At 44.9% G+C, this 144179-nt stretch overlaps 1 protein-coding gene across 1 annotated transcript; it reads right to left on the bottom strand.

Annotated features, from left to right (window-relative positions):
- Nucleotides 1–83632: 83632 nt before the first annotated feature.
- GABRE (gamma-aminobutyric acid type A receptor epsilon subunit) lies at nucleotides 83633–125554 on the bottom strand. Its single transcript, XM_027845074.1, has 6 exons — nucleotides 125475–125554; nucleotides 120071–120219; nucleotides 119385–119452; nucleotides 86623–86843; nucleotides 85948–86030; nucleotides 83633–83787 (listed from the first exon to the last, which is right to left on the bottom strand). Exons 1-6 carry the CDS (start codon nucleotides 125528–125530, stop codon nucleotides 83633–83635), a joined length of 732 nt encoding a protein of 243 aa, XP_027700875.1. The 5' UTR covers nucleotides 125531–125554.
- Nucleotides 125555–144179: the final 18625 nt, after the last annotated feature.

Here is a 144179-nt window from a genome sequence, read left to right as displayed (position 1 = left end):
TCTCCCTCCCTTCCTTCCTCCCCTGTCCTCTGGGTGCCAGGATAGGACCCCTCCAAACCGAGCCACTGAAGTCCGAATTCCCTCTTTGCCATATTTCTCAATCCCAAGGGGTTTTCAGTGCCAGAGCTCTGTCTTTGTGTTAGGAAACTCTCCTTCAGTTTTGTAGGAAAAGGTATTTCTGTGCCCATTGGGGTTCATGTACTGCAACTCTTCATCGATTAACTAGAAGCAGTGTCGTATAGTAGGAATGACATAGATAATAGCTGACATTTCTATAACCTTTCAAAGTTTACCAAGGACTTTATGAGCATTAACTCATTTGGTCTTCGCCATCACCCTGGGAGGTATATACTATTATTATCCTTAGTTTACAGATGTGGAAACTGAGGCTGTGAGAGTTTGAGTGACCCTCCTAGGGTTGCACAGCTAGGAAGTGACTGGCATGAGATTCAAACACAGGTCTTTCTGACTCCGGGGACAGAACTCTATCTTATATCCCATGATGCTTAGACTGGGAGTCAGGAGACCAGAATTCTAGCTGTTAGTGGTAGGTCCTTCGACAAGTCCCTTCACTTTTCCAGGAGGTCTCAGTTTCCTCTGCTGTTAAGTGGCAATGGAGGAGGAAGGGAGGAGGAAGGAAGACTTGGACTAGGTGATTTCCGAGATCCCTTCCAGTTCTCACATCACATGGTCCATCCTCTCCTCAAATATTAGAATAAAAAGTAGATAGTGTAATGAGGGGGTTGTGAAGGAAGAGACCCAGGCTTCTGCCCTTTAAGAGCTCCTAGGCTGAGGTGGGGGGAGGCTCAGAACGAGCTGCCTTTGGGGAGTTTTCAGCCTAAGGGTGGAGACTTTAGGAACTCTTAGGAATTACCATCCCTACATCAAGGAAGAGGTGTAAGGCCCTTAGCAATCATGCAGCCCAACCCAAACTAATCCAAAAGGAATGCCCTCTATAAAACCATGAGAAGTGCTCATCTAGACTTTGCTTGGAAACCCTCAGTGAAAGGAAGCTTGCTACCTTCCCAGGCAGCAGCCCATCCCATTTTTGAACAGCTCCCACTCTAGTTCCTGGCTATTCTTAACACGAGTGTCCTTTCCTAATATACAATTCCTTCCCCTTCCTCATTTTTCACATATCTTGTTTCTTTTGAATAAGATATATCTTGTATATATAAGTGCTAGTTAAATTTAGAGCTACCCAGAGCCATATCCACCTCATGGGTTTCATCCTATCAGGTATCATAGATATTGAGGGGGTCAACTTGGCTTCCTTGACTTAGGACTTCTATTTCCTGTCTCTTGTTTCCTAAATTTTGGTGCTTTACGTATAGACATTGGAGGCCAGGGGAGGGGAGGGGTACTATTGGCTCTTTCCTTGAATTTCGTCTCCTGTGAATTTCTGGGGATCTTTGAATACCATTACTTTGCCTTCATTGTAGCTGTCCTGGTGGCATCTAGCTTGATTGATATACGTAGACAGCTCTCTCCCTCCCCCATCTTTTATTTGAAAGCCCTTTACATTTTTAAACACTCTGTACTTAACAAACAAAGAAAATGAATAAAAATGACAGCATGTGAAACTGCTACTCTCTGTTATGTAGAGCTCACTTTTCAAGTATATTACAAATTCCTAATGTAACTTTTCAAGCTAGCCTGTTTGTCTGTGATTCCTTATATTCTCTCCTGTGCATTAAAAAAAAAATCTGCAATGACCCTTCTTTTTTCTTTCTTTTTCTCTCTTTGACTTTTTCCCTCTTTTGGGAAACTCTATCTCTACTCACTTCAAAGTGAAAACAAGGCATACAAAACCCTTGCATCAAATACACATAACCAAGCAAAGCAAATTCCCGTAATAACCATATCCAAAAATGTGTCTTATTATACATATCGTGTCCATCATTTCTCAGATGAGATGGTGTTTGTAAAGCACTTAGCACAATGTCTGGCACATAGTAGGTACTTCATAAATGCTTGCTCACTTCCTCTTCCCTTTTCTACCCCCTTCTCCTGTCAGGAGGTTGGTAGCATCATTGGTCCCCTAGAATCACGGTTGGTCATTGGATTGCTCAGAGTTTTAAGGTTGCTTGTCTTTATAAAGTTGTTGTCCTTATAAAAATTATTCTTCTGACTCTAGAGGCTCACCTCACTCTGCGTCAGTTCATACAAAACTTCCCAGGTTTTTTGAAATCATCCCCTTCCTCATTTTCTTTACAGCATAATAATGTTCTTTTACATTCAGATACCATAACTTTTTCAGTCATTCCCCAATTGATGGGCATCCCCTCAGTTTCTAATTCTTTGCTGCCACAAATAGAGTTGCTATAAATATTTTGTCCCTACCCTTTTCTTCTTTTTTTGATCTCTTCAGGGTATAGGCCTAGTAGTGTTATCTTTGGATCAAAGGGCATGCATAGTTTAGTAACTTTTTGGGCATGGTGCCAATTGTTTTCCAGAATGGAGAGCCATCCCTTACAACACAGATTTTTCAAGTAAAAACAAAAAGAGAAAGAAGAGAAACAAAACCAATCAACACATCCAAAAATCTGACAATAAATGCAATGTTCCATATACGAGGGCTTCTCAAATTTGCAAGAGAACGGGAGAAGGTATCTTGGCACATTTCTTCTTTAGGTCTATGCTTGTTCTTTGTAATTCCACAAAACTCCTTTCTGGTGCTGAGCCTTTTTGCACTTTGACAGTTTGATCCTTGGACAGTATGAAGAGCTCATCCCTGGCCCTGGTCTCAAAGCCTTTCCAGCCTGGTTTGACTTGCTGGATCCTGGGCCCTTTGAGAACCCAGAATTACTTCTATCCCATAATAAGGCATTGGGGGTGGTGTCATAAAATTATAGAGTTAGAGCCACAGGGGACGTTAGAGGACATTGATTATAATCCTCTCCTTCATAAATTATAGATGAAGACACCAAAGCGTAGAGATTGTGACTTTCCCAGGGTCACACAGCTATTAATGTGTTTGTTGTTTGAACCCAGTCTTCTTGACCCCAGCTCCAGTGTTTTATCCATTGACTACACCATGCTGCCTCTCAACTTTAATGCAGGATTAATTGCTTCCTTTCCACCTCCCCCTCCCACTCCCTAGATACAGAGTTAGGACCCAGTTCTGCTATTAACTGTCTTTGAGAACAATCAAGTGAACAGATCACTTGATTACCCTTTGAGTCAACTAATTTTCCTCAGTAGTAAAGGGTAAGTGAGTGATCTCATGGCTATAAAACTCTCAGTGCCAGAGGTCATTCCATTGTATTCCAGATTGCCATGTGTGGGAGCTTTTTTTCTCCACCATACCCCAGACTTACACCTACACCAACCACGACTTAGAAGAGAAGGCCTTGGGTTTTGCATGGGTTGAGTAACTTGCTCAAAGTCACACAGCTAACAGGTGTCAGAGGTAAGATTTGAACCCAGGCCTTTAATTTTTTTTTCTTGATGTCTTCTGTTTTGAGCATCCTCATGCTTTCCCCAGTATCTCTCCCCCTCTTCCAGAGAGCCATCCTATACAACAAATAGTATTTTTAAAAGATAAATAAAAAGAAAAGGAAGAGGGAAAAAGTCAGCACAACTGATGAATACATTGGAAAAAGTCCCCAAACATGTGCAATGTGCAACATCTGTGGACCTTCCACTGCCACAAAGTGGTGGGTTGGGGGGGGGTTGTCCTCCCATAGCTCTTCATTATAGGCATACTTGATCTTTATAATTTTGTTGCATTCACTTTTGCTTTCTTGTGCACAGTTGTTCTTTGTTTACATTGTTGTAGTTACTGTGTATATTGTTTCTTAAAAGAAGCTTCACTCTGCATCAGTTCATAGAGATGCTTCTCTGTATCTATCATGCCCATAATTTTCTGCAGTACACTAGTATTCCATTACTTTCGTGGACCACAGTTTGTTTAGCCATTCCCCAATTGATGGACATCTACTTTGTTTCCATTTCTTGGCTTCCGCAAAAAGTGCTGCTATCGATAGTCTGAGATATATAGGGACTTCTTCTTTTAGTGACTTTCTTGGAATATAAGCTCAGGAGTAGAGTCTCTGGTTCAAAAGGTATGGGCATTTTAGTCACTTTATTTGCATAATTCCAAATTGCTTTCTAAAGTAGTTATACCATTTTGTAGCTCCATCAATGTATTAGTGTGCCTATGGGGTGTTCAGGGAGAGTGAGCACCTCTGCCATGAGGACTGCTGCACCCCTTTTCAGGGCTGCTCATCCACCTTTGGTGTCCACCTTTACTCAACTCTCACTGTGGCTCCATGAAGCTGGAGCATGCTCGGTGGCCATATCCCAGAAAACTGTCTTAGTAGATGGGCTTAACCAGGTCTCAAACCCATCAGTGAGTTGGGGGGATGTCTACTCCAAGCATGTGAAGACTTTCCCTGGCAGAATGGGTGAATGAAAACAATTTGTTCCAACTGCTATGAAAGCGGCTGACGCAAGCGCCAAGGAGCACTTAGAACTTGGTCAGACAGGGAAGACACCAAGGTCATCCTCTGCATTCTGGACCATTGCCATTCATGTTGGCTTTTGTCTTGCCACTGGACTTTGATGACTCAGGAAGAGAGAGTGAAGCTGCCGACTTTGCAAGACTTTGCCTCACTTAAATCCAATTCTCCTGCGAGTCAAGACATCATCTGTGATCTTTGAAAAGGAAGAATGAACAACAACAACAGCGAGTGTGACTCTCATCCTATTATCCTTCCAGCACTGCCTATGGCCATTTTCATCTTTGCCGACCTGCAGGGTGTGAGGTGAAATCTCAGGGTTGTTTTGCTTTGCATTCCTTTTATTGTTAGTGATTTGAAGCATTTTTTCATGTTGCTGTGAATACTTTGCAATTCTTCTTTAGAGAACTGTTTGTTCCTATGCTGTGATCTCTTATCTGCTGGGGAATGGCTACACACACATATTGTTTCTATATCTTGGATAATGAGCCCTTTCAGAGAAATTGGATATAAAGATGCTGTCCACCAGTTTGACTGCTTCCCTTCTTCTCCTAGGTACATCATTGGGGTCTATGCAGGAGTTCTTCAGGAACCCAGGTCTTCTTGGTTATAAGTATAACATTCTGGGTTTATGTGTACTATTACCCCATGATATTATTATTATTATCCCTAAAACTTTCATGGAGGGGTAGCTTGGCTAGAGCTCTGTGGTCTCTTCTGTTTTATAGTCTATAATCTACCATCTTCCTCCAAGTTTGAAATGGTCTCTCCCTCCTTTGACCTCTGATAGCAATACCTATCTATCCCACTCATTCAGCCCTTTCTCCATATCGCTGAGTGATATCTCTGCCTTCTATTGTACCGAACTATTTCAAACTCAGACTGTTGTCACTTTTCTCTTTTCTATGTCCCATATCTCCTGCTGGGCCCTAAGTGAGCTCCCAGAGGTCAGGAGATAAGGGCAAGCATAGGGACTGTATCTTTGATTTCATTAACATAGAGAACTCCCAGATGAGGGAACTCTCTCTCCTAATACAGGTAGGCAACTTCTCTGTCTACAATGGAGTTGCCTGGGGGACTCAGAGATTCAGTGACTTTCCCAGGATCACCCAGCCAGGATGTGTCAGAGGAAGGACTTGTACCCATGCCTTCCTGCATCCAAAGGCAGCTCTTCAACCGCTCTGTGCCACTGTCTCTCAATGGCGGGAATTATGTCCTATTCACCTTGGCTTATCACCATATACATGCTGAGAGACACCATTCTGTGGAGCAAAGAATTCCAGGCCTAGAGATCAGTTAGACGAGAGAAAAGTCCAGCTCCATTCCTGCCCCTTGTGATAATGGCCAGGATACCTCAGATCTCAGAGCCCTCCTTTCTGCTTTTCCTACCCAGCCCAACCCCCAGTGGTTTTGGAGGAGAGTGCCTGAGAAATAGGAACTATTATTGGAGGGGAGTCCACCAAGAAATGGGGTTTGGTTTAGCCTGGGCTCTGCACCACAGCTGGCTCTTGACAGAGAGAGAAATAGTGTCTCTGCTCAGTAAGATTTCCTCAACTTTAAATTTAGAGCAGAACTAGGTCTCCTACTAAACAGATGTCCTAGACTATGGCAGAGGAGCTGCCATTAGCTCCAGCCCCACCATCAACCAGCAATCTCCCTCCCTCCCTCCCTCCCTGAATGGTGCTGGGCAAGGGCCTGCTCATTGTTTGTTGGTTTGGTTCGTTATTTTCCTCCTGGCAGTCCAACAGATGTGGGCTTCTGGGTTACAGGACTCAATCTACACCCTTGGGAGACTTTGGTAAGCTGTCTTTGGAGAAGGCTGGCCATGAAGGCTATTGGAAAAGGCTATGGACCAACCAGGAGTGAGAGGACACCAAGTCTAGACAAAGAATCTCAGAATCTCAGCGTTGGGAGGAACCTTGGAAGCCCATCCTGGTCATCCTGTACCTGAACTGGTATCCTCCTGACAACACTCCCTCCACATGGTCCTCTGGTCTCTGCTGGCAAACCTTCAAGGAGGGGGAACATAAGCACTTCCTGAGGCAGCCCATTCCACTTCGAGCTTCTAGTGTGGCCTGTTGACCCATGAACTCATAACCTGCCTTTGTAAAGTGTTTGTCAAGCTCCCATATCCTCTGACTACAAGGGCCCTTTGATCTCTGGCACAGGTCCAGCTGAGAGACCAGGCAAAGCGATGTCAAGGATGAAACCAATTGACCTTGGGACACAGCATCATTGCTGACTAATCCTTTGCCATCTGCTGTGTCTGAAGACCTCTAGCAGCTTGTACAACAGACCAATACCTGAGCTTTTGACCAGGGCCACACCCACCAAAAAGTCCCTCCCCAAGAGAAGCACCCAGAAAAGGGCAGCTAGGTAACCAGACCTCCCCTAACCTTGAAAGCTGCTCTGCCAAAGAAAAGGTTCGCTCAACTTTCTTGTTCTTCTCTCTGGTAACGTAACTTATTTCTACCATCACAGTGCAGTGGCTAGTTTAGAGAACCAGTCCAGAAACCTAGGCTTTCCCTGCTTTTATATAATGCCCATGGAGGATTTCTGAGTAGAAGAGAAGCCAGCGTCCTTATGAGGGCCTTGGGTAGCACTTACTGCCCTGCACTTGCTGCCCCACACTTGGCTGCTTTCCTCCTCAATTGTGCTACAAGAGTTCGAGTAAAGAGTTGGCTCCAAAGTCAATGTTTGATTTCTGGTGGGACTCTAGCCCCACTGTTATACCTGGAGTTTAACCTGCAGACAGTCTTCCCTTGAGAAAATGGCTCAGCAAAAACTCTGGATTTGGATTGGGGGGAGGGGTGTTACAAAGCAATGAGCTTTACAGATGTCTCTGCATACGTTTAAAATCAATTTATTATTATTAAAGCCTCGCTGTATAGGCACAAAATTCTCCTGAAGGAAATCTGTCACTTCCTATTGTGTTCAAACTCCATCATCCCTCTGTGCTCTCTCCTCTGAATGCTGATGAAGGCTGGCCTCAGTACACAAAGGGAGTCTCCTGACCCCCACCTCCTTGAGTCCTACCTGGGAAGGAAGCAAATACTTTACCTTCCCTTAAAACTCTCAGGAGGATCCAGACCCTTTCCACTGACCCCAGTCAGGGCTGGGTTGTCTCCAAGGTCAGGAAATAGCAAGCATACTATTCCTTAAATAGCAATATTGGCAAGACACCATGAATGAAGTCCTTCAAGGAATAAAGAAGAAAGTGGCCAAAGTGATGTATTTGGAGTTAGGAAGACCTGAGTTCAGACTCCTGCCTCAGGCACTAACTGGGACCTTGGGCAAGTCATGCAACCTTTCTCAGCCTCAGTTTCCTCATCTGTAAAATGGGGATAATAATAATGCCTACTTCACAGAGTTGTTATGAGGTTCAGCTGAGAATGTAAAATGTGATATGAATGTTATATGACTTCATGGTCATCATCATCATGGTCACTGTCATCACTGCCATCGCTGCTGTTGTTGTTATTCACTGATGACAATAAGGGGATTCTTCTCTTTAGTGGCCAAGGAAAATTAATAGGTGCTCCACAGTGGAGAAGCAATGGCACAGGCTTTCATATGGCAAAGGGTTTATTTCATTTTTTTTTTACCACCAAAATGATTTTCCTAATCACGTCAACTCTCTGTCCAAGAAAATCCAGTGACTCTCCATTGCTTCTCAGATGAAATATAAGCTCTTCTATCTGACATTTAAAGCCCTTCACAATCTGGCCCCTTCCTACCTTCTTACACTTGACTCTCTTCCATGAACTCTGTAATCCAACTACACTGCCCTCTTTGCTGTCCCTTACCAGGATGCTCCCTCTCCCACCTCCATTCCTTTGCAACTGCTATCCCCGATGCCTGATTGTGCTCTCCCCCTTTGCCTCTATCTCTTAATTTTCTTGATTTCTTTCAAGGCTTGGATCAAGTACCTTTTTCTACATGAAACCTTTCCTTATTCTCTCACATTGTATGAAGATAGATAGATAATCAATGTAATTTATATATATTGAATACAATATATTATATTCACATGTAGATGTATGTATATGTGTGTGTGTGTGTATATATATATAATATGCATGTGCTTCCATATGTACATGTCACTCTTCATAGAACATAAGTTCATTGAGGGCAGGGCCTATTGTACTTCTGTCTTTGTATCCCATGTAAAATGGTTTGTATAGTGCCTGGCATATAGCAAGTGCTTAATAAATGCTTGCTGTTTGAGATTGATATGATGGTAATGAGAACCCTAAGGTAAGAAGGAATGTCTTTCTAAACCTTTGGTCTCAAATAAGAAGTCCATCTTAGCTTTTCCCAAGTGACTGGGAGTTGTCTTTTCTAATGGATATCCCCCACTGAATGGTAATGGCAAGATGGGAGTAGAGACAATACTGATGGGATGTGTTGAGAACTGCACCATTAGAAAGAATATCCACATTGATGAGACCATAGATTCATTGGGAGTGTCCCACCCCCACTCCCACCATTCTACCATCTCCAACTGTCCTCTTGGCCATGGGGCGCTATCAGCTTCAAGCACTATTGATACTGTGTGGCACTGACAGGGCTGACAAGATTGCTGACTCTTAATCCAGGGTTCTTCCCATTGTACTGTCCTGTCTCTTCTGCCATCTGATTCCCTTCTTTGGGTTCAATCCCTAGGATGATCATGGTGAGTTGGGAGTCACGTGTACTTTGGTGTTATCCCAAGGCCTTTGGGACAGCTGTGCTCCATGCCCCATGCCCTAGAATTAGAGTGTTAGGAACACCTTTCACACTCACCAGAAGCCATTATTTTACCCCAAACTCCATCGCCGATTACCTGTGGTTTAGAATGTTTTAAATACCCACTATTATCTTAATAAATGACAACTCATCATCGTGCAGGTCTCTTGTCGGACATTAATTTGTCCAGATGACAGACATTTGTCCATTATTGTTGGCACACAGCCTGTATCATTACCTGGTGTCCTACATGTTGGGTGGCATAATTGGTGGTTGAATTCGTAGTTAAAGAGCTGATTTTGTTCTCTTTCAACAGAAACAGTAAATAGCATCTTCTGTAGATAATACAAACAGGCAAACATTATGAATACAGCTTTTAGATAAAGTCGTCTAATTCCTATCTGGAAAACTAAACTAGACAATTCTCCAATTTCTAAGTAAAAAAGCATACAGCTTCCTGGTACTAGGGGATGAAGGACACAGCTGAATGAATTCAAGGCATGTCTGCTATAATGAGGCCCCAGCATCATTTGCTTTCTGTAGTATTATATTCCCAAGACAACATTTATTAGATGTCCTAGATAGGACACTGGGGCTATAAGGGTTTTAAAGTCCTTCAGAAACATCCCTCCCTCTCAGGGAATGCTTTCTTATGCCAGCCCTCACTCCCTGGTGCTGCATCTGCAGAGCCATTTTCTCTGGGTCTGCCCTTGAGGAGATGGGAACGACAGGTTGCTATCGTCAATAGAGTAACCCTTCAGATACCTGGAAGCCCTTTATGCAGTCACTTTCTCTTCTGCAGGCAACCAAATCTCAGTTTCTATAGCCTCTCTTTAGAGACATGTGTGTGTCTCTTTTTGTCACAGGAGACAACATCCAAAATAGAAGCCACAGATAAAATTCATGGTGTGTTAACAAATGCACTAAGTATGGGTTAAAAAAAAAAAAGCCAAAGTGAACTTGATATGCTAATCCAAGGAGAGAGCAAATTAGACCTCATAAGCATCGCTGAGACTTGATGGGATGGGACCTGTGACTGAAATAAAACTTTGGAAGGGATTATTTTATGCAAAAGGAACAGGACAGGTTAAGAAAGTATGTGGGAGGTGGAGCTTGGGGAGGGGATAGAATATTGAGAAAGTTACTCATTTGGGCAAATCTATGAACTAGAGGGCAAGTATGGTGGAGAGCATTTAGGTGAAAATAAAGAAATGGAGGAAGAAGCAAGTGATTGTGTCACTGGAATACACTACAGACTATCTAAACAGAAATGAGTTTGGGAAGCAGATTGTAAGCCCGGTACAGAAACATTATGTGATAGGGATGGAGGATTTCAACCATTCAGACGTCTACTAGAGCTCCCTCTCTCTGCTAAAAGAAGATCAGGTAATAGTTTTTGAACCTATTATTGGTAATGTCATCTTCCCAAAGGCAAATGACCCAACGATGGGAAATGCTGTTCTTGATCAGATTGAGAGGAAATGACAGTTCAATCTTAGAATTTGTGATAAAGAAGAAGAGGAAATCTTGGAATAGTTTGACATGGACTCAAGATTTTGGGAGGGCAAATGTTCAAAGAAAAAAATCCAGAGGAGTCAATTCAGGAGGAATTGGAAACTCATGAATAAAATTTGGAAGATGCAAAGAGAAATTATTCCAGTGAGGAGTAAAGGTTGGAGTTAGCTAAAGATGATGATGATGTGGATGCACAGGGAACTCATCAACCAACTCACATATAACTTGTGGCCCAATATATTTGACTTTACATGGATTGGGGTCATCATTGGAAATTAATTTTTAAAAAATCAGATAACTAGCTCATTTTGTCCCCCCCCTAGAGTTTCCTTAAAGAATAGACTATAGCTCAAGTTTAGGTTTAACAGATGTCAATAAAAAGGTCCCCAGTTCTAACACAAGCCCTTAAGATAATAGTGAATATTAGGCATAGGACAGCTTTTATGTGAGACAGAAAACCCAGAACTGCACAAAAGACCCATAGTAACACATAAGCAATCAGTATAATTCTACACCCCTTTCTGATGAATCTCACCTTCACCCCAGGTGCCTATACAGGCCTCCAGGCTTATGGTATTTTCTAAAAGATTGCACTCCCCTGGAAGGGAGTCAAAATTGTAGAGGTAGAGAAGTAACCCCGTTTCTCATAAAAAACCTTCCAAATAAGTCATGGTACTCGCATAGAGTAGTTGAGGGAAAAGTCTAGGATTTTGCTCTTTCCTGTTGTGGCAGAGACCTTTGATTCTCTCTTTTAAAAACAATTTCCGTTCAGTTCTTCTTCTAAATTTAACAAACAGCAGGTGGAACAAGCATTTCCATATGCATTTTAGAACAGAAGGAAAGCATTTGCACATGGAACTGCAGGGCTGTATTTTGTAAGCTCACCTTTCTTTTAAAGTATGCAGTAAATTCACCATTAAGTCTCAAAGTTGTCTGGCATGTGTGTGATTCCTTCTACTCTTCCTTTGGTTCTCTACTCTTTTTAACTGGGAGGGTGGTGGCATATCCCAACCCTTCTCCCATTTCCATCCCCCTGCTGGAAAAAAGAAAAGCAAATTCCTGTAACAAATATGCATAGTCAAGTAAAAGAAATTCCTGCATTGGCCATATCCAAAAATGTATGTCTCAGTCTTCAACTTGAGTCCATTGCCTCTGTCAGGTAGCATGTTTCATCATGGTCCCTCTAAAATGGGGCTTCTTAAACTTTTTCTACTCATGACCCCTTTAGCACTTCTTAAACTGTGGGTTGAGACCACATATGGAGTCAAAAATAGAGGCTAGTCCAGATCCAAGTTCTTAAGCCTTTTAAAGTTTTTCTTTACAATGTTCTTTTATAAATTATTCTCTGCTCACTTCACTCTTCATCAGTTCATACAAGTCTTCCCAGGTTTCTCTGAAATGATCTCTTCCATAATTTCTTACAGCACAATAGTATCCCATGACACTCATACACCATAGTTTGTTGAATCATTCCTCTACAGCTAGGCACCCCCTTAGTTTCCAGTTCTTTACCACCACGAAAAGAGCTGCTGTAAATATGTTTGTACCTATGCATTTTTCCTATCTTTCTTTGATCTCTTTTGGATATTGGACTCATAGAAGTCTTGCTGAATTATAGAGTATGCACCATAGTCCCTTACTTCTTCTCTAGCTCCGAGGCCACATGCTAGATCCTCAGTCAAGGAATTCTTGACACTGTTCCAGAAGGCCAGGCTTCAGGAACTCCTGCCACTTCACCATATGGTTCCCTTCTCCAAGGCTGCTAGATCTCAGGCTGAGAGGTTACACCACTGCTTCTCCGTGGCTGAGTCCAGAAACTTCCCCGGGGCCATGTGGTTGAGAAGCCCCACCACTGCAGCTCACTACTATGTTTCAGGTGGTATGGGTGAGAGAAACTGCAATGTGTCTCTGTTTCAAGACTGCCATTAGCAACTCCTGGGATGTTGTATGTGTGTGTGTGTGTGTGTGTGTGTGTGTGTGTGTGTTTGTGTGTACACGTGCACACACATTTGGAGGGATGGAATGTGTGCAACTGCATAGGCTTGCCCCTGTGTGATTCACTTCTGCTCTTAGGTCTTTGGCTTCCCAGTTCTCATTGGATAACTTTGGAAAAAAGCTGCCACATCTCTGTTGTATCCCTTTTTTGACTCAGCACAAAATGACTTTAACCCACAAGAGCTGGAGCCAATCAATTCATCCCCAAGAGCAATGACCCATCCTCATTGTGGTGTGAATGAGTAGACAATTTCTGAAGTCCAAAAGATGTCTTCAGTCAGGTGCCAATAGTATGCCCACATACTCCACAGGAAGATACAATCAAAATCTCAGTGGCACTTCTCTGTAAAATCAAGGTGATTCAATTTCCCTGATCTATCCCTTACAAATTTTTAATGGCATGTATAGAAGATGAAAGCAAGGGCAAGCAATGAAGGATGAATGAAAAAAAAAAGTGGCATAGTCCTGTAAAAATAGTGAAGAGTGCTAAGCCCTAGAATGAACTGAGGTCAGTGAAGAAAACTAAGGATAACAAAAAGGGTGGGGCTCCTTTGGAGAAAAGACAAAAATCAAAGGAGGAATAAGATTGTTGCTTGGAGATGGGATCTTGGCAACAAACATTGAAAAAAAGTCAAAGCTGCTTGTCTGTTTTCTCTACTGAGAAGAATGATCTTTGGAAGAGAGAGGACGGGATAAAATGGCTAGTTGGGAGACTGGAAAAGAGCCTCTACCTGCCCTTGATGATTTCAAGTCACCAGATATAATAATGATAATAATAATTTCTGTAATGCCTATTATGTAAGCACACTTTACAACTATCATGTCATTTGATCCTCACAACAACTGTAGGAGGTAAATTCTATTATTATGCCCACTTTACAGTTGAGGAAACTAAGGTTAAATGTCTTGCTTAAGTTACAGAACTAGTAAGTATCTGAAGAGGAACTTGAACTCAGGTCTTCCTGACCCCAAGGGCACATAGGTGGTACAAGTGCAGAGTTCTGGGCCTCATCTTCATGAGTTCAAATCTGGCCTCAGATACTTACTATCTGTGTGACTCTGGGCAAGTCACTTCACTCTGTTTGCCTCAGTTTCCTCTTCTGTAAAATGAGCTGGAGAAGGAAATTGTGAACCATTCCAGCATCTTTGCCAAGAAAATGGGGTCACAAAGAGCCAGATATGATTGAAAAACAACTGAATAACAACTACTTCCTGACTCTAGGCCCACCTCTCTATCCATTGAGCCACCTAGCTGCCTCTGGGTGAACTACATTCCAAAGTTCTGAAAGAACTGGCAGTTGTAATTTCTGAGCCACTACTTCTGATCTTTGAAAAACCAGGGAAATTAGTAGAGATGTGGCAAGACTGAACAAGGGTAAACATGGCCTTGATCTTCTAAAAATAGAAGAGATTGGAATCTTTAGACTACAGGTCAGTTGAGTTTGACTTTGATTCCTGGCAAACTCCTAGAAGGTATTTGTTGTCAAAGGAATGACTAATGAACATCTAGAAAAGGAAGCTGTGACCACAAAGAACCAGCAGGGCTTCATTAAGATATCATGCCAAATGAACATTATTTCATTTTTTGAGGTCACTAGACTGATAAATAAGGGAAAAGCCATTGATGTGATTTATTTGTATCTATATCATTTAACCAAGTCTCTTGTGCTATTGTTGTGGGCAAGATAGAGAAATGCAGACTAATGAATAGTATTTGGAGGTGGGTTTGGAACAGGTTGAATGTCCAGACCTAAAGAGTCATTAATGGTTTGATGTAAACCTGGAGGAGGGTCTGTAGTGGACTGACATGATTGGCCTTGGGCTGTTTAACATTTTTATCACTAACTTGGGCAATATAATTGGTGACATGCTTATCACCCCTAGAGATGACACAAAACTGGGAGAGATAGCTGACCCTTAGGATGACAAAAAGTCAGGATCCAAAAAGGTCTAGAATATTGAACTCATTGCAATAAGATAAGATTTAACAGAGACAAATGTAAAGTCTTATACTTGGGCTAAAAAATCAACTTCACATGTACAAGTAGAAGGTGAGGGAGGCATGGCTAAATAGCCATTAGTCTGAAAAATATCTCAAGGTTTTAGTGAACTGCAAACTCATGTCAATAGTGTGGTATGATAGCAAAAAAGTTGATCTCATTTGGGGCTGTGTTAAGAGATATATACAGGACTAGAAGAATGATCATTCCATTGTATTTTGCCATAGTCAGACCACATATGAAGAGTTGTTTCATTTATGGCTGCTGAATTTTAGGAACAGAATATGTAATCCAGAAAGTGGTCAGAGAAGGCTGAACAGTATAGTGAAGGGTCTTGAGCTCATGCTATATGTGGATCATTTGAAAGAAGTAAGGATATTTAGAGGAGAAAACTCAAGGTGAGGGGCATGATCATAGCTGCCTTTAGTTTTTTTGAAAAGTTTCCTTTGGAAGAGAGAATTGGCTTCCTCTGCTTGGCCCCAGAAAACACAACAGTGAAGAATAGATGGGAGTTGCAAGGAGGCAGATTTAGGTTCAATGGAAGGAAAAACTTCCCGGCAATGAACATGATTTTCAAGTGAAATGGGCTGCCTCCAGAAGTGGTGGGTTCTCCTCCACTGAAGGTCTTCAAGCAAAGACTGGGGGACCCCTCATTGGGAATTATATAGAGGGATCTCTTGCCTCCTTTTCTCCATTGTAAAAGGAGGGAGGTGGATTAAACAGACTCCAAGCTCAGACATTCTGGGATTCTGTGTTTCTCTGAGCAATATACTTCTGTAATCCCCCCCTCCCCTTGTTTACCTTTTAGCTGTAGAGTCTACTTTTGTGCGCACAATGTTGGTAAGGAAACCTCTTTTCCTATCTGTCATACCCTGTTTCAGCACCAAGGATAGGACTTATTTAAAGAAACAAAAAACTGCTCTGGCTAAACCACAAAATCCCAGAATGTCAGAGCTTCAGTAACCCTCGGGAACCATCTATTCCAGCCCGCTCATCTTAGGATCATAGCATCATAAATTTTGAGCTAGAAGCGCCACGAAGTCCAACTCCCTCATTTTATAGATGAGGTAAGGAGACAAGCAGAATATAGTGGGAAAACCGCTGATGAAGGATGAGGATCCATATCCTGCCCTAACACTTAATTCCTGTGTGCCCTTGAGCAAATTACATCCCCTCTCTGGGTCTCAGTTTTCACCTCTGTATTTTGCATGGGTTGGACTAGATACCTCTTCTAGCCCTAAACTCTGATTCTAAGGACGCACAGCATTTAGGTCTCCAGCCCTCTCCAAGACTCCCCCCTCTAATGAGGTCGATGGAAATTTCACCCTTAATATGGGCAGCAGTAGAAACACATGGATATGTTGGGGGATGCTGTTAGAGTAAACCAAGGGCTATGTCTCTTGTCTCCTGTAGCTTGTTTGCCGGAGGCATCCCTGAGTTGATCCTGATCCATCAGAACCCACTGTCTGGAGCTCAGAGGAATGGGTTTTGATGCTGTGGTACAGGTCTCACCCTGCACATAAAGCTTGGAGCTTTATGGAGGGCTCCACAGTCGCTGTGCTGCAGGCCTGAATTATTGCCCAGGTCGAGGCATTGAAGATCAAGAAATTGGAAGCTATTTGTTCCTCTGCCAGGCAAAGTTTGGGCTTGGGAAGGATGCAGGCTGTGGCTCAAATGGATGAGGACTGGTTGGCTGCCCAGACTTGCAGCTTTGACCCAAAGGGGTGAATTATTAGCCACATAAATGAACTGGCCCAGAATCATAACATTTTAGAGCTGAAAGGGGCCACAGAGGTCATTGAGTTCAGGCTCCCCATTTCACAGATGAAAAAACTGAGGCTCATAAAGAGGAAATGACTTGTCCTAGGTCACCCAGGCAATCAATGGTAGAGCTAAATCTAGAATAGAAGCTTTCTGACTTCAAGGCCAAAGTTCTTTTTTCTAGGGGGGAATAAAACAACCCTATCATCTCCCTTACAGCAGCCAGTTCAGTTCCTGCCCAGCTCCTGAGGGAGGGAAGGAGGTTAGGGTACCACGTTGGACTAGGGGACAAGCCTGGAAAGAGACCTTGGTTCCCTCCAGGCCTAATTTAGGCCCTGGTCACCCAGCTAGTTTAGGTCTGGGATCTGGAGACTGGCAGCGCAAGATTTGTTCTGACCTTTCTTGAGTCCTTGGACCGGAGGCCTACTTGGGCCAGTCTAGTCTCTTGGCTTCATTTCACTTGAGATTAAAATGCCCAAGCCTATTCCCCAAGCCACTCCTACCCTCTGGAGGCTGGCCCAGAGCTGAATCAGCCTCATGATAGGCAAATGGTACTGGTTGTTTGCCAAGCCGGATGTTTTTCCCTATCAAAATAGAAAGTTTCAATGAAATAAAAACCCTGAGAAACAGTTTTAACCCCCAGTGAAGGGGTTTGTGATATGGAATCTTGAATAAAGGCCCAACCTCCACTGCTGTCCTCATCCAAGGCCTTCTCATGGACCAAGGCAGGGCCCTTGGGTTCAAGACCACCAGCTTCACTGCTTCTGGACTCCTTTAGCCTCCTCATCATACCTTCCTTCTCCAAGAAATTCATCATTGCTAAATATTAATATCCACCAAGATTGAATCTTCCTAGTATACCTCACCAGTACCCTCTGACCCTTTGATTGGACCCTCTGACTGGAGAACAGGACCATAAGCTCCAGGGTTTCTATTTAAGAAGGGAACTCAGCATACTCTTCTCCCCATTTCCCACTAGCTACACTCCCTTTTGGACTTCTCTATCACACCCCATACTGCCCTCTGCACATTCCCCCCAACCCAGTGCCTTCCTCCCCTTCCACTTTTCAGGTTCCTTTTTGTGTGTTGTCTTCCCTGTTAGATTGCAAGCTCCTTGAGGGCAGGGAATGTCTTGGTTTTTATTTCTATTTGACTCCCTAGCAATTAGCACAGTATCTGGTACATTGTAGATGCTTAATAAATGTTTATTGACTGAGAAGTCAATGCCAGTGGAGCACAAGCCCAGACAGGTCCCAGCAAGCCAGAAATGATTTACATGTGGACTCAAGGGTGGACTGTTTATCTGTTGTTCAAAGACCAATCTAGGTCATTTTGGAGAACCACATCACCAATCTGAATGCAAGGGGATGACTTTTTTTTTTTTGACGGTGGGGTGGGAGATGGGGAGATCACAGCAGCTCTTGAAAAGCATATACTAAATCATAGAGGAGTCATGATCCAAATTGTTGGCAGGAGGAGGGCATACACTGATGAAACTGCTGATCCTGAAGGGTCAAAGTAGATATTGTAAATAAGGGAGTCCATAAGCTCTGCCAACCCTCTCGAAAAGGATCATAAATTAACATCTGTGATGGTGCTCCTTGTTATCAGTTTCTGATGCAAGGACTCCTTGGTACAAGAATTGGTTGCAGGAATAGGAGATGCTTAAAGGTTCAGAGAAGACTTAGGTGGGGATGCGGTAACTGCTTTCTAGTATTTGAAGAGCTGTCTCATGGGGAAAAAAAAGATAAGATGTATTCAGCTTGGCCATAGAGAGCTTAATGAGGAACAATAAGGGGGTGGTGGTCAGATTTTGACTTGGTGTCAGGATGAACCTGGTAAGAAAGTACAGCTCTTACAAGTGGAATGGGATGCCCTTGCAGGGTAAGGAGTTCACCCTTGTTGGAGGTCTTTAAGCAAAAGCTGGATAACCACTTGTTAGGAATTTCATAGAATGGATTCTTGGTCAGGTACAGTTTGGACTAGATAGCCTCAGAGGTTTCTTTCAACTCTGACATTCTGTGATTTCGTAATAGCTCACATTTATATGGTGCTTTCCAGTTGACAAAGCTTTTTGCTCATGATCACCTGGTGCAGTAGGTAGTGCCATATGGCAACTATAAAATCAGATGCAATCTCAGGCTGTATTCAGAAGCAGAATGTCCAAAATGGCCCGTCATCCTTTCCTCTAGTCTGACCACAGCTGGAGTAATGTGCTCACAGTGGGCATCACATTTTAGAAGGGATCTTGAAAACCTGGCATGCACAGCAGAGGAGAGTGACTGCGTATCCTGGCACTGGAGGATTGATCACAGAAACTGGGGAGCTTTAGCATGGAGAAGAGAAGGCTTGGGGGCAGGGGAGAATTTCAGGGCTGTCATGTAGGAGACAGATTAGATTTGTTCTGCTTGTCCCCAGGGGGAAGAACTGGGAAGAATGGATGCCCTGTGTGGGTGAAGCTACAGGTATTATATCTCTTTTATACTTGGGCAAATCAAGGACCAGAGAGGTTCTGGGACTTTCCCATGACCACACAGCTGCTATTAGGGTAGGATTTGAAACTGTGTCTCTCTTGACTCCAAGTTGGGCACTCTTTCCAGTACACCGTGGCTGCTTCCCAATGAAGAGAAATTAGATTTGTTAGAAGAAGGATTAGATTTGTTTTGCTTGGCTCCAGAGGGCAGAACTAGGAGAAATGGGGGTGGGGAGGGGGAAGATGGAGACAGGCAGATTTTGTCTTGGAAAGATTTCCTAATAACTGGAGCTGTCCCAAAGTGGACTGGACAGCTAAGGGGGAGGAATGAGTTTCCCACCATTACAGATCTTTGAGCAAATCTGGCTGCCCATTTGTCAGGAGGGATTCTGGTTCAGGGACAGATGGGATTAGATAGCCTCTGGGGTCCCTCCCAAGCCAAAATATCTGTCATTTTGGTTCTGTGGTTCATCACTGCATCATGGCATCAGCACCTTTAGAAAATCGAGGTCCTTTTCAGTATTTACCTTTATGCAGCTGCTCTCCACAAGGGTGCATCCACATTGACTGCACCCCTCCCCCACCCCCGGACCTCCTGCAAAATGGAACTAGGGCCCAGGGCTTAAACAGCCAGGGGTGGGGGAAGGGAAGAGCTGCCGTTTTGTTTTCCCTTTAACTTGTTGGCAAAACACACCAAGGTAATGGGATGATTGCTACAGCCTTCAGCTGCTGTTTCAGAGGCAATTATCAGGTCTCAGTAATACACAGATCAAGTCCTGTTCCTGAGGATTAAGTGCTTTCTCATCAGGCCACGTGGAACAGTCAATTAGCTGAAGGTGTGCTAAGGGAAGCTGTTTCCAGGTGTCATCCCCTTCGGGGTTGCCTCTCTTTAAGAGCCCAAGGCCAGGGAGCCTTGGTGAGGCAGGATGGTCATTTGGACAGAGGCAGATAAAGGAGTCTGGGAAATATTTTGCCTGGCTAAGTCCTTCCTCAATCTATGCTGGCCCAGAAAATGTAGCTGGTCTTGTCTTGAAGGATGACCAGTTGTTTAGTGAATGAAGAGAGTGAATTAGACTTCCTTGATCTTCTATGATTGGGAGCCTACAGTCCCTACTACCCAATTCAATCAATGTTTATGAAGGGTGAACTAAATGAAACCATCCCTACCCTCAAGGAGTGTGCATTCTACTTGGGGGAAATGACACATTCACAGAGAAATAAATAGAAAATAAGGCCACAGTCATTTTGATGGTAGGAGAGAGGACTCCAGGTAGCAGACTCCTAGTAGAAGCTGAACCTGGAATGGAAGTTGGGGATCCCAAGAGGCCGAGGTTAGGAAGGTAACATTCCAGGTGGGAAGCAGTCTATGCAGAGTCATGGAGGGAGGGCAGAGCTCTCCATAGACGGAGGAGACTAACAGGTGGGCTGGGTTGGCAAGAATATAGGAAGCACGTGATATGGGAGTGACGCGTGATCGGCCTGGAAACCGATCCAGGAATCAGATGACGAAGTGCTGTTCCCCCCTTGTTTTCTCCTTCCTGTTCCGAGAATAGTCTGGGGCAGAGCAATTTCTACTGATTCTGACAGTGAGTTAATAAATGATTAACTGCCATGGACATTTGACAGAAACTCTGGTGACACATTTTGAGCTCTTCCATCCTCTGAGCTCATCTCCTATTTTTTTCCATTTCCATTTTTTCCAGCTGATGTTTTTCACAAGACTTTCAATACCTCTTGATATTCTATTTGAGTGAGTGAACATTTATTAAGCACCTTCTATTTGCAAAGCCCAGGGCTGGGAAGGCCATGTAGGAGGCAATTATAATAATCCAAGTGAGAAGCAATGAGGTCTTGAGCTAAGATGAGTTTTTACTAGAGGAAGGAAGCCTGGAGTGCTTTGTGCAGCTGAGAGAACAGGATCATGACATCGAAATGGGCTCACAGATTGGTAGATCTGGAAGGGACCCAGGGACCAAAATCTCTCATCTAACAGATGAAGAAGCTGAGGCTCAGATAAAGGATGTGACTCCCTCTATATGACACTTCAGAAGTTATTTATTCTGAATCATATTTAAAAAGGAATCACCTCTACCATACCTTCCTCATGTGGTCTTCCAGCCTTGGCTTCAGCACCTCCAATAAGGAAGTACCTACCATCCCCCAAGATGACCCATTCTGCTTTGGGGTAGCTTTTTCAGGAAATTGTTTCCTTGCATCAAACCTAAATGCGGCTCTTTGCAATTTCCATCGATTCTTTTGAATAGAGCAGTGGGCTTAGGTCTGCCCTTTGGGGCTGAGCAGAAGACTTCTCATCTTTCCTCCACATAACAGCCTATGAAATGCTGGAAGTTGGCTAGCAAGTCCCTCTTTGTTAGGCCTTCTCTTAATTAGGCTGAAAGTTACTAGTTTTTCAACTGATCCTCATTTGGCATAATCTCTCATCTTCTTACCTGCCTAGTAAACTCTCCAGGTTATCTGTGTACTTTGTAAAGTGTGGTTCCCAGAACTGAACACAACATTTCTGATGTGGTCACACTAGGAGACAGTATACAAGAACTATCATTCCTTTGTTCTGGGGCCTACGCCTATATTAACGCTGAAGACCTAAATAGCATTTTTGGACTGCCACATTGAAGTATTGAATCATACTGAGCTTTCTGTCCACTATAACCCCCAGAATTTTTTCACATGAACAATTGTCTAGCCTTACCCCTCTCATCCTGTAAGGTACAATTTATTTTTTTAAAAACTAAATGTAAGATTGTCATTTTATCCTCATCAAATTTCATTTTTTGTTAGATTTGGACCACCATTATAGCCTGTTTAAGTATTTTTAAATCATCCAAAGGGGTACTTAGCTCTATCAAATTTATGTCATCTGCAGTTTTAATAAGCATGCCTTCTTTTCCTTTAAGTCAAAGAGAAATGAGATGTGGCCAAGCATCACTGGAAATCATCTGCTCACTCAATTGCTCTCACTATCTGACTCTTTCTGTTTGGATACTATAGTCACTATTCTTTGGGGTGACTTCATTTATTCAACCAATTCTAAATTCAGCAGATTAAGCCATCATCTTTCCTCACTATCTCTCCAATTTACCCACAAGAACATCCCTGGAGAATCTGTCCATTTTTTTTTTTAGTAAAATCTAAGGTATCTTGTATCTGCAGAGCTCCCCTGGTTTACCTGTATAGTAATCTGGTTAAAAAAAGATGATGTTAGCATGGGAAGACTTGGTCTTGAGATCTCACATGAACTCTCCTCAGTCTTTACCACTTCCCTTTCTAAATGCTGACAAACCACCTGTCTAATAACTTAAATGGGAATTTCTGTCAGAAATCTAAGTTGAGATCCTTGGCCTAGAGCTTAAAGAATCCATTTTCTTTCCTCTTTTGAAAATCAAAATGCTGTTTGCCCATCTCTAGTTCTGTGGGTCATTCTCCTTAAGGTGTTGAAGACAATGGCTTAGCAATCCCTTTCACTAGCTCTTCAGTGCTCTGGAATGTAGCTCCTCTGGGCCTGGTGACCAGAACTCATCAAAAACAATTACGTGTTCTCTTCTCATCTCCTCACTTATCTTGGATTTCAACTCACTGTCATTTTTGGTTCTATTCATTTTAATTTGAAGATCATTATCTTTGGAGAAAATAAACCAAAATGAAGTTGGGCCATTTTATCTTGTCTCTGTAGGCCATTAGCATCATATCATCCCCCAGAGCAGCAGTCCTATCCCTCCCTTGAGTTCCTTTTCACTCAGACATAGCTCCAGCAAACCCCAAACCTCAGTGCTCTTTTTAGTATTCATCATAAGCTTCAGCTTGTTCTGAACTTTGGTGCTCCTGACATTTTCTTCCAGGACTGGTGACTCTTAGATATGCACCCGCAGCTCCTTGCCTTCTCATCCATCTTTTGCAAATGTCTTCTCTGAATTGGTCGATGAGTTCCCTGTGCATCCACATCAGTCTCTTTAGACAGCTCTCCCCTTTCCTTATTGAAATAATTTGTGCTTGTGTTGCCTGGATTTCATTCTTGACAACTTCCCATCTCTCTTAGGCCAGCTTCTACCAAACTTGAGACCATGAGATCCCAACTGTCCTTTCTCTGAAACCTTTGGTGATGCACATCAGGTGATGGCAGAACATCCTCTTCTCCATCACAAAGTTTTAGAAGGGTTTACCACCTCCTCCTAAAATCCCAATTTTTTCTGCTTTAGCAACCAATTCCTCCTTAGGGGCCAGAAGCAGGTCCTGCATAGGCACCCCATGTTGCTGCTCTCCCATTCCATCCTTCCCTTGTCTTCATAGAGAATTGTCAGGTTCTTGATAAGTTCTCGGCTCTTATTTGACTGGGCAATCGTCTTCCACCAGTGAACTGGATGAGTGCTTTCTCCCCAGGTTCAGAAGGGAAAGAACACACTGGAGCCTACCAGTTTGCCTCTTAAGATCTTGGGCCCAATCACCATAATCAAGCCCTGCACTATCTGGATCCCCAGCAGAACCAGTGGATGAGTTCCCTCAGTTCTGACTGATATCCTAACTCTGAGGCTACCATGGGCTCACTCCACAACCTGGGGTGCTGGATTTCCTGTTAGATGACTCCCTGCCAGCAGAGACCCAGGGATGACTCTGTCAGTTGGTGTTAAGTGCTATGAGATATTGTTACCCCCAGCCTTTACCCCCAATTTAATTCAACAAATTCAATTAATTGCATTCAAGAAGGTTTTATTAAGCATCTCTGTGTTGTGCCAGGCACTGTGTTAGACACTGAGGCTCCAAAGAAAAAATGAAATAGTCCCTTTTCTGGAGGAGCTTACATGGTACTGGAAGGGCAGACCATTGACTTCATAGTGTCAGGTTTTTCCTTGGGGTTTGAGCCATTGGAAGGCAATGGACCAGTGAGCTCTGGTGGGTTGCAGCTACTTGTTTTGGTGAGATCACTGTGTTGGTGAGAGGCTAGAGCTTCAGCTGCTCTCAGATGTTTAGCTCAGGCTCAGAGGGAACTTAGTCCTGGTAAATTAGCCTTACCCATCTGCTCGAATCCCTCCTTGGCTTCTAGGCCAACCATCCTTCATTATTCATTCTCATCATTCTTTCCTCCACCTCAGACTCTCTCCCAACCAGTCCTTCCCTTCATTGATTTCTGCTCCCCTCTGAGGGTTCCCATAATCATAACAGCATGTGTATATGTTTGTCATACATTAGAGATGCAAAGTGTTTCATGCACGTGATTTCATTCAATAAGCTCTTGGCTCCGGGGAGGGAAATGGAAGATTCTCTCAGAGCCAGAATTGGGAATTCTTTCACCCAGGCGGGGGAGGTGATGGCAGCGCAGAGGCAATTTTGACTACCAGTTCAATTGTACTGTGAGAAGGGCAGCCCCCCACCGGCCTAGGCCACAGTCCAGTCCATACTTTTGCCACAGTTGTGTCATATTAGGCCCCAGGAAAGGAGTGCTACTGCAACAGGATCTCGAGGTGGGGCTGTGGCCTGGGTCAAGACAAGGAACCAGGGTTGCCCTCCATGGGGCAGCCTCACAGAGGCTCAGAGAAGGAAGCATTTCCCCAGATGTTGGGGACCTGGGACAAAATCCCATTTGCTCCACCCTAGTTATAAATGTCAGCTCTCCCTATGGCATGCAGCAGAGCAGATTTTCTCATTCTCTTTCCTTTCCATCCTGATTTGAACACTAAATGTAGGGACAGGATAGGGGGCAATTGAGGGCAAATGTCTGGCACTCTCTTTCTTTCTAGAACGTATATTTCCCTCTCTAGGTGCCTGTGATTCCAGCACATACTGAGAGCATTGAATTACCTAGCTGCCATCAGTAAGTACAACTCCACCCCGGGACCAGATCAGCATCTTAGCCGCCCAGCCACAGCAGGCTCTTCTGGGCCCCATGTGTGCAGATGTGGAGGTCAGATGATAGCTTTGACACCAGTGTGACCTCTAAGGTCCCTCTGTGCTCTAGCACCCACCCAACACTTCTCTAGTAATTTTAAGGACTTGATTTTTTTTCATCTCCTCCAAATCACATTGCATTTACTTATTTGCATCCATGCCACACCCCCACTGCCAGCTGAGGCCAAGGACGGTTTCATTTTTGTCTTTATATTTCCAGCATTCAATAAATGCTTGTTGAATATAATTGAACTGGCTACAATCCACAAGACTGGCAACTCCTTAAAGTCAGGAACTGCCTTATTCATGCCCCCTGCCCCCAAGCCTAACCCTGGGGCCTCTCCTAATCGACATTTCATTATCCAGCAGCCCACATTTCTAAGAGGAGCCAAGGTTTAAAAAGTGCTTAAGCCAGCCAGCCAGTCAACAAACATTTATGAAATCTTACATGTGCCAGGCACTGTGCTAAGTGCTGCTGAAACAAAGTAAAGAAAAACGCAGTGCCTGCCCTCAAGTAGCTCACATTCTAATAGGGAAGACAACATATAAATAACTATGGTGATGCAGTGGATAGAATGCTAGGCCTGGAGTCAGAAAGACTCATCTTCCTGAGTTCAAATCCAGTCTCAGATACTTACAAGCCTTGTGACCCTGGGCAAGTCACTTCACCCTGTTTGCCTCAGTTTCTTCATGTGTAAAATGAGCTGGAGAAGGAAATGGCAAACCACTCCAGTATCTTTGCCAAGAAAACCCCAAATGGGGTCACGAAGAGTCAGACACAAATGAAAAATGACTGAACAACAGCACCACCACAATATCTATACAGTGTAAATGAAAACTGATCTCGGAGGGAAGACTCTAGCAATGAGACTAAGCCACAACAATCCTGGGCAAGCATCATTCTGCCCATTCAACAAAGGAGGAAACTGAGGCTTAGAGGCAGTCACAGCACCAGCTGAGGTCTGGCCCTGATAAGAACACACACACTCCACAGGCCTTCATTACAGCTGTACAGGTCCTTGAAGTTGGACCCATTCTAACGAGAGGCCATTCCTCATGCTAAGAGCTCTCCAAGTTCCTTCTTCCATCCCCAACAGATATTTTGGGCAGAGTTTCTTCTCCTCAGCCCTTTCTAGTATCTGAGTGCAAGAGAAATGTTTGTGTAGCCAGGAGGTGCCTCTATATCACATTAACACATTCCTAGCTACTTAGAAATTCCTCTTCCATTAGGGTTTTGTGGTTTGCAAAGCACTTTCCCCACATCATCCCTGGGAAGTAGGGAACATATCTATTCCCATGATACAGGGCAGGAAATTGAGCCTAGAGCCTTGCAGTGATTTGCCCAACAAAACAGAGCTAGCAAATGTCATGGCTCAGATTTGAACCATCCTTGTTTGAGGACCAGTACTCTGTCTAGTATGTCACATTGAGTGACTAGTTCAAACCAAGAGAGTACGTGTTTATTTGATAATTTATTCTATTTTATTTTATTTCCTACCTTGTTCTCCTTGGTGTTTAAAATTCATTTCATTGATTGGTTTTTATTAGCACTTCTGGTGTGATGAGTTTATACATAGGTAGTTTAACATCTCTGAATAAATTGCAAGTGGGTTCTTTCAGATCTCCTGTATGAGTCTATTGAAAGGACTTTCCAAGGTGGCCAAGCTGTGTAACAGGGTCATAGCTAGCAATGTTTGTATCTGGAGCAAGTACCACAAACCAACCGAGGAAAAGTAGCATGCATGAAACACACCCTCATCTGGGGGGGGCAGAGACCCTGGGATGCTGGTGTATCAGTACTCCTGAGGAGGAAGGTCTTTCTATTTCAGTTAATTCTAATCAAATCTAAAGGGCTGCCAGCACCCTCTAAATTTGGTCTCTGAGACAGATTCCCTGGTTATAACTGCACTGTTTGGCCATGGCTCTCCACCCTATACATCCCTGGCTCCTAGAAGCCCTCCCCCCCCCCCAGTTCTCTAGCTACAGTGATTCCAAAAGACTATGGGATCAGTCTTTGCCAGGCTTGGAAAAGAATGACCTCCCCCATCCCTGCCCCGAACAAAGAACTTCCCAAGCACGGAAGAACGGCTGGGGTCTGGGAAACTGAGATTAGAAGGATCATTTCCCTAGAATCATTGAGGTAAATCTTAGTTATATTTCAAATTTAAGTGTCAGAGACCTTGGGACAGGGCAAACATTCATTCTTTTTTTCCATAATCAGGGTTAAGTGACTTGTCCAGGGTCACAGAACTAGTAAGAATCTGAGGCTGAATTTGAACTCCAGTGCTCCTGATTCCAAAGCCAGTGCTTGATCCACTGAAGTGCCGCTTAGCCATCCAATATTCCTTCTTAGTTGATAAGGGAAAAATTGGGCATAGTGTGACATGTATACTCAGAGAAAGGCAAGGTAGGATTCCATGGACTAAAATTGTACAGGGGAAGTCCAGTCAAAAAAGATCAGAGGTTCTGAAGAACAAAATTCTTATGACACAAACATAATTCTCATGTGGAAAAAAATGGGGGCTGTCCAAAGCCAAGCTTCTTAACTTTGGATCTATGGACCCCTGAGGAGCCTGTAGATAGATAGATTTCAGGGAGTGCATGAACTTGGATGGGAAAAAAATTACATCTTTATTTCAACATAATTGGTTTCCTTTCTAATCTTCTGTATTTGTCTGCATTTAGAAACATGATTCTGAAAAGGAGTCCATAGTCTTCACCAGCCTGCCACAGGGGGGCCATGATGCACAAAAACTTTAAGAACCCCCAGTTAAAAAGGACTGAGGTTGCTACACAGGGAACTCATTGACCATTTCAGATTTAAATGATTCATGTAGAGAATACCAAAGCAAGGGTAGGTCCATTAGATCAATACAAATGACTGGGATGGTCTCATAAGAATAGTATCAAGACTGCTTAAGTCAAGAATGTGTAAAGGACAACAAGAAGGGATTCTTTTAAAAGATACATTGTGGGGAAGTGACTATTAAGGGTCAGTTGGACTTCATCAAGAATAGGTCTTAGCAGTTTATGTTGTTTTTCCTTTTTGATAGGATTCCTCAATGGATGGATCAAGTGGATTCTAGAGATATAATATACCTGGATTTCAGTAAAGCATGATATCCTTGGGTACAAGATGGACAGATGACTGGACCAATACCACAGTTAGGTAAGTGACTTTTGAACTGATTAAGTGGCCAGATCAAAAGAATAATAACTAAGAATTCAATGTCAACTTGGAAGGAAGTCTCTAGTAGAGTGCCTCAGGGGTCTATGCTTGGCGCCAAACTGGAAATGATGGTTAACACGCTGGATAATGGAGTAAGGATCCAAAAGGTTCTTGACAGGCAGTAGACCATTGGGTTGAATCTAAGACTACGAAATTCAATAGGGATGAATGTAAAGTCTCATGTTTGGGGATAAAAAAATAACAACTTTACAGCTAAAAGTTGGAAATGATCTCTAACATACTGGATGACAGTGGGAGTTAAAAAAAAAAGTCTCCATAGGATTGAATGTTGAGTAATGTCCAATAAAAATGAAATTTATTAGAGATAATTGGAATGCATCTTATAGAAATTGTTTAGTGCTTTTTATAACCCGAGCTGCTCCTGGAAACAAAAGCCCGTCTTTTTTAATGCCAACATTCTTCTTGTGATGCTATATGTCTCTGAGCCCTGGAACACTAGATTTTCTAAAGAATTGAAATTGAGGGTCACACGAAGGGTAATGGAAAGGCCCATGGTGGGCATGAGCAGGCTGTAACACATTACAAAGGAGTAATTATATGGGAGAAGTGGTGCAAAAGATGAAATCAGAGACATGTTTGATCAAGCACAAAGATGGATTTGTCACGTATTTTTTTTAAAGAAAACCAATTATATTGAAATTCAGTTATCAATTTTTTTAAAGCTCATGGGCCCCAGGTAAAGAACCCCTGGTTTAAAGCCTATGATGTCATTGCTTGATTATTTGAACATCTTATAATACTTTTTTCTTCCTCATTTTTATTAATTAATTTTTAGTTTTCAACATTTATTTCCACAAGATTTTGAGTTCCAAATTTTCTCCCTATATCTCCCCTTCCCCACCCCAAGATGGCATGCATTCTGAATACCCCTTTCCCCAATTTGCCCTCCCTTCTATCAACACCCCGCCTCTTAACCCCTTCCCCTTCTATTTTCCTGTAGGGCAGGATAGATTTCTATGCCCCTTTGCCTGTATATCTTATTTCCCAGTTACATGTAAAAATAATTTTTAACATTTGGTTTTAAAACTTTGAGTTCCAAATTCTCTCCCTTCCTCCCTCCCCACCCATCTTCATTGAGAAGGCAAGCAATTCGATATAGGTTATAGGTTTGTAGTCATGCAAAACACTTCCATAATAGTCATGTTGTGAAAGACTAACTGTATTTCTCTCTATCTTATCCTGCCCCCCATTTATTCTATTCTCTCCTTTGATCCTGTCCCTCCTCAAAAGTGTTTGCTTCTGATTACCCCCTCCCCCAATCTGCCGTCCCTTCTATCATCCCCCCTCTTATCCCCTTGTCCCCTATATTCCTGCAGGGTAAGATAGATTTCCATACTTATGATTTCTCTTTCCTGTTTACCTTTTCATGCTTTTTTTGAGTCTTGTATTTGAAAGTCAAATTTTCTATTCAGCTCTGGTCTTTTCATGAAGAATGCTTGAAAGTCCCCTATTTCACTGAATGACCATTTTTTCCTCTGAAGAATTATACCCAGTTTTGCTGGGTAGGTGATTCTTGGTTTTAATCCTAGCTCCTTTGACCTCCAGAATATCATATCTCAAGCCCTCTGATTCCTCAGTGTAGAAGCTGCTAAATCTTGTGTTATCCTGATTGTGTTTCCACAATACTTTAATTGTTTCTTTCTGACTGCTTGCAGTATTTTTTCCTTGACCTGGGAGCTCTGGAATTTCACTATAATATTCCTAGGAGTTTTCTTTTGGGGATCTCTTTCAGGAGGTGATTGGTGAATTCTTTCAATTTCTATTTTACCCTCTGGTTCTAGAATATCAGGACAGTTTTCCTTGATAATTTCTTGAAAGATGTCTAGGCTCTTTTTTTGACAATGGTTTTCAGGTAGTCCAATAATTTTTAAATTATCTCTACTGGATCTATTTTCTAGATTAGCTGTTTTCCCAATGAGATATTTCACGTTGTCTTCTATTTTTTCATTTTTGGGGTTTTGTTTTATAATTTCTTGATTTCTCATAGTCATTAGCCTCCCTTTGCTCCATTCTAATTTTTAAGGAATTATTTTCTTCCGTGAGCTTTTGGACCCCCTTTTTCATTTGACCAATTCTACTTTTTAAGGCATTCTTCTCCTCTTGGCTTTTTGGACCTCTTTTGCCATTTGGGTTAGTCTATTTTTAAGGTGTTATTTTCTTCAGTATTTTTTGGGGTCTCCTTTAGCAAGATGTTGAATCCTTTTTCATGATTTTCTTGCTTCTCTCTCATTTCTCTTCCCAATTTTTCCTCTACTTCTCTTACTTGCTTTTCAAAATCCTTCTGAATCCATGACCTGAGACCAATTCATATTTTTCTTAGAGGCTTTAGATGTAGGAGCTTTGACTTTGTTGTCTTCTTCAGGTTGTGTGTTTTGATCTTCTTTGTCACCAAAGTGAGATTTTACAGTCTGAGTATTTTTCTGTTGTTTGCTCAAGTTACCAGCCAATCACTTGTCTTTTTAAAGTCTTTGTTATAAGGTAGGGGTCTGCTTCCAGTGTGGAGAATATACTGTCCCCAGCTTTGGGGGTTTTGCGCAGCTGTTTTCAGAGATACTTCTAGGGACCTGTAAATTTTCAGTTCTTCCAAGGTGGTATGATCAAAGGAGAGGTGTTTACTCCTTCCCTGGCCTGATGCTCTGATCTATGAGTGACCACAAGCACTCAGCACTCTTTTCTGCCTTGGAACTGTGAGGAGGATTCCCTCTCTCCCCCCTCCCCCTCCCCCACCACAAGCTCTACCATGCCAGCACTCCTCCTCACACCAGGACCGCCGACCAGGACTGCAACCCAGATCTGATCATGGGCAAAGTAAGAGAATCTTGCCTCAGTGCCAGCAAAGAGATCCCTGCAATCCCCCTCTCATCAGCTGCTTAATCCCATTATCTGTGGGCAGAGCGCTCTGAAAGCAGCTGCTCCCACTGTGGCTATTGCCCCACGGCTGTGCTAAGGCTAGGGCTGGATTATACTCCTTTCTCACCCAGGTCTGACAGACCTTTCCCACTGACCTTCTGAGTTGTCTTTGGCATTTGTGGGTTGAGAAGTCTGGAAACCACCATAGCTGTCCCCTGAGGCCTCTTCTAGGTTTGCTGGGGCTCCTCTTTGTCTGTGAGGCCCACGCTGAACTGTGTTCCTCTCACAGCCTGGCACAACAGACCTTTCCCATCAACCATCCACATTGTTGTGGGCTGGTAATTTATTTCACTCTGTCTTTTTGTGGGTTCTGCTGCTCTAAAATTTGTTTAGAGTCATTTTTACAGGTATTTGGAGGGGTTTGGGGAAATGCTCAAGCAAGTCACTGCTTCTATTCCACCATCTTGGCTTTGTCTCCCCTGGATTGGTCATGTATTAAGAGTGAAAGATAACCGATGGATAACCCGTGGCCTCCATTTGGGTTTCTCCAATGTCAAAATGATGTAAGGAAGGCTCCTAGCACATTGTTGGGTGGACCTTGTAGGGGGTATTTAAGTAGGGATGTGATGGCGGCAGATGTTTAAGAATCAGCTGTCTGGTAGGAAAAAAAATACATTCAACATACTTTTAAATTTGATTTGCATTATTAACATTTTCCCCAATCCATTTCTTAAGACTAGACAGTCAACACAACAATAATTCAAGTCCTGATTTGTAGTGTTTACCAATTCCTGAAGCAGACAAATTCATACTGAAATTTTAACAATTGGCTCTCATGTGCTAGTACAAGCTAGCTCCTGCATGACCCTGGATTGGATTTAAGGGAGGCCATGGACTAGAGTCATACAGTATGGGCTGTAATTTGCATCACTGTAAGTAGCACCCACATTGATGACATCAAAACTGTGTTAAAGTAGTAGAAAAGAAATGTTCAATCTAGGACCAGTAAGAGGGGATACCCAGGAAAGTTGCCTTTCCTAGACCTTATTAGCTCAAAGGAGACCTCCAATTAATCAGATAAGGCTCAACATCAGTTATGACATTGCTATAAATCAAGATTTTCCTCCAGTAATTAATGTAATTGGCACTTCCTTTCTTTCCTTATAGAGGGGTATGTGTGTGTATGTGTGTGTGTATGGGGGGAGCTGATAGGGATGCAAAATGTTGCATATGTGGTTACTGTGTTAACTATTTTTGTTTAGCTTTTCTTTTTTTTTTACAAGCAAAGGCTCAAGATGTGCATTTCGTTGTTACAAAATGTGCGTGTGTGTGTGTATGTGTATGTGCATGCATGCACATAATTGGATTGTGGTATATCTGGCAATGGCTGTGAGGTAAATAGAAAACATGTCAATGCAACAGTAATTTAAATAAAATAATGCATTTATCCAGAAAGAGGCTGGAAAAGCAAAAACACATCTGTGAAAGAAATTAAAATGAGGTACCACTTCATTTTTGGTGCCCTATTTTGTTTTCATTTTCTTTACTGTTATTATGACTCAGAGCCTCAACAGTATAGAGTCGATTGGGCCTTTTGGTACCCCTGAGAGTCCCTGATGAAGGTTTATACTTGGATTAAAAATTCAACCGCACAAGTAGAGCATGTGGGTCTGGGCAGCAATTTGTCTGAGAAAGAACTAGAAACTTTGCTGGACAGCATGTCCAGTACTGTGACATGGCTTTCAAGTAGGATAATGCCATCTCAAGAGGAGGACTAGACATTTGATTTCACTGGTATAGGGAACTCCCAAATGAGGAAATTCTCTACCAATGAAGGTAGGCAACTTACCTGCAACTTGTCATAGAGTTGCCTATAGTGCTGTGTGGTTAAGTGACTTACCCATGATTACATCATCAGTATGTGTCAAAGGCTGCATTTGAACTCGTGTCTTTCTGCCTCCAAGGCTGCTGCTCTGTCTGCTATGCCTTACTATCCATTGGGCTGGGTTAACACAAGCATAACATCTAGCCTTCCATTTTACAATGTGCTTCACCTTGGCATGGAAGCAAGGGTTCTTGAAGGGTATGCCAATGGAACACAAGCTTGAGCAGGTCCCACCAAACTGAAAAAAACCTCAAGGGTGCGATAGAATGTATGTCTTTTGTCCCAGGATCAGCACCACTTACTTGGAGAGGCTTCAAATGACATAGCACCAGGTTGGTCATGGGGGGGGCGGAGATGAATATTTTGGCTATAGTAACTCTCAAAGATTATCTACTGGGTTTTAAAGAAGAATTGCAATCTTCATGGTTGAAGCAGTGTTCACCAATTACTCACAACAGCTCTGAAGCACTTAAGTGGCCTCCAGAATAAGGGAGATCTGGTCTCACTGCCCTTTGCTTTACTCAGAGCACATTGGAGAATGATGTCTGGGTCTAGGTGCCATGTTTTACGAAGGACATCGACAAAGTAGAGTCTATCTAGGAGGAATTCACCACAATGCTGAAACAAAGTACATTTAGAAGGTACTAGATGGTTAGGAGACTTAAAATCCACCCAAGGGCTTTTGGGATCCTCCCCCACCCCACTGGTAAGTGCTGTGCCCTTCACAAATGACTTTGTATTACTTTGCATCCACCCATCGGTATCCATGTTGTAGAATATACACCTCCTTTAGAGCAGGCACTGTTTCATGGTTGTCTTTATAGCCATCATACCTAGCACAGCATAGTAACCATTAAAAAATGAGGCAGCTAAAGGGTGTGGTGAATGGAGCACTGGACTTGGAGTTACAAAGACCTGAGTTCAAATCCAGCCTTAGAGACTTTCTAGCTGTGCAATCCTGTTCAAGTCACTCAAACTTCTGTTGGACTCAATTTCCTCAACTAGATAATATCAACTACATCCCAGTGTTATTATGAAGCTATAATTAGATGTGTAATTAGGTATATAATTAATATGTAAAGTGCTTTGCAAATTAACATGCTACATACATGCTAGTTATTAATATTGTTATCAGCATATACTTATTGAATTGAATTTCTACTGAATGACTCACTTGCCATGTAACCATGGTTAAGTCAACTTTCCCCTCTCATCATCATTTTGTTTCTCTATGAAATGGAGGTTGAGTGGTTGCTCTTGTTCTCCAGGGTCTCATCTAACTCAGAGGATCTATGTTATGGTAATCTCACATGTACTGAGTGTTTGGACAGAAGATGATAGCTGGGCTGCCTTCAGTAAAAAAACAAAACAAAACAAAACCCCATTAAAAATCAGTCTAAGCCATCAGTCTAAGCTTGGGGCAATACTCCTATTCCAGAGAAGGGAAATGTTTCCTGAATAACACGAGGACATAATCTTCCATGACTTGTGTGACCTCAGGTGTGAGAGAAGGATTTGGATGTGTTCACAACTGCCAGAGTTAAGGGAGACACATCTCATTAGGCTATGGTTCCCATTCTGACTGAGTGGCACACAATAGGGAGTGTTTGATTACTCCTGATGCCCTCCATCTCTTGGACTTTTTCAAAGGTCAATGACCTCTACTTTCAGGCCCTTCTTCCAGCAAGTCTTCCTCTCCTAAGAACCTTTGCTTACCCTTCTCAGTTTTCTGGTTCAAAAGAAATAATATTTGTCAAGTGCTTAGCACAGTTTCTGGCACACACTAGGTGCTTAATAAATACTTCCTTCCTTCCTTCTGTCCTACCTTTGCTACTTCTAAGATTTATGGCCAATGGCTTTCTCCCTCCCTTTGACCAATACTGGAACAAAGTCCTTGCCTAAATGATTCCTCTCCGCAGGGTAGGACCCTAGACTCCTTTTGATGGAGAGTTGGGGTCTGCCCACTGTATCGACCTCTGTTTAACCCCATTAACTTTCTTACTGCCTTGGGATCTGGCACCTGGTATCCACCTTTTTTTTGTACTTGTCCAGGATGTGAGAAACAACTTTGTTCTAAATCCTTGGATACTGTATCCAGTGCCATAACATGATTGAGACCACAGCTGAAAGGCACTGGTGAACAGGGGAGTGGGAGATAGGCAAGGTAGGCAGCTGTCCAAGGTACAGACAGCAGCAAGGGCTGAGGGGGAAAGGAGGACTTATTTATCATATTACTCTGTCTGGCTACACATATTTTTCATAGCAAATAAAATCCATTTCTTCTTGTCCTGTAGGGATTTATTTTGTGGTAAGCAAAGTCCCGTGTGTTACTGTGAAGGTTCAAAGCCTTCTGGATAATAATGCTCAGGAGGGTGAAATTTTTAAAATCTCACCAAGAGCACACCCATGATTTGTCCTGGCTCTGCTGGGGGTGTGCCCTGGCTAGGCCAACTCTGCCTCCCATGAAATCTTTTACCAGGCTACTTGACAGTATAAGAAGAGTCAAGGAGAAGGCAGGCTCCACTTACTTCTGTGTGATAGGCTAATAGCTGTATCTTACCATCTAGTTACTATAGTGACAGATGCCAAGAAATCATTAGCTGCTCTGTTTTGGGGAGAGAGAAAGATAAGGAGGGATGGAAGGAAAGAGAGAGAAATAGAGACAGATATATATATATATATATATATATATATATACCGTATATGTATTATATATATATACACACACACACACACACACACACACACACACACATATACATGAGAGAGAGAGAGAGAGAGAGTCACACAGAGACACACACACAGAGACAGCCAGAAAAAGAGGAGGGGAGGGAGAGAGACAGAAAGACACAGAGAAGGGGGGAGAGAGAGATAGAGACAGAGAGACAGAGATAGAAAGAAAAAAGGGGAAGGAGGAAAGAGAGAGGGAGAGAGAGAACATGAACAGTAGCTCATGGTCCAGTAAATATCTGGATAATTAAAGTTCCCCAACACTCTATATCATACCTACATGTCAGGCTTGTGATCTGGTTACCATACTCCCTATTTCCTCATCTTCCCTAGATGGTCTGTAGTATACTCTAGTGACAAAATGGCTTCTATTTCTCTCTCTTAATCTTCACCCAAATAGTCTCTGTCATGCTTCACCTACCAATCCCTGGGTTCATGAGTTTACTGATATGAATACACCTTTTTAATATACAGTGATACTTCCACTCCCATCCACACTTATTTCTTTTGAATAATATATACATCCATCTGGAGCCATTGCCCAAGTGTGGTCTCCATCCTGCCAAGTCAGTGATATTGATGAAGTCTAATTTGTCTCCTCACATTAGAACCTCTAATTTGTTGCCTAAACTTTGGCATCTGTATCTGGACATATCTAGTCCAACTCCCCCATTTTAAAGATGAGGAAACCAAAGCCCACAGAGGTTAAACGACTTGTCCAAGGTCACACAGGAATTTAGAGAGGGAAAGTGTCTCACAGGATCTTAGATTGAGAGTTGCAAGGGACCTCAGAGGCTTCCTTGGAGTTCATCTCCTTTAACCCTTTCATTTTCTGGAGGGGGGCAAGGCGCTTGCCCAAGATCACCCAGATAGAAGTGGCTGAACCAGAATTCAGACTCAGGTCCTTGGGCCCTCTGCCACATCTGTGCTCAGAAGAATCTGATGGAGAGGATTAAATGGAATGCCCTGAGTTTATATCCCCCTGTGTACTTGAGGAGGGTCTGATAAGTAGCCACTGGTGAGCAATGTTCGTGACCTGTTAGGTTTCTCTCCTCTCTGGAATGGTAGGGAGCAGAGGGCTGCTATAGCAGATGAGTTATAACATTCATTGATATCCCACCTGGGGTAGAGGTGTCTGCAGGTCAATTAGAAGAGCAGTGTTAATATTTTACATTAAGGAAAGTTCATTGCTTCTATAAGTTGTGAGAAGACAGCCCAGCACCCTTCTTTATTCCTGCCCAGCTCCCCACAAGGCCCCAACATATACACAGGACATAACAGGATCGAAGGCGTCAGGGGAGCAGACAGCCACACATTCATATTAAAGACAGTTGGAAAGGCCACATGAAAGGCAAGAACCATTTGTAATGATGGATGGGGAATGCATCCTCCCCCAGCCACCCTGTTAATCCAGTTGCCATGGAAACTGAATGATGCCTGGAATGACACATGCAGCTAATGGCTGTCATGGCATCCCTTCGAAATGAAGAGCATCCTCACATCTCCAAGCTTCAGACAGTCAGCTCCTTCCTTGGTGTCGGCTGGCTGCCAGTAATGCCACCTCCAGCCCTGCCTGACCCTGCCTGACGCCAGCAACTTTTCTTGTACTGAAGTGCTGCCAGTTGCTAATTGGCTATTAGCCTTTGACCCCCCCCCCCCCACTCCTGCCCCTTGGCTCTCATTCCAAGCTGGGTAAATTGAGGGAAGGGCAAAGTGAGGACTTTTTTTCCTGTTGCTACTCTCTCCAGTCATCCTGAATGATGTTGGCTGGGTCCTGAGGAAGGCATTCCCATCTCCCATCTCTTAATTTTCTCCTGGATTTGCCTTCTCTAGCCCTCCAGTCTCCTAGAATTTCCCATTCACCACCATGGGCTTCATTGTAGGGTTAATCTTTCATTTGTGTCCTTCACAAACTGCTCCAACTCACTGGTTCAAACACAAGATGAAGTTTAATAGGGATCTAAGTAGTCTTCTGCTCAAAAAATCAATGCCACATGTCCAAGCTCGGGAAGGCATGCCATCTGGAAAAGATCTGGGGTTTTAGTAGACCACAAGATCCATGTGAATCAACATTGTGATCTGACAGCCAAGAAAGCTAATATGACCTTAGGCTGCACATATACAGAGAGATGGAGTATCTCAGGATTAGAGTGATAAGAGTCTCACTGCCCTCTGCCCTGGCAAGACCACATATAGAATATTGTGCTCACTTCTGGGCACCACATTATAGGAGTGACATTCAGGAGCTTTAGAGCAGCCAGAGGAAGGCAACCATAATAGTGAAGTGCCTCAAGGTCCTACCACATGAGAATTGAGTGAATGAGTAGAATCTTGACAATGGGGAAGAGAAGATTTGTGGGGGGGGGCACAAAAGCTGCATGGTGAAGTGTAAAGAGCCCTTATATCAGGAGACAGAGGATCTGAGTTCAAATTCTAGCTCTGCAACTTGCTACCTTGCTGTATGACTTTGTCCAGGTCATACCTTCACTGGGTGGACCTCCATTTCTTCATCTATCAAATTAAAGAGTTGAAACAGATGATCTCTATGTTTCCATATAGCTCTAAAACAATTACACTGAATATTAGAAAGATTAAGATAAGAGGGATTAGCGTTAGTTGCCCTCAGAGGGCAGAGAAAAGCAATAGCTAGAAGAGGCAGGGCAGAAGACTTGGACTTGATCTAAGGGAGAAAAGGCCTTCCTAACAGAGTTGGAAAAAAACAATTGGAGTTGTCCAAAGGTGGAATAGGCTACCTTGGGAGGCAGTGAGCTCCCTTTCACTGGAGGTGTGCTGAATGATCAGTTGTCAGGTATGTTGGAGAGGGGATTCTTATTCAAGGACTCTAAGGCTTAAGAAAACATCACCAGACAAAGACCAGTGAGGAATCTCAGTGTCATCCCATGACAGAATCCCGCATAAGTGGGTATCCTTGAGAGCAGTTTTGCCCAATCCTCAGGACTGGGAGTGAGGTGGGGGATGACAATGGATATACAAGATAGTGTCTGCCCACGTGCCCTCAGCTCTATTGATCTAGGAAGAGGTTGCCTACAAGAATTTATGAAAATGTTGCAGTCATTCCACCTTAAAGGATTTTAAGTTTGCTCTTAGTAGCAAACCTTTGGATCTATTTGACTTAGCAAACCTATTCCACCTTTGGACAATTCCAATTGTTTTAAAAATTCTGGTAGAAAGGCCCTTTACATCTTATATAAAGCTCAAGCCTTCTGCCCTGCCTTCTCTACCCATTCCTCTACTCTCTGCCCTATGTGAGGCCAACCAGCACAAGCCTAATTCCATTTCCACATGATGACCTGTCAAATACTTAGGGTCATTGATTTAGAGGCAATGTGGTCCAGTGGAAAAGAGGCTTAAGAGTCAGAAGAGCTAGGATCAAGTGTTATTTCTGTCTCTCATTAGCCATATATCTTGGTCTGAGTTATCAGGCTCGAATGATTTCTGTAGCCTGACAAATGGAATAGATCAATTGAGAGATAGATGATAGATAAATGATTGAAAGAGTATTTATTAAGCACTTACTATGTGGCAAGCACTGTGCTAATCTCTGGGGAGGCAAACACCAGAAAATAAGATGACTTACATTCTAATGGGAAGACAAAACATAAAGGAGAGCTGGAAAGTGGAGAGGATGGTAATAATGCAAGGGCAAGGCTGCTGCTGAGGAGGTGAAGAGTGAACTGCAGAGAATTAATTGAGCTGGGAGTGAAGTGAGCATTGCCGGGATTCCTCATGAAATGATGATCCTATCCAGGGGCTCTCCAATACAGAGAGCAGGCTCCAGGGAGGAGGATTTATGAGGAGGGCACAGCTATGGGTAAGGAAATGGAACAATACAGCCAAGGAGTCAAGCTAGAAGTGAAACTCCTGCTGATTTGTTTGCATGAGCTTATTGAAGGCAACTCTAGAAAGCCCTAAGTAGTCTTAGCTGCTCTGGAAACCTCTTCCTAACCCTGTAATGTTTCAGCCCTTGGTGATATGGTGATGTGTGCTTCACAGAGAGTGGAGGAACCTATCCTTTTGGAAGGATTTGTGGCTATATAAGGATCACCAAACAAAGATCAGATATACAGGGGACTTGGCTTGAACTTAACCTGGTCCAGATGATGCTAACCTTAGGGTAAAGAAACACTGTGGGGTCAAGTATCAGGCATATTCCCAGAGTTGGGCCATATGTGTGTTGGGGGAAGCTGAAAAGGTTTCTGACCTACACCACTTCCACCACAATATGTGGCTCTGGGAAAGTCACTTATCCCCTCTAGGCTTCAATTTTTATCTATAAAATAGGGATTACAATTCTTACACTTTGAACCTTTCAGGGCTACAATGTGGCTTAACAAGGTAAGGTGTGTAAAACATTTTTTGACAATAAAGCTGGATATAAATGTGCTTTATTGTTTGAGGGATCCAGGACTCCCTCCCTCTGTTAGTGCAGATCCCGAACTCTCCACCCCAGGGGCGTGGTTTTTATGAATTACCAGAGCTGAAAACTTCATTTCCATGCAGCCAATGGCCTGATGGTTCTGATTGGTTTTGGCAGTGGATTGCATACATGTAAGACTGAGCTCTCTCAGGTCCAGGCCCAGGCCCCAGACTGACAAATTCACGACCCCAAGTCAGCTCTCTCATCCTCTCTGCTGCCAGAAAGGCTTGCTGCCCTTCTAGGAGAGCTACTTTGGTTGGCTTCTCTAACTCTGCTCTACTCCACTGAAAGTCAATGCTGCTCCTGTAGAACTCTAAGGCTCTTTATGACTTTGGGCAGTTTGCAGTTTTAGACCATAGAGCCAAATTTAACCCAATGAAAACAGCTGAAGATAGAGCCATGCAGTGAGCTACCCCTTCCTGATGAAGCTGAAGGTCCCTGTGCACCAATCATGCACATTTCTCAATTCCTCCTATTGAAGGCTTCCTATTTAATTAGGCTCTCATGAATTCCTTTTCATTTTCAAATGTTCCATTCAGGAACTTTCTCTTGGCTTTCTTCCTTCTCCCTCTTTTTATCCCCTCCTCTATAAAAGTCACCTGTTTGTAAGGGCTGGGCCTTAGATGAAAGGGGCTTTGCAGAAGAATTAGAGGAGATGGTCAGTGCTGAAAGCAATGGGTCTTTTGTATTTGGTTAGGTTAAAAGGAAAGCCACATGGTTTAGATGGAGACAAGGCAACAAGCAGAGAGAATGTGAGGGAAGCCAAAAAGCAAGACTTAAATCACTAAACAAGGATTGCCTTCCAACATCCTCATGCTGACACCAGGGCTGAACTGTCTAAAGCAGGAGGGACTCAAGCTGTAATGATGGTCCAAGAGAACATTGGGCGTGATGATCTTTGAGCTCTGGCAGGGACAGGTGACCTCATGATAGTCTTTCCAGAGGATTTCCCCAGAGCTTGGCACATGACCACACCAAGCTGTTGCTGGGACTTCTGGGTCCATTCACCAAGAACTGAGCAGTTCACATGTCTTTTAGGAAGGGAAGGTGTTCAACTAAGGTTTGACTTGATTTTCCCCCCTCTTAGCTACAGGCAAGGAGACACCAATCATTCAGGAAGCTGGAAGTATCTGGCTTGGGAGATAAGATTCTAGATATGAGACATTCCAAAGAAGGAACAGGATGGAAAGGAGGAGGTACCAAGTAGGAAGAGAGCATAGACAAAGAAAGATTAGGCTGAAAATCTAGAGGATTCTCTGCACTGCAACGCCTGTATTTTTCTATTTCTTGTTAGAACTGGGACTTGGCTGGTGGTGGGATAGACCAGACCAAGAGTAGGGCTACAGGCTGGAGGCAAAATGATATAGCCTGTACATGACATGGTAGACTTGCCGAGGTGACTTCTGAACCCTGCCTCTGATACTTACTAGCCACTTCACCTCCCTAAACCTCAATTTCCTCATCTGAGAAATGGGAGTAATACATGTAGGAATCTACTTCACAGGTTTGTTGTGAAGCTAGAGTGAGAGTTCGTATATATAAAGTGCTGTGTAACTGTCAACTATTATTCCTGGGGTGAGAGCAAGAAATAGGGCAGGTTCCAGACAGGCCGAGGGTGGTGCAGAGTAGGCTGCAAACTCTGCCTCTGCTACTTACTAGCTGTGTGGCCATGGGTGAGCAACTTCACCTCTCTGAACTGAGCCCTAGATGGGTATTGAATGACATTGTGGGACCTAGCAGGAAGCCAGGCATTGGGTATAAGTGGAGTTTTACATCAGTTGATTGCAGTTAAGTCAAAGGGTCTTGGGTTTAGGAATAGGGCTCTAGTGCACAGAAAAACCAGGAAAGGCAAGGTTGGACCCTAGGCATAGAGGAACAGGAGTGCCAGGCAGAGGATATGGCCATGCAAGATAGAGGCCTGGTTGCTGGAGCTGGCATACAAGGGAAGCTGTTGGAAGCGTCTCTAATGCCAACATTATTCAGGTTGAATGTTGGGACGAAATGAGATGCTCACAAATCATTGACTAGTTAACAAAAGGATGTTTACTTTGCCCTAACACAGCAAAAATATCCAGCAAGGATACCATGGCATTTGGCTTCTTTGGAAAGGGTTGGGGCTCATCTCCATATGGAAATGCTTCTGACCATCTGGGCAGGATATGGTGAGAGATATGGTAACTCTTATTGTCTTCAGAAATACACAAAGTCAGAAGGACCCTTACTGCATATTGATGGGATTTTTAGTGCCTTTAGGTGACCAGGAAGCTGTATCAAGGGAGGCAGAGGTCAATAAAGCACCAGGGACCACTTTGTTGCCTTTTAGGTGAAATAATACCTATTGTGGGAAATGGAGGAACTCTGGTCTTACCACAGAAGTGTAATGTTGGGGGGAGGGGGAAGAGAAGTGCTGGATTTGAAGTAAGAGGACCAGAGTTTGCAATTTGGCTTAGCATTTGACTGTGTAAGTCTTGGGAAAGTCTCTTTCTCTCTCCTCTGAGCCTCAGTTTCTTCCACTGGAAAATGAGGAGGTTGAGACTAACTGATTTCTAGAGACCATTTTATTATGGTGATGCTATGGTCAGAGTGGGATCAGTAGCCAGGCTGGTGATGCTAAACCCCTGAACTCTGGATCCAATAAGACTTGTTTCTCTCTTGCTTAACAGAGCCCCACCTTGATCCAGGACCTTGGACAGGACTGGGTCAGGATTCAGCTGTGGCCAATACTCATAATGCAAAAGGAGAATAACAGAGTGCTTTAAAGGTTTACTTTATGTACATGATGTCATTTGATCGTCACCTCTTATGAGATAGGTATTACAGGTATTATTATTCCCAATTTTACAAAAGAGGAGAAAGAGTCTCAGACATGGTGAGCAATGAGGAGGGAGGCAGGCTGGTCATTGCATTTCTTGCAGGGGAATGAGCATCACTGCCAAGCTGAATTCCTTTTATTTCTTCCCTCCAATGGAAATTAAAACAAAAGTTTTCAAGCAAAGACAGCCCCTTATCAGCAAGTCAGACAGTCCTTTCTATCCCAGTGGAGAGCTTCTCAGCCAGCTCAGGAGCCGCAAACAGCCAGATGGGCTTGAAGAAAAACAAACGGTCCCACAGGGGGCCCCATCGATGGGCTTCAGGCATGGAGGAACCAGCCACTTCTGAAGTCCCAACTTCAAAGCCAAAGCAGCCAGACCTGAACGCTGTTGGAGCAGTCAGGCCCCTGGGATGGAAAAGCTGAACAAAGCCAGAGCCAAACAAACGAAAAAGTAGCAAGAGATCATTAGTGGCTGCCTGTCAAACAGAAATGGACCAATCCCAGAGCTCCTGTGAGAGGGAGGGAGTGAAGAGAGAACCCTGGCTGACCCGTCTTCACAGTAGATGGCAAACTGAGGGGGAAATATGGCTTCCGTTTGGTGGCATAGAGCCAGTGGGATGAGAAGCTGAGGTCAGAACACAAGATGGGTTAGTTCAATATTCCAAGCATTAATGGCCTTGTCCATTTGGTCCTCCCTTCCGCTGATGTGGGATGTATCTCACTAGCCTTCTTGGATGAATTGCTATGGCCAGGAATATCACCCTGTGGCCAACCTAGCACCAAGCCTCACTGTCCTTCACTAGACTCACTTGGACTCAGCTATTGTTGGACTCAGTCCGGAAGCCTACCCTGGTAGGACCTTCCTGTATTGGCCCTCTCCTGGAAGCCTCTAATGACACCTCAGGAGAGGATGGCAGTGGAATTCCACCAGGCAGCTAGGAGGTAATAGGGGAGAACAATTTTCCTTACCTTAGAGGAGAAATAGTTCTGAAGACACAGAAATAAATAATTCTGATGAGGAGGGAAAGGGGAAATTAACTGAGGAGACAGGTATGTCTATTCAGGGAATGCAACAACTAATTTAGGTTTTTAAAACACAGGACATTTTTGGCATTGGATTCTGGGATCATTTCTATTAAGGAGCCCTACTACGTTGTCAATCTTGACAAAAAGTAGGATGATTACTCTCCTCAATAGGATTTGCTGACTTGTCATGGCTCTATCCTAGTACATTTTCTTTAAAAAAAAAAATCTTCAAAATTCATATCTAAAGTCCTGTGTTAGTTTCTGAATGTGGGCTGATTAATACATTAATTATAATTAGAAGACAAGTTGTGGGTCTATAGTCTGCGACTATAGATATATAGTTTGAGCTGAAGAGGACCTTCAAGGCCATCTAGTCCAAGTGCCTCATTTTGCACGTTAATTCCCCAGGCTTAGAGTGCACCTGTGATGGTGACAGCTTGGGGCAGGGCATTGGGAAGAGTGAACTCTTACACAGCTGTAGTCTACTCTGAACCAGCCCGCTCATCCCTTCCATCCAGGTTGCCATTGAAGGCAGAGACTGATGGGTATGAGTGGATGCTTGGGTATCATCATGAATAGGGTTCTCTTGCCCCTTTGATTAAATGCCTCATAAAGTAGTGATGATCTCAGCAAGGTGACTCACCACAAGAGAGGATGGAAGGGGGAATGGCTGGTGGGGGTGGGGTATAGCAAAGCCAAGTGACTTGATGGGACACGCTCCTAGACACAGCTATCAGAATCCAGATAGTACATGCAGGAGGTACAGCTAAGTGAGTGACAATCTGCTCTGAGAGGAACAGGGAACTTTGTTGACCCTCAATCTCCCCTGGTGGTAAATGCTCACTGCCTACAGGTGGGATAAATGGTAAGATTATCCATGCTGGCAGGGCCAGTAATTGAGCTCAAGCCTCCTGATCCCTGGTCCTGTATTCTTCCCAGCACACCATGGTAGCCTTCTCTGTATTCCCAACATCTTTGGGAAATGAGACAGGCAGCACTCAGTAGTGCTATTTGGAGATGGGAAAACCTTTGGGGGATGGGTCCCCTTGTTTTGCTCTTCATGATCATTTCTGTACTTCTGGGTCTCCCTGGGCTGCCGGCAAACCTGGAAATGTTTTGTTCTGAGGGTTCAGGAACGATGATGCAAACTCTTCTCTCTCCAGGGCATCAGACCAAGGAGGAAGACGTGTTATAAAATGGCAGAGTGGATAGAGTACTGGGCTTGGTGTTTGAAAGACCCGAGTTCAAATCCAATCTCAGACACTTCCTAGTCATATGAACCCAGGCAAGACATCTGACCTCTGTCATCCTCAGTTTCTTCAATAATAATAGCACCTCCCTCCCAGGGTTGTTGTTAGGATCAAGCAAGATCATATTTGTAAAGCTCTTACCACAGTGCCTGGCACACAGTAGGTACTTAATAGGTGTTCCCTTGCAAAATCTCAGTGGACCCATTTTCAGGGTAGCATCACTGACTGGATGCAGGAGGTAAAGACCATTCCTTCATCAAGCATTTATGAATGTCTGCTGCTGCAGAGTAGGACTTGGAAATAGAAAACTAGAATGGTCTCTTTCCTTCTGAAGCTCAGTCTATTGGGGGTGGGGGTGAGGAATGAGCATATACAAAGATAGGCAGATACAAAGTGATTTGAGGGTGGGAAACTAGTAGCTGGGGGCATTAGGGTTAAATGACATGTCTTGTGTAGACAGTGGCATTTGACCTGAGCCTTGAAGGAAGCTTAGAATTCTAAAAAGGTACAAGTGAGGAAAGAGTGTGTGCCAGGTGTGTAGGACAACCAACCTGGGCAAAGTCCTGGAGGTGGAAGATGGAATGTCATGTCCAGGGAATATAAGTAAGGTCAGTCTGGCTCGAATCGAGTGTGCCTGATGGTGAGCAATGTGTGACAAAGGAGACTTTTTAGCTCATTTGGTGCATGGAGAGCAAATTCACAGACCCTGACCACAAGCTGAGTGAAAGAAGATTAGGGAGCAGGCCTGAAAAGGTTAGCAGAGATCTTCCACATCTTTAGACAATGCATGGAGGATTTGTGCTTGTGCATAAATCCTCCCTCCCTTTACTACGCATCATGGAGACAGGGTATTTTCCCAAGGTGTTGACAGCTGCAGCCATGAATTGGAAAGCTGACTGACAGCTTTTTCTAACATAATTAGAATGTAAGTCATTGCCTCCTCCAAAACCAGTCAGCTCTGGGGAAAGGACATGGTGGGGGGCGGGGCACATACCTGAGAACATTCAGTGTTATTAGAAACAGATTGGAAGTCTCTTTTGGTGTATGGCAAGGTCTCAGATGGTGGCTTTTGAAAGACTAGCCTGAAGGTAGGGAGGTGGTGAAATGGGGAGGAGGGCAGTCTTTGAGGAGCCTTTTGTTGTTGAGTTGTTTCAGTCATGGCTGACTTTTCATGACCTCTTTTGGGGTTTTCTTGGCAAATTTACTAGTTTGCCATTTCCTTTTTCAGCTCATTTTACAGATAAGGAAACTGAGGCAAACAGGGTTAAGGGATCACACAGCTAGTAAGTGTCTGAGGCTGGCATTGAACTCAGGTCCTCTTGACTCCAGGCCCAGCACTCTATCCACTGTGCTACCTAGCTGCCCTTTGAGGGGCCTAGAGGCTATTTACTATTGGTAGGGTTCTTCTCTTGACCCCTCTCTATTGTGGGATTGGCTTTCTTTGTTTCAATGGGCCCAAAATGGAATTCTTTATCTTTCCCCCTCCAAAAGCTTGTCTTCTGAGATTTCCTATAGCTATCAAGGGTACCTAGATGGTACCACCATCCTACCAGTTACCAAGGTGGAAAACCTAGGTGTTATTGTTGACTCCTTACTGTCCCTCACCTGCCATATCCAACCAATTGCTAAGTCCTGTCAATTCTACCTTTATAATATCAATCGTACCTGCTCCCTTCTCTCCTCTGGCACTGCCGTCACTCTGGTACAGACCCTCATCACTTCACACCTGGCCTATTGCAATAGCTGCTGGTGGGTCTGCCTGCCGCAAGCCTCTCCCCACTCCAATCAGCTCCATTCAGCTGCCAAAATGATCTTCCTAAAGTGCAGGTCTGGTCATGTCACTCTCCACTCCCCCTCCCCCTCCACTCAATAAGCTTTAGTTGTTCCCTATTACCTCTAGAATCAAAAATAAAATATATTCAGTTTTTAAAGCCCCTTGTACCTTGTTCTATTCTTACCTTTGTATTTGACTGCCCCCCCCCCCCCATATACTCCACAATCCAGTGACACTGGCTTCTTTACCGTTTCTCCGCACAAGATACTCCATGTCCTGACTCTGGGCATTTTCTCTGGCTGTCCTCCATGCCTGGAATGCTCTCCCTCCTTATCTCTGCTTCTGGATTTTCTGGCTTCCTTCGAGTCTCAATTAAAATTAGAATGTAAATTACATGAGGTCAGGGACAATGTTTTTTTTTTTTTAACTTTCTTTTCACCTTTAGCGCTCAGCACAGTGCCTGGTACATAGTAAGTGGTTAATCAATTATTGTTCATTTGACTTGACTTCTAGTAGCTTTCTCTTCTTTTCTTTTCTTCTCTTACCATGCTCTAAGTACCATGGAAAGTGCACTAGCTCTTGAATCAGGAGATCTGGATTCAAAACCAATGAGGGAAATGGATTAGAATGATCTCAAAGTTCCCTTCCAGCTCAAAACCCGGGAGCCTATGATCCCTGATCTTTCTTCCTCCTCTGGCATCCAATGGGCTCAAGAATCCATTGATGCTTCTCTTATCATTTGGTTCTACCCAGAAACCCAGAATCTCAGCACCAGAAGGGACCCCAGAAGTCATTTAGTCCAAGCCATGAACAATTCCTTCTATAATATCCCCAACAAGTTCAACCTTCACTAGGAAGCATCCATTGATGGGTCTAATATCAGAGGTAAACTAGAGCCTGCTCAACTTTGATAATCCAGAGAAACAATTGTGAAGTTGTCAAAACCTCAGAAAGCATCAAGTGCGGCAGACTAGGGCTTGATGTACTGTTCTGTTGCTAGTCTAGACTTGAGAAAGTGACGGAGAAAATGTTAGCAATGCAAATGAAACCTCAGAAGTTCGATGTGCATTTTCAGAGAGCTGGTTGTTAAGCATTTATCAACATGCCACTAGTCCTGGAGACAGCCCGTTCTGCATTGGTATGGCTCTAATTGAAAGCCAATGTTTTCCTCCATGACATGAAAGCTCAGCAATCTCACTGATGTGGCTTATATTTCTACCAGTAGAGATTGAACCGCCTTCACATCATCTCATTCTGTATGATTCTTGTCTTTATCTAGCAATCATCTAACGTGACTCTTCTCTGTGCCATTTTGGCGATACTAGCTCTTCTGGTGTGGTCAGTTCCCCATCTGCTGGGGCTTCATCCTTCTCTTGCTCTACATGGGATTTAGGAGAGGCGCAGATCCCAGAATGCCTGAACCAACTGTTTTAAGCTTGCTTTGGGGATGAAAGACTCTTTGAACATCTGGATTGGAAGCAATCGGTGGACAAGAGAAACCCTGACAATGTCCACTTTGGCCAGGACTGAGACTTATCATTGGGTTGGCCCCAGGGTCTCACTTCATAGACGTATAGATGGCAAAATAGTTCTTCCAATTAATTTTTGGGAACAGGATGTATTGAAATAAATAACATCGACCATGAAAAAAAGCCTCTTGGTGGTCTTACAAATTCCAATTAAATGATTATTTAATTTTATTCTTACACTCAAGCAATTGCCAAGTTTAATTTTAAAAAAACACCTACTATGTGCTAGCCACTATACTATGTACTGAAGAGACAAAGATAAAAGTGAAAGAGTTTCTGTCCTCAAGAAACTTACATTTTATCTGGGAAAACAACAGGCATACAGCCTAGTGGGTGGATAGGGACTGGACCTATGATTTCACTACTACAGTGCACTCTCAGCTGAGGACACTAGCTGTACAAATGTCAGTAGGCACATTCTCTGCAACTTCCAGAACACTGAGAAGTTAAGTTACTAGTCCAAAGTCACACAACCAGGATGTGTCAAGGCCAGCTCTCTACACCACACCATGTTGCCTCTCCCATCTTAACATATATGGAGAAACTAACGTATGTGAGGGGGGCATTAGCAGTTGGGGGAATGTAGCAGGAAATGTTTCCCTGAGGGTTTAAAGGAAGCTAGAGATTCTAAGAAGTGAAGGTGAGGAGGGAGTACATTCCAGGCATGTACAAAGGCATGGAGGTAAGAGATGGCTAGACCAAATGGTGCATGAAGAACACTAATTTAGGGTTAGGATTAGGATTTAGGGTTGGGGTTAGAAAGACCAGAAAGGTAGATTATAACTAAATGGTGAAGGGCTTGGAATGCCCACGTGAGGAATTCGTACTTGATCCTCCACACAATAAAGAGCCACTGAAGTTCATTGAGTGGGGGAGCCCTGGTGGATACCTGTGATTAGTGGGTATGACCAAGATGAAGATCTAGTGAAGGAGAATGAGAAAGAGCTAGCACGCAGGTAGGAGGAGAACCAGGAGAGAGCAAAGTCACAAAGACCTAGAGAAGTAGAGTGTCATCAATGTAGATGACTCACTCAGAGGCTGCCTGGAAGAAGGGGCTGCTTGATTCTCTAGCAACTCCCAATTCTTTCCCTTGTGTTCTGGGGGATGGTGGGGGCACCCGTGGACCATTATAATCTACAGAACAGTAGAGGTCCCTGGGGAAGGCAGAGACTCATCAGAGAAGGATGGGGAATTGGCCTGCCAAGCATACATCCTTGATAAGGGTCCCCTTTGCATCTTTTGTCTGCAGAAATGCACCCTATCCCGTATGAGGTGTTCAGTTAGCCAGAGTGCTTTTGTGACAACTGAAATTGTTGTTGTTGGGGCAGCCTCGACGGGAGTACAAGGTGGCTTCTCTTATGGGTGGGAGCATCAGCCACACACAATGATCACACAGAGCCAGTCTGGCTGAGCCTAGAGCTCTGCTCCTGGTTTCGGGTTACAGAGCCAGCTTTTGAGATGATTGTAAGCCCTTTGATCTCTCCACCCCCCACCCCCCACCCCCCGGGCCCAAAGCTCAGTCCACTGAGGACAAGCAGAACAGTTCAGATCCTACTTTTGAAGGCCAATATCATCAGCTCCCTCCTCCCCAACGCCTACCAGGCTTCTCTTGTTTAGGTCAGGGCTCTCAACACAAAGACACACTTTTGTTTGTCATTGTTATCACCAAAATATCAGGTTGTTGTTTGTCCTTCATTCTCAAAGAGGACCAATGACATCATGGGGTGGTATCTTGATTTGCAAGTGAATTGGATTTCAGTGAGGCAGAGCTGGGCAGTCTTTGGCCTCACTCCTCCAGAGTCGTCGGAGTCCAGTGGTAAGACATAGGTCCGGATGACTGGCGGTGGTCCCAGATGCAGTGGGAGACCTTGGCCTTCCCAGGTCCCAGTTTGTCTGAGGCAATGCTCATTCAGTAATTAAAGGCTAGATAAGAATTAAGGCAAAAAATGGCCTAGTTTGCCTTCACAAAAGAATCAGTCTGGTAGGGGAAGACTCTCAGAGTTTCTGGTCAGAACATTTTACTATTTACACTCACTCAAAATATCAGCCAGTCAATAAACATTTATTAAGCACCTACTATATGCCAGGAACCGGGCTAAGTACTGAGAATGCAAAGAAAAATAAAAGACAGCCATCCCCAAACACTGAGACTCTTGTATGAGCAGGATCTCATGGGAAGCGGGGGTGGGGGTGGGGGGGTGTGCTCGGGGAGGAGAGGGGATACAAAAAGACACTCTGTTGGAGCAGATATAGGTACCTAGGTTGCTTAATGCATTAGAGGGCTGGGCCTGGAGTCAGGAAGACCTGAATTCAAATCTGGCCTCAGACACTTACCAGACCTTGGTCAAGCCACTTAGTCTGTTTGCCTCAACTTCCTCAGTTGTAAAATGGAAATAGTAATAGCACCTACCTCCCAGGGTTGTTGTAAAGATAAAATAAAGTATCTATAAAGGGCTTAGCTCAGTACCTGGCACGTGGTAGGACCAATATAAATGGCGACTATTATTATTATTATTATTATTATTATTATTATTATTATTATATAATGCTTGTCCTAGAATCAAGCAGTTCTCTTTTTGAATCTCATCTCTGTCACTTATTATGAGATTGTCCTGACGTATACATCTCTCTGTCTGTTTTCTCATGGCCACTGTAAGATAAAGATTATAATACCTATAGTATCAACATCTCATGGTTGTTGATCATCTTAAATGACATCTGTGGGGTGCTTTGCACACTTGAAAGCACTATGTAAAATGCCAAGCATTATTAGGATACTGGCCCTGTCCTTGAAGCACTTACAGTTTAGATGGAGAGCTGGCACTTACACATAGTAAACACTTTGCAAACAATACCAGGCAATATATACAAAGTGGACGTGGGTTTTCTCAGAAGGGCAGGGAAGGGAGGAAAGAAGAGGGCAGCCAAGGATAGCTTCACAGAGAGTATGGGGCTTAAGCTGATCCATAAAGGCCATAAACCTGGCACATAGTAGGACCTAAAGGGCAGAACTTGGAGGACTTGAGTTAATTAACAATACCCCCCACTGTACACACAGGGGAACAGGCCATGGTATAAGGGTGTAGATCTAGGGGAAGACCCACAGAGGTATCCAATACAAAGTTGCTAGACAGGGTGTCATAAACCTGGTCTGGGGAGATATCTCCAGGGAAAGGCCCCAGAATGTGGGGAAAGAGGAGAAATGATGTAGGAAAAAGAGTCTTCAAATTCTGCCTCTAACTTGATGACCCTGGACAAAATCACTTCCCCTCTCTGAACCTCAGTCTCTTCATCTATAAAATGAGGATAATACTGGCATTCTCCGCTTCTCAGGATTGTTTGTGATGGAAAAAAACATCATATAAATTTTGAAACAGCATGGAAACAGATTTGCAATTGAATGCTGTAAAATGATGACAAGCTTGGCCCTAAAGAATAGATATGAGAATGTACTCCCCTCCCTTCTTTGCAGAGGTGGGGGACTATGGGTGTGCAACACTGCCCATAATGTTGAATTTATTTAATGTGCTAATTTTGCTGAAAAAATTTCCCCCCTTTTGGCATAAGTAATGGTTCTGTGGGGGAAGGGGAGGGGGCAGGAAGTATTGGGAAATGCAGATAATACAAAAGCCAAAGATTATCCAAAAATGTTTTTAAACATAAATGTGTTACCATATCAGGGTCTAGAGCACTAGACCTTAGCCAGGAAGACCTGAATTCAAATCCAGCCTCAAGCACTACTAGCTGTGTGACCCTGGACAAGTTACTTAGCCTCTGTCTGCCTCAGTTTCCTCATCTGTAAAATGGGAATAATAACAGTCTTTACCTCACAGAATTGTTGTGAAGATCAAATGAGATGATATTTGTAAGGTGCTTTGCAAACCTTAAAAGGCTATAGTGATAATGATGGTGGTGGTGGTGGTGGTGGTGATGGTGATGATGATGATGATGATGATGGAGGAGAGCTGCTCCCTTTCCATTCCTCCACTGGCCTCTGACAAAGCGACAAACCTTCCCCCAATCCCTGTAGGAGTGAGGGCTAGCGGAGGACTAGGAGGTGTAGAGATAGCAGGTCTCCAGACTTAGGTGGGCAGAAGCACAGTCAGAAAGGAAGTGTGTCTTTCCATATGGTGACAACTGGGACAAGACTCCAGTCACCTCACCCTAGTTTCACCTCTGTTATTTGTGGCTATCTACATAGAGGAGAAGGAAAGTTGTTGGCACAGACAGAATCCAGTAGTCCCTAAAATAGATCCTGGAGGTTCCCCTGACTTTTCTTAGAGCTGAGTTAATGCTACCTTGGGAAACTTTCCATGGATGGCCAACTTCTCGGTGAGCCATGTTTTAATGCCACAGAGGGGGTATTAAAGCTCCCTCCCACATTGACGCTTCAGACTTTGGCACTAAGACATCACAGATGTGGAGGGGAGTGTGGACAGAGCTTTTTCAGCTAACTGGCCCTGTGTCTTGAGCCTGCCAAAACAGTGAGTTGGGACGTGAGAAAGCTAGCCAGCCGGCCGGCCAGGCCCAATTCTTGTTTTGGTCTGTCCACTGCCAAGCCGCCAGTCTGTGTCTCATAGATGCCAAAACAACCGGTTAATTCAGCCAGAGATTGGGGGGGGGGTGTGCATCGGCAGGCTTTGTTGTTGTAAAAACCACATGGGGCGATGCCTACAAACCCAAACCGCGCTTGCAGGCCTGTGTGTGTCTCTTCCAAAGTTCTCTCCTATGGAAGAGGAGCTGGAGAGAAGAATTCGACACTGACTTGCTGGAGGGAATGAGCTCACACCAGGAGGAAGGCCAGGACAAGCTTGGACGGAGGCCATCTGCCAGGCTGCCTGCAGGAGGGGGCTTTGCAGCCCCTAATCACAGGTTTCAGCAGGAAAGCTGGTGGCAGGCTGAATGTAACGAGCCACAGAACCAGAGGGAGAGGCGAGGAAGGAGGCAGGCGGGCAGGCTGGCTGCCTGATAGGCTGATGGGAGGAAGGCAACTCTGCTTTCCCAGAGCGTGACGTGCACCGTGGGCATGGAGCTCATCGCCTCTTTTCCTCCATTTTCATGGCAGGAGCTATAAGAAGCCCCCAGGAGACTTCTAATTAGCCTGCAATATGCACCCTCGGAACTCCAAGCCTTTCTGCCTCCTTGACTGACTGACTCCTATTCTGAACCTTAATGCCATGATTGTCAGGGAAGTTGTTAGCAGGCCATGTAAAAATTGGACGTGAGCAAGTGGGCTGGCAGCCCTTTCATCTGGCCTGTGAAGAGTCCCTGCTCTATGCTGTGGGCAGTTTGTCCAGGCTTATGATCCCACAAGCCACCAGATGTCTAGCCCAGGCAGGGTGCCAGGGAGGTTGGGGTATGAAATGACAAAGTGAACTGAGCCTCCCACCTGCCCGCTCTAGGCTCCCAATGTCTCCCTGTCCTGTCTGGCACCCCGCCCAAATGTGTGCCAAGCTCCATCCCGAGTTGCTTCTCAACCCAAATGCCCATTTCTTGAGCATTGATTGTAACCACTGCCTCTCTCCAGAAATGACTCATCTAAAAAAATGAATGGCATTGGTAAAGAACCCTAGAGCTTGCAAAGGGCTTGATATACCTTCCCTTGGTAGATTCTCACGACCCTGTAGTAGCTGCAAGGAATTCCCCTTTTACCCATGAGGAATTTGAAGCCAGAAGGTTGAAATGATTTACCTGAAGTCCTCTCCACCCCAGAGGGAGTGCCAGGGACAGTATTCTATCTCCCACCAGGCACTCTGCCCAGTGTGCCCCCCTGTGCTGCCTCTGCCAATGACCTCCAATAGGGACAGGGAAAGAAAACCAACTGAAGTAAGTCACAATAACTCTGCCAAGGGAATATACCTTTTTCATTTTCTTTTTAACACCTAAAAAAAATAAAATGTCATTGGTATCTTTTGTTTTTAGACCATTCATTTCTAATAATAGCCCCCTCTCCCCCATGATCCTTCCCTTGCAGCAAAGCAGACAGATACACTAACTGTGTTTGCTAGCATATGCAGCCTTCTGTACCCATGGTGCATTTCTTCATTTCTTCTCTGGGGCCAGATCAAATATAAAGTGCTGACTTTTCTTATACATTGCGGTGGTCTCTGGGGCTATTTTTTCTCCTGGATCTGCTCTGTGACCCAAGTCTCTTCCTATGCTTCTCTGAATTCCTTACATTACACCTTCAGCTTGGCAAGATTCCACTTCATTCACCTGCCGCAGTTTTGTTCGGTCATTCTCTGCAGTCTTGTTTTAGAAGAGAAGTTTGTTCCCCTGAAGGAATCCCTGATTAGGGCAATGTCCTTTGTTGTTCTGAAGGCCCTGTGGCCTAGCACTTTGAAGGATCTGTGATTTCACCGATGCAGAAGCCCCCTACAACAATACAGATGCCTGCCTACCGTTCCTATGGGTTTCCTGTCCATATATTCTTAGGAATATATCCAATATGTTGGATACTAGAGCCAGATCAAACTGGCTTTTGATGTTTCCTGTTGTGTCTGATTCTCATTGACCCCATTTGGGGCTTTCTTGGCAAAGATACTGGAGTGGTTTGCCATTTCCTTCTCTAGCGCATTTTACAGATTAGGAAATTGAGGCAAACGGGGTGAAATGACTTGTCCAGGGTCACACAGCTAGTAGATGTCTGAGGCCAGATTTGAACTCAGATCTTCCTGACTCCAGACCTGGTGCTCTATCCACTGTACCACCTAGCTGCCCTGGACGTGGCATGTACACAGATACATATGATACCAAGTAAAGTATGTGATGGGGTAAAGGGGAGATCCAGAGAAAATGCTCTCCACAGGGAAATTTGAAGAGGGAGCGAGCACTTCCAGCTAGGAGGAAGCAGGAGAGGCCTTTGAGTTAAGCCTTGAAGGAAGAGAAAGATTTTGACAGTCAGGATAAGAAAGGGTGATGGGGTATTGTCTGCATGAACACAAAGTGGGAGGCGGCTTGTCAAGTTTGGAGATCAGATCCACTGACTATTTGTTATTGTTCAGTCGATCTTCAGTTGTGTCTGACTCTCCATGACCCCATTTGGGGTTTTCTCGGCAAAGATGCTGGAGTGGTTTGCCATTTCCTTCTCCAGCTCATTTTACAGTTGAGGAAACTGAGGCAAACAGGGTTAGGTGTCTTGCCCAGGGTCACACAGGTAGTAAGTGTCTGGAGCATATTTGAGTCTTTCTGACCCCAGGCCTGGCACTCTATCCAGTATAGTGCCACCTGGCTGGCTAGTGAGAGCCAAATGCTAAATTTTCAGCATGAGCATTTGCATCTTGGAAATCAGCAAATGCTACAAGTCAGGGCTTGATTTATTGTTTTGTTGCATGTCTAGACTTAAGAAAGTGACGGAGAAAATGTTAATAATGCAGGTTCAATTTAAAAGTGTGTCCTGTGTGCACCCTCCCCCCAACGAGAGTCTGTTGTTGAACAGTTACCTGCACACCACTCAGTGTACCAGAGAAATGCATTTGAGCAGCATAGCCTTCCTACTGCCCTTGACCTAGTATGGGTTGGGGCTGCCTTCTCCTACTACCCCACCCTGCGGAAGAAGTTAGCAGTTTAGCCAAGACTTAGTCTTGGCTTAACCTGAGACAAACATAAACACAGTATATAATTCCCTTCATCTTAGAGGTAACTAACCTTCTTCCTGTGAATAGGGACCTTGCCTTAAATTCTCAACTCCACCTTTTACCTTCCAATCCACCTTATTCAGTGCTTGCCCCATAGTTCTTTAAAGTGATTTCCCCCTTCTACCAACTCCTCCCTCCACATAGCTTCATCCTAATAATGTGATTGTGCCAAAGCCTTCGGTTGGTGGTTCTGGCCAGGGGTTTCACTCCAGGTCACCAGACTGGGCCATCAGGGGTTCAGCCCTATGAACAAGACAAGAGCATGGTCAGCTAGGCTGAGTTGCACACTAGGAGGCTGAGCGAGGGTGACAGACTGACATTATGGGAAGACCCTTAGACTTAAAGGCCACAAAATCTGTCTCTATTTTAACAAGCTATTTAGCTTCTCACTGCCTCAGTTTCCTCATTGCTAAAAGAAGCAGGGCTAGGCTTTGTTGACAAGCTGATAGACTCACAAAATCCTTATCCTGGATAATGACAGACTCATCAACCTCCTGGATTAGTCCCTGGTGAAACAGGGGGATGAATTAGAGGCGAGGGGAGGGCAGGACTTCTCTGAAGACTGCACTGCCTTTCTCCCACAAAAGGGGTAGCCTCCACCTGGTTGACCATAGGTTTGATTATTTTACTCCTTGGTTAATATGAAGACCTTCTGCAGGAATCAACAATTCTATAATTGAACTTTACCCAGACTCAAAACACAGGACCCCAGGAAAACTCTGCAAGGCTAGTCTGTAATTGTCAGACCCAAACTTGTCCACCTGCAGTCTGCAGCACAGCCCCCACAGGTGTGCCCTCTCCCTTCCCAACAAATTCTTCTGGTCCATGAAGAAGGTACCAAAGTGCTTTATGATGGTCTTTTGTGCAGATTTCAAAGTGCTTTAAGCAGAGAAAGAACGCATGTTTGCAAGGCCAGACTGAAATAGAAGGATATTTGAGTGAACAAAGCCCACTTTTGTATGTTTCTCCCACAGGAGCATGTTGACACTCATATCAACAATATCTCTGTATCCTGCAGTATGAAAAATGCAGCTATATTGATGAGTAGAAGCGGGGAGGGATGGTTTTTAAGGGGAGAATGTGCCCTCTGTGTCTCTGTTTTTGCCTCTGTCTCCATCTGTCTCTGTGACTCTCTCTTCTCTCACACATCCCCCCTAACCCCCCACATACACACAGAGGGAAGCTGAGAATGATTTTATTTCTCCCTCTTTTTCTGAGAGCTCTCTCACTTTTCTGAATCTCTGAATCTCTATTTCTTTGTAGCCTGTCTGCATATATGGATGTGAGTATATTCTTTCTCATGAACTTTAACCTTGGCCAAGCCCCTTCTGACCATGTGCCCTTCTGCCTGACTATGATATGTGAGCTACTGTCAGAGGCTGGTAAAGCAAGAGAGTTAGCTTAGGGAGTGAGTTCCCATTTTGATGGCCAATGATTAGCATGTTTGTCTTAGGGGCAAGTTTGCCCAATGGAGTTTTTCATCCTGTATGCTTAATAAATGTATACTTTAGTTTTCAGAGGAGAAGCTGAGAGAACATGAGTCTCTGGGTAAAAAACACTATTGTCAAAGCTAAAATTCAATTCTATTCAACAAGCAGTTATTAAGCACCTACTATACACCAGGCCCTATCCTAGGTCCTAGGGATTAAAAAATTGAACTCCCCTTAAGAAGTTTACATTTGGAGTGGGAGTAGGGGGGAAGTATATCAGGTATTTAGACAAGTTAATGCAAAATCTATATACAAGGTCATTTCAAGAAGGAGAGAGTGTTAATTCCAGGGGGTAGGGGTGGTTGGGAATCAGGAAAGGCCTCATAAGGGACATGGCATCTGGGCCGTGCTTTAGAGGAGATTGTGCAGCTAGGTGGCACTGCAGTGGATAGAGTCCCAGGCCTGAGGTCAGGAAGACTCATCTTCCTGAGTTCAAATCCTGCCTCAGATGCTTACTAGCTGTGTGACTCTGGGCAAGTCACTTTACCTTATTTGCCTGAGTTTCCTCATCTGTATAATGAGCTAGAGAAGGAAATAGCAAACTTCTCCAGTATCTTTGCCAAGAAAACTACAAATGGGGTCATAAAGAGTGAATACAACTGAAACGGCTAACCAACAACAATAGGGTGGAGGTAAGGGAGGGAAGCAATCCAAATTTAGGGGATCCCCTGCTCAGCAGCCAAAGGAGGAATGCTATATATAGGTAATAGCCAACAAGTCCATTTTCCTGGAATGGAGACTGAGTAAAGGGGAGAAATAGGAAATAAGACTAGAAAAGTGGGTGGGAGCCAGGTTGTAGAGGGCTTTAATTCTCAGACTGAGGGTTTTGCATTTTCTCCTAAGAGGCAATGAGCAGCCATTAAGGAGTTTTGAGTGGGTGTGTGTGTGTGTGTGTGTGTGTGTGTGTGTGTGTGTGTGTGTGTCTGGCGTAGTTAGATCTGTGTTTTAGGATTATCTTTTTAGTGGCTTTATGGAGGAGGAATTGTAGAGTGAAGAGTCTGGATGCAGAAAGACCAATTCGGAGGTCATTGCAGTAGGCCAGATCCCAGGTTCATGCTATGTGTGTAAAAGAACCGTTAGTCCACAGGAGGAAGCTCATTAACAACTAGGTCATGTCTAAGAGGGAATATCTTTTCCATTCTTAACATTTTCTGATTCTATGAGTACCAAGAGGGTAGATCTTTGCTTGATGGTTTGGAGCATTCTCCAGGGTGTCTCCCAGACAGAGTCAAGGCCTGGGGCCAAAGTGTTTCAACAAGAAAACTCCTTGGGGCTCATGGCCACAATAGCCATATATGGGCCACAGTAGCCATACTTTCACAAGACTCTCACAATAGGAATATGGAAACTTACTTGCAGTCAGAGAATACCTGCGCACCAGTTCAGGGTGCCAAGTGCTGAGAGAGATGGTACAGAGATGATGAAGACAGCTCTGGCCTTGGAGTCAGGAGGACCTGAGTTCAAATCCAGCCTCAGACACTTAACACTTACTAGCTGTGTGACCCTGGGCAAGTCACTTAACCCCGATCGCCTCACCATAAAGCGAAACAAAACAAAACAGAGATGATGAAGACGTGATCATGCCCTCCTGGACCTCCAATTCTAGGAGAGGAGATGGGGACAGAAGTCATACTTGAGATTGAGTTGGGTTCAAAGTGAGGGCTCAGTTTTGCTAGGAAGAGGGAGAAATGGAAAGGTGGAGAGGTTGCAATTTTCTAGGCTTGTTTGGTGGGATAGAGAGTTGACCTTTTTGATTAGATCAGAGGGTTCCTATAGAGCAATTGGAGGAGACAATGCTATTGGCCTCGAGGTCAGGAAGGCCTGGATTCAAAATCTACCATTAACATTTACTAGTTATATGACAATGAATAAGTCACTTTGTCTCCCTAAGCCTCAGTTTCTTCATCTGCAAAATAGGGATATTTGTCATACCTTCCTCACACTATTAGAAGGTCAGTTATTTTCATTTGTTCTAGGTGTCAACACTCCCTGGAGAAGACAATAGCCCCTGGAAGATCTAATCTGGGTTCAAAATGAGATACCTCTAGGTCAATGCAACATACCAGGGTTGGTAGGGGAGTCCGAAAACTCTTTGCTCCCATCACCACTTCTAGTCACTCTACCATCATCCCACTCAGCAGCCTCTCCTCCTTTGAGGTTTATTCAATTTATCACCTGGTCCAGATTCTGGTAGCTGTTATCTACCAACCTGGAGGACAGTCTACCTCCTTTGTCGATGAGTTCAGTGCCTGGCTTACAGTTTTCCTCTTCAGTTTAATTCCTTCCATTATTTTAGGGGATTTCCACATGCATTTTGTTGTTTTCTGAAATATCCTAACTCCCCAGTTCCTTAATCTACTCAGCTCCCATTACCTACTCCACTCCACCTCAGCCACACACAGAGATGATGAGATCAAAAGATATTGCCATTATCCACAAGTGTTCCACTTCCATACTCAAGAATTCAGAATTTCCTTTATCTGATCATGATCTTTTATCTTTCTACCTTTCCCTATGCTGTACTCCTCCTAAGTCAGCTTTATTTTCATGGTGAAAAACAGAAAAAAAAATCCTCATGGTGATCTCTAATCCCTCCATCCTTCAGTACTATCCCAAGCCATCACCCCAACTATGACTACTCTTCTTCCTTCCTTCCTTCCCAAACTTGACTTCCTGATGAATCGATTCTACACTGAGACCTTCATTCCCTTGCCCTATTGGAGATCATACTTTGCTAACTCCCAAACCTGGATCGCTCCTAGTATCTGCCTCCTTCATTCCTATGTATGTGCTTCTGAACAGTTCTGGAGGAAATAACAAAACCATGCTTATAGTCAACTACAAATTTATGCTAGCTAATCAAACCCCGTCACTTGTTCCAACCATCCCCATTACCTACCATTCTATATCTCTTTTCCTTTTCTCAGCCAAACTCCTTGAGAAAGCCATCTACTTTAGGCATCAGCTTCTTCTCACTCTTTTAACCCTCTGTCCTCTAACTTATCGTTCAACTGAAATTGTTCTCTCCAAAATTAGCAATGATCTCTTAATTGCCAAATCATCTCTATTCTCACCCTCTTCAGCCTTGCTGCAGCATTTGACATTATTGATCACCTCATCCTCCTAATTTGTCTTCTCTGAGTTTTTATGACACTACTTTCATTTGGTTGTCCTACCTGTCTGATCCCTCCTTATCAATCTCTTTTCCTGGATATTCATTCATGTCCTAACTGCTAACAGTAACACAAATAACACGAATGACTAGCATATGTGTTGATTCAGCCTTAGTTTCTCTTCTGAGCTATGGTCCTGCATCATCAATTTCCTTTTGGACATTCAAAAGACACCTCAAGGTATTTCCAGTGGACACCTCCAATTCAACATGCCCCAAACAGAGTTCACTATCTTTTCCCCCCGAACCCATCCCTCTCCTGATTCTTAACTATGAGAAAAGTCAAGGGTACCACCATCCTCCCAGGCATCAAGTTTCACAAACTCAGCATCATCCTTGACTTCTTTCTTTCGTTTACCCCACATGGTCAATCAGTTGCCAAGTATTATGATTTCTTTCTCTACAATAAATTTCACATACATCTCCTTCTCTTCATCCACATAACCACTATTCTAGTTCAGGCTCTCTGAGACCATTGAAATAGCCTTCTAATTGGTCTCCTTGTCTAGAATTTCTTCTCACTCCAGCCAGCTCCACTGAATGGCCAAAGTGACTTTCCTAAAATGATGTCTGACCATATCACTCCCCTATTCAAACTCCAATGGCTCCTTATTGCCTCCAAGGTTTAATATGAAGTTCTTTGTTTGGCATTTGAAGCTCTTCACAACCTAGTCCTTTCCTACCTATTAAGGCCCTTCGTAACTTGGCCCTTTCCTTCCTTTCCAGTGTTCTTATACCTTATTCCCCTCCTTATATGCCTATGTATCCAATGACACTGGCATCTTTGCTCTTTCTTACACATGATAATCCATCTCCTGACTCCATGCCTGGAATGCTCTCCCGCCTCATTGCTGCCTCCTGGCTTCCTTTAAGTCCCAACTAAAATATAATCTTTTGTAAGAAACTTTCTTGGTCCCACTTATGTTAGTATCTCCTCTCTGAGATTACTTCCCAATTATCTTGTATATGTAGCTTGCTTGTACCTAGTTGTTTGTATGGGGTCTCCCCCATTAAAAAGCAATTTCCTTGAGGACAGGTACTGTTTTTAACCTTTTTTTGTATCCCCAGAACTTAGCACAGTGCCTGGTACATAGTAGCTGCTTAATAAATGCTTGTTAACTTGATTTTCTGGTCTTCATTAATTCTACTCTCTTCCACCATACTGTTCTTCTTTCAGTTCTTCAAATATACTCCATCTCCTATCTTTCTACCTTCGTACTGGTCATCCCTCATACCTGGAATGCTCTTACTTCTTGTCTTCACCTTTTAGAATCCCTGGCTTCTGTTAAGACACCACTCAAGAGCTCCCTTCTGCCTTTCCTGGCCCCCCTCCCACAGGCACTAGTGTCTTCTGCTCTCAGGTTCCTGGCCATCTCCTCTGTATGTGTATTATATGTATCTATTTATTTAGGTACATACCTGTTTAGGTACATCTCTCCCATTAGAATATAAGCTCTTTGAGGGCAGGTGTTGTTTTAACTTTTCCCCTGCATCCTTATCATTTGGCATGGTGCCTGGCACAGAGTAAGTGTTCAATAAATGCATGTTGATTGGTTGATTTGCCAGGCCCTACCCTAGGAGGTAGGCAGTGCAATTCTTATCTCCATATTTTATGGAAACAGTCTCTGAGAGGTGACTTATCCATGGTTCTGAAATGAACACAAGCTTTGGGCTTGGATCTCTTCTCACTTTTCCACAATGGCTCTCCTTTTAGTTATGTGAACCAGAGAAGGTCATCACTTCAGCTCTTCCCAGTAGGCATCCTCCTTACATATTCAGCTTTCCCAAAGACTTCTGACCATTGAAGCTACTTGAGTTGGGTCTAATGGGTTGACACATTTTCTGCTGTAACCACATGGGCCCCCAAATATAGCAAGCACACTCTTAACCTTGTGCATTTGTTCCTGATGATTAGCCCTGCCCCCTGGAATTCCCGCCTTCTTTTTAGATTAGCCACATCAGGGCCGGGTTTGAAATCAAAGGGCCCAAGCATAAATCCAGACTTGGCTGCTTCTAAGCTGCACTATGTTAATAGATTCACTTACCCTTCCTTAGACCCTAACGTTCACCTGTACAGTAGAGGAATTGGGAATAGATGGCTTCTTTTAAAAAATGTATTTATTTTTAACATTAATTTTTTAAAAATTTGAGTTCCAAATTCTCTCTCTCCCTCCAGGCCCTCCCTCATCCATTGGGAAGGCAAGTGAATACATGATTTCTAAGGTGTCTTCCATCTCAAAATCTAGGATCCTGTGATACTCTACATTTTCCTTTGTTCAGGGGTCAGCTCAGGCCCATAGCCTCTAGGAAGTCTTCCCCACTCTTCCAGCCCACACTGATTTCTCTCTTTTCTGAGGAATCATCAGGCAGCAGAAAGAAAACCAGGCTTGAAGTTAGAGTACCTGGGTTCAGATCCCAGATTCATGCCTTCCTGTCCTTGTAACCTTGAGAAAGTAGCATCATTTCTCAGAGCCTCACTGTCTTCACCTGAAAACTAATGGGGTTAGACTCATTGATCTCCAATGTCTCTTCCAGCTCTAAACCTATGTTATGAAACTGACTGTTTGTGCCCCCTTTCTTCCTGCCATGAATCACCATAAAATTGGGACACTAATGAATACCCTGATGGAAGGAGTCAAATCTCACTCTTCTTGGTATACCCTACAGGCCAAGGGGCTGATTCAACCTTGGTGAATTAGGCTGACCAATGCTCACTTCCGGTCCATAATGGGCAATGATGGATGAGGAGAAAAGGACCATTCAACAAGTCTTAAGGATTCTTAGGCCTCCCTATGACAGAGAATAGAGGAGAATCCCCCCAAACCTTTGTTGACATGTAAGATGAGTGTGCAACTGGCCTCTCAAGAGAACAAGCCAGTGCTTTTCTTCTCCTGGCCCACCCACCCCACATGTGAAGGCAGTCAAACTGGACCTTATGAAATGCAAAGGTCACTTCCATGGGCTGCTTCATCCTGGGCTCGCTGGAGAACCAGAGCATATTTACTAAGGGGAGTTTTTCTCTATTCAGCCTTCACAGGAATGACAGCATCTCAGTCTGAAGAGACCTCGGGACCAGCTGGTTCAAAGGCAATAGGAATCCCCTCTGCCACATTCTGAGCAAATGGGCATTCGGCCTTTGGTTAAAGACTTAAAGGCTGACTATATCACCAAGGCAGGCAGCCAAGTCTGCTTCAAGGCAGCTGAGATTGGTAGGAAGTCTTTCCTGCCATCAGACCTAAACCTGCCTCTTTGCAACTCCCAGCCATTGGTCCTGGTTCTGCCCTCTGGAGCTAAGCGGCATAAAGCTAATCCTTCTGCCACAAGACAGCCCTTCAAAGAATTCAAGGTGGCTCCTCCTAAGCCTCCCCTTTTCCAGGTGAAACATCCCTAGTTTCTTCCACCAGAAATTGTATTTAATGAAGTATTAATGATGGCGATGATGATAATGATGGTGACAGCTAACATTTATGTAGCACTTGAAGGTTTACAAAGTGCTTTACAGATATTATCTCATTTTATCATGAGAGGTAGGAGTTTTTATCTCCATTTTATAGATGAAGAAACTGAGGCAGAGGTCCAATGGCTTGTCCAGGGTCACACAGCTAGTGTATGTCTGAGGCTGGATTTGAACTCAGGTCTTCCTAACTGCAAGTACTGACTCTAGCCACTGTGCCACCTAGCCATCTTGGCCATACTCTTTCTCGATTGAACTCTGTGTTGTCAAAGTCCCTTTTAAAACATGGAGCCCAGAACTAGGTACAAAACTCTAGAGTCCGGTTGGACTACTGCTTCTCCTTTCTGGCAAGTCCACATGAATTATTTTTAAACTCTCTATCTCACTGTTGACTTATATCGGGCTTACAGTGCACTGAGGCATTTTTGATACGGACTGTCATCTAGCTACATTTCACCTATCCTATAATTGTGTGGGTGAATTTTTGAATCTGTCAATAGAACTTTGAGAATCTTTGAGTGGGACAGAGAGAATGTTGACCTCAGATTCAAGAAGACCTAGGTTCTACCACTCGTTGTGTGACCACAGGCACATCAGAGGATCATAAGTTAAGAGCTGAAAGGGACCTTGGAAGCTACTGAGTCCAACTCCTTCCTTTTACAAGGTGGGGAAACTGAGGCACAGAAAGGTTAAGTGACTTTCCCAAGGTTGCACAACCAGCAAGTGTCTGTGGTTAGGATTCAGACTCAGGTCTTCGTGACTTCTATGTCCATTGTTCTACCTACTATGCTGCCTAGCTGCCACTAGTCACTTAATTGCGAGTCTAACAATGTCTGCAGTGGGAGTCTTCTGATAATGATGAAATCACAGCTCCTTTCCCTATCAGATTTTCTATTTACCCTACAGAATATCATCTCACTTATTTTACATGGAGGATTTAGAACTGGAAGGGATGTAGTCCATCCACCTCATTTTGCAGACGAGGAAACTGAGGCTCAGAGAGGGGAAGGAATTCTCCCTCCTTTCTCTTGTTTAGCTCTTTGACCACTTCACAAGCCATCAGCAAATTCATCGCTCATCAGCACTGCTGATCCAAAAACCAATCAGTTTGATTCCCCAGGAGCAGCTCTGGCCCCATGAAAAGCTTGTGGGGAAGGAGGCGAAATCAATAAAACAAGGTCTGGGAATTCTCTGAGGATCAAATGCACCTGCGTCTCCTTGATTCTTATTAAAATGGATATCAAGTGTTGCCTAAATTGCCTACCTGCCCAAGATTTATTGGCCTTTGAGAGGGTCTCTAGGACTCCCAAGGATTTATCTGCCAAGTCAAAGACACACTGCATTCTGATCTGTGTTGTTGGAGTGTTCCCACACCAGATGTTTCTTACCGTTGTTAAAATCGGCCTGTGCCAGAAGCCATTGCAACTTCCTAGGACCTGCACATATCCAGCTGAGGCTGGCAATATTCCTGGCATTGACCCTAGGGTAGATAAGACACTTGGCAGCATAAATACCACCTAGGTCAGGGTAAGTGCAATCGAGTCCCCTTTCCCCATGATCCTTTGCCTTAAAGGCCATGTTTCAGCCATCCTCTCCCCACCTCACCCTTCCATCCTTCCAGAGGGTGGATCCCTCAGCCCAAAGAGAAGTACTTATCTATGGCAAACACACTTTCCAGGGTTCAGATCTGACTGCCATGGGGGATGAGGGACCTATGAGAAAACATTTTTGACCACTTAGAGACTATGAATTTCTCTCTATCTCAGTGGGTCCCTCAGCTGGGAGCATGCTCCCTTGTGTGAGAACACAAGAATCTTTTGAGCCCAGGACCAAGACAGCCTTGCTGATGGAGTCACAGATCCTGTGTGAATCCATGCAGCATTTCTCTCCATGGTGACCACTCATTTACTGGCTATCGATGGGAAAGGATTGTACATTTATATTTCTGACTATATGTCTTAGGACTCTGCATAAGGATATTGTTCTTTTTTATTATTATTATTATTTTACATTTTAACCACTGGGGATTGAAATCTTGCTAGAGTGTCTGGTCACAGGTTTTAAACAGAGGACACTGAACGGAACTAAAGCTTTCCTTGGGGAGTTGGAGGTCCTCGTTGTGAGCACTGTCCTGGGTGATGTCATCAGGGCCTAGAGAGGGACGGGAAGCCATTTTCTCTTCTGCAATACATTCCTAGAACATTGGATTTGGTGAGTGGTTGTGAGGACTCTTTTGAGTTTTCCTCTTTCCTCTCGGTCAGACTGTCCTTTTCTGACCATTTTCAGTGTGATCATCTTCTTCCCCTTCTAATACAATGCTTTTATTCTGCTACGAAGGGGTTACCGGATAACAAAGCTGTTTATTAGAACTGTGTGCAAAATAAAAATAATTTGGTTCTGAGGGAGAGGCTAGAGACGTCTCCCCCTCTGAGTAAAGTGTATGAACTCCAGAGTATGGATTTTTGACTTTCTCTCCTGGCTCCTCCTCAGAGGCCTTTTTTCACTTCTTTCTAGGTTTTTGATAAAGTTTTGGCTAGACGAGACTGGCAGATGCATGGCCTCTGGATAACTGAGGTGGTGCTTATAGAGTGTCAGCCCTAGGTCCAATGGTTTTCCCCATAACACCACCTGTATTATGTTCCTAAGTGGCTCTTTTCTTTTGGCAGGGAACAGAGTGGACTGAGCCAAGTTCAGCAAAGTTTGGAACATTCCAGATGCCTTGTTTTATTCTTTTATGTAGTTTCTTCTCCCTATTTGCCCTCCCTCCCACCTTGTCTCTTTCCTACACCTCCCTTTTCCAGACTGTGGGACAGTGTATGCTGGCTCTGTGGGGATCCTGCCTGAACACCACAGACCTCACATCTCAAATTCCCAATAGGTCAGAGGAGGGGAGTGCTGGGAGACCAGGGGAGCCTCCAGGATGCTGGGTAAAGCCAAAAGACCTGGGGACTGCTGAGGGAGAAAGAGAAGCCCATTGTGTGTGGGGAGGAGGGGAGTTTGAGGGATGGTGTGTTCTTGTCTTCTCCCCTTAGAGATTCCCTACTCTCAGATGAGCGCAGGCCACTGGGAATGTGCCTTCCAGAGATGGGGAGGGGGCAAAACAGTGCCAGGATTAGGCCAGGAGTGACCCAGGCTATTATCCTCAGACTTCAAACACAAACATGACCCCTGCGTCACAGAAGCAAACACAGCAGACACCTTTAGTGCACTCTTCAATAACAGATTTAATATTTTGCCCTGACATTTAGTTGTAAGAAAGCAGACTGGTCTCTTTGCCCACCCCCCACCCCCCACCCCAGTACAACAACATAAATACACCAATACGTTTCTTTTACAGCTTAGAAGCATTAGGGATCATCCAAGGTCACTGCTGGGGGGACCCAGAGCCAGGGAAGGCTATTCGGGTGGCTCTGCCGGACACATAGCTTCAATTTGGACCCTCGTAAGATTTGATGAGGTCCTGCTTGTCAATCACAGTGTCCCTGCCTTGCCAGAGGCATTATGCAAGGGTTGGACTTGGGCTGTGCCCTGGCTAATGCTGCAATGGGAATCTCATTGTGCCACAGTAGACAGATTGGTGTTTTGGGGCAGCTGCCCCAGTCCAGGGGCTGAAGTGGCTGCTGACTGGACTCATGAACTCTCCAGATGCCTGGCCCTGTTGCCTATCTCAGAAGTGTGACAGTAGGCCCCTGTAGTAACCACACCATCCTAAGGCATTGCAAATGATGGCAGATGCTTGCATGCCCCACAATGCCATTGGCTTCATGAGCCATCAGCTCAACTATGTGACTTCCTCTCATCTGGCCTTAGTCTCTTTGTCTAGCAAACGAGAGAATGACCCTTACTCTGCCTCTCTCAGGGAGAGAGAGGCTCAAAGGAGATCATGTGGGTGGAGGTATCTGGGAAAACAGGATGAGCTCCATGGATGGAAAGGATCTGAGGTGTTCATGTCATTCTGCCCCTGGAGAGAAAGCTGAGTGGTGTGTGGTGCTGGAGGCCAGATTATGTGCTGTGCTTGGCTATGGGCCAAGGGTTGGCACTACAACATGGGCTGTGTTTAGGGGATGCAACCGAAATGGTCCAAGTGACTTGAAACTATCCAGCTATATCATATCCAGGACCTGAGAAAGCTTTCATACCCCAGTCCCTGGAGAGGGAGGGGACAAGAAGCTACCCAGAAGATGAATAAGGAGGACAAATTGAGGAAACATCAGCCGTAGTTTACACTGACCAAACTATTAGCTGCTGACCTGGGCTGGTGGGTGGGGCGGAGAGAATACTCAGAATACAGGGGATGGGAGCTGTCCAGTAAGAGCCAGATATTGACCCTATTCCTCTGCAAGGGATTCTGGGGAGGCTCACATTCGCAGAGGCCTTCCTGCCTCAAGAACTTGGGAAGGTAGGCAGGACAGGGGAGGGAAGGATTGGAGGTAGGAATAGCCACAGCATTGACAGTACAAGAACCAGCTCAGATCTGCCACTAACCAGCTGCGTGGCATTGGGCAAATCACAGGACCTCTCTGAGCTTTAGTTCCCTTGTCTGAAAAATTTTGGAGTAGGGAAAGATTATGTCTGAGGTCTCTAATTTTACTCTTAGCCATATGGCAGGTAGCCTCCCCTCAACCTGGCCAGATAGCCCTCTGTATGGGACCAGGACAACCAGCTACTTAATAGGGTATAGGGTTAGGGCTACTTGGACCTTTGAGACTGAGCCAGGAATGAAGGTCCTTTTGGGGAATGTGCTGTGCCTTAATGGCTGAACCAGCTGCTGTGAACCTAGCAGAACCAATTTTGGCTGGATAGGAGGGCCCTACTGCCTAATTCTGGTGAGAATTGTGGGTAGTTGGGCTCTGAGAACCTCAAATCCTCAAGACTATGGTATATGGTTTGTTTTATAAACATAACTCAGGGAACAAATGGTTATTTTGGAAAGTCATAGGGGAATGTGGAACCCTTCAACTTAACTCTCAGTAGGACCCAGGCAGTGCCAAGAGCAAAGCGCCCCGTGGTTTGCCTCAGTAACATGTCAATGACCCTATACCTTCTTGCCTTTCGGCCGTAGAAGTAAACAATGCAATCGCCTCAAAGCAGCTGTGAATGCAGCTTCTCCTGGCTTCCTCACTTCTGAATTCTCTGGAGGCCCTTCTCTGGGCTCCCCTCTGCTTCTGGTCACCTGCAACCTCCAGATGCTAGACTCTCTGAGCAAGAAGGGACTCTGGGGCTTTCTCAGGGATATCGGGGGGCAGTGGGGACAGTGATGGATTTGAAGCTGGAGCACCAAGGTCTGAGTCTCTGCCACTTGCTACTTGTGTGACTTTGGGCAGCCCATTCTCCTCTTTGGGCCTTCATTTTCTCCTCTGTAGAATGAGGGAACTGGACTAGATGGCCTCTGAGGTTTCTTCTATCTCAAAATCTATGGTCCAGTGGCCTAGACCAAGGCACTCATTTGACAGATTCAAAGATCAAAGGTTATCGAATCCCATTCCCTAATTTTACACAAAAGGAAACTGAGGCAGAGAGGTGAAATGACTTGCCCAAGGTCACAGAGGTACTAAGTGGGAGGGCTAAAATCCAAATCTAGGTCCTCATTCCAAATGAGATGAGATGCTTGGGACTTGTCCAAGGTTCTATCAATCAAGATCAAGATACTACAAGTTAGAGGGAAGAGGGCACATGGCGCTCACTCAGCTGTGATCAGGGAGACAAGGAGCCTTCTTAGGAGGTGTCTGGGTCACCCCAGGGGACATGGAGGCAGAGTTAAGATCAAGCAAAAGCAAGATCTAGGAAGGGTTAGCTGGGGAACAGCAAAAAAGATACAAGACAACAACATTTCCAGCTGCTTCTTTTTCCCCTTAGCCATGATTGGGGGGCCCCTCCAGATCATCATCGGCGGCCTCTCCCAATGGAAACAGGGCATTTAGAGGTACAGATAGGCGATCCAATACACAATGTTGAACAGCAGGAACGCAGTGGGAAAGAAGACGCGAGAGTAGGTATCCAGGCGGGAGATGTGGATGCGGACACGGCCTTCCCTCCAGGTGCCTCTCTGGCAATCTTCAATGCAGCAGAAGAACTGCTGGCACTCCTTCCCTGGGCAGCAGGTGGTCTCCTCCTGCTCTTCCTCTTCTTCATCATCATCATCCTCTTCTTCCTCCACTCTATCGGGGACCCAGGGCATGCTGCTGGTGATGGTGATGGCAGTGAAGGCAGGCATGCCACTGACACTAGCGCCAGGACCAGCACCCAAAGTGGCACCAGGACCAGCACCAAAAGCGGCACCAGGACCAGCACCAAAAGCGGCGCCAGGACCAGCACCAAAAGCGGCACCGGGACCAGGACCAAAAGCGGCAGCGGGACCAGGACCAAAAGCGGCGCCAGGACCAGCAGCAAAAGCGGCGCCAGGACCAGGACCAAAAGCGGCGCCGGGACCAGCAGCAAAAGCGGCGCCTGGACCAGAAGCAAAAGCGGCACCGGGGCCAGCACCAAAAGCGGCGCCAGGGCCAGCACCAAGAGTGGCACTGGCACCAACACTAGCACCAGCACTGACACAAAGACTGGGGCCAGGGCTGGCACTGAGACTGGTACCAAGAGTGGCACCAAGACTGGTGGTGGCAATAGGGCTGGCCCTGGGGCTGGCCCTGGCACTGGCACCGGCACTGGCCATGGTGCTGACAGGACGCTGAAACCAAGCAGATGACAGAGGAAAGAAGGAATCAGTTAATGCTTCCTAAGCCTTGGACTTCCCTAGCCCCCTTGCCACCACTGATTAGCTGTGTGACCTGCAGTGAGTCTTTTCTCTCCTCTAGGTTTCAGATTCTCTGTCAAATGGTGGTGGGTGGGGAGGAAATCTCCAGGAGAAGGGGTGAGAAAGGGGTTAAACTAGGCATCCCTTCTCCTCTGAGTTCTCTGAGGCTGCTGTTGGCTGTATCTGAGTCGGCAGCAAAAGACCAGTTTTTTTATTCTGTTCTTGCAGGGCTAGAGCAATAGATGCACAATCCTAGAATCCACATTCTCTCCAGGGCCCAGAACAGGTCAGCTCCTATTAACAGGAGCTCTAAGGAGTCTGATGGTGATGCATTTAGAATTGCTTGGAATTAAGAGATCATTACTTAGGGCTTGGAAAGGTTTTTGTTATACAGGGCTCTTTGATGGGATGGGATTTGTTGGAGCTGAATTTCCCTGGGAGCTAGAAAAACTATTTTTTTACCAGTTTACTCAGTTCTCAAAAAACACAAGCAGGGCTGGAAAGGGCTGTCCTGTAGAAGACCCTGGCAAGGCCTAAAAGCAGAAACCAGGGTTCTTCATGGGTTGAGAGATCAACATTTGAGAAGAGGAGAAACCCTGGGGTCAAAGTCCTGTTCTATTGGATTAGTTCCAAGGAGGAACTGGAATCCCAGGAAAACTGAGGCTCAGAGCCAAAAACTTGATAACCCACTCCCTCATTCTCCCAAAATGGCATAGTTGAGAGGACCTCGGGAGGCAGATTGCTCAACTCAAAAGGGAATTCCCACAACAACATAACCTTAAAAGTGGCCTCCCCAGCAGCCTGTGCTTTCAGGTCTCCAGTGAGGGCCAACCCACCACCTCACAAGGCATGAAGCCTTTTCTATGTTGGGGCAGCTCTCTACTTCTCCCCTCTCCAACCTACCACCTATTCCAGAGGCAATGAATTCAGTCTCCCTCTAGTATCCCCAACCAGAAGATGGGACTGCCACCACCCTCTTTTTTCCTTGCTTTCAGGCTGTGGCCATTATCCAGGGGACGGTCATGGGTTGGATGGGGGTATTGGGGGAACTATCTTAGAGTGGGCCAGACCTCTGAGATAGGCAGGGAAGAGCTGACTCACTCAACCTCTCCCCATCCTTTCATGACCCTGACAGTGACGCTCTCTCCCCTCACCCCTGGGACCCGACTTACCTGCCGGGATCTTCGGTTGCTGCTACCCGCCAGCAGCCTCCTGTTGCCCACCAAGTAGTTGAGTGTGGCATACTCTATCAAGGCGGCAAATACGAAGATGAAGCACACAGAGACAAAGAGGTCCATGGCGGTGACGTAGGAGACACGGGGGAGGTGTTTTCGGGAAATGGTGCTTAGGGTGGTCATGGTGAGCACAGTAGTGATCCCTGAAAGGCCAGGAGGAATAATTTCAGTGGCTGTTCATGGGAAAAGACATGCCCCCCATCAGGGCTTAGTGAGCGAATGGAAAACAAGTTCTTCAATAGGGAAGAAGCCTGGCCTTCCCCCACCCCATCCAACGCCAAGCTCAGGGATGGGATAGTCCTTAAGGAAGGTGACTATGTAGTCCACTAGCGCCCTTAGGTCAACAGAGGTAAGGGGATGACTTTGTGCTTCCAAAGGGAGAGGGGAAGAATGGTGTGATGGATAGACAAGCACTGGGAGTCTGGAGACATGGGTTTGAATCCTGGCTCTGCTACCAACAGTGTGGGGAAATCTGGACCTCAGTTTACCCCTCCTTAAAATAAGAGTATTGAATGAGAGAGAGGACTTTAGAGAACACCCATTTTACAGATGAGAAAACTGGGGTGTCTTGTCCATGTTCACACGGTGAACAACAGAGGCTCTTCTCTGACCCCAAGGCTGGAGCATTTTTGGACAATCCACCACCCTGTCTGACTGAATAGGCAGGCTCTGCTTGGCTCTAGAGGGCAGAACAGGGGTTTCCAAGGAGGCAGAGTACAGCTGGATCCAAGGAAGGCCCTTGTTGCCACCTGCCAGGGAGATGGCACCTTCCTTCCCTAACAGTCTGTGCTCCTCCATTACTCTCAGAGTACAGATGCAATGAGTCACAAAATCCTAGAGTGGCAGAGATGTAAGGGACCTCAGAAACTATGTAGGCCAACTCATATCTGAACCAGAATACCTTCACTAGCAACCCCAAGTGGACCTTGAAGACATATAGTAAGGAGGAACTAGATACTTTCCAAGGTAAGTCATTCCATTTAATGAGCTGAGGGCTTCTCCTATCTCCTTTGTCCTGGAAGCTCTGCCTCTCTTAGTGTAACCTAGGATCACATTAATATTTTTGGCTGCCACGTTACTCCATTGACTTATAGCGAGCTTGTGGTCTACTAAAACCCTCAGATCTTTGTCAGATAAACTTCAGTCTGGCCATGCCTCTCCCATCTTGTTTTTTGAAGTTGATTTTTTTCGAAGGCCTCTTTCACTTAACTTTCACCATGGGCACACTTCAGTGGAAACAGTTTCCCAACCCCATCTTAGTAGCATTACTCAGTTCATGTCATGGAAAAAGCCAATGTAACTAAGAGCAGGTCATATTTCTATAGCACTCTCAGGCTTACAAAGCACTTCCACTGTGAGGTAGGTAAATAGTAGTATCTCCATTTTACAGATGAGGCCCAAGGAGGCAAAACCACTTATTTAGGCTCACCTGGCTATTAAGTATCAGGGGTGGGATTTGAACCCAGATATTCTATCTCCACAACTAGTACTTTTTCTACTACAATCACTCAGACCAATGTGGTTCACCTGGAAGAACATCAGTGCTACGTGTTTGGAGGGAATGCAGAACTCTTAGCCATCTCACTGCTGATTAGATGAGGGATGTCCATGGTTCTGCTCTCCCAGCTCCTGAGGCAGGGGATGCATGAGAGTGCAGTGTGGACATGGAAGGCCCCTGTGGAGAAGTCCTCACAGCAAAGCATTCTCTGGACCCCTCTCCTTTTCACAGAGGGCAGAGATCCTCTGGAGTCAGCAATCTTGTCTCCGGGGAATCACCAGATCAGTATCATTGGTGTGATGATGCAGTGGACTGCCCCAGAAATGCCTTTCAGCAGTAGAAAGGGGCTTGATTTTCAGAGGTCACAGAATCCTAGACAGTCGGAGCTCAGAAGTTTTCTGGTCCCGACTCGTGCTGTGTGTGTGTGTATAGGAATCTCCCTGGTTACCCAGCCTTGGCACAAAGGCCTTCCTTGGATCCAGCTGTACTCTGTCTCCTTCTGCTTGAAGGGCTGGCTAGAATAATCCCAAGGGCTGATGTGTATGCAGTGCTTTAAGGTTTAGCACAGAATCCCAGAGTTAGAAGGGACCTGGGTGATTAATTAGTCCAATTTGTACCCTGGCAGGTGTTCTCTTTATAACATCCCTGACAAGTGGTCATCCAGCCTGCCCTCTGGAGCCAAGCAAAACCTGCCTATTTGGAGATACAGTGTGGTGGCTTGTACCAAAAGGCTCCAGCCTTGGGGTCAGAGGAGAGTAGGTTTGAATCTCCTTGCTGATGTTCATGTTGTATGACTGTGAGGAAGCTGCTTCATCTCTCTAGGCCTCACTTTCCTCATCTGTAAAGTGGGGGAGCTGGGATGGGTGGCTAAGTCTAAGTCTATGATTCTGTGACCCTCGACCTTGTCAGACTAAACTGGGAGATGCATGCTAGGTGCCAAGAGACACAGATGGCATCCTAGTGTGGGGACAACTGGCAGAGAATCTGGAAAGCAGGGCCCAAGTTTTCTATCCCACCTAGACACAAAGGGAAGCTACTGCATGACTTGAACTGAAGATAGAGGAAAAGGCAGGGAATAGATGAGGCAGAGTGAGCTGAAAAGAGAATGTTGCTCCTGGCACCAAATGAATGCTTCTAGTTGCAGCTCTACTGTGCACCTTCAGGCAAGATGCACAACTTCTCTGAGTCTCACTTCATTCATCTTGAAATGGGGATAGTAATAGCACCTAGCAGGATTGTTGCAAGGAGCTAGTGTGATAGCATATTAAAGTGCTTGGTGAGCCTTAAAGGGCTAGACAAATAACCATTGTTATTAATATCGATGTAATAATTATAGATGAGCTAAACGAGGTATGCAGTTATGGAGTGATTCCCCCAAGGTCTCAAGGCAGTCAGCAGTAGACCCAGGATTCTAACTGAGGACCCCTGATTCCATGTGCAGTATTCTTTCTCCTGCACATCTCAGAAGTCTCCTGAATCTTTTCTTCCCACTATTTTTCAGAGGAGGGAAATGAGACCCAGAGATGGAATAACCTTGCCCAAGGTCCTCAGTGAGGGGCTCAGAGGCTGCTGGGGTGGGGAAAAGTGGGTACTACTTCTACCACCTTTGCCTCACTCCTCTTGACCCGTTTCCCTACTCATTTCCCTCCTGGTTTTCATGTTGCCTCCCCCTGTTCCCATGAAATGGTCTCATTGTTCTGGCCTTGGGCCTCATCTTCCAGCTCTCTAGCCTGCCCTGATCCCTGTCCCAGCTCATATTGATGTCCCTCTTTCAATCCCTAGAACTTCCCAGCTGATTGACTGGAGAGGGAAGATCCAGGTGGCCTTGGTCAGGAGTTTGGAGGTCTTAGTCCTTGTTGGGAGCTAGGGATGGGTGGGAAGGTTGGTGCCCCCAAAGAGGAAATGGGCTCAGAGCCTTCCCATCCTCAGATGCTCTATAGGGACATGGATTTTTGATGGGTCCCTCTGGAGAAGGCCCCATTGTGCCTCATTTCCACAAAGATACCCCAAACTCTACCCTCTTACCCATCACCCCTCCGTCCCTGACCCCTTGAGCCTCTGCCCAAATTTTTGCTCTCAAATGACACCTGGTAGGAGAATTATTCTGTCACCTCTACCCATCAGCCCCAGGCTTTCAGGTGATCATCATGGCAACGGGGGAAGGGAAGAAGCAGTAGGTTCCTGGAGAAAATGTGGAGCAGCCAATTAGCTAAGTGTGATGATTGCAGACAATGGCAGCAGCAAGGGCTTATACATCTGATATTGCTGCACCAATCAAGAGGGAAGGCCTGCTGTTGGGGTGGAAGAAAGGATCCATGTGAGGGCCAGAAATACCATATATATGTCACAGGTCCACATGACATGTTCTAAGCTGGCAAGCCTAGTGATTCATCCCAGAAAATGGGTCTGGGTGGGGAAAAGGGGTGAGCATCCTATCACTTAGTTACAAGTCTAGACTGACTGTGTGTGTGTGTGTGTGTGTGTGTGTGTGTGTGTGTGTATGTGGGTGAGTGTGTGTGTGAGAGAGATCGGTCTATACATCTGTGCTTATTTGCACGACTTGGAAGAATTGTGAGATACAGTAGAATGTAAGATCTCTGAGAACTAGAATTGTTTTATTCTTTGTATTTGTAATTCCAGAGCCTAACACAGTTCCTAGCACACAGCAGGTGCTCAATAACTGCTTGTTAATCGGTTGACGATAGCTGGAGATAGCACTTTATCCATTTCTCCTTCTGTGACTGTCCCACCCACTAAGCATTTTACCACTTGCCCATGACTCATTCTCACTTAAGGGCTCTGGCCTATGAGCTTCTCCCCTGTGCACTCTTTCTTCTTCTGCAGAAACTATTGAGAGCTCAGAATTGGGCCTTTCAGATGTTCAACATCTAGAAGGGCTCTCTTGTCACTGCTTCCCAAAACTTTGCACCATTCTCCAGGTCAACATTAGGACCCATGGCTGTACATCTTCTCTAGCAGGATATACAAGCTGAGGAGGCTTGTCTCTGCCTGGCCCCAAAACATACTCTCCCCCTGGACCCACAGTTCAAAGACTGACTCCCTCACTTTAGAAACAGAATCACTCCGAGGGTCTACACTCCAACACCTTAATGAGCAAAGGTCTATTTCAGGGAATTAGTTCCAGAGATTTGTGCCTGGACACTCATTCTCCCATATTCACCTCCTGCTCAGTACCCAATCCACACTCAGTTCTCTTACCCAATAACTGTTCCATACCCCATGGAGCAAAAATACCCCAAATTAAAAGAAATAGTTTAAACAAAGGATCTTCATACGATGCATGTATTTGCTAATGCAAACTGTCCGAAGTAAGGATGAGTTTATAGCTAACTGGCCTATGTAAGGATTCATCAATACCATCTTTGACTTCAGCAACACCAAGTTGTAACCATCTGAGCTCACTTAACAGTTCAAATAATTTTTAATTATGTAAATAGTGAATAGTCATAGAATGAATAATGGAAATGCAGAAATACCCCTAAAATACCCAGAATTTGGATTTCAAATTGCCACACAAAACAATTATCAAATGACAAGAAAATATCATGATGGATGCTGCTTCTTCCCTGTACCACACCCTCCCCTACCACTCCCACCCTGGGCTCTTCAGCCCTAGAAGGTGCCTTCATAGTAGACCGTACTCTATCTATAGTAGTTCAAGTGGGATTCCTATGAGTCAATTACGGAATCCTTGAATGTTCTAGCTGGAAAGTCCCTTAGAAAGCATCTAGTCCAGCTATTTCATTTCACAAATGGGAAGCTGAGGCTCATGGTGGGTAAGGCCCCACAGTAGGTGGCAGGGCTGGGTCTAGAACTCAGACTCCTAAACCGCTCTTCTCACTCCCCAGCAACACCCCAATTAGATGGCTATTCTTTCCCCCTTGAAGAAGCTAGACTGTAGTCATGTGCCTAGGCTGCACTGGATGCTCAAGAGAATCCAACTTACCCAAGGATGTCCTAGCTGGGGTGGAGTCTCTCTTGATCCAAAAGGAAACCCAGGAGAGCACCACAGTCAATATGCAAGGGATATAGGTCTGAATGGCAAAGTAACCCATCCGCCGGCTTAGGTCAAAAGAAACAGTCATGACCATGTAATCTCCTAGAAGACACAAAGAGTTCGTTAAAGTGCTAAAATATTGGGCTCACCTTTAGTCCTGAGCATCTTTTGGAAAATGGCTGTCTCCTAGGCCTCTAAATGATCTTAGCTGAATGTAAAACTTCCAGCAGAGTATTCAGACTCATAGTAGGGCAAAAAGGAAAAGGAGTTCAAGACTACTTTCTCTTCCTCCTCCTCCTCCTCCTCCTCCTCCTCTACCACCACCACCACCATCATCATCATCATCATCATCATCATCTCCTTTTCCTGGGATCAGAAAGGGGAGGGGGATTGCCCAGTATCACACAGGCAGATGTGTCATCTGGGTGTCCTAACTGCAAGTCCTGAGTCCTTTCCATAACCTCCCCCAGTCTCCACATTTCCTCCTTCAAATCTCAGCCCTCCTCTGCACTCAAGGCTTCCTTGCTAGGAGGACCTGGCTCTTTCTCTAGTAGAGCTAGGCTCTATCTCCGGCTTGGTCTGTTTATTCGTCCTCAAGGCTATTCCAGCTACCCCACTGTTCGTCGTTTGCTTCCAGTCGCTTTGTCCTCCAGATCAAGCTGATAACTTTGACAACTTCTCCTCCACCTCTTCTTTCTACTTCTTCTTCCTCTTCCTTCTCTCTCTCTCTCTCTCTCTCTCTCTCTCTCTCTCTAATGGTTGGCAGAATCCTCTGTTTACTGATGCTTGAGCATATGCTTAAAACACCCTAGCCAGCTGGTCTCCAGGCAAAGAAGATGGTATAATAGGCTGGTTCTAGAGCCTGAGCTGAGAAACGGAGCCTGCAAACTCCAAAGCTGTATTTGTGTAACATCAGAACAGCAGAATGAAAGGGAGAAGATTTAGTCTGTCATTTAGGTCTGCTCACTATTTAGAGACACCTGGATCTATCTAGTTCATTTAAATATGAGGGTTTCAAGACAGTGCAATCAGAGTCAGAACCAGGCTGTGAAAGCTGGAGCTTTCTCCCAGGTACCAGCATCTGAAGGCGACTATGCTTCTTTGCTTCCTGAAGTTATCTGGAGACCACTATCTTCATGCAATGATTTGAAGGGGAAGGTGGGCCCTATTGGAGGAGAAATGAGTGGAGTTGCAGCTCAGCAGTAGTAGGGGTCACCTGCTCTTCCAGGACAATTGCACCTGTGGCCAAATTTGGCCACCAGACCTCACTTTCCCAAGATTTGTCCCAGATGCCTGGTTTTTGAGTTGCAGCTCTGAATCCAGCTTGATCCTTGACTTCAGTCACCATTGATTCCATAGCATCGAGATCCATAGTTTCACAGATCCCTGGAATTTTGGAGCTGGAAGGGACCCAAAAGAGCATCTACTTCTACTTCCTTATTTTTACAGAGAAAGGTGTTGAGGCCCAGAGGAGGCAAAGGGACTTGGAGCAGGAAAGGCTGTTCTGGAGAGGAGAGTTTCCTGCCCATAGCTCAGAGAGTTTGGACTTGATCCTCTCAAAGGATTTCCAATTGTCTGTGCATTATCAACCTTCTATGAAGGAAAGAAAAAGAATCAAATTCATTCAACCTCAGGGAGAAATTTGGAGGATCTTCATCAGTTATCCCCAGTTCCTCCACCTTTAGCCTGAAGAGTCAGTCCACTTCTCCTTGGGTGACCATAATCTCATTATCAGAAAAATTGCCCCAGTCTGAGCTTCCAAGGGGCGCTAGGGCCAGGCCAATTGTGTAAAGAAGTACACAGAGCATTGCACGTGGATGTTGGTTCTTACCAGAATGTCTCTCTGACCCCCACCTCACCATTGTGGGACTATACTTTGATTGGAGGAGATACATGACAACTGCACCCTTGACATCCAATATGATGTGGAGACCAAAAAGGCCAATGAGATTTTGAGCTACGGTAAGCAAGGCAGAGCATCCAGGAATAAGAGGCAATAGTCTCACAATCTTCTGCCATGGTCAAACTACACCTGAAGTATGGTATTCAGTTTGGGGCTATGTGAGTATAGGCATTGATAAGCCAGAGAATATGCTGAGGAGGGCAACCAAGATGCATAATGGGATCATTTGAAGGAAATGGTGGTGTTGAATTTGGTGAAAAGAAGGCTGCTGTAGCTGCTGCTGCTGGAGCATCATGTCTGACCTCAAGAACTTGAAAGATGGTCATGTGAAAGAGAGATTAGATAGGTTCTGCTTGGTTCTAGAGGGCAGAACCAGGAGCAATGGCTGCAAGTTGCCAAGGAGCAAACTTAGGCTTGATATACTAGAAAAATAGACCCTCCCTAACAAGGAGACTTGTCCCAATGTGGAATGAGCTGTCTTGGAGGGGAGGGGTTGGTTTCTCCTCCCTGAATGTCTTCAAGTTGAGGAGAGATGACCACTTTTTGATGGGCTGCAGTAGGGATTCTTTTTGGGGTGTGCCTTGGATGGCTGCTGGGGTCCTTTCCAACTCTAAAATTCTGTGATTCCAGGATTTTTCATCAGGCATCACCATCATCTGACTGTTGCCAAGATGGGCATAGAAAGACTCCTCAAATTTTCCCAGAACCAAGGTTAGGACTGTTCTTTGGACCACATGCCCTGGTGTCCCAACTTGTTAGAGATAAAAAAGTGTTGCCTGAGTATCATGGCTTAGGGGTGCCAGCTGAGCTCTTCTGGTTGTCTCTTCTCTGGCTTATGGGCAGTCTGGCCTGGAGTGTCTATGGTCTGAGGTCCTTGGGGCTCCAGGTTTCCAGTACTTCCTTTCCATTTGCAGCCTCTGAGGTAGCTCTTCGGTGCTCCAAGGCCAAACCAGCTGCTCTAATTTCGCCAGTTCTCATCTCTCAATCAGAGGTTCATGCAATTTAATGCATCCCAACTTAACAGCAATCTTCTCACAGCTAGTAACTCATCAGTTTGGGACTGTTTCTTTGCCAAGTTAATATTTTCTTGCTACAGATAGATTTATTACCCCATCGACCTTTTCTATTTATTCTTAGTTTCTTCAGGGGCCAGAAAGGAATCTTTTTTTTTCCTTTGCTAAGAAAAGCTGAGAGATGGAAATCCTTCTTTGGGGACTGGGGAAGGAAACCAACTCAGTACATATACTCTATGCTTCCTGGGTGGCCAAAAAAGCCAAGTGGCTATGAATAAGTCATAAATGGTGGAGACAGCAGGAAGCCTCACTGGTGTGGCTTCCTGGGAACTGATGTGTAGCATGTTAAACTTTCCTGCCAGACCAGGGTTCTGACTGAAAGCTTGGGGACCATAGCTCATCAGTTACAGTTTGGATTAAGAAACTAGCCTTAAGACTTTTAGCAGACTCTGAATATAGACTTGGCTTCTGCTGGTGGTAGATACCCTTGTATCTTTGCCTTCCTCAGTCAATGTTTCCCCCAGAGTGGTGCAGTGTAAGGAACGTTGGATTTGGAGTTAGAATACCTGGGTTCAAATCCCTATTCTGCTACTCTGTAACCTTGGGTAAGTCATTTCCTTTATTTGGGGCCCACCATCCTTTCAATCACCTAGGTTAAAGCCTCAGTATCATTCTTGACTCCTCACACTCACCCCACATACCCAATCAGTTCATTTTTCCAGCTCATCCAATCAGTTCCTTTTTTGTTTCTATCATTACATCTCTCTTTGATGACCCCTTCTCTCCATTTTCACTGCCATCACCCTAATTCAGGTTTTCATACCATAAGAGCCTCCTATTTTGTCTCACTGCTTCAAGTCTCTTCTGATGCCACTTCAATCCATCCTTTACATGGCTTCCAGGGTAATTTTCCTAATATGCAGGTCTGACCGTGTCACTCCCTTACTCAATAAACTGCAGCGGCTCATTATTACCTCTAGGATCAAATAGGAACCGCCTTTGTTTGTCATTTAAAGTTCTTCACAACTTTGCCCCACCCTATCTTTCCAGACTTATTACACTCTAGACCTTGCCACATACTCCATGGTCTAGTCATGGTGGCCTTTTACTGTTTCTCACAACTCCCATTACCATGCACCATCACCCATGTAATTTGCACAGGCTTTTCTTGAACCATCCATCTGCCCCTGAAAACATTGTTTTTCCTAATAGGCACCAAGGAATCAGACTCGGAGTTAGGCCTTGGGGATCAACCCACAGAGATATCAGGGTCCATTGATGGTCTTGGCTTCAAGTCCCATAATAAGGTATTCACCCAGCTGGGAGTACAGACCTGGGAACCCAGGAATCTCCTTTCCTCCATTGTATGGAAGAAAAGGGGGAATGGGTTTGCTTTTTTCGGCTATAGAGAATTCAATTTTACCCAGTTCAATGGAGAATTCATCAAAGAGTTGGGGGAGTTCAGTGGGCAGGTGTCTGTGACCCTGGTCACAGCCCACTGCACAGATCCTTTGTGAGTGGTCCCAGCTCATTCCAGCTCTGACAAAAGCCCAGTGCTCAGCATTTCCTAAGACAGAAGCCTTCCCAAAGAGCTGATCTGGCCACTTCTTCGACTGAAATGCACATTCACACAATTGCACCTGCCAATTGATCTGTCTAGGAGTCCTATTGGGTGGTGTGAGAGTCAAGGTCAGAGAAAAACATGCTCAACTTGGGCCTTGCTTAAACCTTTGGCTTTGGTGAAATATGTAGTCGAGTCGAGGGACTGGGTCCCAGCTCTGACTGACAATGTGGGGCATCTAAATGAATCAGCGATCTCACTATCTGATTGCACTTTCAAGTGATTCTGAGGCAACCTTATCCTCTACCACTAGACTGAGTCGAGAGGCTTGCTTCCTTATTCTAACTCAACCATCTGCTAGAGGGCAAACCCCAGTGACTTGGTCAAAGCTTCTCCAATGATCAGTTCCCTAATCTATGTGGTAGCTGCCCTTGCTCATTCCCAGGGCTGCTAAGAAGCTCAGAAGGCATAATATTTGATATGCCCTAACAGTGAGGAGAGTAGGGGTTGTTATTATTTTCATCCTCAGTAGAATGAAAGCTTGAGGGCTAGGAATGGTTTTCACTTATGCCTTTGAATCATTTTGCATTCAATTCAACAAATATTTATCGAGTGCCTACTATGTGCAAAGCATTATACTGGTTCTGGGGGTACAAAGCCATAAAGGAAATAGTGCCCGCCCTCAAGGAGTTTGCATTTTACTAGACGGGCCCCTCATGTTCATTTGTAATTGAGTTAATACAGAGCATATAACAAAATAATTCCAAGAGGGAGAGAGTGCTAATGATTGGAGAGAATCATCTCATGTAAGACATGAGCACCTAAGCTATGATCTAAAAGGAAGCCAGGAATTATACCAGGCAGAATTGAAGAGGGAGTGCACTTGAGACATGAGGGACCACTTGTGCAAACACACAGAGGCAGGAAATAGAATGTTACATATGGGGAACAGGCAGCTGGCTAGTTGGCCTAGAATAGAAAGTGAATGAAGGAGAGTAATTTGAAATTAGACTGGAAAAGTGGGGTAGGAGTCAAATTGTGGAGGATGTTAAATCTCAAATATGAAGGTTTTACATTTTCTCCTAGAGGCAATAGAGAGCCATTAATGACTCTTGAGTAGGGGAGTTTCAGGAGAAGATAAAGAGTTCTATTTTCAATGCTGAGTTTAAGATGCCTATAGGATGTGACTATTCTGGGTAGAGATGTCCAGTAGGCAATTAGTTGGTAATGGAGGATGGGAGCTCAAGAGGAATTAGGGTTGGATGTCTACTATAGCCTTGGGAGTTGTCTGTGTAGAGCTACTGATAGAAGACAATCTGTCCGGTCCTTGGTCTCCTGTTTCAAGGTCACACTGTGCCCCATGCTGCCCTTCTCCTTCGCCCCCACCCTCATTTAATCAAAGTGCTTTTTAGTCTGAGGCCTTTCAATTCACTTCTGGGGGGGGCATTGGCGGGTGGCACTGCCCAGCTTTGGCCTCTCTCTTAGCCCTGACTTGCTTTGTTCCTCCCCACTATCAACTGTACCTTGATCTACAAAATGGCCTTACCAGCACCAGTCCGAAGGACTTCGGATGTGTTCCGCAGTCCCGTAAAGTCAAACTGGTAGAGCCTCCAGGAGCGCTGGTCAGATACTTCAATGGAGTAGCGCCTCCAACGGTAAACGATCTCTTCGGCTGGATAACCATCTGGAAAATGGGAGAGCCCGGAGATATGCTAAGGCCATACCCCGACAGGCTTGTTTGAATGAAGCCTGATTAGTTGTCTGGCCCTCTGTAGTCTAGTAACCCAAGTTAGAGCTGTCATGTGTATTTGAAACACCTGGCATGGCCCAGGAGAGACCCTCCATTTTCCAAACATCCCAGAGGCTTTCTGCCATTGTCTTGAGAATAAGTCATGGTGCTGGCCTCTGCTTGTAGAGCATTTTATAGTACGTGCAAGGCTCCATTTTATAGAAAAGGAAACCAAGGCTCACATGGTTAAGTGACTGCCACTTACTCACCTTCTGACCCTGGGGCTGAATTAGGACTTGTACTGAGGTCCTCTAACTCCACATCATTGCCCTTTGCATGATTCCACAACCCTTTTGGCTTAAAATTAGGGCACTGCTCCCTAACCCCCCCAACTTGGAAGTTGGATTTTTAAGATCATTTAACCAAGAGTGAAGTGGAAGAGCTGAGCCCAGTAAAATTCAGGCTATCCTTCAAATTCAATAGGTGGCCCAGGGCTTCTCTCTGTCATTGGGATTTGCCTTCTATTATCCCACTGCTGGACCTTCTCTGTCTAGTGAGCTCTCTTGGTTACTCTCAGACTCACTTTGCTTTCCTTTTGGTAACTTTCATCCAAAACACCCCCAGGGGAACTCTGGACAATGTGTGTGTGGGGGGGGGGGGGGTCACTGCAGCAACTTCAAGATAAACCATGGTAGTAGGAACAGTCAAGTTTGGCTACTCCTTCCCTAGGTCCTGGCCTCACAAAGGGCCAAACTGCTGTGACAGTTGTCATCCTGATCGAGCCCCAAGGGCTCAGTTTTGGAGTCCTGCCATTTCTCCTCCCCTCCCCTTCCAAACAGATTGGATTAGTCCCAAGCCTAGACCCAGGCTTGTCATGGAAGTGAATACTACAGGTACTCCTATCAGTGGGTAACAACCAATTTGGGAAAAGACATAGAAGCCTATCCCCAACTCCCCCACTACCACTTCTAAATTGGGCATCTGGAAACCCCACTGGCCTGGTCATTTTTCAAACCATCCTTTTCAACCTAATGGAGAAGTCTCAACCTATCCATGAAGCCTTCCCCAGCCAGGGTCCAGTGTTCTCTCCCTTGCTCCTCTTATATTCACTAGCTGTACCATTTCCTTGGCACCCAAGGAAATATTCACCGCTGCTCCCTGCTTCCTCCTCTTGTACTATGTGAGAATGCCTAGTGTAGAGGTCAAGGACCTGAGTCTGAATCTTGACACTGCTACTTACCACCCATGGGACCTTGGGAAAGAAACTGAGCTTCTCTGGGCATTTGTTTCCCCCTCTGTAAAATTGGAGAGTTGGACTAGATGACCTCGAAGGTCATATCCAGCTCTGATATACTCCCCTCCCCTCCCCTCTCCTCTCTTCTCTCTCATATTTTGTGTTTATTCAATTTTTCCTATGCATTAATCTCTGTCTTATCAGCTAAATGCCCATTCCCCAAGGGCAGATGGCATATCTTTCTTGTCTGAGGAGTCCCCACAGTAGTGAGCAGAGTCTAATAACTGAGTAGGTACCCAAGCAATATTTGTTGCCTGTCTCTAGCTGTTCAGTTCTCTCTACCATCTCTGAAGTTTGAGTTCGATCAGCCTGCCATCACCCTAAAGTGATGGGTATCAAATACACAGGGATCGATTGCTGGATGTGAAACAGGCCTCATTAGAAAATCACTGAAGGCCTGAGAAATGCCCCGTCATCATCATCACTGAATCTGTGGCCTGCCAAGTGAGCTTATTCCACCTCTGAGACTGCCCCCTTCACCACCACTACTTTGGTAACTGGTTTTCTAGAGGCACTAGCCCCCAGTAGCTGAGTCAGACAGGATCATTCGGAGGGGAATTGCTGGTCTTCCTCCATTGAGGTCTGTTCAGTCTATGAGATAAAGCACCAAAGGGCTTGGGAAGAAGGGTCCCGGTGCTGTGCTCTGCACAGGGGGAGGAGGCTGGTGCTGACAGAATGACTCAACAGGAATTCTAATGAATGGGAAAGCTCTCAAGCCCAGGGACTCAGGAATCAGTAAGAAGGAAGGAGGGCCAAGCTAGGTGAGGGGGGAAGGGGAGGAAGAGAAAAAGAATCTGGGAACCTCCACAGCAGGTACTTACAGCTAGAGAAGATGAGAGGGCAGGAGTGAGTGTCCATTGGGAAGTTCTGGAGTTGGAGGAGACATTCAGCCTCTATGGTCAGCCTGGAAAGGGGAGAGAGAGAGAGACAGAGGTGCCTTGTGAGATGGAGGATTCACCCCTCTCGCTAGCCAGCATCATGGCCTCATAGGCTTCTAGCTGGAAAGGATCTCAGCAATCACCCAGTGCCCCTTATCATCCACACAATGGCTTAGACCTCTGACTGGGTTGGAAAGAGTACTGGGTTAGGAGGCAGAGAAACAGGATCCAGATCCAGGTTTGGCCACTTACGACCTGTGTAAGGTCACCTGGGTGAGTTTAGGCAAGTGATTTCCCTTGTCCAGGCATCCATTTCCTCCTCTATAACGGGAGAGGATTGAACTAGATGTCTCTAAGATTCCTCCCTCCCAGATTCTATTATTTCCCCCACTCCATACTTCTAGGGCCCTCCCTGACCACCAGAGCCAGAGTCCCCACTCGGGGTCATGACCCTGGGCTGGCCAGCTCCTTGGCCCCACTCCCACTAGGAAAGAATGCCAAGGCCAGGTCCCCCTGCACATTGACGAGAAGGGGCCCGGTCAGGTGGGCAAACCAAGCACTCTGAACTTTTGTCTGGTGGCAAGTCCTGGTCCCCGAATCCTCCGATGTGCCACGTACCTAAGGGTGTAGAGAACCTTCCCGTCATTCCAGATGCGCAGCAGCTGATTGGGGGTAGTGATCCAGTGTGAGTCAGCCCTCTTAGAGTTCCGGAAAAAAGTGTCGGGGATCCAGATGCGGCTTACCATGTTACTGTTTAGAGTTAGGGCTTTCAGGGTGCTGTTGAAGCGGAGGCGGCGGTCATACCAGCTCTGGGCAAAGAAAATGTCAATCGTGTATTCCTAGCACAAAGGAAGGGAAAGGCTCATTAGATTCCCCTGCATGGCAGAGTGGGCGGAATGAGGAGAGAAGGCCAAGACAGAAAGATGGGCTACCTCACCATAGGGACCCAGGAGGCAGAGCGGTATAGTAGAAAGAGTCCTGGACAGGAGCCCAGGAGGGGTTAAGTGACTTTCCCAGGGTCACACAGCCAGTGTCAAATGTTTGGTCTGAGGCCAGATTTGAATTCAGGTCCTCCTGACTTCAGGGTCAGTGTTCTATACACTGTGCCACCTAGGTGCCCCATGAGTACTGTTTTTGCTTTGGTTTTGCATATGATGTAGTCTACCTCCTAGACTGCTCTGAGGTCTGTTGTGTATGGAGTATCTTATCACTAACATTTCCCATGACTGAGGGTAGACCACCTTCCCATCCTTTTAGGAATTTCTACATCATGTAATGGGATGGCCGTTGGCATATCTCACACCACCGAGCTAGCCACAGAAAATTCCCTCTAGTATCGTACAAGTCTTGATTCATGACATATGAGCAGTCTCACTCGACCATATTGAGTGGCCTCTCTTCCAAGTAGGTCATATTTCTGGAGAACTGCCATATTGGGAATCTCGGCAATCTCATGTGGCCATGTGGCAGTTCTCATCTTGCACAGGTCAAGCAAGCAGAAGTAGCCCTATTCCTGAAAGATTGATACATAGTCTGAAGCTCATGTCCGTGTGGCAAGCTGAGGAGCAGGACTGGTTGGAATCTAACCTTATCATGTTCGTGCAATAAGTTGTAAAGATAGAACAACTGCCTGACTGAGGTTCAGAGATTCTGTCAGGTCCATTTGGCATCATGTAGATAAAAAATCAGTCATCTCCCTGAATAGCTTATTTTTCCATCGGTGGTTTTGATGCCTTGAAGACACAAGCTCAGAGTACAATTTGAAACACAGCAGTAGAATTGAAACCTATTAAAATTGAATGGCTAAGCTTGTTCCCTGTTATGTCACCTACTCAATGAGCACATTTATTAGTTTGTGCTCAAGAGTCTTCTTAGGGGAAGGAAGAAAAATCGATACAGGAAAGTTTGGCTTAGAAGAGAGCAGAAGAATAAGGAGAGGACCCAGATGCTCCTAGGCCACTGTTAATGGTGGGTGGTCCAAGATCAGAATAACAAGAGGTGCTGGCCTGGGAGTGTGGAGTCCAGAGTCTCAGTCCCTCTTCTGCCACTAACTCATTGAGTGACTTTGAAGCACAGAGAAGCAGAGACTTGCCCAATTTCCCCAAATCTATACCTGCAGGAAGTAGTTGGACCAGAAGATCACTTAGATCCCTTCCAGCTCCAGCACTCCCCAAATATGAGTGTTCAAAAGCATCAACTCCAATGACTCTGGCCTGGGACCATAGCTTGGAATTAAGGTACAGGCTTTGAACTGGTCACTAGTAACTAAAATGACCAGAAAATACTTTGGGGATTGGGAACATTTTACAGAAAGCCCAGTGAGGCCCACACCAGCTTTCCATTTGAGATGCTCGCAGAGGTCTTAGAGGGCTAAGGCCATATGTCCAAAGAAGATCTCAACACCTAGACATTAGGGACTGCCCATGGAAGCCATGAGCACTGAAAAGAGGACCAGCTTGTGTTGTCACTCACTTCCCAAGCACCTGCTCATAATCTAACTGAGGTCCACATCCTCCAATGAGTACTGTCCTATTTCTCCCAACGTTCTTGCCTGTGGAAGGTTTTGAAGCCAAAATTGTATTTTTTCCCATATTAGAAATGTATTAATAAATGACTTATATATCTAAGGGATAATATTTGAAGTTGATGTTAACATACATTCATGGAGCCTAGGCCCTTTAAAATCCAGAGTAGACACAGTGCCTTCAAAACTTCACGTTCCTTTTCTAACCTCTATGTGTAGGGGGAGACGAGAAGCCAGGTTTTCTCATGAATATAATTGGGGCCAGTAGAGATGAGATGAGATTAAGGTGAAACAACAATTGAGCTCCACAGAGTGTTTGGAATTCTTTCAGCAATCTGGAAGAAGGTAGGAGTTCATGACACCAGGCTCTGTCCTCCATGCCTCATTTCATGGGCAAGGCAACATTTATTATACGTGCTCAGAGTAGCTACCTCTGTAACACAACATCTGTTCAGATATATCTTTGTACGTGATTCAGGATCAGATGAAGGCAAAACTTGCTTGAAGAGTCACCGCCTCTCGGAGCTTCATGGAGCCCAGGAAGATGTCACTTTCAGCTCCCAGACCCAGAGTCCTTTATGGGCTGCAGTTCCAGCCATCACACATGGAGAGAGGCACTGACAAGCTAGAGCATGTTCAGAGAAAAGTGGCTCTGAGAACCAGGGCACAGGAGAAATAGTTGGAGGAGGTAGGGCTGTGTAGTCTGGCAAAGATAAGCCTTTGAAGGATGAGAAAGTTACCTTCAAGTATCTGAAGGGCCCTTTTGGAAAAAAAGGATTAGACTTATCTCTATGGCTTTAGAGGGCAGAATGAGGGCCGGTGGGTGGAATCTCTAGGGAAACTGACTTGGGCTTGGTTGTAGGAGAAAGTGTCCATGATAAACTATCTAAGATGGGAATGAGTTGCTCCTCATGAAATAGTGAGGTACCCATGCCTAGAGGTATTCAAGTGGAGGCTTGAATCCCTATCTGTTAGGGGAGATTCTCCAGGAGATTCCTAAATGCAGCAGGAGGTCACAAGGGGTGCCTCCTAAGAGCCTGTCCTTTTAGCTACCTGTATGAACCTTCAGCAGAGGGGTCATTTCCTCCTTGCATACTGGGCCCCAGGCTTGGTCCTTACCCCTGTGTGTCCCTTCTTGCCAGAGTCAGGAAGTCATTGAGCTCTTGGCTTTTGAATACAAGCCCAATGACCTAGTTCTGAAGCTTTTAGCTTCTGCTTAGCAGCAGTGGTGGCCAGGGAATTCGGAGAGTCCTTGAGTTTAGACATGACATCAGCCAGACTGCAAGCAACTGGTGGCCGGCAGACCCATCTGTCTGCACTCGCTGACGAGGTTGTTATTAAAACAGCAAAGCTGTGGCTATAGGATGCTAAGAAGGCAGGTGGAGCACCAGAATGGAGGAGGAGAGCTCTGGACACCTTGGGGCCAGAGCTCGTGAGGCCCTGCAGGACAGGGCCTGCTGTTATTCTGTTCTCTCCCCCTCCCATTGTCGGGGTTGGTTATTTCTGTCACTATGAGATGCCAAGCTGAGAAGAAGCCAGAGCGTAAGTAGCCTTAGAAAACCAGCAAGGACTTGAGGTGGTGATGATGACCTCTACAAGGCCTTTCACCAAGGTCCAAGTCAACCCTGCATCATAATGGGACCTGCTTGGAATAGCCCCTTGGCGGTTGCCTTTCTCCTTGGGCCACTAGGGAACTCAAGGGGAAGGACATTGTTTTTGCTTTTTTAGGGGAGTTCATTTGTAATGATTTCTGTGGAAAGGGAGTATGGGGGCAGTGGTATAGGCACAAAATGATGAGTCAGAAAACTTGGACTTTCCTCCTTGGCTCTGTTAACAACTAGATATGTGACCTTGGTCAAGTAACTCCTCCTCTCTGGGCCTCAGTCTCCTCCTCTAGAAAATGGAAGGGTTAGAACGTATTATTTCTAAGGGCCCTTCCAGCACTGATATTCTATTCACTTGACAATCGGAGAAAAGCAAAGTCATAAATTAGCCCAAACCTGGTGCAAGTTGGTGGGAGGGGTTGTCGTGGTGCAGAGGACAGTACAGACCGAGGCCTGGTGCTACCAAGGGACCGTCCCATCGTGTGTGCAGTCATGCCAGGAGGGAGGGAGGGCCTATCCCCAGAGAGTTCTGGAGGCAATTGCACCTTCTGCCTCCAGAACACTGAGGTAAGGCACCAGAGTGGTGGGTGCTGTAGGGCGGAAGCATCCCCTTGCACATGTCAGCACCCTGGAACAAAGGCCCACTTCTCCCATGTTAGTTCTGGGGCTGAAGAAGCAGTATCCTGTGACCAAGGGCACACAGTAAGACAAGAGAAGAGAGGCTCCTTCCTTCCTTCTGGATACTTTGCTATATCACTAACCAACATGACCATCGTTAGCATCACAGCCAGCAAACTTGAAGGTTTGCAGGGTGCTCAGTGTCCATCATTCTCTTTGATCTTTACAACAACCCTGTCAGGCAAGTACTGTGGCCATTACTATCCCCATTTTACAGATAAGAAAACTGAGACAGAGAGATGAAGTGACTTGCTTAGGGTCACACAAGGCAAGATTTAAACCCAGGCCTTGTGGACATCAAGCCCCACACACTATCGACTACTCTGGTCTATGCCTCCTACACTTATATCCTGACACACAGACAAGTCCCTGCGCTTTCTCTCCCTGGTAACTCAGTACATAGGAACAGAAACTTTGGAATCCAAATGCTCACAGCTCCTTTCCAGGCAAAGGTGACAGTCCAAGAATTTAAGGCTTTCCTGGTCATCTCCTAGCCATGAAGAAGGTGGCCACTCCACCTGATGAGCTTTACCAAGGCCGGTGCTTGAGTACTGTTCATTCTAGCCCAGTCTATCAGCTGACCTTGCTACTTGTCCATTTTAACAGGCAAAGCATCAACCTCTTATTCAGCCATGCCTTTGGAGGGAAGGCTCAGAAACTCCCTGGAGGCCTGAGAAAGACCCCCTTTTAGGCTGCTCTCAGGCTAATGTGTCCATCCCACTGGAAGGCCACACAGATGTGCAGTGTCAGCATGAACCCTGGTTCAGCCTGCTTGGGCCGCTATGCCTTTGAGTACCCATGTTAGGAAAGAACGGGTTGTACCACATGTACTCAGATCCCACACCTGCTCCCATGGAGCTCACAGTTTCCTGCAAAGGGTCATTGGTTCTGACTCTTTAGAGAGTCCAAGCTGCTGCAAAATAAGGACACTCTTGCCCGACCATTACCCAGGGCTCTAATGCTCCCTCTGCCACTAATTAGCTCTGGGACCCTAGGGCAAGTCATTTCCCTTCCTCAGGACTCAGTGTCCCCATCTGGAAAAAAATAGGGAATTGGACAAGATGATCTGTTTGCCACTGAAAGCTTCTGTAATTCTGGGGGGGGGGTGGTTTCTGTGATTCTAGGAGGAGGTTCTATGATTCGAGGAGGGGGTCCTATTATTCTAGGAGAGGGGCTCTTAACCTTTTTGGTTGGTTTCATTATGGACCCCTTTGGCTGTCTAGGAAGTACATGTGATCTCTAAGGCCCCTCTGAGCTACAAAATCCTCTCCAGAAAGGGAGTGACTAGCTGTCATTAGTGAGGAAGGGCAAGAGTCATTGCTAAGTCTCTAAGGCAGAGAAAGGCTGCCCTTCCGGGTGTCACTTGGGTGCTGCCCCAGGAGTGGCTTGGATGAGTGGGGGTGAGGATGGCTAGACAAACCCAGGGTGACCTCCCTTCTCAGCCCTCTCCTTTGACACTGCCTAGCATGGCGTGCTGAGTGGGCACCCCCAACACCTCGTTGATTGATGGATTGATGGTGCGAGAAGGTGGTAATTGTGTTCTTCAAACTGCCACATACGAACTCTGGTCGTCCTTCAGCACTTGGCATGCCTGACATTCTCAGAAACCTCCCTCCCCTCCCCCTAGTCTTACTTGTTCTAAGCTCCTGCTTGTGCCAAATTCCCATCTGCCAACTTCTCCTAAAACTCCATAATTGGGCAAGGAAAAAAGACAAATGGTCTTTGTGTCTCAAAGTCACACAAAGGGACAATGGGGATGGGGCTGAGGATGAAAAAGGGGATAGGGATAGAGGAAAAGATGGGGATGGGGAACTTGGTTTTCTCAATTCCTAAACAGGGAACCACATTCCATGCCCCAGCATTCTAAAGTTTGATGTCCCTTGGAGGAGGATTCCACTCAACCCAATGAACAATTACAAAGTGCTTCCTGTGTGCCAGACACCATGCTTGGTGCTGAGAACACAGAGGCAAAAGCTAAACCGGCCTTGTCCCCAAGGACCTTTCAGTCAACTAGGAAGATAGGATGTATTCGTAAGTGGATGTGAAACAGATAGAAATAATAAAGTCATTTGAAGAGGAAGAGAGTACTAAGAAGGGTGGGGGGGAGAGGAATTGGGAAAGGTCTTCTGTAGGAGATAGCATCTGAGCTGTGCTTTGAGGGAATACATTCCATGCCTGTATGGGAGAGAGATGTGGGATCTCTTCATTGAAAAACAAGGCTTGCTAAGGTGCCATGCAGGCAGGCACTTGGCATACTCCCATATAGAAGGGGTAGAAAGTCAATAATGACAGCCTTATGGTATCGTAGAAAGAGGGCTGAGCTTGGAAGTCAGAAGAGACTTGGGAACGAATCTCTCCTCCAACACTTCCAGTGGCTGTGGACATATCACTTAGCCTTTCTGAGTCTCAGTTTCCTCATCTGAAAAATGGGGATGATGAGAGTTGCAACACTCATCTCCCAAGATTGTTGGGAGGTGCTTTTTAAGTTGTAAAGGCTATACAAATGTCATCTATGATTGCTATTATACACATAAACAAAATCAATCTTCTTCCACCTGGCTTCACCATTTCAGCAATATTTGGGTCTGTGTTTGGCCTATGATTCCCTAGTGCCCAGCATTTCAGCAGCTAGCCCATAGTCAGGATCCAAGAAAGCCACCATTGAAATTCATTTCTAGTATACTGTCCTGTGCTATCTGACTCCCAGGAAGATAGCAACATATAGGAATGCATACTGGCTAAACAGTTTGAAAGGCAAAGGCTTGGCTCCCTGGGCTTGGACAAGCTCTCTTTGCTTTGTTCCAGTGAATGGAGCCTCCAGGGAATGACAATCAGACAGAAGAGAGGATGAATGGGAAGATGGTGCTTCCCTTTTCAAAACTGCTTCTTCACTTGATCTCTAGCGGAGCTCCGATTTTTCTAGCAAACGCCCAATTACCCTTTCATCTGGTTTGCATTCTCCTGATGGCCTAGGTATTCTCTCTGTCATTTAATGGGCTGAAATCTGAATTCCACAGAGACTTCTCCCAAATAATTTTGGGTGGCTTTAGTTTACTTTGCACCACTTGATATGTACTCAAAGCATCTTTTTATTTAAAAAAAATGTTATGGTCTGGACTTCTGATTTCCTCTTCATGGGGGAACTCCCTGTGTGAACATTCTAATCACTAATACAGATGAAAAACTTGTCTGTAACTTACCATCTTAGAGAGCTGCTTGGGGCAACAAGAGGTAAAGTGACTTGCACAGGGTCACTCAGTTTGTATATGCCAAAGGCAGTACTTGGACCTAGGCCCCCTATCCACTTTGCCATGCTGTCTCTCAGATATTACATAAACTTTTTTTTACATCCACTTAAGCAAAACATAAACTTTCTGGCCTCAGTCTTCCCCTCTCTAAAATGAAAGCCAGGAGTAGTGTGGATGACCTTGAAGATGCATCTAAGCACCCAAATCCCCAGGCTCTACCTTGCACCTGTTACTCTCTACTTCTCATTTGTCAGTTTCAATAAATATCCCAAGAGAGGAAGGACAGGAGGCAGGCCCAATCAGGATTTCTCTACGTCAGGCAAGAATAGTTTCTTCCTAAAGAAAGGACAGCTGGCCTCCATGGGGATTCTTTTTTTGGATAAAATGCTGAGGTCCCTTCCAACTTTAACATTCTGGGATTCTGGAAAATTACAAAACTGATGAACTTCTATTGATAAAACTAGAGATAGAGAGAGCTGGAGACAAAGATGGAGCTAGAGCTAGGGCAGTTGTATGGGTTGTTGATACAACCACAAATCATAGTCTGGATAAGAGAGATTTTTCATCTACTTGGCTTTTCTTGTGGAGACAGTTAAGCTGAACCTTTTTGAGTAATTACGGATCTCGCTTTGGAAGCTCTGCAGTGTCCTGGGACCTGATACAATCGATGCGATGTCATTTGCAAACAGAAACATCTGCAAGACCTCAGCATCTATAGACAATCCTTCTTCCATTCGGACATCTTGTTGGTTGTCATCTGGGACAGTGGTGGCAAGCATACATCTTCCTACTTTATGCCTCACTTGATATTCATAATCAGGATTGTGATTCAGAGTTTTCTGTTCCTGCATGCTTTCAGGAATCTCGTTTGATTTTGCCATATATGGAAAAACTAAATAATATTAAGAATGACTAACATGTATATACCACATCACTTTCTGCTCAGTTCCTGGTTGGTTCCACCTTGACAGCACCTGCCTTGTCCACCAAAGGGCGACTCCACCCTGGGTGATCCTCACTCATGGCTAAGTCTCTGTCTGAGACTACCTTTTCTGGAGGAGTGCTAAGCCATGCTAGTCACTTTATTTCTTGTTCACTCTCTGATATGCTCTCCCTCCAAACCAGTTGTCCTGCTCCGATGGTGGTACTCTCTCCCCTCTCCTTTCCCGTACTTTGTCTTGCCTGATTAGAATGTAAGCACCTTTAGAAAAGGCTTGGAACAGAGCAAGAATTTAATAAATGATGTATCTGTCTATTCATCCATCTATCTAACCAATCTATCATCTCTATATCTACCTACCTACCTACATATCTATCCATATATCTACTGTCTACTTACCTCCCTACATATCTGTCCATCTACCCATATATCATCTATCTGCCCATCTATCTATTCATTGAGCTGTCATTTATGTCTGTCTATCCATCCATTTACCTATCATCTATCTGTCCATCTATCCATTTATCTATCATTTATGTCTATCTGCATATTTATATCCATCCATCCATCCATCTTTGCAAAGCACTTTCCATTCATGATCACATTGGCTATAATGATGATGGAATTTGGTTTTTAATATGCACACAGGTTCATTCTGTTGATTCAATGCATTCCACTTGAATTTGTCTGAGTTACCTATAAGTACACCCCACTTAATATTCTTAATTGGTTCCAAGGAAACATGGCATTAGATAAAATAACATCGCAGGGGGCTGCAGGAACAGTGTGCTAAATAGGCAACCAGCTGAATGATGTTACAGGAACTTCCTGGTGGGGTTTGGTTATAATGTATTCATGACATTAGTGGGGAATGGCATTGATTGGAAGGTAGGCCTGTATTATGTAGCGAATCTGTTCTTTCTTACCCCATGTCCACAAGAACAAGCATTATTATGTTAATAATAACAATAACTGGCATTTATGTAGCACTTTAAAGTTTGCAAAGGGCTTTACATACATAATCACATTTCATGTTATTCTGAAAATTCAGTTTCAAAAGGCTCAGTTTTACATTTAGTGCACTACCACTCCCTTCTCCATCATCAGCATTAAAAAAACACTTAAGCAAGTACCTGTACAGATCCATTTCTTTCCAAAATCACCTATGGTGTGCAAAGCCATTGTCCTCCAACAAAAAGCTGAGTAGAATGAGAGCTGGAGGAGGTTATGGGATGGGAGATTTGGTCAGTTAGGCCAAATAACAATCTTGTGTGGACTTCTTTGAACCATTTTGAGACAAGGATTTTCCATAGTGACCAGTCACACAGAAAAGGACATTGCAGGTCCCAAATCTATAAAACCATAGCTGGCAAAGTCCCTGAAGATCGTCTCGTCCAATCCCCTAACTTTAGATCATAAGCGCCTTGAAGGCAGGGACTGTCTTTTGCCTCTTTCTGTACCCCCAGAGCTTAGCACAGTGCCTGGCACATAGTAGGTGCTTAATAAATATTGATGGATTGATTGAAAGATTGGAGAAAGTGGAAGGGATGTGACTAAGGTCACATAGCTAGTCAGGGACAGAACAGGGGACAAAACTCTGGACTCATGACTAGTGAGCATGTCAGCCGAATGTCTTGTCTGTTTGAGGGCACCAAGAAATAGTCTGGAGGAGAGCAATCATGTTGTTCCAGAAAGTGGCCTGAATGCCTCTTGATTCCCCTGTTCTTTCTTTGACAAGTTTGTCTCAAGCATGTGACCTCTCTGGGTTTTCAGCATCGTGGGGGTAATCTATTTCAAGCGTTCTCCTTTCTGCTCCTCTGAAGTCCTTCCATGATACCTCGTGAGGGTCTGTAGGCGACCATGAGCTCTCAAAAACTCTGCCACCTCCAGCTTTTCTGAAACAGGAAAGGCTTCAAGTCTGGATCCAGTGATGGAGTATTTTCCCATCATCTGAGGCCCAAGCTAGCTAATTATCGAGAATCTCAGCACCAAGACATTGACCAGGAGGTCATTGCCCCGCCCCCAGTCACAGCCACTCTTGAAAACAGTCTGCTAAGTCAGTGAGGGGCCGAAGCATGTGTTGGTAGAGGGAGTGGATCCTTGAAGTGTTGTAAGAAATGTAACATCATGAAGGGCTCTGACTACCTCTTTCAAGGCTTAACTTGCCATCTGGTGACCATGGCTACCCAGCCCCCCACTGCCTGCCCCATCTCGGAATGATGCAGTTTCAGTCAGAGCTATCCATCCAAATTTGTGACTCTCAGGACCAAATGGGATTTCAAAGACCATCTACTACTGCAGGAATCTCCCCAACAAGTAGCTGTCTTGCCTTTCTCTACTGCGCGGCCCTCCTCTCCCCCACTGCTAGGGAGAGAACTCCCTCCCTCTTGAGGCAGCCCCATTCCAAGTATGAGAGATCTAATACATGGGATTAGATCATCAGAGACCTAGAACTGGAAGGGAGCTCAGAAGTCACCCAGCCTAACCCCCTTTGTTTTATAGAGGAGGAAACTGAGGCCTAGGGATAATAACTAGCTTGCCCAAGACCACAGAGGTGGTAAGTAGTAGAGTTGGAATTTGAACCCAGGTCTTCTGACTTTCTGGTCTGTTCTGACTCCATGTCAGCTACCTTGCCCACCTAAAGATGATTCCACTCTGGGCAAGGGGTGGAGAATCCTCAAAGATTGATGAATTCCTACCTGGGACCATTTTATCTGGAACCACCCAGCACTTTTCCCATTGTCTTTTATGGTACAAGAGGGAAGGGCACTGCACTTGGAGTCAGGAAGATCAGAGATTGAATCCTGCCTCAGTCCTTTGTGTGACCCTGGGCAAGTCACTTAGCTTTGCCTCAGTTTCTCCATCCATAAAATGGGAATAATAATAGTACTTACTTCCCAGGGTTGTGTGAGGGTCAGATGAGATAATATATGGAAAGTGTTTTGTGAATCTTAAAGTTCCATAGTGCTAGCTATTATTTAGAGATTTTCCCTACAACAAGCTGAAATGTCCCTAATCCATACTCTTCATGGCTTTAGAGATCTCACTTATGTATCCTCTCCCCCTCCAGCCTCCCATTCTATAAGAGGCATCATTTTTTGCCTTCCATAATATTGTTGCAAAGTCATTAGATGCACCAAACATTGACTGGCCCTGCCCCTTGGCATTGGCCCTGGCCAGTGGCCCTGCTGTTAATCCTCATTGCCTTCACTATATCTGGCATGCTTAGCCTAACGAGGACTTGAGCATCTGCTTGCAACAGATAGACTCTATGCCCTCCCTCCCCTGTAGAAGCCCCACATTTCTCTGGGCCCCGGATCCAATGGAAACACCCAGGACTGTAAATAGCACTGCTTTGAGGCTGGGTCTGACTGAAGGTGAGACACTGGACCAAATGATCTCTTCAAATCCCTTTCCTTTGCTTCTGCTGCCTGATTTCCCCTGAGCCCACTCCAATATCTCTTAGGTCCTAGGTACCTAAGTACATATTAGCTTTCATAATTTCTGTAGACAGCAAAGGGAGCATAGCTAAGAGTCTGTGATTTAAAGAATCAAGAAATTCCCTTGGTGGTCGGCGGGCACCTAGGGAAGGGGAAGGGGAAGGAGAGATTGGCTAACACTGTAATGTACATGGTAGAGGGGCAGCAGGAGATACCTGTTGAGTCTCCACCCCCACCCTGTCCTTGTGTCTGTCCCTCCTAAGTAATGACTGCCCCCATTCCCCATTGAATTTATGGGGGAAGATCAGGGTCTCTAACTTTGGGTCCATGAATTCACTTATTTATTTTGTTTATACTATTTTCATAAATGTATTTCAACATAATTGATTTCCTTTATAATTCTATAGATTTCATTTTCTGCATTCAAAAACAGAATTCTGAGAAATACATAGGCTTCACCAGCCTGACTGCCCAAGGGAGACCAGTAATACACAGCAAAGGTGACTAAATGATCAGCCTCCCTCTGAGACACAGAAAGAAAATCCTTGGGAATCTCTTGCTTGCATCTGAGAGCTGTAACTAGGGTGGAGCTGCCTAGGGTGCTGACATTATAGAACGCTGACAGTATTTACATTAGCATAGAAACAATTGAGCTAAGCCCTTAGTTGCCATGAACAGTTAAAATAAAAATAATAGTAATAGTTAGAATTTAGATACTCTTTAAGGTTTGCAGAGCCTTTTACATATGTTAATTCATTTAATCCTCATGACAACCCTGGGAGGTATTATTCACATTTTGCAGATAAGTAAACTGAGACACAGAAAGGTTCATTGACTTGCCCAGGGTCACACGGCTAGTGACACCTAAATGCCTCAAAATAGTATCTTGCTAAGGAATGCCCTTCCCAGGGGAGCTCTTCCCAGCCTCAGCCACAGCAGGCTTCATAGCAGTGGCCTTAGGGGTTTCTCTTCCCATCCAAATGAATTTGTTTGAAAAATTTGATTTGTGGTGGTGTTGGTGGGGGCAGGCAGAGTTGGAATTTATGGTTCTGCAGCCTCCTTTCCTTCTTTGGAACCTGGATGGCCTTTGCCAATTACTGTACTCCATAAGGATCCCCAACCAGTCATCCCTTGGGAGTTAGGGAAACAATGATTCTTGTGTGCCTTAGAACCTGGAGGTCTGGTAAAAGATTGCCCCTGGGCCTTTTCCCACCCCATCTTGTCCTTAAAGTGGAGACAATACTCCTAGCCACCTCCTTCCTGGTCTACGAAGGGAGAGAACATAACCCTAAAAGGTCTTCTCTCACCTTGCTCTCATTGGATTTCCCTACCAAGGAGATATGTGGAAGGTCTCAGGAATAGGCTTTCAAAGCTCTAGGTTTGATGTGCTAGCCAAAACACTATGCACCCTGGAGACCCAAAGCAAAGGCAAAGACCCACTGCTGTAGGCAAACACTTCTCAATCCATTCTCCTTCCCAGGTGGGTCTGGGAAATCCTAGTCAATGAGTTCAGTCACATTGGGATATTTTAGAAGAGATATCCACAGATGGAGCAGAGATCATCAGGGCAGAACTGACCAAAAGTGGTTTTGGTTGAGAAGATGTATCAGAGGGCCAGGATTCAGGTTCACAGAACAATGGATTAGAACCTGAAGTTATGAGCTCTCAGTTAGAAGGAATCTAATTCATGACCAAAAACACTACAGAAAAAATTGACCAACAGGGATGGAAAGCTCTCAAGGATGAAATTCTCATGCCATGAACATAAACAATTACAATCATGATATAAAAGAGGAGATGCCTAACAGACTGGTATGCAGATACACAAGGACCTCACTGACCAATTCAGATTTTATAAAGACATATGCAGAAGATGGAAGCATGGCCAAGTAATGGAGGGTATGTAAAAAATTGACACCATTTTGTGAGAATGATGTCAGGAGCACTAAAGCCCAGAACAAGCCAAGGCCAAGAATAAAAAAGGACAAGAAAAAGGGCTTTCTGACCCTGTTTTGGCAGCAAGAAGTCCAAACCCTTTGAGATTTCTCTTCCTCGGGTACACATCGTATTATGCCTGTCTTCCTCCACCTTTTCTATCAAAAATCCCAAGATGCTGGGGTCACTTCATCCTAGGATTCCCATTGTTTCAACTTCAGCAATCAGTTCCACCTTGTTTCAAAATAACATCTCCCTTCATCACTTCCTTCATCTTTAGAAGAATAAAATGATCATTATGGTAAGTCAAAATGTAGCAGTTGCTCTGCTTTTAGTAGAGAGAGAAAGAGAGCTATAGCAAGTCTTCAAATAGCTGAACTCCTCAATACGTACTGTATCATGCCTCCATACCAGGTTTGTGGTAGTTTCTGAATGCTTCATCTATTTCCTCCTTCTGTACAAATGGTCTGTAGCATACTCCTGCACTATCACTTTTCTTTCTCCCTCCATTAATCTTCACCCGAATACTTTCCATTTGATTCCTGGGTCTCTTCATATATCTTCTTAATGTATACTACTACTTTGCCACCTCTTTTATTTGTTTGGTTCCTTCTGAAAAAGTACACCATTCAGATGTCCTATTCTAGTCAAGTATCACACATCCCACCAAGTTGCAATGATATCTGTGATGATGATTTCACTTCCTTGCATTAAGATTTCTAGTTCAACATCTCTATTGCCCATACTTGGCACATTCTTATATTGACATCTGAGATGACTGTTTTTTGTTTTTTATTTCTGGCTTCACTATTAGTTTGTGTGAATTACTGGTCTTCTTTTGACACTCTTGTCAATACATTGCACCTGGGAGTCTGTCCTTAGAGATCATCTTGCCCAAATGCCTCATTTTACAGATGAAGCACATGAGGCCCAGAGAGGGGAAGGGATTTGCCCATGGTTGTAAGAGAACTGGGGCTCCCAACTTCTGAATCTAAGACTTATGCTGTTCTCTCTGTGCCAAGCTTTCCCTAGGACCTATTTCTGGGTCTGTTATGGAACTGATGAGTCTCTTTAGATATCTGTGAATGAACATTAAAATACTTTTAGGGGACTATCATCTGTCTATTAAATTAGGTGGCACTACAGTGGATAGAGTGCCAGATCTGGAGTCAGGAAGACCCGAATTCAAATCTGGCCTCAGACACTTCCTAGCTATGGGCAAGTTGCTTAATCCCCATTTGCCTCAGTTTCCTCATCTGTATAAAGGGGATAACAATTGCACCTAACTCACAGGGCTATTGTGAGTTAATAATCATATCATATAATGAGATAATTATCATAAAGTGCTCAGCACTGTGGACTGGCACATAGTAAATGCCGTAGAAATGTTAGATATTCTTATTATTAAAAAAAGAAAAGAAAAGGGAAAGTGAGCAAAGCCAATATTAGTGGGGATCTGGGGAAGAAGGTACCCTGGGGCATTAAATGAGCAAGCATTCCCTAACCATTTATTAAGCAGGTGCTGGAGATACAGAGACAAAAAAAAAACCTGAAAATAATTCCTTTCCTCAAGGAGTTTATATTCTATTGGAGGCAATATCACGTACACATAGAAACAAATGGGAAACTTACACAAAGTAATTGGGGATAGATCACTGGAGTGGATCAAGTGGTTCCTTGTGTAGGAAGGGGTACCTAAATTGAGCTTTGAAAGAACCTAGGGATTCTAAGAGACAGATGAGAGGAGAGTGAGCTTTCTAGGTTTGGGGGCCAAGTTGTGCCAAGGCGCCAAGGTAGGGCAGCAAATGGTACATACAAAGAACAGCAAGTCGGCTGGTTTGGTCAGCAGCCTGAAAGAATAGGCAGGAGCCAGATAGTGGAGGACTTTGAATGTCAAACAAGTACTTTCTATTTTGTTCTAGAGACAGTAGGGAGCCACTGAAGACTTTTGAACAAGGAAGTGGCATGGTCAGAATGTGCCTTAGGAATATCAACTTGGCAGCTATGTGGAGGATGGACTGGAGAAGGGAAGGACAGGAGATAGGGAGACCAATCAGGAAGCTAATGTCCAGAGTATCACACAATGTGGAACAAGGGCTACCCAGCCGTTTCTCCCCGGTGACTTTAGAAGATTCATGATGGTGTTGTCTCCAGACAGAAAGATGGGCCACCCTGTAATGGGATAAGGGGCAAGGCTCTCCTTTCTGTCTTCTCACCACGGAGAAGAATACCTACTATAGGGACTGACTTCATCAATATCCAGGGGTATAGACCTGTCGTAGAGGGGAGACCCTTGCTTACAGAATCCTCAGGCTTTAGAGTGGGCAAGGAGCTGAGATCATCGAATTCAACCCTCTAATCATGTAAAGAATCATCAAGACAGAAAGACAGAGCTCAGGGAGCCTCACTCCTTCATTTTCTAGGCGATAAAACTGAGGTACAAAGATAGAAGATGACTTGTCCAAAGTCACACAGACAGTAAGTAGTGGGGCCAGGACTTGAACTCTGGTATTCTGAATTCAAAAGTTTAAGTCTTATGAGGAAACTGAGGCCTATAGAGGGAGAAATGAGATATCCTCTAAGGATATCCTCTAAGGTCCTATGTAACTTGAAATATGTAAGCATCTATGATCCTAGATGTGATATAGAAGTGACTTATCCAAGGTCACACATCAAATAAGTGGCAAAGTTGGGGAACAGCATAGGGTCTGAATAGTCAGGGCCTCTGTACATTCAAAGTAAATTCCACTTACTGCCTAGGGCTCTGTGGACCATGAGATTCCATTTTCACTGCAAGTGGGAGCCTCTGCCATCCAGACCCTAAATTAATTCAGCCCTCAATCATTCCTGAAAGGAAAGGTACAGTCCCCCATGGGCTGGGACACACCATTTGCATAGATATGTCTAAGTGGCATTTGCTTGGCATCCCTTGCTTGGTGTTGTCTTGACCCCCTTCCCCAGGTTGCCCTGGTCCCCAGGCCCATGTCAGACACTGATGGAACATAAGCCAGGTTGCTTCCCTCTTGTCATGGCCCCATTCCAGCAGCCAGGAGGAAAAACCCCACCCAATTCCAAATAATTAAAACCCACCCCCATGATTGAATGCACCAAGATTTTCCTTTCAGCTTTTGGTCAGGGAGCACAGATGTTAATTAACCTCAGGCCTGCGCTCCCCAGAACTAGATTGTGAAGTGAAGTACTTGCAGCCACAAGAGAAATTCCTGGTTTATTTAGCTTTCATTTTACAAGGGGATTTTTTTTTTTTCTTTTTTACCTAGGGCAGCTGTCCTCTGAATGTGTGCACGCATGCATGCATAGACAAACCTTAGATTATAGGGATGCATTCTACCCCCATAAATGGCCTATAAAGATCTTGACAAGAAATCTTGACTGGAGGAAGTAGGAGAAAGGAATGATTTATTCCACCAATAACAAGGAAAGATAAAACAAACAGCAGACGCCTTAAGCCCAGGAAACGATTTGAGGAGTAAATGCCTAAACCCCTAAAACTTGGACTCCAAGACTGTCAGAGGCTAGGCTGGCCCTTTGAGAGGAGCTAGACCCTTCCCCACCTCAACCCCTGAAGCCATGTAGGCCCAGAGTGGAGAAGGTGACTTATCCAAGGTCAACTGTGAGACAGAGACTGAACTAGAACCCAGATTTCCTTGTGAGTCCAATTAGGTCCCTGGAGTCTGAGAGTCAAGAAGATCTGAGTTCCAGCCCAGACTCTTATACTTACTAATCCATGACCTTTTGTTGTAGTAGATGGAGGGCTGAGCTTAGAATAAGCAAGATCTGAATTCAGATCTGGCCTCAGGCATCTGGGAAAGTCCCTTACCCTTTATGAGCCTCAACTTCCTCCCCCGTAAAATGGGGATGATAATAATGGCAGCTATTTCACAGGATTATTTTAGGGACAAATTATGAGTGAATTGAAAGCTTTTTAAGAAGTTCTACATTCGGGGCAGCTAGGTGGCACAGTGGATAGAGCACTGGCCCTGGATTCAGGAGGACCTGAGTTCAAATCTGGCCTCAGACACATAACACTTAATAGCCGTGTGACCCCGGGCAAGTCACTTAACCCCATTGCCTAGCAATAATAATAATAATAAAAATAAAAAAAGAAGTTCTACATTCATAAAGCTTGACAAAAGAATATCAAAATTCATCCAAAGGGGGAAAAGGGGCTAGAATTTCAAAGGAAAAATGAGAAAAACAGTAGGAGTGAAGGGGCAATAGCACTTTTAGACCACAAACTATAAAAATTATAAAGTGGTGATGCTAAAAACTCTTCAGTCCTGGCCAAATAATAGTAACATAGATAATACCAATAGCACATCTATAGCTAAGGTTTGCAAAGTGCGTTGCATCTGTTAATTCTTTTGTTCCTCCCCTGACTCCAGTCCAAGTAATACCATGGAGCTGCTTTGAGTGGAACAGACTAGATAAGCAAGAATCAGAAACAATCAAATTGTATGAAACCCTGTGGTTCTACAACCCTAGGCACATCAGCTTCTTGAGTAAGGATTCCCTATTTGACATGGGCAATTTGGGAAAATTAGAAAGCAGTCTGGCAAAAAATAGGTTCTGGTCTGCATCATATACCCTACATATTATACACCATATTGTCCCAAGTGTACACAACACATGTATGTTATATTATGTTATATTAATATATCCACATCATTTTTCAAAAACTAAGACAAATGGATAGAGGTGTCTTTCTTTCATAACTATGGCTGGGGGGGAGAATTCCCAAACAAACAAAAAATAGAGGAGATGATTAAAAAATGAGTTAGACAATTTCTGTTACTGGACATTGTAACATATTTACACAAACAACATCAATGCAGCTTTTGATTAAGGCAAATCTATACATCAACGATCTCTGATAAAGGTCTGATATATAAGATAATTAAGGAATTAACATAAATATATAAGCCCAAGAGCCACTCCTTCAATGGATAAATGTTCAAAGGATATGAATAAACAGCAAACTTTTGACAGCTATATGAAAAATTACTCCAAATCACTAATAGGAGAAATGCAAATCAAAACAATCTTGATGTTTCATCATACACCTAGCAAATCAACAAATATGACAAAAGAGAGGTACAGCCAGTGTTGGAAGGGTTGTAGAAAGAGAGGCAAAATAATATATTGTTGATGGAACTGTGGATTGGTCCAACCATTCTGGAAAACAATTTTATATTGTGTTAAGGAAATGACTGAAATGTCCATACCCTTTTACCCAGATATCTCAATGCTAGGAATATACCCCAAGGAGGTCAAAAACAGAAAGAATAGTTCTATTTACACCACATTAATCAGAGCAACTGTGTGTAAGCAAATAATGGGAAATGCAGCAAATGCCCACAGATTGGAGAATGACTAAACAAATTGTGGTACCATGAGAAATGATGAATATAAGTAATGCAGAGAAACATAAGAAGACTTATAATAACTAATGCAGAATGAAGTAGAACCAAGAAAACAACATACAATACATTGACAATGTAAACTTAAAGAACATTAAAATGATACTGAATGCTTCATCTCAGCCTTGAGGACAGATGAAGGGTTGGGGGCGGGGTATGCATATCAAAAGTTGCATATGCTGTCAGATGCTGTGGACCTATCAATAGATTTTTCTGAACTTTTAGAAAATCTTTCTTGTAAGGGAAGGACTGCTAGGTAAGGGAGAGGAAAGGGACCTGTTTGTAAATTGATGTCATAGTAAAAAAAAAAAAAAAGACAAAAATTTTAAAAATTCTATATAACTACAACATATTATTATTAGCCTCTCTGAGCCTTAGTTTTCTATCCGTATTATGGGGTTAATAATACTTGCATTGTTTAATTCCCAGAGTATCTGTGAGGAAAGAACTTTGCAAATCTTAGAGAACTATTTAAATGTGAATTTATAGCAGGTCTAAGGAGTTAAATATATATATATATATATATAATATATAATGAAAATATTTTATTTTGATGCAAATGTCAACCCACCCACATGTGTACCAACATCCCTTTTAGAAGCCAAATCACATTGTCCTCTGCAAAATCCCAGAGCTAATCTGAGCACAACAAAAGCACCATGCTAACATCCACTCCCTAGGTGGCCAGAAGAGTCCTGAAAGGGGAGGAAACTTGGCTGCCTCTCACTCAGAGATAATTCAGTGGTGAATTAAGCAGACAAATTGATGTGGGCAGGGAGAGAAAGATTGAGGAGAGGGATGGAGCTGTAGAAAGTCTCCCCCAGTGCTGGTAGGTGGAACCCTAGGACTGTAATAGCTAGTAGAAACAGACAAAAGGAGCCCATTGGCCTTTGCCCCTCCTTACTATAGGAGCTCTCCCTGCAGGACCAGGGGACTCCTGAAGGGGCCTGGCAGAACTGGACTACTGCTGTCAGCTCCAACTTGGAAACCAAAAACCTTTTTCCCTAGTTATTTGAACTATTAAGGCAGCTAGCAGGGCATTTTCTACATTCATGCTGTGTTTAGATTTTAAATTATAAAGTGTTTCAAACAAGGATTTAATTTCTATTTAACAAGATAACAATTGTAAGTTAATTACACATCAACTGATAATGAATGGATCGATTTTTCCCCCATGGGTTTGACAAGGGGACCCTGAATGCACATCTATTTGGAAGCAGCTGAAATCCTGGGAATTCTGTTTGAAAGAACTGGTTTAATGAGTACACCCTATAATAATTAGTGCAGCTAGATGCAGCATTACAGACTTCTTATCGCGACTGGACATGCCGGGACCGTCAGCAATTCCTAGGATGATAATTGCTTGCTAAGGAAATACTGATTGTTTCAGATATACTCACATGTTGCTGTTTAAAACAGATCACTAAAACCCAAACTGGTATAGCTGTGGAGGGGAGGATTGTTTCTTGTGGGTTGGACAACTAATGATTAAGTTTCTGACTCTAAGGGGTCAACCCTCAAAAATCAACTGGGGAATTCAGTACCTGGTGAAAGGCATAAAAAACATGGTGTTGTAGATTAAGAACTTGTGTGGGATCTTAAAAATTATTTACTTCCCACTCGCTTAATTTTACAGATGAGGAAACTGAGGCCCAGAATGGTGAAATCTCTTGTTCAGGGTCCCACAGGTAGGAAGTAGCAGATCAGGATTTGAGCCTAAGTTTTTCTGACTCCAAATTCAGGATTCTTTTTAATGCACCACACTCCTATCATCAGCCAGAGACCCCTGGCAAATCCTGCTTGCCAATAACTTGTGACCAAAATCATCAGGGGAGGATAGGCCCCTGGTGACATCCCTTCATTCAAGTATTAAGATTCATAAATAGGTGAGCTGTGCCGGTGAAAAGGGGAAAAAAAAAATGGGGCTTTTCAAAAGTAAACCCCAGTATGGAGTTCAGATCCTGCCTTTTTGGGCCTTGAAAATAGAGCTTTGGGGTTGTCTCCAGGCTGGATCTTTGTTCCCTCTGGACCTCTGTAACTTTCTGTTTATTTCCATATTTCTGTAGGCATTTACGGGAGTTCACAACCTCCCTCCCTTTACTTGATGGTACCTATTCCAATCCAGGGAAATAAGATAGGATTTCTCAACATGATATGCTTTAGCTTCTTCTGATTAAAGGTCCTTGATGTCAAAACATTTGATAAAGCACTTTGTATTATCTCACAGAAAAGATGGAGAAGTGAAAGCTACATGATAGTACCATTAGATGGATTTGAAACTGATGGAAAGGCTGCTCTAGAAAAGTGAATTCACATATATAACCTATATCAGATTGCTTACTGTCTTAGGGAGGGGGTAGGGTTTAGGAAGGAGGGAGAAAATGTGGAACTCAAAATTTTATAAAAAAAAAGAACATTAAAAATTCTCTTTACATGTAATTGGAAAAAATAAAATACTATTTTAAAAAAAGAAGGAAAAGTTAATTTAAGTAAACAATCATTTATTAAGCACTCAGGTACTAAGCACTGGAGGGATAAAGAGAGGCCCAACAAAATGCCCCTCAGGAATGTTCTCAGTGGCCCCTGTTAGGCATACATAGTAATGACAGAGAACCAACTCTTCAGCCTACTGCTACTTTCATGGTCCTGTGACCCCTCCCCCCCCCCGCCCCCGACAAAGCTGAGAATAGAGGCAGACTCCCAAAGACTAAACTATTGATGGCCATCTGGGTTGGGCCCTTAGGTGTATTCTGTTCTGCCCCTGTGCCAAGACAGCTGGGTCTTATCCTCACTTCCTCTAAAGCAATCCAATCAGCTTGAAACCAAAGTATGTCTATGATACCCCAACCCAGAGGTTTGGGCTGATTTGCTGCATAGCCTCTAGGCAGCCTGAAAAAGGAAGATACTGGTGCCCTAGTTGTGGCTACTGGCAGCAGCTGCTGTCTTCTGTTCTCACAGCTCAACTCTTCTGCATCCTTCATTGGAGTAGCAGCTTCCTTTCTAAGGTCTGTGCCAAGACAGTTTCTACCTGTGCCCAACTGAACAAAAGTCTGCATATTTCAAAGCTTCCTTCTCTAGCATCACCTTGCTGACTCACTGAGATATAAGTCCCAGATGCAGGTACCTCATTTAAAATGGCACCCAAGCCCTTGATTAAACATGATTCACCTATATCAGAGGCATTTCCAATGAAATCTAGTTCAAGTCATCTGAACATGAGACCGTCTGGAAAGATTCCTCCCTAAGGCTGCCTCACTGCAGCCTCACTGCCTTTCTAGAGCAGAAGGGCCCGAGAGGACCCTGCCACTGGGACCCAGTGACCTATGGCAGCTTTAGGATGAGCATCTTAGAGATTACAGAAAAACACCCATGGGAGAGCAAAATACTTGCCCCCCTCCCCAGTCCCAAGAGAACTGATAGAGAAGATAGAATCTCCCTCTCTGGGAGTCTTTATAAAGAGAAGAGTTCATTCTAGCTCATATTCTTCTGGCACTCTGCAATGAAATGACAATAATATCTAGCATTTCTATAGCACTTTTTAAGGTTTGCAAAGCACGTTACAAACATTCTTTCATATTATCTTCACAACAACCATGAGAAATAGATGCTATTATCATCCCAATTTTACAGATGAGGGGATTAAGGCCGACAGGATTAAACGACTTGCCCAGGGTCACACAGCTTGGAAGTGTCTAAGGGCAAACTCAGGTCTTCCTGACTGCAGGTCAGAAACTACAAGGTATTTTTCTCCCAACAACCCTGTCAGGTAGTTAGTATAAGTGTCATTGGCCCCATTTCATAGATGAGGAAATGAGTCTCAGAGAAGTAAATGGACTTGACCATATTTACATGGATAAAAAATGTCAGAGTGAGGTTTTCTGATGCCTTTTCCAGTTTGCTTTCCCATGTTGTCACTGTCTTTCTTTCTTTCTTTTTTTTTTCCGGGGTAGTTAAGGATTATTCCTGCCTGGAGGCAAGAGGAAAGCCCTAAATGACCACTCAAAGTCTCTTTGAATCTTAAGGCTTTCTGAGGGGAAAAAAAGGAGCCATTCTTATGTATTCCTAACATTTGCTGTCCCAGAAGATATTGAGAATAGGTATCTATCCCAAAGCAGCATTCTATGATCAAACTAGTGGGGTGAATAGGGCTAAAAGGAGCAGAGTATCTGAGGGTCCCCCTAAAGCCAACTGGACATGACCTTGAAAAAGAAGTCCCTTTAGGTGAGATGGGCTGAAGTGGTTATCAGGTTACTTCTTGCTAAATGGAAGTTAGCCTAAGGAAGGGGGATAGCATTGACTTGAGCTGTCCGGCTGCCAAGACTTTTAACACAAGGGAAGGACTCAGAAGGTACTACTAAGGATGAATCTAGCTCTGGGCCTATGACACAATCTTTTCTCATTGCCCAGTCCTTTGGTGAATCTGGTGCCCAAGACCTCAGTCAACTTAAAGCACAGCACAGCACATAACACAGAGGAACAGGAATGCACGTGCACAGTGAACCCCCTAGCTAACCAGAAACTCCACAGAAATCTCCCCTAGCTCTCTTGTTCTCCCTCTTGTTGACATGCTCAGCTTTGCAACCACAATATAAAGGCTCAGAGGCCTGGGTTCTCCCTGAAGCCTGCAGGAAGCCTCAACATGAGAGAGAAGCTGGCCAGGCCCATTAGGGCCACTGGCAGAAATGGCTGGGTTTTTTGTTTTTTGTTTTTTGTTTTTTGTTTTTTTTTTGCTCCCTCAGCTCAACTGGCTTGCCTCCACAAATCTGGCAACAGAGATGGTTTCTGGAGAGGGATCTCAACTTTAGAATTTTATCTGGAGGAGGTCTATGTTACTCCAGAAAACAACCCCAAGGACAAAACACAGTTAACAGGGCAAGTATGAAAAAAATGAGCCACTTAGGTGACAATTGTTCTGGTTTTGTGTAACAATCCGCATTTGCAGCTCGCCTCCCTTCAAACAGCTCTTAACTAATATAGTTCAATTTGGATGATGGATGATAGGGATCCAGTTCCTAGCTCCTAAGAAGGAGATTTTAAATCACATCTTCTTTTCATTTTTTAAAGGGAGTGAAATGAGTTTCCCATCTTGGCATGATTTATCACCTAAAGGTCCAGCCAGAGAGCTGTCTGTACAGAGTTCCGGCCCTAATTCCTATGTCTGAAAGCCTATGATTCTGTGGTGTTCACACCAGCCAGTGTGCATTGCTGGGAAGCTGGTAGGGCTCTTCCAAGCCAGGAGGGGTAGAGACAGCAGGGTTGGCATAACCGAGTGGCCACACCCTCTCCAGTTGTGAAGGGCTTCAGCATCCTTCCAGCTGAGGCCAGCACCTCACTTAACCACTCCCCTGCCCCCTTGAGTATAAGTCCCCTTCCTCTCTCTGAGCCTCAAGTCACTCCTTAATAAAAGGAGAGAGTTGGGCCAGATCATCTCTGAGTAACCTTCTAGTTCTAAATGTCTATGATGTCATCAAATATTTGCCAATTATATCAAAATGCCAGAGGCAGGAGTCTATAGATGCACACACAATTTCCCCCCACTCTACCTTTGTACTAACCCAGGCTTGGAGACTCTCTCCAGCCAGGTGACAATAATAGTGAATCCGTGTTGGGGAGACCAGCATGTCCTAATCCCCAAGGATCATGGAGAATGAAAAGATCATTAATTCATTCAATCACAGAACTGGAGAATGCCGGAGGGACCTCCGAGGCCATCTAGAACCGTGGGGTCGTGCTCAAATAGAAACATATCCCTGAGGATTGCATGTTGACTTAGAAAACCATAAATGAGCATTATCTATGTTGTTTTGAATTTTGATTTATCTTGTTCAACATTTCCCAATTACATTTTAATCTGGTTTCCGCCACAGGAGTTCTGCAGGCCAAGTAGGCAGAGTATAGCCCCAGACTGTGAGTTTGGCGCCTCCGATCTAGACCAATCCGTATCTGCAAAACAATCCTCACCACAGAACCTTGGAGATGGTCAGCTAGCCTTTGCTTGAAGACCTCCAGTGATGGGGGACTCACTACCTTGCAGGGCAGCTCATTTGGCTTTCATAGAGCTCTATCAAAGATGTTCTTCCTTATGTGAAGCTGAAACCTGCCTCCCTGAAGCTTCTATCCAATTCTAGTTCTGCCTACTCTGCCAACATCACATGACAATAGCCCTTAGAATCCTGGAAGACAGCAAACATGTCCTTCCCTGCTGCTTCCCTGCCCCCCCCACCCAATCTCATCTTTTCCAGGCTAAATATCCCCAATTCCTTTAATTGATCATCTTGTAATATGGTTTCCAGCTGAAGTAATTCTGGCTTCCTCATCTGGACATGCTCCAACTTGTCCATTTCTTTCCTAAAGCATGGCCCCCAGAACTAGACATAATTCTCTAGATGTGGTCAGCTTAGGGTAGAGGACAAGGGGATTATAACCATCCTCCTTCTGACACTGTTATCTATCGCTACAGCCTAAATCTGTCTTTGGGTTTGGGGCTGCCTCTTCATCCTTACCATCTGTAAAACATCTGGTCATTTGGATATGCATCAATGACAGTGGCACCTATCTCCCAGGGTTGTTGTGAGGATCAGATGAGATAATAATCGCAAAGTTTTAATACGGTGTGTGGCACATAGTAGGTGCTATATAAATGTTAGTTATTATTATTATAAAATAGCTATCCCCATCCCACCCCCCATGGAACACATTAATTCAGCAAGTACATGGAAGCTTGAGGTGGGCCTGTTTCTGGATATACGTGACTGGGGGACTGTGGCAAGAGGACATCTTGGTAGGAACCCACACTTAGTGTTGGAAGGGACCATAGAGGTCATCTGGTTCAAACCGTCTCATTTTACAGATAAGGTAACTAAGTCCAGAGACTTGAAGAAAATTGCCCAGGGTCCCAAAGGTGGTAAGCGGCAAAGCCATGATTTGAACCCAAGTCTTCTAAATCCATATCTCATATTCTTTCCCACTGTGCCATTCTGCTTCTCAATATAAATTACTATCTATTCACATCTCTTCCATCCTATACTTGTGAAATTAATGCTTTGAGCCCATATAGGATTTTACATTCATGCCTATCAAATTTCATCTTATTAGACTCGGCCCATTGTTCTAACCAGTCAAGATCTATTTGGGTACAGTCCTGCTGTTCAACGCATTAACAATCCATCCCAGCTTCCCATCATCTGAGAATGTGACAAGGGTGTCATCTATGCCTTCATCCTAGTTATTGACTAAAAATGGTTAGCAGAACAGGGCCACAAGAAGATCTCCCTCCAGGTTAAGACTGATCTCTGTTGTTCGGTTCCAGCTGTCTAGTGGGTTCTGCAAACACCTAATTACACCATCAGCCAGCATACATCTTACAGTATAGCAGAAAAAAGCATTGTATCTGGCATCAGAGGACCTCAGCTTGAATTCAAACTCTACTCCTTAATACCTATATAACCTTCAGCAAATTATTTCACCTCTGGGCCTCATCTGTAAAACTCAGTAATAGTTTGACCAGATGTTCATTAAGGTCACCCAGCTTTAAATTCTACATCATCATACATTCTCTCCCTCTTGTCTACAAGGATATCACAGGAGACTTCATCAATTGTCATGCTGAAATTGAGGTATATCACATCTGTGCCATTCTCCTGATCCCAATCTAGTCACTTTATCAAAAAAGGAAATGAGGTTAGTCTGACAGGACCTCCTCTTGACGAAGCCCCATGATGGCTTTGTGTAATCACCACTTTTCCTTCTTCATGTTCATAAAACATCCCTTTTAATAATTCATCTACCCATCTACCCATTGAACAAATATTTGCTAAACACTTGCTATAGGCAACACCCTATGCTAGGCACTGTGGTAGCCCCAGAGATGATACAGGAGTAGAACCACTGTCAAATAACATGAGAGAAAAGAAGATAGGCCTTTGAGTCATTCCCCTTCCCGATTCTTAGTGTTTCTTAACACTCATTACCCCCACATACATACACACAAGGATATAGCTTGTGTGTCCCTCAAGATTTAGAGGAGGTACAGTCCCATCATCCCATGATGCCTGCTCCCCATATCCCCTAGCTGTCCAAGGGGCACTTAGGAGGCAGAGTGAATAGAGTCTGGAAGACTCAAGTTCAAATCTGGCCCCAGGCACTTACTAGACACTTAGCAAAGTGCCTGACACATAGTAGGTGCTATACAAATGCTTATTCCCTTGCCTTATTCTCTTCTCCCTTCCCCTGCTCACACTACAGTTGGCATCAGTCAAATCAAAGGGAGCAGAAATGGATAATCCTAGCACCAGAGCTAGCTCTAGAGAATGGCAAATGTAGGTATGAGTCTAGGGGAGCTCCATGGGGCTATGGGGTTCAGGTAGCTGGAAGAATACAAGAGGACAGCTCTTGGGGAGAAGGAGCCAGTCTTGGTGAGTTGGTATTTTGCTAAATAAGAAAACCTCATCTTCTTATACACATCCCCAAAGCAAAGCAGGGAATAACCTCTCTCATTCCCTTCCCCCTTCTGCTCACACCCAGGCTGCCTTATTATCACATATTTTCCCCTACAAAGCTTTTCCCTCTGCCTTGATGTTCACTAGGTCCTCCTTACACTGGCAAGAACAGATTGGATATGGGAATAGCAATGGGAGGGCCTGTAGAACACCAAGTTCCTGCCATGCTACTTACCCTAGCCTTGTGTGGCCCTAGCCTAGCCCAGGTCCCTCTCTCCAAAACATTTGCTTCCCCTCACACCCATCCCCCAAGTTGGGCCAGAATCTCAGCCTAAGAGGGGATGGAGAAAGAAGTACTCCATCTAGAACTACTTACTTTTCCCCAGGGGGCCTAGAGAGCATGGCAGCATACAAAATGGTTGGTGGCAGGGGTCATAGGAGAGATTGCTTTGTACATGTTTGTTTGCATGTTATCTCCCCCATTAGAGTAAGCTCTTTGAGGGTAAGGACTGTCTTTTGCCTATTTTTGTATCCCCAGTACTTAGCAAGGTACCTGGCACGTTATTATGTTTATTATTATTTTTTAAATTTATAATATTATTTATTATTATTAAATAAATGTTTATTAATTGATTGATAGGATCATTGATTTAGAGCTAGATTAGACCTTTGAAGACATCTAGTCCAATGTCCTCATTTGTCAAATGAGGAAATTGAGGTCCAGAAAGATTCTGTGATTCACATTAAGGGCACTCAGCTAGTGAGCCCCCCTGCAGGGGCAGGATGCAAACCCAAGTCCTCTGACTCCATATCTAACATTCTTTTTACTGCATGATGGAGCTCCATTTTATATATCTCAAAAGTCTTAAGATATTAGAGGAGTTAAATGGACCTCTTAAGTAGAGAATTAGAAAATGTTCACCCAGAAACTCAGAAGGCACTTCTTTCCTTTGATTAGGCTGATCACACTAGTCTCCATACCTGTTTGGGGGAAACAGGTCTGAGGCAATACTGGGTGGTGGAAAGAGCCCTGAACTCTGAGTCAGCAGGCCTTGGCTCTACTACTGGCTTGGCCATGAACCCACTGTGTGATTACAGGCAAGCCTCTTCCCTTAATCTAAGAAGATAAAATGTAATATGGACAAATGTAAAATTCTACACTTGGGTTCAAAACATCAATTACACAAGGATAGAATAGAATAGAAGATAGAAGAATAGAATAAGATAGAAGGATAGAATAAGATAGAAGATAGAAGAAATGTGGATAGACAACAGCTCATGTAAGATGGGGGGGGGGGGCTGGATTCAGTCTCTAAGGTCCCTTCTGGCTCTGACACTGTATCATGAGCACTAGGCCCTGTAAAATTATTAGTACATGACATTATTAGTATGGAAAAGTGGCAATGGAAGGACCTACAGAATACCAGGATCCTGTCCTGTTCCTTACTCCAGCCCTATGTGACTCTGGCCTAGCCCAGGTCCCTCTCTCTTTAACATTTACTTCTCCCCCTGCCCTGCCCCCTGGCCCCAGCTGGACCAGAATCTCAGCTTAAGGGAGGGTACCTAGTCCTGGGAGCCAGGAGATTTGGGTTCTAGTTCCTGGTTCTACTACTAATGCCCTAAATCAAGTCCTTTCCCTTCTCAGGGTTTTCTATTTTGTTCTGCTTAAAATGAGAGGCTTGGATTGATAATCTGTAAGGGTCCTTCCAATAATAATAATAATAGCTAACATTTGTATAGTGCTTACTATGTGCCAGGCACTGTGCTAATTGCTCTTACAATTATTAATGTCATTTTGATCCTCACAGCAACTCTGGGAGGTAGGTGCTATTATGATCCCCATTTTACAGATGAGGAAACTGAGGCAAACAGGCTAAGTGACTTGCCCTGGGTCACACAGCTAGTAAGTGTCTGAGAGTGGATTTGAACTCAAGTCTTCCTGACTCTAGGCCTGACACTCTATCCACTGAACCACCTAGCTGAGAAGAACTATTAATCTCAAGGAGTTCCTAGAATAAATTCTTGGCCATAGTCAATAACCCCAGAGCCTGGCTGGCCTTGGCCCCCTGTGGAAAGAGTGAGAGATTGGAAGTCTGAGGATCTGGGTTCAAATCCTGTCTCTGCCATTTACTACCTGGGTGACACTAGGCAAATCCCCTAACCTCTCTGGGTCTCATTTTCTTTGCTTATCAAATAAGTGTCTTTTATTAGATGACTTCTAAGGGCCTTAGTAGCTCTAAATCTACCTTAGATCATATGTTCCATGATCTCTCTTTCCAAGGCCCCTTTTTTTCCCCCTTACTAACAGTCTTCTGACTGATCAGGTCAGAATGGCTTTGCTTTTGGTCAAAGGACTTTGTAAGACTTCCAGAACAAGGAGTGAGTATGCATTCTTAAAATATAAGAAAGGATAATAAAAAGGGAAGTCTCATTCAAATAGTTACAAAAAGCATAAAATATCAATCTACAAAAAGTCAGTCTACCAAGATACATTTAAGATGAATATAAATATAATTAGACAACATGATTTAAATAATGACTTGAATAATTGAAAGTATAGCAATTGCTCATGGTTGGGCTGTGCCAGTGTAATAAATTGATTTATAGGTTTAATGTCATACCAATCAAACTGCAGAGGAGGATATTTTATAAAACTCGACAAAATAATTGCAAAATTCATTAGGAGGAGCATAAATTTTAGAATCTCATGAGAAATAATGGCAAAAAGTAGGAATAAAAGGGGACCTCAAATTATACTATAAAGCAGTAACAATCAAAACTATTTGGTTATGGTTAAAAATATAAAAGCAAATCAATAGAATGGACTACATATGGAAGAACCAGAAACAATCAAATTCAATAACTCACTGTTCAATAACCCCCCAAACATAAATTACTTGAAAAAACACTCTCCATTTGACAAAACCTGCTGGGAAAACTGGAAAGTAATTTGGTAGAAATTAGGTTTAGACCAGCATCTTACCACAATAAGCTCAAATTATACCACAATAAGCTCAAATTATACCACAATAAGCTCAAAATGAATGTACAACCTGAATATTGCCTTTCTTTGTATCCCCAGTGCTTAGTACAGTGCCTGGAACAAAATAAGTGCTTGTTGACTTGACATCGTTAAAAAAATAGAAGAGGGCAAGTACATCTCAAAGCCACAGGTAGAGAAAGCGTACTTAACTAAACAAAGGATAGAATTTGTGGCCAAAATAAAATAGATAATTTCAATGATTTGACATTGAAATGCTATAATACAAATAAAATCAAGGCAGCTAGTACAAGAAGAAAAGTTGTTGATTGGGGAACAATTCTTTGCATTGAATTTTCTGATACGGGTTTGGTAGCCAGGATATAAAACCACTTAACAGATATGTAATTATATATACATACTAGTTTATATATAATTATATACATGTAAAATCAAATGCATAAATACACATATGCCAAAAAAAATTTCCCAATGCAAAAGTGATCAAAGGATACAAACAAATATTTCTCAAAATAATTGTTAACTCTTAACAATCACATGAAAGATGGCTCCAAATCACTAATTATAAGAAAAATTCAAATCAAAACAACTCAGAGATTTCACCCAATATCAAGTAAATGGGCAAAGATGACAAAAGAAAAGATTAACCAATCCTAGAGGGACTATGAAAAGACAAGCACACTAATACAACATTGGGAGAGCTGCAAATTGGTCCAACCATCCTAGAAAGTGACAAAAATGTCCATACCCTTTGATCCAGAGATTCCACTGCTAGGTATATACACCAGGGAGGTCAAAGAGAAAAACAAAGATCCCCTATATACCAAAATATTCATGTCAGTCCTTTTTATGGTACCAAAGAGCTAGAAACAACATAAGTACCCATCGAATAGGAATAGCTAAGCCAGTTGTGGTACATGTATGTAATGGAATATTATCATGTCATAAGAAACAACGAATATGAAAAATTCAGAGAAGCATGGGAAGACATAAGAAATAACGCAAGTGAAGTAAGGAAAACCAGGAAAACAAAATACACAATGACTACAACAATGTAAACTAAAAACGAAACAAAACAAAACAAAAACAATATCCAGGAATTGAATGTTGTATAATTACAATGACCACGCTTGGCCTTAGATTAGAAAAGAGAATATATGCCTCCCTCCCTCCTTACTTTGCAGAGGTAAAGGACTATGGATATCCAACATTGCATATGCTGTTAGGTGTTGCTACTATGTTGATTAGTTTCATTGAATTGATTTTTTCCCATTTTCTTTGTTGCTCTCAGTTACAAGGGATGCCTCACTGGGTAGGAGAGGGGGAGGAATACATTCAGAAATGCTGGTGATGCAAAAACATAAAATAACAATAAAAATAAAATAAAGTGTAAGAAAGAAAAATCCAAAGAAACTAAGAGAACTTCTCCATGTAAACAGAGGTACAATTTCCAGGTTGATTTCAGAAGAAGACTCATTGGGATCTACATCTGGTCTTCTCTTTGTATCTCGGGTACTTCACCCAGTACTTAGCATAATTAGGTGCTGAATTGAATTGAATTGTTTTAAGTGGAGGGTCTAAATAGATTTTGCTCTGGTTTTTGAGATGGGCAATAGAAATGGAGTAGTGCTGTTTTGGAACCAGCTTCCATAGGTTCCTAAGAGCCAACTGTTAAATTTTCAGTGTGAATATTAACACCTCAGAATCGGCAAAAGCTACAAATCAGGGCTTGATTTATTTGTTGATTTCTGACCACTAAGAAAGTGGTGGAGAAAATGTTAATAATTCAGAATAAACATAAAAGTGTTTCTTAGAGTACACTTTTGGGAGTTTTGGACAGCTGGTTGTTAAACATTTACCAGCACACCCTTGGAAAAGACCCTCAAATTTATTTATGGTGTGGCTACTAACAACCAGTAGCTTTGTTTTTTGTGGTATTGTTATGTGGTGGAAGCCAGCTAAAATTCACACACACACACACACACACACACACACACCCCAGGAAACTTCTGGTATGGTTCTAGATACAAAGAGCAGAGCAAAGTAGCCCCAAAGCTTGTTGCCAAGCTTGGGAGGTCTACAAACAGGGCTTCACCAGGCCAGGGAGTCCCCAGCTGGTGCCTTTGGTACTCACCATCTGGATGACAGAAACAGGCCCAATGCTGTTCACGTAGATATCAACGTCGATGTTGGTAGGCTTGACTGCAAGGGAAGCAAGACAAGCGAAGGTAAAAGGCCAGCAATGTCACAGTCAGAAAGGGAGATGGTGGGGAAAGAAGACCACATACGTGTACTTCAATCATCATACTGGTCTGTCAAATATTCAAGTTGGAAAACATACTGACTTGAATGTAAGTACCTACTATGTGTAAGACACTGGATACAAAGGCAAAAAAAGAAACCAAAGCAACCTCTCTGCCCTCAAGCAACTTGCATTCTAATAGAAAAGTCAGTTTGTGACTATACAGCAAATACAAGATGAATGGGGAGGGATTTGGGAAGGGAAGGCACCAGCAGCTGGGGGCAGCAGCTGGGGGTGGGGATGGAAATCACAATGGGCTTCATGTAGAAGGTGGTGCTTGGCCTGGATTTTAACCTACCCTTTTGGTCTAGAAGATCTGCCTTAGGTCCCAGTCTGCTGCTTGGTGACTTCTGCCTGCTAGTGCTGAGTCCCTACCACTCAGGCACTGTTCTATCTTTCACTCTCCTGGGCTGCTCTAATCCAGTCCCACAGCCATTTGGGAAGTTTCTCTTTCTCTCCCCACTCCTTCCCTCCACTCTGGTCTAAGGAAAAAGGACAGGTTCTTCTCTGGTACTTACTTCCAATGTCAGGCCTCAGCTTGCTGTCATAGTCCTTCAGAAGAGTATTCAAGATCTGGGTGGCATCAGTCTCTTGTGCCCTAGGAGTCAAGACCCAGGTCTTGTTGACACCAAGGTAATCATAGTCGTACTCCTCCGCGCTGTCACTGCTAGGGTCAAGAAACACAGGGTGAGACAAGGGCCCCTCCCTAACATCTCTCTCTTTCTCAAATCCTCTTCCCCATAATGATCTGCCTTTCTTTATCCCAAAATCCCTCAGTTAAAGTCTATGATCACCCTCCCTGCTCTCCAAAGGTATCTTCTTACAATTGTATGCAAAATAACTTTCACACTAGCAAGTGGCTTTCAAAGTTAGGGCCCTCACTGGTAGCTGTTGCTATAGTAGCAAGAGCAAGCATTAGTCTAATTGGCAAAAGAAAAAAAAACAAATGACCAGAGGGTGATTCTAGACATACGGCACCTTACTTTTCTTGGCTGTCTTCTACAGTTTGAACCATGAGGTTCTCTCACACTTTCCACTACACCAGAGCGGGGACCAAGACCAGCCATGCTTTGGCATTATTGACTCTGCTTCAGCTACTAAAAGAGCAGATACCTTGGGGATTCACTGGGCCTCATTGGGAGGCCAAGGCCATGCCTCCCTTTGACCAGACTGGGAAGCTAAATAAAGGACCGCCTCTAAGGGCTTTGGAAGCCCACAAAGGGAGTCAGGAGAAAAAGGAACAAGGCAAAGGCAAATATTCAGGCAGCAGCCCCAGGTAAGCACAACCTTCTCAGGCCTCTAGAAAGAGTCAAAGTAAAACAAAATTTAGTTCATTGATAATCAATAAGATCCAATAAGCATTCAGTAGATGCCTGCTACGTGCAAGGAACTGACTAGATGTTATTCCCTACTCTCAAGGGGAAATTTAGCATATAAGGGAAACCAAGGCAATCTTCCCACAGGAACTGGCACCTGAAGAAAGCCAGGGTTTCTAAGTGGCAGAGGTGGGAAGGGAGAGCCTTCCATACATAATGGAGAGCCTGTACGGTAGGACAAAGGCAAGGTGCGGAATGGTGAGTTCCCAAAGCAGAAGTTTGCCTAGAACATAGACTATAATGGGAAAGAATCCTAGAAACGTATATACTATTGAAACCAGTTTGTCAAACTAAGAACCTTGTATGTTATCCTAGAAGCAATGAGGAGCTATAGAAGGTCTTTTAGCAGGAGGATGACAGTGATCAGACTTGGGTTGTAGGGAGATTATTTTAGCAGCTGTGTGGAAATGGATTAGGAGAGAGAGAGAGAGACAGACAGACAGACAGACAGACTGGGAGTCTAATTAAGAGGCCACAGCAATAGTCCAGGATAGAGATGATGAGTCTGGAAGAGGGCTGGGGGCAGGGGACATAAAGAAATCTTTGTAGATCACACCCTGTACATGCCTGCTCGTATTGTATAACTCAGTCTGTCCTACCCAAAATGAAAAGAGGGGGCTCTTACTCACTGTGGGTCAATGACCCAGAGCCCCCATGGGGTGCCTGTGGCAGCAAGGTGATCTGGGAAGAGAGGGTGGAGATGCTGGGGGAAGGATTTTCTCGTGGTACCTTCACAGCTGGTATAGTGGGCACCTGGATAAAGATTCGATTATAACTATTGTGAGGGGCCAATGTCCAGCTCAGGAGCGAGGGAGGGTGGGAAATTTAATAGCAAAAGGAGGGGGAGGAGGGGAGAAGTGTTCTGGGATCAGGGTAGGTGTGGTTGGCTTTCACAGGAGGGTGAGGTTGTGACCCATCTTCCCATCCAATGATTGGTTAACTATATACCCCTTGGGGTCACACCACCACACCACCATACCACAACCCCTGGTGGGATAGCCCTATTTTGGAGACCACTGCTCTAGTCTATCAGCAAAGAAGAGGAGGCCCTTTGTTGAGAAAGAGGGAGCCTAGGGGGGCTTGTTGGGCGATGAAGAGGGTTGGAACAGTTGCTGTGGAGAACCTCCTATAGAAAGAGCAGACGATTCTTCAATTTTCAGTTTTTCATTTGAAATCTTCACCTTTATGATACTAAAGGCCTTCTCCAATACCTCATCACAGCTTGGAAGTAAGCCTGGGTAAAGGAAGGCTAATCCATCACAATGAAGGCCTGGGAAAGCCTACCCAGCTGGGAAGGGTTCAGCTACCAGCTTGGCCACAACCCATGCTTGTTGTGGCTGACACACCAGCCTGGTGAAATGTGAGGGTGGCTCAGTAGCAGGTCAGTTACCAGGGGATAAAGGGTTGGGGTCACAACCACTCACAAGCACCATCTCCCAAGGCATTGCAAGGCTTTTGATCTGCACTGCTAGAAGGGTGCCCTCACTGATAAATTATGGCTCTTTTGAAGTATATGTCACTCATCTCTTCGAAGGGATCTGTTCACTCAGTCATCCTGTTCTTTTATTAGTAAAAAGCAGTAATTAGGCAGCTCGTGTACGTTATCTTGGAGATATCAGTCACTGGTGTAGGTCTACTCATTTGGTGGCAGATAACAGCACTGTGGGCCTAGACTGGCAGGAGGAAATTAGCAGCTGCTGGGGGTAACCACTGCGCAAACCCAACCTATTTCAGGGATGGAAAACTGAGTGGAGCTCAAAGTACCTGTTTCCTCATCCCTGGCAGGGAGAAGGAAGTAGGGTAGACATGCCAATCTAAATTGGCCTAGGGTGTTTTGAGATCAGATGTATGAGGATACCTAGGGTGTGTAGAACCAGACCTCAAACCAGGCTTTGCTCTATCCCTGGGCCTCTCCTTCGCCACCTTGGAGGGTACCACTAGTGGTACACCATGTTCTAGGAGAAAATAGGGTCTCACTCCCTCACCAAATGGCTATCAGCCAGAATTTGTGGGATGGCCAAGAGGAAGCCTTCCAGCTCAAATCACTGGCCCAGAAGGGTGAGTACATATGTAGGGACCCACTCAGATGCCCCAGCAGAAAGGCCAAGTGTGAACATCTCCCTCCTAAGAAGAGGGTGAGTGCAGGAGCAGGTGGGTGCCCAGGGCCAGGGTTATGCACAACAGCTTGGACAGCAAAGCTCTGAAGCTCTTTGGCAATGCTTGATCTGCTACATTGGGGGACTAAGGGATGGCTGGACCATTGCTAGTGTCAAACCAGAGATGCCACTGGCAACAAGGAAGGTAAAGTCCTCCCCACTCTCCACACCCTACCTTGAAGGGTCCCCCCAGGGGTTTGAAGCCTGACATTCCAGAGCTGTCTAAAGTGATGGTGATCAGGGCCTTGGAGGAGCAAACGGTCCTAGCCCAGGGCCAGACAGGATCAAAATCAATCAGAGCAGAGGCACTACAGAGGGAGGGATGGGGACAGGGGAGGAAGGGGGTTTGCAAGCCCAGAGCTCAGGAGGATTCTTAGTGGACAGCCTATGCCCTGGAACAGCAACCTGCCCAGCCTCTGGAGGGCCCTCTTGGGCTCCAGACCCATCCAGCGTAGGATGCCAGGCCACAACCTAGCCTGGTGCAACAGTCACACCCAGAGGAGCCCCTAGCCTTCCCATCCCCATCCCAATCCCGTCCCTGTCCCAGTATCTGCCTGCATTGGTAATGGGATTTGATGGGCATTAAGTTGCCTTATTCTGCCAATTAGCTCCAGCCAGTAAAATCCCACTTCCCTAGAGCCCTGAGGGTAATGATCTGCTGACAACATGTTCTTTCCCCGATCCAGCCATTAAGCTCACTAGCAGGGCTAGGAATAGTAAAAAAAAACTTGAAAATCTATGTGCTCTGGACTCTAGGAGCTGTTGACAGCAAAGGCTGGCCTCAGTACAGAGCTGGCATCTGCACCCACCAGCCCCACCCTAAGAACGTCAGGGGGAACGGGGAGGGGCAAGGGGGCGCTACTGGTGAAGTGGGAGGGAGAGAAGCTAGAGAGCAACAGGCCGATGGCCAGACGGGCATCTTTGGCAGAGCAGGGAGCACCCTAGCCTCCCTTTCAGGGTCTCAAAGTCCCGTGGTAGACATCTTAGTCAAGTTTCACCCCCCCCCCCCCACTACTGAACTTGAGGTCCAGCTAGCTACAGGCCTTTCCCTGTGGGAGGGCAGGTAAGCACAGGGCAGGCAAATCCCCTTGGGTCCACTCTCCCTCAGAGACACTCAGGTGAACCAGAGGAGGTGCTGAGTCCTGGTGACCCACAACCCCCCAGCCTGTCCTTCACCCATCATTGTGGGTGCGGGGGAGGGGGCAGGTTGTACCCAAGCAGTTTGCGGGTCCCAGCCAGAGAGACTGGTGCTTTGAACAACTAAATGGGCACATAGGAGGAGACAAGACTAAGTCTCGTTTGGTGGGGAGTTTGGCTGGGCACATGCATCCGAAGCCTCTCTTTGTCCCTTTTTAAAGGGAAGGAGCAAGGCAAGGGCTAGCAGGGTCAATCTGTTCTCCCCCTGGAAACTCAGAGGGCCAGGGGAAGAACCGAGGGGAGACTAACAATCCGAAGGCAGCTCTGCCACTACACCCACTTGGAGAATGTGGAAACGAATTCTAGGGGCCGCAGTTTGTGGCTGGAGGAAGCAGAAAGGATGCACGTTCCCGCCCCCTCCCCGGCCGCCCTCCCAGCCAGAGGCTCGGGAGAGAGTCTCTATGAGGATGGGATGGGAGGGAGAGATGAGCGAAACCTGAGGCATAGGCGCGCTGGTGAGTATGGGGGCAGGCACGGCGGGGCGCGGGGCTGGGCGGCGGGCTGGTGAGGCCCCCCGCCACGCAGGCAGGGGGGGGGAAAAAAAGCAACGCGGCCACAGAGAAGGAGCTGTCGCCCAGTGACATTACCACACTGTTTGGAAGCTATTCCCCTTTCTCCTCTCTTATCCCCTCCCCAACTCAGCTTCGGACTTCTTGGTAGCTGGGAGACTGGACCTATGGACTGCCCCCCTTGCCTTGGCCCCAGGACAACTCTCCCCTGTTTCCCCAGCTCTCTCGTTATCCGAATCCCCTGCCTTAAGCTGGGGAGGCCAAGAGGGGCAGGCCACTTGGGGACAGCTGGATTTGGCCCTTGGGGCTTCACGGGGCTTCCCTGTCGTCGCTTTCCCTGACTTGAGAGGACGTTTTCGCCCTCCACCCTGAACCCCCCCCCCCACCAAGGCATCAGGCAGACCCTTCATTAGGAAAACAAGGAAGCATCAACTGGGAGGTTGGACTCAGTTTCCCCACTGGTAAAAATGAGAGGTAAAATGATTTTTAAGATCTCTCCCAGGACTAGCGTGTTATGAGAAATGGAGAAGGACTCAGGACAGACAAACAGGGTCAGAATAGGGGAGATGGGGTGACAGGAGAGAATGATTGGTTTTTATCAATTTCTCTCCTTGATGAAAGGGGTAGGATGGGGTGGGATGAGATGGGATGCTGGGGTCTGAATATGGAAGTCAATCCTCTCACCTGATTTGGAGGGCCGGGTAGATGGCCAGGTATATCAGGAGAAGTTTGCCAGACATCTTAGAGACCAGAGGCAGACCCTGTCTCTGAGGCAGAATGTCCACAGAGAGAGAGAGGCTCAGCGTGAGGTTTGGGTTTTGAAAGGATCCCAACTCTCCCCCCACCTCCTCTCCCCTCCCCTCTCCTCCTCCTCCTCCTCCTCCTTCCCGCCTCCTTCCCTCCCCCCGCCTCCTTCACCCAATGGAAATCACTAGCGTCCAAGGGAGCTGCGGCTGGGGGTGGGGGGGTGGGAGTCAGGTTGGAGATAGGGAGGGAGCCCACTGAGTTAAGGGAAGGAAGAGGCAGAAAGCCTAAGGAAGTGGCCTTTTCCCCAAAGGGCAGCAGCCCCCAAAAGGCGACTCCAAGTTCAGAATGGAGCATAGCCACTGGGAGGCTCTGAGCTGGTCAAGGACTCCCACGCCGTTCCGCAGCTCTCTTCTTCCCTAGGCGCTGCTCCCACCCCCCACCCCCGGGCCGGGGCTGGAGCCCGGGTCGGGCGGGGAGCGGGGTGGCAGCACTCACCAGTGGCCAAATTCCTGCTGGCAGGCAAGCCCCCAGCCCGAGGCCCGGGTGTCTGGTCCTCCCTCTGTCTGTTCTCTGGCACTGGCAAGCAGCAGTTGGGTCCCTGCGGCCGATGCACACAGGTGCGGGCAGACAGAGCTGCTCCCACCGGCAGCCCCACCGGTTGCTGAGGCAGTGCCCGGTCCAGGCGCGTGTCCCTCCTCCCTTCTGCCTGCCCCTCAGCGCTTGTTTCTGCCTGCGCTCCTCCCCACTCTCGAAAGTCCTCCCTCCTCCCTCCCGAGCCCTGGCCAGATCCTCTTTGACATCTATCTAGAGACAAGAACAAAAGTTGGGCATTTCTTAACCTACTCCTTGGCAAAAAAGGAACAGGGTAACATACACACACACACACACACACACACATACACACTCGCACGCGAGCGCGCACGCACACGCGCGCACACACACACACACTCACACACACTCACACACACTCACAGGAGAGAGGGAGAAAGTGATGCTACAGGCTTCTTCCCAGGGTCCTAAGTCCCTCCTTTTTTCCAGTAGTTTTTTGGAAGTCTCTGCATTTCTGAGATGAGAAAGGAGTTAAATAGCCCCAGGGTCCCCCCCTTTCCCTCAGAGGCATTTGCTAAAGGGTTAAAGTCACCACTAATGTACAGAGATGTGTCGACACCCACACCCCACTCTCCCACCGAGAGGATATATGTATCCACACTAAGCCAGGGAAATTTTCTGAACGCGTGTGAAGGGCTCCATCCCTCCTGCTCCCAGTAATACTGCTTGGCATTGCAGGGTGAACTGAACCATCCTTAGGCTGCGAACGGGTCAGAGAGCCCAGGGAAACAGGGGGCTGGGAGGGGCCAGCCTTGGTGCCTGTTCTCAGACTGGGTGATGAGAACATCTGGGCCCACACCAGGCTCACCTCCTTAGCGTGACCATGTTTAACATCTCTCCCTGCACTCAGGATGGGGCTTGGTGTGTGTGTGTGTGTGTGTGTGTGTGTGTGTGTGTGTGTGTGTGTGCGTGTGTGTGTGTGTGTGTGTGCGTGTGCCTGTGTGTGCGCGCCATCAAGCGTGTGTCTACACTGATAGCCGCCTACGCCTGAAATCAGACAGGTTCAGAGACTGGGAGTTGGAAGGGACCTGTGAAATCCTCTAGGGTAGGGGATCTTAACCTGGGCTTCATCAACTAGGGTTTTTAAAAAAATATTTTGATAATTAGATTTCAATATAATTGTTTCCCTTAGTAATCTCATGTATTTAATTTCCTCATTTAAAAACAGGATTTTGAGCAGGAGTCCACAGGCTTCAGCAAACTGCCAGAGGGACAGAGGCAAAAAAGGGGCACACAAAATCTTAGGAATCCTTGATCTAATCCAGGAGTGAGGAACCTGTGTCCTTAAGGACATGTGTGGCCTTCTAGGTCCTCAAGTGCGGCCCTTTGACTGAATCCAAACTTCATAGAACAAACCCCCTTAATAAAAGGATTTGTTCTGTAAAGCTTGGACTCAGTCAAAAGGCCACACCCAAGGACCTAGAAGGTCACATGTGGCCTTGAGGCTACAAGTTCCCTACTCCTGAATCCAACACCCTTGTTTTACAGGGGTGGGGACACCTTGCTCATGGCCCCATCAGGAAGATCTCACTGCATAGCAGACGGTACCAAGGTCTTTCTTGCTCCAAGGCTCCTGTGTTGTGGTAGTTATATCCCAAGACCCTCTTTTACATGTTTCCTGGAACTGAGAAATGTGAATTATGGGTCAATGTAAACTGAAGGGTGTGGTGACAATCATCTGGTCAATGCATGTCAAAATTTAATGTTAACACTGATAAAAAAAAAAGCAGTTGTAAGCACTAAGCAAAGAGGTGACCAGGTCACCCTACACTACAGTAGTACAGTGATACCGATCTGACTATGAGATCCCATCCTCACTCACAAATATTTCGTTGCTCTCTGTGGCCTTTGGAATAAGGGAAGGGGAAGGCACTGTGCTGAGTGATTTACAAATATCTCATTTGATCCTCCCAATATCTCTGAGCAAAAAGTGCTGTAATTTTCCACATTTATAGCCCCCCCCCCCCATAAAGGTTAGGTGACTTGCCCAGAGTCATACAGCTATTAAGTGTCTAAGGCCAGTTTTGAACCCAGTCCTTCCCGGCTCTAGGCCCAGTGCCCCATTCATTGTACCACTTTTCTCTCTCTATTATAAATCCCTCAACCTGGCCTGCAAATTAGTTTAAGCAAAGTTTGGAAGCTTAGACATAAGAAATGGTTTCACTGCAGAATAAGAGATTATTGTGCCCAGCTCCTATTTCTGGCCTGTTGTGGGCAGGCAGTTTACATTGGCTGTGTGTGTTTGTGACCCTGGGCAAGTCACCTAATCTTTTAGTGCTCTAGTCAACTCTGTATGACTAAATTACAGAGAAAGGGCCCAATTGCATTGGAAGAGGGAGTTTCCTCTCCCCTGGGAGTTCCTTATCCCAGTGAAATCTCAGGTCCAGTCCCTAACCTTATCCTAATAATTATCTTGTCTGAGGACTGCTAAACACTTGTTAACATCTTGGCAAGGAACCTAGATCTGTTTGTAAGCAGGCAGCAAACCAGGCGGATATTTGTCTAGCAAACACAAGTGCAGATGATGAGAACTGAAGGGAGGATTCTGGGAACTCAACCGACTAACAACAGGGACAGGCCCACCAAGGTTTCCCAGTGGTTCTATTCTCAGGTGGGCCTCCAAGCTCTAGGCATGCATCTAGGCATGACTTCCTGCAGGACATCTGAACCTTGATGCCCTCACGACACTATTTTTCCCTTCCCCTCCAACCTGCTCATCCCTTCTACCTTTCCTCTTTCTGTGTGGTCCTACTGCTCACCCCTTCTCCAGTGCTTGGAACTTTGGGCTTCTTCCTCTCTCCCCTTGAACAGTCAATCAGTTCTGTCCTATCCATTTCAGCCCCCCCCCCATCTCTTGTAGCCATTCCCTCTTCTCTCTTCCTTCTGTCCCCGTTCCAGTTAAGACCTTCATTTATACCTGCCTAGATTATTGCAATAACTTCCCTATAGGTTTTTATAATTCCACTCTCCCCCTCCCAGTCCATCCTTCACACCATAGTCAAACTATTCTTTCCCAGGCATTCATAATAAATGTTTGATGAACTTTCCTTGCTTGGCAATAGGGACACATTGCTGATTTCTGAGCACAGGAGTGACGAGTGAACTCTGTCCAGTTCTTTGAAACCTGATGCCAAGTATCCTTTCCAAATTTAGTTTCTCTTACCCCAGCTTCCCTCCACATGCCATATGGCCCAATCAGCCTGGACAGTTCTTAGCCCCCATATACATCCTGTGCCTTGAACACCCTTCTTCCCTCTCTTCCCCTGGTGAACTCTAGCCCATCCTTTAAAGCTCAATCAAATGATACCCCTCAAGGACTCCTTCCTCCTCTCTTCCATACCCCCACACCTAGTATCCTCTGAGACCTCCCAGGGTGCTTAGTTATTCACTTCTCTGCACCTATCCTGGAAGAATGATTATTAGAGCTGCCTGCATTGGCTTTAGCCATCCCCTTGGCCGCTCCCAGGGAGGGAAGGATTCTAAGTGAGTCAGGACCTTGCCATATGTAAACTCTGAGGCTCCAACCCCCAGCCCCTCCAATTAACCACCAGAGGGCTTTTTGATACAGAAGAATGTTTTAAATGGGAGACGGGTACCAGCTGTGAGAACACTTGGCCCATTTATTTTCTCCCTCAGAATACTACGTATCATACATGTGTGCACACATGCTTACGAGGATATATGTGCGAAGAAGATGCTCCGGTCCCCTCTCTCTGGTAACTAAAGTATGAAATTTGGCATTTCACCTGGGACTGTTAGGACTCCTGGTCCAGCAAGTGTCTATTTCCAGGGGATGTCTCCATGTGTGTGTGCACGCACATGTGAGCTGCATGTACCTGTATGTGTGTATATCCCTTCGTTAAGGTCTTCCTCAGATGGCCATCCTCTCTGGACATGGTGACCAAGGGGGCCAGGTATGAAGGTTAGGCAGGCAAAGGGTATGTACAAACATCTGTTGGGTTGGGCCAAGTCCTCCCCAGCTGTACTTCTGTTGTCCAGGGAGCAGGCTAGCCACAATAAGTGCTGAAAGCCGCATTGCCATGTCAGCTTAGCCAACAAGGGGCAAAATGGCTGTTTGGCTGAAGGTCACCGTGTCCTCGGTGCTCTGACCAGTCACACTCTTGCAATGCCTCATCATTGGAAGGAATGCCAATGATGATGCTGTCATAGCAATTGGAGGTTTACAAAGTACTTCACCTGTGTTTAATCCTCACAGGGATGCTGTGAGGTAGGTTCAGGCAGTATCCTGCTACCCAAGTGCTCACAGGGCATACAGTATTAGCTTTGGGGCCGTGAAGACTGGAGTGCAAATTCTGCCGAATACTTAATAGCTGTGTGACCTTGAGCAAATCACTTAACCTCAGTCTGCTTCAGTTTCCTCAACTATAAAATGAGGATAATAATAGGATATATCTTGCAGGGTTTTTATGAGGATCAAGATAAATATGAAGCACGTTGCCCACTTTAAAGCACTATATAAATGCTGGCCGTTATTATCCACATTTTACAGATGAGTAAACTGAGGCTCAGAGGGGTGGATTGACTTGCCCAGGGTCACATAAAGTATAGATGTAAGTATGAAATGAAGATTATAGGCCAGTTCTCAAATCTGGTTCTTTCAATTTAGAAACAAAAACTTGACTTGAACCATTGTTAGACCATAATTAAGCAAACGATGTCCAAGAACCCCCTTTGAGAAGAGCAGCAGTGGGAAATAGTGGGGAGGGGTGTCAGCGATGCAGTCACAAGTCCTGAGCTCCAGTCCCTCTGTCACTTACTGCCTGAGTAGTCTTAGATAAGCCACTGAACCGGGGAGCCTCAGTTTCCAGTAAAATGTCTATTTTAAGGAGGCATTGTGAAAAATAAATGGGCTATTGGATGCAAATATAGTGGGCCACACCAATTGTTATCATGTTGATGGCCAAAGCATAGGTGGGGTAATGATATGAGTGCAGAGAGGATATAGCCTATCTTACATAGGCTGGGACAAGCCTCATCATCAGAGGCACCCCAGCTGAGTTCAGATGTGAGGCCACACGTGCTGGAAGGGACTCTTTCAGATGACTTTTATGCTCATTCATTCATTCGTTGGTTGATTCAATAAGCATAGATTTCCCCGAATGCCTATGGAATCAGCCCTCGGCATATGCTACCCTGCCTTTTGGTCTGCTGAGGTTGGCCCAGGCCTCCTAACTGGTCATTGTTTCTCTCATCTTCAATTGCTCCTCATCCACTGGTTTCTTCTCCTGTATCTATAAACTTCCTCAAGTGATTGTCCCTTTCACTATCAAACACTTAGACACTTAGACTTATCGACTCTTGCTGCCTTCATTTCCTCTCCAACTCACTTCCCAACCCCTGGCAATCTAGTTTCCAATCTTACCACTTAACTGAACTTGCTCCCTCCAGCCAAGGTGACCAGTGATCTCACATGTCAAATCTGATGGCCTTTTCTCTGTCCTCATCCCTCTCGACAAATCTGTAGCTTTGGACACTGTTGACTCCCAACCTCTTCTCCAGGAATATTCTCTTCTCTCTTGGTTTCCATGACACTGTTCTGCTTGCCTGGTTCTTCTCGGTGTAAGTATCATCCATCTCATGTCCTCTAAGAATTGGTGCTCTGAAAAGTTCTGTCCTAGGCCCTCTTCTCATCTTGTCTCCTCTCGTCTCCTCTGATCTTATCTACTCCCATGAGTTCAGTTGTCATCTCTGTTCAGGTGACTCCCAGATGTCTGTCTCTCTGTCTATCTGTCTGTCTATCTATCTATCTATCTATCTACCTATCTATCTATCTATCTATCTATCTATCTATCTATCTATCTATCTATCTATATCTCTATCTATATATCCATCCAGCCCTAATTTCTTCTCTTGAGGGCACCACCCTCATTGGTCTAGTCATCATGTTCATAACCTTGGTGCCATGTAGGACGTGCCCCTCTCCCTCATACGCCGTATTCATTCAGTTGTCAAATCTTGTCCATTCTACCATCACATCTATTTCTTTCTCTCCACACCCACATTGCTAAAACCTTAGTTCAAAACTTAATCAATTTTTGCTCAGATTATTGTGATAGCCTCCTGATTGGTCTTCTTGCCTGTCTACTCCAGGGTCCACACAGTGGCCAAAATAATCTTCCTGTGGTACAAGTTGGATCAATGTCTTTCCCCTGCTCCAAAAATGTCAGTGTCTCCCGACTTCCTAGCAGATAAAATTAAAATTCTTTAGTGTGTCATTCAAGAGCTTCCAAAATCTGGTGCCTACTTATCTTATCATATCTCCTCAATAGAAGGTAAGCTCCTTGAAGGCAGGGGCTAGCTCATTTTTATCTTAGCATTCTCAGAATCTAAAACAGTGAGCACCTGGTCTAAAGTAGGGGCTTTAGGTTTGCAGAATGGAATGGAAGGGAATTGTTGTTATCAGATGGTTTGGGGCTTGATAAGGACACTTTGAAGATCCCTGGCTGGGGACAACCTTCTTCCCAAGTATCACCTCCTTATAATTCTCTGCTACCTGGGAGTTGATGTCAGGGCAAGAGCTGCAAAATGTCAGGTGATGGAATGAATCATAAAAACTGTAGGCCAGAGCCACCCTCAGCATGGCAAAGGGGGCTGGAAATGCCGCCACATCCCCGTTGGCCCATCCACAAGCAAGACTCAGGCAAACATGTTGGGGAGGGGGTCAGGTTCAGGCCTGACTGACCCTCAGTTAAACTAGGAAGTTGGTTGAGTTTCTTACCAGCCTTGCCCGCTGTGTGCCTTGCCCAAACTCTTCATGGAAGGATGTAAGCAGTAGCAGCAGCATAGAACCCAGGCATGGGGCAAGGAAGGCAGCCAGATGGTGGGAAAAAACTATTAGAGCATGAGAGCATTTGGGGGGTTAGAGGGATCTTTAACTGAGCCTAGCTTCTCATTCCCTGATAATGCCTTCTAGACTCAATGGCCTTCAGCTCTGGTGTCTCTAGACTCCATTCTTACCAGGGGCCAAAAGGAGGCCTTAGTCTCAGTGTGGGGGGGTGGGGTGGGATTAGGCCTCAGGGATGTCAGAAGCCTCAAGGTCTGAAGCTAATGCTTGGCTCAAGAACTCTCAGGAGAAAATCACGGCCTTCCTTGGAGGCAGGGCTGCTGTTTTCTGATAGGCCAGGTTGTTTGCTAGAAAGGTTTTCCTTTGGCCTCCTGTGTTAGCAATCATAGAGTGTAGGATGGGAGAGACAGCATATACAAACCTCAGCAGATGTGGAATATAAACAATGAGCATGCATGTACAAGGGAGCTTAGGGAGGGATGGCCCTGTTAGGGCAATAAAGGCTTCCTGGGAGCTAGAGGATCTGGAAGGACCCTTTCTGGCTTATATTCATCTTGTATGTTGTTGGCATATACTGTTAAAAGTATATGAGTGTGTGAGCTCCTGGTGCCCAGCATAGGGCCAGGTATATAATAGGAGTTTAATAAATGCTTGTTTCATTCCATTGTGTCATTTGGGATATGTTGAAAAAAGTGCTGGACTAGCACTCGGGAGAGACCTGAGTTTGAATTCTGTCTCCAACATGTATAAATGTGAATGAGTCACCATTCTGAGCTTGTTTTCTCATCTGTAAAATGGGGACATAGGACTGTTGTGAGGAGCAAATGATATCATGTAAGGCTTAGGTCAGGTGCCCTTCCTCCACGAAGCCCCCCTGGCCTCCCTAATTGTTATTGTTCTCACCCTCTTGAAATGATCTTACCTGTGTACATTTTGTCTTCCCTCCCCCACCACCACCCATCATCCCCACCAGTAGAAAGTAAGCTTTTCAAGGACAGGGACTGTTTCACCTTGATATTTCTATCGCTAGTGACCAGCACAGTGCCTGGCATACAGTAGATGCTTAATGAGTGTTTGTTGAGTTGAACCTTTAAATTACTATCTAGATGACAGCTATGAGTGGCAGCAGTCATATTATAATCAGTAGGTCAATGAGTATTTATTAAACACTTTCTGTGTGCCAGGCACTCTGCTAAGTGCTAAGAATACAAAGGCAAAAAAAAAAAAAAAGGCCAAAGCAGGGTATTAACCTCCAAGGAGCTCAGATTCTAATGGGAGAGAGAACCTACAAATAACCATCTGCATACATGAGAGAGGCAGTGGAATGGAAGGTACATGATAGATGGAGAAGCAGGCTTGGAAAAGGAGAAGGTTTTGACCAAGGTCACCCACTTAAGGCAGTGATGGGGCTGAAGGGTGGACCTTCCACATGCTCATGACCTGCTACCCCATGGGCCTCACCTTAAGCACTTTAAGGGCTGCTCAGGCATTTGGGAATGAGCCTGCCCTCACACCTCCTTCCCCACCCACCCCTGCCGCCTCAGCCAATAGATGTCCAGTTGGTCCTGCTTTGTGCATTTGTAATCCTGAGCTGGAACAAAAGGGGAAGGTGGAGGTGAAGATGACAAGGCGATTAATAGAGCGCTGATGCCCAGTGATCCTCTTCATTGGAAAGAGCTCCAGAGGGGTGATTCATCCTTCTGGGGAACAGGCCCCAGCACTCTGGTGTTGGAGGAATGTCTCGGTCATTCACTGTCAGTCTGCCCTGGGGCCGCAGGAAGCCAGGGCTCAGAGCCAGGGTCACGGAGCTCTGCTGTTCTAGCAGCTCCTGCCCCCCCCAAAATGGGAAAGATGGTCTGGTTTGGGAGCTCACTTCATCCAATCAAAAGAAGGGCCTGGGGCAGCACTAAAAATCACAGCATTCAAGAAAGTGATGCTGAGGATGGCAGCTCACGTGTCAGGAGCACTTGAAGGCTTATTGCCCACTTGCCAGATGATTCAATTTAATTTGATAAACACTTATTAAGCATGTACTGTATGCCAGGCACTATACCAGGCACTAGGGGTACAAAGATAACAATGATATGTTTCCTGCCCTCCAGGAAATTGATGAGGTGGAATGTGGCACCGTCTAAGATTACAACATGTGTGTGAATAAGGCAGTACAAGGCGAATACAGAGTAATTTGGGTAGAGGGGGCACCAGAAGCTGGAGGGATCAGAGAGGCACCTTGGAGGAGGTAAATGCTTGAGCTGAATTTGAAGGGATACCTAGGTGAAAGAGTGCATTTAAAGCCAGTGGCATAGCCTGTATGTAAAAGCACAGAGTTTAGCTGGATCATAGATTTTGTGAGAATGAATGATGTGTAGCACCTAGAAAGGTAGCCTAGAGCCAGACTGTAAAGGACTTTAAATGTTTAACTGACAAGTTTGCTTTTTATCCTGGTGCTAATAGGGAGCCATTGAAGGCTTTTGAGTAAGAAAGCAACTTGATCAGATTTATGTATCATTTTGGAAGCTGCGTGAAAGGTGGACGGGAGAGGAGAGAGAGTGGAAGCAGAGAGGCTGATCAGCAGGCTAATTTAATGGGTGGGAGAGGTGATGAGGACCCAAGCTAGGCTGGAGGCTGAGTGAGGGAGAAAACCCAGGGAGGGAGGCAATGATAGGGTTGTAATCACATTTCACAGCCCTGGGCTGGTGGTGGGTTGGGATCCTTCAGATACGCTCTAGGGGCTCTCAGTTATTACCACAAGCAATCTTACTTTCCCATGTTGGCACAACTGACTGGGATGGGCATGGGGGTAGGATTGGCAGGGGGTTTTAACCCAGGCTCTGGAAATTTGGCTTTTTCCCTTTAATAACTATATTTCAATAGAATTGGCTTTCTTTGTAATCCTATGTATTTTATTTTATGCATTTGAAGCATGATTCTGAGGAGTCAAGAAACCTCATCAGGCTCCCAAAGGGATCCTGACTTCAAAAAGGCCACCACCTCCTGAGGGAGCATGTGTGTTCTAGAGAGACACAAAAACCGGTCCACTCTGCTCCTTTCAGGTGGCTACCTTGGGGTCTTTTGCCAGGCTTTTCCACCAAATTCACCCCACTTGGCGAAAAGCATTTTTTTCTCTGTGGCCCAGAGAGCAAAGCATGCTGCTAAGGTGCCAGGATGAGTCAGGGGCATGGGCAGTGAAGATCCATTTGGCTTTGGGATTTATTAATGGAACCCAATGGACCAACAGCACTCTGGTGAGAACCCATCTCCAAGAGACAGATCATTAAGGATGCCCAAGGAGAATGGAGGCCTTGATTGGAATAGACCCAAGAAGTCCTCCTCTCAGGGACAGACCAGAGGAAGGGCAACAAAGCCTGAAATCCACTGCCAGGGCAGAATTTGAGGTGGGGGGCAAGTGGAAACAAGATGGCACTGAGGATGCCAGGCCTTCACCAAATCCCAGAGATGGAAGGGGACTCAAGAGCCATCTAATCCAACTTGCACCCAAAAAATGATACCTCCGTGCCAAGGCATCTTACATGCCCTTTCAAATTCTCCCCACAAAACTACTTTTAGCAAAAAAAAAAAAAAAAAAACCAAATCATACCCTTTCCTTGCTTAACAGATAATAATAGCTCCCTGCTTCTTGGCCTAGCATTCAGACACCCCCTTCTTTATTCTCACTGCTCCCCCAGCAGGCCAGCCTCTTCACCATCTCCTGAACAGATTATGTCCATTTCCTTATTATGTTCATCCATGCTCTTGTTTTTGCTTCAACCAATCCATCAGTGAATATGAAGTATGTCCTAAGTGTCAGACACTGTGGTAGGATCTGGGGATGTGAAGACCAAAAGAAAAAAAAAACCCAAACAGAAATGAAGCCGTGCCTCCTCAGGGAGCAGGACATTCTGTGAGTGACTTCAACTTCTCAGAAAATCCAGTATATCAACGTTCTCTTGGCAGGGCTGGGAGACTGCTACCTGTCTGAGCATGCCTAAGAAGGAATTCCTGCTCAGGGACAGGCTGGGCTAGATGACCTCAAAGGTCTCAGCTGACTTGGTGATTCTGTAATAAGATGATCTTATTGTCTGTATTTACACATCAGAACCAGCCTGCAAATGGTCATTTTGGCCATTTCTGTGGTCACTTGAGGTCACCCAGGGGATTCTGGATGGATTGCCCTCCTAGAGGGCACGCAAGGTTAATTCATTCTACTCTCTTTGAGGACAAGAAACAAATCAGTTTTCAGCTCTGGATTCACAGTGCTAAACACAGAACCTCATACACAGCAGGCTGTACTACCGCTATGTATTAGTGATGGCAATTCCAACATATGGGTAATTGCACAGAAATCAATCACAAAATTGGCTTTTGGACACATTAGCTTGTGATGTGGGGCAGTTGAAGCTCTCTGAGACTCAGTTTCCTCATTTGTGAAAGGGGGATGATAATTCTTACAGTGCCTACCTCATAGGATGGTTGTGACCAAAGTACTCTGTAAATCCTCAGAACACTATAGAAATTGTGAGCTGTTATTATTCCTATTATCGTCATTATAAAATGAGGGCGTTTGAAGAGATGGTCTCCGAGGTACCATCCAGATTCTTAATCCTCTTTCCCTCCTAGCCTCCAAATGACTTTGGTATTTACCATAATTACCTTTGGATCAACTTCTCTAAGTGTTGGTTCCACTCAGTGGAATGTAAGCTCCTTGAGGGCAGGGACCCTTGTTCTCATCTTTGTATCTCCAGGGCCTACATAGGGCCAGACACATAGTAGGTGGTTTATACCTATTGGTTGAACTGCTTGTTGAAATGGCGACTATGTTGCCCTGAGCTCAGGGATGACACATTGGCACCAGTTGAGCCCAGGATATTCTCTAGGGTCCCTACTTCTCATTCTCCTACTATCCTTAGGTTAGATATAGGAAACATCTCCGATGAATACAGATGGGCGCATTCTTGGCAACTGAGTGGCTTAGAGCCTTGCCTAGAGCATTGAGAGGTTAATGATTTGGCCGGGGTCACATGGCCAGTGTGTTTTCATCACTTCCTAACAAAACAGGCCAGAAAGAAGAGCCAGGCATAGAAATGCAGCACATTCTTGCTCTGCAATGAAACCACTTCTAATATCTCAGCTCTGAAACTCTGTTTAAACTAATTTGCATGCAGCACTTAAACCTACCTATTAAACATTTTCCTTAGCAATAGCGTTAGCTCAGACATGGCATCAGACACAAGTTGCCTCCCTCGGACGCTATTTTCAAAAACAGCCCCTGTGACTCCTCCCTTATAATGTTTCAAAGCAACATTTGAAAGCCAGAAGCTTAACAAATTAGCCCTACTGAGCCAGTCCCCAGTGGGCAGAGAAGAAAGGGGGTGCATTGTGAGGGGGAGTAGGGGCTGCTCCGCTCCCTTACTTCAAGGCACTGAAGAGACAGAGGGACCTTTGCCCTCTCAAAGCCCTCATGGCATCATTGCTTCTTTGGTGCTCCCATCGTGGGACAGAGAAGACCCAGGGCAGTCTGAGGGAACCTGGCATCGGTTTGCTTACTGATCTAAAGACAGTATCAAAGAGAAGAGGCAGGACATAGAGCTGGCTTTGGAGTTGGAGGACCTGGGCTTGAATTCTAGTTCTGCCACCTAACTAGGTGACCTTGGACAAGGCACTTAAAACTCTGCTGTGGTTTCCCCAACTGTAAAATGGAGATAATAGCACCTACCTCCCGGGGTTGTTATCTTCTTATGAGATAAATTTGAAGGTTAATTTGTTAAGCTTTGGGCTTTAAAATGAGATATTTGGAAAGCACCCAGCACACTACCTGACACATAGCAGGTGCTTAATAAATATTTGTTTCCTTTCCTTCTTTCTAAGGCTCCTTCCGATTCTAAATCTATGTTTGCTACAATGGACAATATCAGAAGTGGCAGGGACCCTAGTGACAATCTAGTTCAGCTCCCTTATTGAACAGAGCAGAACACTCCCCCATGGTAGGGAAGTGATTTACTCAAGGTCACACAGTAAGTGAGCAGTAGAAGAAAGGTGCCCAAGGTAGAAATCCTCTCTTCTGTGTTGTGGAGGTTTTTCTATTCAGGCATTTTTATGGACTTTGCACACAGATCTTTTCTCTTTTTGTTGTTGGAGGCTGGGGTAGATTGGATTTTGCTTTAAGTAGGGGCAGGTAGGTAGCACAGTGGCTAGAGCGCTGGGCGTGAAGTCAGGAAGACTCATCTTTCTGAGTTCAAATCTGGCCTCAACACTTCCTACCTGCGTGACCCTGGGCAATTCTAATGCATAAATAATTGCATGGAAATCACCCACAAGATAGACCTTTGGACACATTGGCTGTGTGATTTGGGGTGATTGAAACTCTTTTTGCCTCAGCTTCCTCATCTGTTAAATGGGGATAATAATAGTTCCTAGTTCCCAGAGTTGTTATGAAGATAAAATGAAATAAAATTTGTAAAGTATTTTGCAATATAAATGTTAGTTATTATTATGAATAATAATACATTTTTTATTTCCCATGGGGGAAGAATTCCGATCCCTTCTGAAGGGGAATTCCTTCCATCTTCCCCTGGGGTGGGTCTCTAAATCCTGCCTATCATTTAAAATAATAATAATAATAATAATAATAATAATTAATAATAATAATGATAATGATAATAAAAATAATAATAGCATTTCTAAAGCACTTGGGTTTGAGAAGTACTTTATAAATATTATATCATTTTATCCTCACAACAACCCTGGGAGGTAGGTGCCATTATTACCCCCATTTTATAGTTGAGGGAACTGAGGCAGACAGAGGTTAAGTGACTTGCCCAGGGTCCCACAGCTAGTAGTATCTGAGGCTGGATTTGAACCCAGGTCTTCCTGACTCCCAACACGTTTTTCCCCTGCAGCCCATAGCTTCTTTTTAAGTCCCCAACAACATTTATTCAGTGTACCACAGAGACCCAGTTGAAGTTACATGTCCTCCAGGAAGCCTTTCCCAAATACTCCAGCTCAGTGATAGCTCTCTCTTTTGAACATTCGTGCTGGAGAGCAGAAGGAAATCAAGTATTTGCTAAGGCCCTCTAATCCCGGACAGTACGTGCAGACCCAGGAGGGAGTTAGAAATAGAATTCAACTCTCTCAGGAGCATAGGTGACAAGATGGCCCTGTCCTCAACCAGTGATTAACAGCTCAGAATAAGGCCAAGACTGAGCAGCTTCCTGCCCCTACTGTTCAGAGATGAAGAGGCAGGTCCCACCCTACTGGGCTCCTGATAGGTGGAAGCTGGCATCCCAGCCCACATGGTGCTGAGTATAGACAGTTGGAGCTCCGTGGGGGGGCCAACTCTCACAGAGCTCTGAGAACAGGGACAGTTCTGCCTGGCCCAGTGCATGTCTGAGGGGCCCACCTTAAGGGATTCCCCATGGGGTGGCATTCACATTGCAGGGTCCCCTTGTTCTCACCTACTTGCCTTTGTGACCAAGGGCATGTATCTGCAGGATAGCAGGCAGTCTGTTACTGGTAACCAGAGTCATATGAAGTACCCACTAGAGCAGAGCTGGCAAAGGAGAGCAGGAAGGGTAGAGCACCCATTCCATGTTTGTGCCTGAGCTTGTCCGATGCTCGACTCACTGCCAAGGAGCAAATGGTTTGGGGCAGCATTGGGGACCGTTTCCCCACATTCTGGGGCTAGGAAGACTTTGGAGAAGGGCCAAGAAATATATTCTCAGGGACGTGACAATAGCATTGCTGAGCCCTTCTTGGGGAGACACTGCAGTGGATGGAGAGGATTCCAGGAGATGGTGCCCTCAGAGGGACGTCACTTCTATGTTGATGTTGCGAGGCTGGGCCTGCAGCTATATTCTTCCAGCAAATTTGCTCTTGGGCTGCAGATAAGGCCCAGGTGGTAAAAGGGAAGGGAGGACCCCATGCATGGGCGGCCAAGGGGCCCAACTAGGTGCTCGCAGACCTGCCTCTGAGGGGGCCTTGGTGGCAATGAAGTGCCTTGGGCCTGTGGGCCTCCTGCTGCCTAATTGCCAGAGCTTGCTCTGGTGGCTGAACCACTCCCAAGTCCCAGTTCAGCAACCCTGAAGTCCCTGAGCTCAGCCAACAACCGCCTGGATGGCCCACCAGAAACGAATAAGGGAAGAATCCCTGAAGCACCTTGGGCAAGTCACTGTCCATCTCGGGGCCTAGGTGTCCCCTTAAGCAAAATGACGAGTTTGTTTAGATGAACTAGAAGAGGCCTTCCAGCTCTGACATTCTGTGTTTCTAAAAGTCCCTTCTGTTTGGGCTTCAGAATCCTCACCTATAAAGTGAGGGGTGGGAAGGAAAGGTTCTCCTAGGCCCCAGAGGGCTCGGCCATCTGATTGTCTTCTGAGCCCCTTCCCTCCTCTGGGCCTCAGCTAGAAAATGCCAGGCTTGAAAAAGATGGTCCCTAAGGTCCCTTTCACGTCACATTCTGTGATTTGAGAGCGAGGACAACAGAAAAGACAAGAAAGGAAGAATAGGAAGAGGGGAAAAATAGAATATGTCCATGGAAGATTATCACTATGACCATGCCGTGTGCTCTGTGCTGAACAAGAGAGATAGAGTGTAAGTAGGGCAGGGTGTCAGAGAAGATACCAGGCACTGTAAGCCAGCCTGGGAAAGCTTTCATGGTGAGCGTGTGTGTGTGTGTGTGTGTGTGTGTGTGTGTGTGTGTGTGTGTATGTGTGTGTGTGTGGAGGGGGTAGCATGGGATGGTGGAAAGAGTGAGAGACTTTGAGACAAAGGACCTGGGTTCAAATCTCAGCTCTTCCACTACCTTCCTGTATGACCATGGACAAGACACTTCCCTTCCCTGGGCCTCAGTTTCCTCTTCTGTAAAATGATGGGGAGGGGGAAAACCAGATGGCATTTAAGATCCTTTCCAGTTCTTAATTTATGAGGTGATAGGAAGGGCAGGAGTTTAAAAAGCAAAAGGTCAGGGATGGGTTGAATGGAGAAAAAAATCTTTGTATCAAATTTATCTATTGAGGGTTTTGTATCCAAGATATATAAACTATCTATCCATCTATCTATCCACATATATATTACATATATGACTAATAGCCATTCTCCAATAGATAAATGGTCAAAAGATATGAACAACAGTTCTCAAAAGAACTGCAAAGCATTCACAACCACATAAAAAATGCCCTAAATCACAAATAAAAAGAGAAACACAAATTAAGACAACCCAAAGGCTTCATCTCAAACCCTGCAAATTGGCAAAGACAACCAAAAATGGCAACACTCAGTTTTGGAGGAGCTGTAGAAGGATAGGCACGCTAATACATTGTTGGTGAAGCTGTGAAATGGTTATAACCATTTTGGGAAATGATTTTGAATTATGTAAATAAAGGGGCTAAAATATCTATACCCTTTGGGTCAGGGATTCCATTACTGAGCTTAGACTCCAAGGAAGCCATTGATTAGGAAAAAAATCCTCATCTACTCCAAAAGATTTATAGTGGCACTTTAGATGCCCATCAGTTAGAAAATGGCTAAATAAATTGTGGTATATGAATGTAGTGGAATATTACTGTGCTGTACAAAATGATGTGTGTGATGAATACAGAGAATCAGGGGAAGATCTACACCAACTGATGCAGAGTGAAGTAAGCAGAGCCAAGAAAACAATATACACTGATACATTGTAACTGCAACAATGCAAACGGAAAGAATGATACACCAAAAAAAAAAAAGCAAAAATTAAAAAAAAAAACAAAGCAAAACAAAAGCAAAAAAAATCAAATGGAAAAGTAACAAAATTAAAGCTCAAATAGGACTTGAATGAGGGGAGATGAAAAGACACCCTCCAAGCCACCCCTTTAAGGAGGTGAGACACATGGTACATGTTTTCAGGCTTTTCCAATGCATTGATCAGTTGTGCTGACTTTTTATTCTCTCTAAAAAATATTATTTGTTATGTGGGGTGGTTCTCTGGAAGGAGGAGGGAGAGGGATACTTGCACTAACTATGGTAATGTACGAAGCAAAATATTAATAAAAACTTATTTTTTAAAAAGTCAGGGATGGCGGCGAGTGGAAAGAGGGGAGCCTTGCAGAGCCCTTAGAATTCCAGGCTGACAATGTGGTACACGGCAGAGCTGGGATCAGAGCTGATGTCTAGGAAAGTTAATTTGGCGGTGGCATGCCGGGTTCATTGGGGAAGGTGAGGAGCTCATGCTCGGAGAAGCCAGGCTGATGTTTACAGAAGGAGGCAAGGTGTGACAGCTGCCTCCTCTCCTCCAGGCAAGTGCCCAGTTATTTCTACAATTTTTCCCCTGAGCAAGAATGTCTGGCCTGGGAGCTGAAAATAAAAATGTGTTAAAAGAAAGATCTGAAGGCTTCAAGGACAGGCTTTTAAATCAGAGGCCATTGTCTCCACATTGTCTGCTTCTGAGACATGGTGACCAAGACTCCAAGATGAATTAGGAGGAAAATATAGTGAAAGCTTGCTTTCTTAGTCCAATGGCCAGTGCAAGAGAATGAGGAAAAGGGTCCTTGGAGGGCCACGCATTAGGCATAATTGGCATCACTTAGCAAGGATGCTGGCCTTCGTGTGTCCCATGGGTGCTACAATCTATCTTCTTTTCATTTAGCCTGTTCTCTTTGGGAAAAAGCATTCTTGCAAATAATCTCATTATTTTTTTAATGGAAAAAACTATAAATCAATGAAAGCAGCTGCTGAATGTATTTCTACCCTTCTGCGGTAAGCCAGGCTGAAAATAAAACAAAACAAAACAAAACAAAAAACAACTAAGTCCAGAACTTAGCCTTGAAGGGAGAAACCAATTCAGACCTACCTGAAGGCACTTCTAGAGACGCCTTCAAGGTCAAAGGAGCGTCCATGACCTGCTCTCCACAGGGCTTGGGGCTTGGGCCCTGGGCCCTGGGCCCAGCTGCTGTCCTAACTACCCCAATCTTGAGAGGCTGAAAGGGAGAAGCTAAGAGAGCAGCCCAGCCCCAGGGCCCTCTGCAGAAGTATGGGATGCAGGCCTTCGGTCCAGGGCTGCAATGCAGCAGCTCAAGCTCTCCTCTGTTAAGGAAAGGAGACATTGGAAGGCCTACTTGTGATGTCTGGGAGGTGACTCCCATAGGTGGAATACTCTAGGAGGCATAGGGAAGGCCACAGGCCCTGGGACGGAACCATGGGGTCAAACATTTAGAGCTGGAAGGAACCTTGGAGAACATCTAGCCTAAGCCTCTTGTTTT

This window comes from Vombatus ursinus, unplaced genomic scaffold, assembly GCF_900497805.2.
Source record: "Vombatus ursinus unplaced genomic scaffold, bare-nosed wombat genome assembly UNPS02014951.1, whole genome shotgun sequence".
Taxonomy (NCBI): domain Eukaryota; kingdom Metazoa; phylum Chordata; class Mammalia; order Diprotodontia; family Vombatidae; genus Vombatus; species Vombatus ursinus.
This window is presented reverse-complemented; position numbering and strand designations above follow the sequence as displayed.

Coding starts and splice junctions, on each gene's coding strand:
- GABRE (XM_027845074.1), bottom strand. CDS start 125,530: ATGTCTGGCAAACTTCTCCTGATATACCTGGCCATCTACCCGGCCCTC. Junction 119,453..120,070: donor GCTGAGGCCTGACATTGGAA/GTAAGTACCAGA, acceptor CTTCCCTTGCAG/TCAAGCCTACCAACATCGAC. Junction 83,788..85,947: donor CCCTCTCATCTTCTCTAGCT/GTAAGTACCTGC, acceptor CCCATTTTCCAG/ATGGTTATCCAGCCGAAGAG.